At 33.6% G+C, this 141039-nt stretch overlaps 17 protein-coding genes and 2 long non-coding RNA genes across 45 annotated transcripts; 11 read left to right on the top strand and 8 right to left on the bottom strand.

Moving 5' to 3' along the window:
• Positions 1–4585: 4585 nt before the first annotated feature.
• Positions 4586–9515, bottom strand: LOC123211556. The gene is made up of 3 exons (XM_044630363.1): positions 9500–9515; positions 4707–5555; positions 4586–4599 (listed from the first exon to the last, which is right to left on the bottom strand). Exons 1-3 carry the CDS (start codon positions 9513–9515, stop codon positions 4586–4588), a joined length of 879 nt encoding a protein of 292 aa, XP_044486298.1.
• Positions 9516–11166: 1651 nt separating this feature from the next.
• LOC123212146 (UDP-glycosyltransferase 83A1-like) lies at positions 11167–12781 on the top strand. The gene is made up of 2 exons (XM_044631206.1): positions 11167–11714; positions 11801–12781. Exons 1-2 carry the CDS (start codon positions 11231–11233, stop codon positions 12691–12693), a joined length of 1377 nt encoding a protein of 458 aa, XP_044487141.1. The 5' UTR covers positions 11167–11230; the 3' UTR covers positions 12694–12781.
• A 2326-nt stretch (positions 12782–15107) lies between these two features.
• On the bottom strand, positions 15108–15992 carry LOC123212182. Its single transcript, XR_006501506.1, has 2 exons — positions 15666–15992; positions 15108–15330 (listed from the first exon to the last, which is right to left on the bottom strand). It is a non-coding gene; the product is annotated as an uncharacterized LOC123212182 (long non-coding RNA).
• A 7774-nt stretch (positions 15993–23766) lies between these two features.
• On the bottom strand, positions 23767–26344 carry LOC123210774 (NAC domain-containing protein 68-like). 2 transcript variants are annotated; one of them, XM_044629250.1, is made up of 3 exons: positions 26126–26343; positions 24075–24343; positions 23767–23939 (listed from the first exon to the last, which is right to left on the bottom strand). In XM_044629250.1, exons 1-3 carry the CDS (start codon positions 26274–26276, stop codon positions 23880–23882), a joined length of 480 nt encoding a protein of 159 aa, XP_044485185.1. In that variant the 5' UTR covers positions 26277–26343; the 3' UTR covers positions 23767–23879. The 2 variants fall into 2 exon arrangements, 1 of the variants encoding a protein (XP_044485185.1); XR_006501290.1 differs by having other exon boundaries at positions 25903–26344.
• A 3300-nt stretch (positions 26345–29644) lies between these two features.
• LOC123211348 (diacylglycerol kinase 1-like) lies at positions 29645–39314 on the top strand. Of its 4 annotated transcripts, XR_006501392.1 has the most exons (10): positions 29645–29916; positions 30197–31757; positions 33018–33384; positions 33925–34001; positions 34850–34969; positions 35466–35630; positions 36101–36238; positions 36497–36648; positions 37242–37570; positions 38846–39314. XR_006501392.1 is itself a non-coding variant. In XM_044630015.1 (9 exons), the coding sequence occupies exons 2-8, from the start codon at positions 30579–30581 to the stop codon at positions 36644–36646; spliced, it is 2196 nt and encodes a 731-aa protein (XP_044485950.1). In that variant the 5' UTR covers positions 29645–29916; positions 30197–30578; the 3' UTR covers positions 36647–36648; positions 38846–39314. The 4 variants fall into 4 exon arrangements, 3 of the variants coding, with proteins under 3 accessions (XP_044485950.1, XP_044485951.1, XP_044485949.1); XM_044630015.1 differs by lacking the exon at positions 37242–37570; XM_044630016.1 differs by lacking the exon at positions 38846–39314 and having other exon boundaries at positions 37242–38775.
• Positions 39315–41521: 2207 nt separating this feature from the next.
• LOC123211482 (UDP-glucose 6-dehydrogenase 1-like) lies at positions 41522–44127 on the top strand. Of its 3 annotated transcripts, none has more exons than XM_044630245.1 (2): positions 41522–41607; positions 42439–44127. In XM_044630245.1, exon 2 carries the CDS (start codon positions 42459–42461, stop codon positions 43899–43901), a length of 1443 nt encoding a protein of 480 aa, XP_044486180.1. In that variant the 5' UTR covers positions 41522–41607; positions 42439–42458; the 3' UTR covers positions 43902–44127. The 3 variants fall into 3 exon arrangements, with proteins under 3 accessions (XP_044486180.1, XP_044486182.1, XP_044486179.1); XM_044630247.1 differs by having other exon boundaries at positions 41592–41718; XM_044630244.1 differs by lacking the exon at positions 41522–41607 and adding an exon at positions 41748–42002.
• LOC123211483 lies at positions 43973–44785 on the bottom strand. Its single transcript, XR_006501419.1, has 2 exons — positions 44645–44785; positions 43973–44510 (listed from the first exon to the last, which is right to left on the bottom strand). It is a non-coding gene; the product is annotated as an uncharacterized LOC123211483 (long non-coding RNA).
• A 486-nt stretch (positions 44786–45271) lies between these two features.
• On the top strand, positions 45272–46252 carry LOC123211555 (plant-specific TFIIB-related protein PTF2-like). The gene has a single exon (XM_044630362.1). It carries the CDS (start codon positions 45272–45274, stop codon positions 46250–46252), a length of 981 nt encoding a protein of 326 aa, XP_044486297.1.
• A 3994-nt stretch (positions 46253–50246) lies between these two features.
• On the top strand, positions 50247–56362 carry LOC123211278 (plant intracellular Ras-group-related LRR protein 7). The gene is made up of 9 exons (XM_044629900.1): positions 50247–50562; positions 51479–51548; positions 51687–51733; positions 52195–52303; positions 52510–52595; positions 54573–54663; positions 55373–55458; positions 55830–55916; positions 56008–56362. Exons 1-9 carry the CDS (start codon positions 50464–50466, stop codon positions 56116–56118), a joined length of 786 nt encoding a protein of 261 aa, XP_044485835.1. The 5' UTR covers positions 50247–50463; the 3' UTR covers positions 56119–56362.
• A 212-nt stretch (positions 56363–56574) lies between these two features.
• LOC123211277 lies at positions 56575–60411 on the top strand. Of its 3 annotated transcripts, XM_044629896.1 has the most exons (4): positions 56575–56917; positions 57256–57341; positions 57985–58066; positions 58806–60411. In XM_044629896.1, exons 3-4 carry the CDS (start codon positions 57991–57993, stop codon positions 60206–60208), a joined length of 1479 nt encoding a protein of 492 aa, XP_044485831.1. In that variant the 5' UTR covers positions 56575–56917; positions 57256–57341; positions 57985–57990; the 3' UTR covers positions 60209–60411. The 3 variants fall into 3 exon arrangements, with proteins under 3 accessions (XP_044485831.1, XP_044485833.1, XP_044485832.1); XM_044629898.1 differs by lacking the exon at positions 57256–57341; XM_044629897.1 differs by having other exon boundaries at positions 56575–57341.
• A 13275-nt stretch (positions 60412–73686) lies between these two features.
• On the top strand, positions 73687–75789 carry LOC123212384 (zinc finger protein ZAT4-like). Its single transcript, XM_044631499.1, has one exon. It carries the CDS (start codon positions 74091–74093, stop codon positions 75621–75623), a length of 1533 nt encoding a protein of 510 aa, XP_044487434.1. The 5' UTR covers positions 73687–74090; the 3' UTR covers positions 75624–75789.
• A 4721-nt stretch (positions 75790–80510) lies between these two features.
• On the bottom strand, positions 80511–84514 carry LOC123211417 (SNAP25 homologous protein SNAP33-like). 2 transcript variants are annotated; one of them, XM_044630133.1, is made up of 6 exons: positions 82797–84514; positions 82189–82282; positions 81831–81961; positions 81487–81584; positions 81116–81264; positions 80511–80644 (listed from the first exon to the last, which is right to left on the bottom strand). In XM_044630133.1, exons 1-5 carry the CDS (start codon positions 83289–83291, stop codon positions 81165–81167), a joined length of 918 nt encoding a protein of 305 aa, XP_044486068.1. In that variant the 5' UTR covers positions 83292–84514; the 3' UTR covers positions 80511–80644; positions 81116–81164. The 2 variants fall into 2 exon arrangements, with proteins under 2 accessions (XP_044486068.1, XP_044486069.1); XM_044630134.1 differs by lacking the exon at positions 80511–80644 and having other exon boundaries at positions 81063–81264; positions 82797–83340; positions 84347–84514.
• Positions 84515–84621: 107 nt separating this feature from the next.
• On the bottom strand, positions 84622–85166 carry LOC123211418 (LYR motif-containing protein 4). Its single transcript, XM_044630136.1, has one exon. The coding sequence runs from the start codon at positions 85036–85038 to the stop codon at positions 84748–84750; it is 291 nt and encodes a 96-aa protein (XP_044486071.1). The 5' UTR covers positions 85039–85166; the 3' UTR covers positions 84622–84747.
• Positions 85167–97227: 12061 nt separating this feature from the next.
• LOC123211672 (probable leucine-rich repeat receptor-like protein kinase At1g35710) lies at positions 97228–101915 on the top strand. 2 transcript variants are annotated; one of them, XM_044630494.1, is made up of 12 exons: positions 97228–97329; positions 97422–97637; positions 97770–97917; positions 98157–98228; positions 99261–99332; positions 100212–100283; positions 100411–100554; positions 100670–100750; positions 100835–100906; positions 101018–101089; positions 101359–101430; positions 101535–101915. In XM_044630494.1, exons 2-12 carry the CDS (start codon positions 97556–97558, stop codon positions 101623–101625), a joined length of 978 nt encoding a protein of 325 aa, XP_044486429.1. In that variant the 5' UTR covers positions 97228–97329; positions 97422–97555; the 3' UTR covers positions 101626–101915. The 2 variants fall into 2 exon arrangements, with proteins under 2 accessions (XP_044486429.1, XP_044486428.1); XM_044630493.1 differs by lacking the exon at positions 97228–97329 and having other exon boundaries at positions 97347–97637.
• Positions 101916–101925: 10 nt separating this feature from the next.
• LOC123211671 (heparanase-like protein 1) lies at positions 101926–107852 on the bottom strand. Of its 9 annotated transcripts, none has more exons than XM_044630484.1 (12): positions 107572–107852; positions 106709–106779; positions 106314–106389; positions 105948–106203; positions 105797–105857; positions 105453–105636; positions 104733–104881; positions 104364–104597; positions 103514–103703; positions 103238–103363; positions 103014–103113; positions 101926–102593 (listed from the first exon to the last, which is right to left on the bottom strand). In XM_044630484.1, the coding sequence occupies exons 3-12, from the start codon at positions 106316–106318 to the stop codon at positions 102201–102203; spliced, it is 1698 nt and encodes a 565-aa protein (XP_044486419.1). In that variant the 5' UTR covers positions 106319–106389; positions 106709–106779; positions 107572–107852; the 3' UTR covers positions 101926–102200. The 9 variants fall into 9 exon arrangements, with proteins under 9 accessions (XP_044486419.1, XP_044486420.1, XP_044486418.1 ...); XM_044630485.1 differs by lacking the exon at positions 107572–107852 and adding an exon at positions 107062–107509; XM_044630483.1 differs by lacking the exon at positions 106709–106779.
• Positions 107853–108806: 954 nt separating this feature from the next.
• LOC123210410 (S phase cyclin A-associated protein in the endoplasmic reticulum-like) lies at positions 108807–127044 on the top strand. Of its 8 annotated transcripts, XM_044628746.1 has the most exons (8): positions 122784–122918; positions 123714–124199; positions 124360–124706; positions 125150–125254; positions 125413–125502; positions 125726–125836; positions 125921–126171; positions 126462–127044. In XM_044628746.1, the coding sequence occupies exons 3-7, from the start codon at positions 124446–124448 to the stop codon at positions 126098–126100; spliced, it is 747 nt and encodes a 248-aa protein (XP_044484681.1). In that variant the 5' UTR covers positions 122784–122918; positions 123714–124199; positions 124360–124445; the 3' UTR covers positions 126101–126171; positions 126462–127044. The 8 variants fall into 8 exon arrangements, with proteins under 8 accessions (XP_044484682.1, XP_044484685.1, XP_044484684.1 ...); XM_044628747.1 differs by lacking the exon at positions 122784–122918 and adding an exon at positions 108807–109440 and having other exon boundaries at positions 123714–124706; XM_044628748.1 differs by having other exon boundaries at positions 123714–124706; positions 125775–125836; positions 125917–126171.
• On the top strand, positions 116074–123126 carry LOC123210409 (stress response protein NST1-like). Its single transcript, XM_044628744.1, has 3 exons — positions 116074–116328; positions 116531–117525; positions 122134–123126. Exons 1-3 carry the CDS (start codon positions 116317–116319, stop codon positions 122708–122710), a joined length of 1584 nt encoding a protein of 527 aa, XP_044484679.1. The 5' UTR covers positions 116074–116316; the 3' UTR covers positions 122711–123126.
• Positions 120060–121940, top strand: LOC123210412. Its single transcript, XM_044628754.1, has 2 exons — positions 120060–120323; positions 121555–121940. The coding sequence occupies exons 1-2, from the start codon at positions 120060–120062 to the stop codon at positions 121660–121662; spliced, it is 372 nt and encodes a 123-aa protein (XP_044484689.1). The 3' UTR covers positions 121663–121940.
• Positions 127045–127162: 118 nt separating the features above from the next.
• Positions 127163–140764, bottom strand: LOC123210408 (DNA annealing helicase and endonuclease ZRANB3). Of its 2 annotated transcripts, none has more exons than XM_044628743.1 (24): positions 140303–140764; positions 139040–139399; positions 138729–138861; positions 138313–138488; positions 137709–137782; positions 137494–137529; positions 137313–137403; positions 136886–136945; positions 135850–136033; positions 134991–135187; positions 134342–134443; positions 133493–133603; positions 132902–132967; positions 132724–132822; positions 132038–132283; positions 131762–131911; positions 131565–131672; positions 130679–130966; positions 130325–130512; positions 130153–130255; positions 129858–130003; positions 129530–129609; positions 128894–129080; positions 127163–127546 (listed from the first exon to the last, which is right to left on the bottom strand). In XM_044628743.1, exons 1-24 carry the CDS (start codon positions 140684–140686, stop codon positions 127513–127515), a joined length of 3603 nt encoding a protein of 1200 aa, XP_044484678.1. In that variant the 5' UTR covers positions 140687–140764; the 3' UTR covers positions 127163–127512. The 2 variants fall into 2 exon arrangements, with proteins under 2 accessions (XP_044484678.1, XP_044484677.1); XM_044628742.1 differs by having other exon boundaries at positions 128905–129080.
• Positions 140765–141039: the final 275 nt, after the last annotated feature.

The following is a 141039-nucleotide window of genomic DNA, read 5'->3' as shown; positions in this document are numbered from 1 at the left end:
TGAAAAGTTTACATGATTTTTCAAGAAATAAAATATATAAACATGTAAACTACTTTGTACCTTGTAATTTGATTTGAAGTTTGGAAGCTTGAATCACTAAAATAAGTGATCTCTTGACTTACACCATGCAAGGAAGAAAAATGGAAGAAAGGAGAAACTTTTTCCCGGCCAAGAAGAAGAAGTAAAGAAAAATTGCATATTTTTCTTTATTTTCTCTCAAATTTATGGCATTAAAACTTGATAATTATCAAGTTAAACATATGTTTAATTCTCATTGGTGGAAAAGTAAGAGAAATGAGAATTTGACACATGTTAATTCATTTATGCCCAAAATTAATCATTTTAACTTTCTAAACAATTTGAAAGGTGTAAAATGACAATTTTGCCCCTTTTCCGAATCTTATTCGAAAAGCACAATTTTTATCCTCGGAAAGTGCTAGCCCACCATGGATAAATATTTTCAGCTTCATAATACCATTTTCTTCCTTGAAATATAGGTGTGACCTTCAAGGTTCATAGTGACGTAGTCGTGGGCCCCATATCGGACGATACGTTTCATTATATCATTATATAACCTAAAACTGTCGTTAACTGATATACTTCATTTTCCGCTACAAAATGAAGCTCCCACTGATCATGTGGTATCATCTAGCAATGTCCCATGACCCCTACATCACAATGAAATACAAGCTTCACATAATATCAAATGAACCTTTCTTACTCACACTTACCATGTAGTCCAATCCCTCCATCATTACATCCCGATTAAGCTTGGATTCATGGAATGTCAAAATCCAATATTTAATCTTTTCGAATATCAGGTAATACATCATAACGTGCCACATCGAAACTCTTTTCTTGTGGTCTTTTATCTACACTGGCCAGTGTTTTAGATTTTCATGTTTCTCGATATTCGTATGGGAACTCGGGAGTAGTCGAGCTGACGGATCCTTGTATGATCATCACTTGTCCTCTCGCTCAAGCAACATATGATCAAAACGGCTTCTGAACGAGACATGATTAGCTTTGTGGTATACACCGTATGAACCATATGTTCCGGAACGAAGCACAACTATGATATCTCAAGTCAAAGGATTTATACACTAGTATGATTCACGATGTATCATTGACTACATATTAATGCCCATGTGATCATCGTTCAGCGGTCACGTTCGATAAACAATATAATAAAATAACCTTTGATCAGTTCTCTAACCATCAAATGGTTCCATTGTTTACCCATGTGTATATCCACCATGTCTAATATCATTCATTGATATACTGTGGTGATATAGCACACACCCACTATGCAATACTATTGCCCAAACAGATTGCCTATGTAGGGAACGATTTGATGACGTTTATTAAAACTCATCGGGACCTTTCACATGTCGTATGCATGTAGTTAATATGGATGTAATATATAACTACAACAACATATATATATATAAGTGACGTTGAAAACATGTGAAGTATAACAGAACTTTTCTTTTATTAATAATGTATATGCAAGATATACAACCCTTAAAACCAATTAAAGCGATTGGTTTTTAGGGCATATTCTAACAAAAACTCCCACTTGCACTAAAGCCAATCGCTGTAGTACCTAATGCCCATCTTCTCTAGATGCTGGTCCAACAGCCTTTGCGTCAGTGCTTTAGTTAGTGGATCTGCAAGATTGTCTGCCGAAGCAATCTTCTGAATGATAATATCTCCAGCTCCAACGAATTCTCTCAAGATGTGATATTTTCGTTGAACATGTTTTGACTTTTGATGCACTCTTGGTTCCTTTGCCTGTGTAATGGCACCAGTATTGTCACAGAATAGAATTACTGGTTGACTCATCTGAGGAACCACGCCCAACTCTGTGGCGAATTTACGCATCTAAACAGCCTCTTTTGCAGCTTCTGAAGCGGCAATATACTCAGCTTCTGTAGTAGAGTCTGCAGTAGTCGATTGTTTAGCACTTTTCCAACTAACTGCACCTTCATTACAAACAAAAATAAATGCAGACGTAGACTTTCTATCGTCTACATCCGACTGAAAATCAGAATCTGAGTATCCTTTGAGCGTCAACTCTGAACCCCCATAACCTAGTATCAACTCCTTGGTCCTTCTCAAATACTTCAGGATGGCTTTTACTGTTGTCCAGTGTCTTTCTCCAGGATTTGACTGATATTTGCTTACTGCACTAACTGCAAAAGCAATGTCTGGTCGTGTACATAACATGGCATACATGAGACTACCTACTGCCGAAGCATATGGCACCTCACACATTCGTTGTCGTTCCTCATCAGTCTTTGGACACATATCTTTTGATAGATGTGTTCCATGAGGAAACGGTAGTAGACCTCTCTTAGAGTCTTGCATGTGAAAGCGTTTCAACACTTTCTCTATGTACAACTTTTGAGATAAACCTATTAATCCTTTCGCTCTATCTTTATAGATACGAATACCTAAAATATAGGTTGCTTCTCCAAGATCCTTCATGGAGAAAGATTTCGCTAACCATAGCTTAACGTCAGTCATAGTGCCAATGTCGTTTCCAATTAATAATATGTCATCTACATACAAGACTAGGAAAACGACAATTTTATCTCTATCCAATTTATAAACACACGGCTCATCCGGATTTTTAATAAAACCGAATACTCGAATAGTTTCATCAAATCGAATATTCCAGCTTCTTGAAGCTTGTTTTAATCCATATATAGATCGATGTAGTTTGCACACTTTATGCCTCTCGGTAGCGGATACAAAACCGATTGGCTGCTCCATATAGATATTTTCCTCAATATACCCATTGAGAAAAGCAGTTTTAACATCCATCTGCCATATCTCATAATCATAGTGTGCTGCGATGGCTAGGAGAATTCTGATGGATTTAAGCATCGCGACTGGTGAAAAGGTCTCCTCATAATCCAACCCTTGTTTTTGAGTATAACCTTTAGCTACCAATCGAGCTTTATAAGTTTCAACTTTTCCATCCTTGCCAATTTTTCTCTTGAAGATCCATTTACATCCGATCGGAACTATTCCATCAGGTGGATCAATAAGCGTCCATACTTGATTGACATTCATAGATTCAATTTCTGAATTCATTGCCTCTAGCCATCTACCAGAGTCAATATCCAATATCGCCTCTTGGTAAGTTCTTGGATCCTCTAGATGCTCAGTTTCTCCCATTATAAGAGATTCAAAATCTCCTTCTGTCAGAAATCCATATCTCTCGGGAGGTCGAGACACTCTAACAGACTTTCTTATTTGAGCCGTTGTAGTTGGTATAGGTGATTGTATACCTGGAGGATTTACCTGAATAGGCTCGATTACGGGCTCTCCAGACTCTTCTTCGAGCACAATTTTTCTTCCTGCACCACCTTCCTCTAAGAACTCTTTCTCAAGAAAATGTGCATTTCTACTAACCATAATTCTTTGATCAGAGTGAAAGTAGAAATAATATCCTAAACTTTCTTTTGGATACCCGATAAACCGACCTTTTTTTGCTCGGGACTCCAATTTATCAGTTCTAACCACTTTGACAAATGCAGGACATCCCCAGATTTTCAGGTAGTTTACACTTGGAAGTCTGTCATACCATAATTCGTATGGTGTTTTCTGAATGGACTTCGATGGGGCTTTATTCAACACATGCAGTGCTGTCTGAAGAGCATATCCCCATAAATAAACTGGCAAATCAGTAAAACTCATCATAGATCGTACCATATCTAATAAAGTACGATTTCTCCGTTCAGACACACCATTATGCTGTGGTGTGAATGGCGGAGTCAACTGAGATAGTATTCCTTTGTCTCTTAAGAACTCCTGGAATTCTGTACTCAAGTATTCACCTCCACGATCTGAACGTAAAGTTTTAATATTCTTCCCAGTCTGGTTTTCTACTTCCTTTTGAAACTCTCTGAACTTTTGAAAAGCTTCAGATTTGTATTTCATTAAATACAAATACCCATATCGAGAATAATCATCGATAAAGGTAATGAAGTATGAAAAACCTCCTCGGGCCATTTCATTAAAGGGGCCACACACATCAGTGTGTATCAACTCTAATATATTTTTGGCTCGCTCCCCTTTATTCTTAAACGGAAGCTTGATCATTTTTCCTCGAAGACAAGATTCACAAGTAGGATAGGGTTCTGAACCCAATGAACCTAAAAGTCCACTTTCTCCTAATTGTCGAATCCGATCCTCTCCAATATGACCAAATCTGTGATGCCATAGAACTATTGGATTTATATGATCCCTAGTTCTTTTAGATGATTTTGAATACATAGTGCTATGTAAATCAAACTCTACCACATACAAACCATTTGTATTGATAGCATTTCCCACTAATCTATTCCCAAAATAAATTAGACATTCATTTCCATTAAAGGTAAATTGATAACCATTTTTACACAAAACTGGAATAGAGATGATATTCCTGGTGGCATTAGCAAAATACAAAGTTTTATATAAAGTTATTACATGCCTAGTAGGTAACTGTACATTACATACACCTACAGCCTCTGCGGAAACTCGTGTCCCATCAGCCAGTCTCAGTGTGATCTCATCACGTTTCAAGGCAGAACTATTCTGCAGATGCTGTAAATAAGCACAAACATGTGAAGTTGCAGCAGAATCTAATATCCAGGAATCAATGTTTGAATTAACATTTAATTCAAATTCAATTACATAACACTGATATGTACCTGTTTTGCTTTTTCTCAGATCATCAAGGTATAGGGGACAGTTCCTCTTCCAATGCCCCTCTTGGTTGCAATAAAAGCAATTGCTCTTCTCCTGCTTCTTTTCTTTCTGTGGAATAGATGGTCGTGGAGGCTGAGAACGTGCTGCGTCAATGCCAAAACCCTTCATCCTAGAAGGTCTAGCAGTGGTTTTCTTAAAACCCTTTCTTTGTACTTTTGGTCCACCAGATCCCATCTGTGAACCTCTCCACCAAGGCTTTTGAGCTTGCCTCTTTTTGCCTCTCGTGGCAAAAGTAGCTAGCAACTCAGCTGGTGTTTTCCCTTTCTTCTCATTGTTGTAAAATTCTTGAATATCATTGAGAAGATCAGGGAGAGTGCGCTCAATCCTATTGAGATTATAATTTGTAATAAACGGCTTAAAAGTTGGAGGGAGTGAATGGAGAATCAAACTCACCCGAACATTATGCGGCAAATCTGTGCCCATAACTTGTAACTCCCCAGCCTTATTAATCATTTTAATAACATGATCATCTGGGGAAATGCCCTCCCTAAGCCGCATGTTGAATAGTGAAGTCATCAAATTATATTCCTTCACTCGAGCATTTTCACTATATAATTGTCTTAAAGTAGTGATAATTTCATACGCACTCTTCACGTTCTCAAACCGAGTTTGAAGTTCAGAGTTCATTGATGCCAGCATATAACTGCGAACTCGTAAGTCAGCATCTACCCATTCAGCATAAGCCCTTTGCTCTGTCTCAGGGGCATCAGGGTCCACTGCTGTTGGTAAAGGTGCCTCCAAGACATAAGCTGACTTTTCAAGATAACGATGGTCAGATTTCTCAGCCAATCCTTAAAATTTGGACCAATAAGCACATGCGAGTCCATCAATTTCAGGAGTATATTGTTTGCTGTTGACATTTTGAGATTCTAGATCACAAGAGAGAATGCTGCAAGAAATAACAAATTCATTAGAAATTACCAATAAACCTAATCTTATTAGCTCCCACTATTTTATTCAAATCTTATACTTCCCCGGTTGAAGATTCGGAAAGTTCATTGGATCACTTTCTAGTGGGGAATCAAATTCTTATCAAACTTGACAAACCGCACATAATAGATCTAAGTCCGTCAAGCTCAATAAGTAGGAAACGATTTCCTTTTACATTCTAAATGCAAGCTATGATTCATGTGAGCCTCTAGCTTTGAGCACCGCACATAATAGATCTAAGCACTCTAAACTAGTCAAATTCAACCCATCGTGCTTTCCAGATATAATACCCCATCACTCCCGCACATAATAGAATCTAGGGAATGACAGAAATAGTACTCTAGACACCAATCGACTAATTTTACGTCATATGACATAGTATCCGTCACATAATAGAAATCTAGGATGTCTAGCCTTATGACGTAACCCTAATCAACCCACAATGGAAGGCTCGAATTTGATATTGAAAATTTAGGGAAGATTTTATTATTATTAATAAGAGTCATTTTATATCTTGGGTAATCTAGTATATATCTTTGGATACGTATTTGTCACCCAAGACATATTACTAAATCATATTCTTACAATTTATGCCATTGAAAACTTTTCTAATATCCTAAATGGTATTGTAAGAATATTTCATGCCTAAAAGTTTTAGTTCTCTAAAACACAAAACTATGTGTTATATACCATAAACAAATTATATGATAACATAAAACATAAAACTTAGACATGCTATTGAACACATATCAACTATATTATTCAATAAACAAAAGAAATCATATTTTCATACAACTTAGCATATCACATATCTAAAATGTACATTAGGTTGATCTTGCATATAAGACATCCAATATCTTATAATTTAATCCTAGATTAGCAAACTTGAGTTTTTATTTATGTATCTAAGACAACAAACACATCTAACATGTTAAGTTTATTTCAATCTAGCATACATAATATTAAGCATTTAAAAGCATGATGTTGACCATGTCACTATGTCTCAAATATATAGCATACACATGTCACACATTAATACTATCATAAATTCCTTTAATGACATGACATTTTGGGCATCCTAGTCAAACATTCATACATATAAATTAAATTTGTAATTTGGTAAACTTAACAAATAATTTACCATATTTCATGCTTTTCATTCAAGTTTGCTAAAATACAAACACATCCAATGTTTGGTGTCTACAAGATCAAACCATAACAAGTAAACAAAGTAATTTAAACCAAAATTCTATATTACATTTTTCTTGAAACCAACCATGAAACCCTAACTCTTGATGTTTCCAAAACATATACCAAGTTCACCAAAATCTCACTAACCATGTTTCAATTCATACTTAAACATGAATATATTTTAGAATGACAAATTGTAATATAAATACATAACACATGCCAAATATGAGCCAAATTCACAAGTGTCATGCATTTCACCAAATCATGACATATATGAATCATTCATCACTCAAACATAATTCATCTCACCATATAATAATTATTCAAGCATGAATATGGTTACTCATAAAGTAATTTATCCAATCCAAGCTATTAAGAATTCAATTCTCAATCAAACCAAGTCAAGCACTAGTTTAAGGAATTAATAACAATTCAATCAACATTGAATGTTATTTCCATCAACCAAACACATGGAAATCATGTCAACTTGTTCATGCCCTTCACCAAGTCTCACAAACTAAGTTTCTTAAAAAACACATTCCCATGTAAAGTCAAGATTAAAATTCATGTGAATATCATGACAATCATGTATAAATCATGATTAAACCATTAATTTAAAAATCACCCAAATTTCTAAAATTAGGGTTTTTTTTTTTTTTTTATTTTAATTATGTCAAAAGTTATCCAACACAATTTCAACAATTTAAAGCTTCTCCAATGCTATTAAGACATTCCTAATAACATATGTACACTTGGTTTGAACCAATCACACATAACAAAAATTATAGCTTAGGTTTTGATCACTAACACTTCCAAACACCTAAAATTATGGCATGTTCTTGTCATTCAAGGATCAAACTCTTGCTCTGATACCATTTGAAGGATTTTGGCAACAAAATTAAAATTTTTAATTTATGTTCACATCATATGTAACAATGGTATTGAAAAGTTTACATGATTTTTCAAGAAATAAAATATATAAACATGTAAACTACTTTGTACCTTGTAATTTGATTTGAAGTTTGGAAGCTTGAATCACTAAAATAAGTGATCTCTTGACTTACACCATGCAAGGAAGAAAAATGGAAGAAAGGAGAAACTTTTTCCCGGCCAAGAAGAAGAAGTAAAGAAAAATTGCATATTTTTCTTTATTTTCTCTCAAATTTATGGCATTAAAACTTGATAATTATCAAGTTAAACATATGTTTAATTCTCATTGGTGGAAAAGTAAGAGAAATGAGAATTTGACACATGTTAATTCATTTATGCCCAAAATTAATCATTTTAACTTTCTAAACAATTTGAAAGGTGTAAAATGACAATTTTGCCCCTTTTCCGAATCTTATTCGAAAAGCACAATTTTTATCCTCGAAAAGTGCTAGCCCACCATGGATAAATATTTTCAGCTTCATAATACCATTTTCTTCCTTAAAATATAGGTGTGACCTTCAAGGTTCATAGTGACGTAGTCGTGGGCCCCATATCGGACGATACGTTTCATTATATCATTATATAACCTAAAACTGTCGTTAACTGATATACTTCATTTTCCGCTACAAAATGAAGCTCCCACTGATCATGTGGTATCATCTAGCAATGTCCCATGACCCCTACATCACAATGAAATACAAGCTTCACATAATATCAAATGAACCTTTCTTACTCACACTTACCATGTAGTCCAATCCCTCCATCATTACATCCCGATTAAGCTTGGATTCATGGAATGTCAAAATCCAATATTTAATCTTTTCGAATATCAGGTAATACATCATAACGTGCCACATCGAAACTCTTTTCTTGTGGTCTTTTATCTACACTGGCCAGTGTTTTAGATTTTCATGTTTCTCGATATTCGTATGGGAACTCGGGAGCAGTCGAGCTGACGGATCCTTGTATGATCATCACTTGTCCTCTCGCTCAAGCAACATATGATCAAAACGGCTTCTGAACGAGACATGATTAGCTTCGTGGTATACACCGTATGAACCATATGTTCCGGAACGAAGCACAACTATGATATCTCAAGTCAAAGGATCTATACACTAGTATGATTCACGATGTATCATTGACTACATATTAATGCCCATGTGATCATCGTTCAGCGGTCACGTTCGATAAACAATATAATAAAATAACCTTTGATCAGTTCTCTAACCATCAAATGGTTCCATTGTTTACCCATGTGTATATCCACCATGTCTAATATCATTCATTGATATACTGTGGTGATATAGCACACACCCACTATGCAATACTATTGCCCAAACAGATTGCCTATGTAGGGAACGATTTGATGACGTTTATTAAAACTCATCGGGACCTTTCACATGTCGTATGCATGTAGTTAATATGGATGTAATATACAACTACAACAACATATATATATATATAAGTGACGTTGAAAACATGTGAAGTATAACAGAACTTTTTTTTTATTAATAATGTATATGCAAGATATACAACCCTTAAAACCAATTAAAGCGATTGGTTTTTATGGCATATTCTAACAAATATATCATGATATGTTGAGTGATTTTGAATTAATAATAAAATAATATTTAATTATATAATGATATATTATTAATATACTCAAAAGTGTGCACACTACTACCACTTGTGAATGACATGAGGCGCTAGTCGATAAAGAAGAAAGAATTCTCATGCACGTGGTGTTTAGGTTTGAGCTTCCACTGTTCAAATGCTACGATTTTATTGCAAGACCAATGGAGGCATCAATGACAGAATGAAGCTGCAGAGGTCCAAAGGCTAATCATGAGACTCAAAGTGTTGCATGAGATAAGAAGGTCCCCTCCAGAATCTAGAGTATCCAAAGACTTCCATCAACATTGATTCATGGATGGAGTAAATTTTCAGTTAAAACAATCGCAATCGAATGTTGTGAACTCGGAGAGCAACAATTCAAGCAACGGAGTCGGACAAAATAAGAGTGAATTACATGCATTTTTTCACCTAGGGCTTGGTCTTAAAACACTTTTTCATCCCTAGTTAACATGACTAATATTTTCATACACAAATCAAACATAAATAACATTTTTTTCACTCAAATTTAAACTTGTTATTGTAATATAAATATTGGAAAATAAAATTACCATTTATCAAAATTATCAAAATAACCATAAATTAAAAATAATTCTTTAAATATCTAAATTATATAAGAAGTCTTCTATTTTTCTTTTTCTTTTATCCTCAACCCTTCTTTCTCTCTTCCTATAGATAAGAGTATCTTTTTTATAAGATCATATATTAGGGGGTAAAATATTTTTTGAAAATATTAGGGGTTTTTTGAAAATTTTTAGGGTAATTAGAAATTCAAAAAAGTTTAGAGATCTTTTTGAAAATTTTGAATTATTAGTATGCCCCCTAATATTTAAAAAATAATAGTTACACCCTTAAAAAATTGAAGAGAATACAACAAATTATGAATTTAAATGTCATATTATAATTATTAAGGTCACATAGTAGATTAAAAATATATGAAGGTTTGGAAAATTTTAAGTGACTAATTTGTGAATTTTTAAACTTTTTTAAATATTAAATATTATATTTAAAATGTTTGGGTTTTATAAAAAGTTATTATTTTTTTATTAATTAATAATAAAATTACTATTTTATCCATATATCATTAGTTTTTTTTAACAGTTTGATTTTAGATAGATAAATATTATTTACACCCAGGGTGGAAAATTGTTTGTCCTTACAGAGTAACGTAGGCAGAGAAGACCGTGCAATGAATGGAAGACCTGCCTAAAGATTTGAATAATGCATTCAAATTTCAAATCAACCACCAACATGGAAAAGCCAATAAATAATCATTTGTAGTTTAAATTTTCTAAAACATATAAAGTTTTTCAATCTTAAGAAAAGAACGATGATTAAAAAAATATGCCCTCTGGGTTAATCCACTGAGGTTTTTTAGTTTGATTGCGAGCTAAAAGTTTATTATTAATTTGAGAAAATGGGCAAAATTGTTTGAAAAGGTCAAGTAATATGAAATTGACAAGTCCAAATGGCTATTTCCCATCAGAATTTCAATGAAATGGTAACACTTCATATTTATATATAGATTAGATTGAATTATAAAATCAAATCATATTATAAACTAATTCACAGTTTAATCTATTGAACTAGATGGTCCAATTCAATTTTCAAAGCATGGTCGATAATAGTCAATTTTAGTAGCTTGTACATATCCGCAAAAGTCAATACACTATATCATCACAAAGACTCCAGTTTTGATGAAGGAATCAGATGCTAATTTTATTTATAAGTTGCGATGTGGGGATATATCATATAGTTCATTATAAAAGAAAAGCTCTTTGTAATGGGGAGTCGACCTCATCTCCTGCTTATTCCATATCCAGCACAAGGCCATGTTGCACCTCTTTTGAAATTGGCAACGAAGATTTCTGAACATGGAATCAAAATCACGTTTGTTAATACGGAATTTATCGAGGCCAAACTCTTGGCTTCAGGGCGGGAGAAAGCTGAGGAGGGGAGCCTGATAAGGTTTGTTTCGGTTCCGGATGGACTTGAAGGTGATGATCGAAACGATCCAATTGAGATGAATGAGAGTGTGTTCAGAGTTATGCCAGGTCATTTGAAGGAGTTGATTGAGAAAATGAACCAATCTGATGACTGTGAGCCGATCACTTGTGTTGTTGCTGATATTTGTCTCGGATGGGCTCTTGAAATTGCCCACCAGATGGGAATTCCAGCAGCTGCTTTTGTTCCTTTTGGTCCACCCTCCTTGGCCATCTCATTTCAATTTAAAAGGCTTATTGAATCTGGAATTATTGATGCTAATGGTAAGTTTATGTTTATTTGAATTTGATTATTTGATGTATATATTGGTTTTGTGTTTCTTAGTTGTAATTAATTGAATTTGATGCAGGAAATTCAATGAATGATGAGTTGATCAATCTATCAGAGGAAACACTTCCTTGGAAAAATAACGAATATCTCTGGAGTTGTTCTGCTGAACCAGAGATACAAAAGCTGCTATTAGAACTTTTGACTGGTGTTGCCCAAGCTGTCAGAATTTCCAACTGGGTTCTTTCCAACTCCATTTATGAACTTGACTCGTCGAACTGTGATTTGGTCCCGAAAATCTTAACCATTGGCCCATTACTTGCAAGTAATCATGCAGGAAATTCGGCTGGAAGTTTAATCCTTGAGGACTCATCTTGCTTAAATTGGCTAGACGAACAAGCAACAGGTTCGGTCATATATGTTGCCTTGGGCAGCACAACCACCTTAAATCAGCAACAATTTAATGAATTGGCGCTCGGTCTTGAATCCTCAGGCCTGCCATTTTTGTGGGTTGTTCGATGGAACCTCGTGGATGAATCATTCACCGGATTTCCAGAGGGTTTTAAAGAGAGAATAGCCGGTCGCGGAAAGATTGTAGAATGGGCAGCTCAAGAGAAGGTGTTGGCTCATTCTTCTGTTGCTTGTTTCTTAAGTCATTGCGGATGGAATTCAACAATGGAAGGTATAAGCATGGGAGTACCATTTCTATGTTGGCCTTGCTTTGCAGATCAATATCAAAATAGAAATTATATTTGTCAAGCTTGGAAGATTGGCTTAGATTTAACCCTGGATGAAAATAAAATTGTTGCAAGGCATGAAATACAAAGAAAGGTGGAAAAACTGCTCAGCGATGAAGCTATCAAAGCAAATGCACTGAAGCTGAAGGAGATAGCTGGAAGGAGTCTAGTTGAAGGTGGACCTTCATGTAAAAATTTTAGAAGATTTGTGGATGCAATTAAGTACAATAAATCTTGACAAATCATATATAATTGTGCGAGTATTTTCCATAACTATATCACATATATATTTCTTATATCGAATCAATCAATTTTGATTAGATGTATTTGTGATTCTTGAATTGCTACTATTAACTTAGCACTATGAGTACTATCAAGTGCGACCTAAACCTAAGACCATATGAAATTATGTTCTTGATTTGAAGGATTGAGTAAACTTAACCTAGAGGCATCAAAGAATATGCGAAAGAATTTTTTTTAGAATATTTTAGTTTATTCTTTCACAGAACAAACAATTGAATCATACTAGCAAACTTAATCTCGTAAGAAAATTCCTAATTGTCCATATAAATGGATGCGTATGAATATGGACTTCATCTGTGTAAAGAGCTGTAAAATAGATAGCTTTTGTTAATGTATTTTTCATATAATTCCAAGCATTGTTTTCAGTTGAGAGAAAATATTAGAGTTTCCTTTTGATCTCTTTGTTCTTCGTATTCTTGAGATTTCTTTGAGAGTTGTCAGTTTTACAGGTTTACTTAATGATCGATTTTATGTTTATATACTAAGATTACACAATTTATATAGGGTTGTCATAATTGTATCAAAGTTTTGTTTCATAAATCTCATCTTAAAGAAGGGAATTGTGATAGGAAGTTATGACAACTCGAGTGATGCATGCAGTAGCCAAAAGGATGCTCATAAGCACGGGAAGAAATCCCATGGTTGTTCCAAATCTGACACTGCCTTGAGGAACTTTGTTCCCACAAGATACAGGTTCTAAAACCCAACTATGTTAGCCATCCTCTTGACTTGAAGGGGAAAATATGATTTTATAAAATTAAAAAACTATAATCAAAGGTGAAATTGTTAGTTTTGATGAACTTAGAAGTGAATATAATGAATTATATAGTTGTTTAATATTATTGTCAAAATAATAATTTTATCTTTAACCCTAACTGAAAATTTTAACAAAAATTAACTTATATGTTTGAGTTTTTGAGAATTAATGGGTATTAGTTCGGGATTACACTATACCTTTGGTGGGAATAAGTGTTTTGGCCAATAATTTATTACTTGTCTATTAAGGAAATTTATACACAAATCACGGACCTACCAAAAGTTTGAATAATTCAGTCAAATTTCAAAGCAACCCACAACATGGAAAGGTCAATTAATAATAATTTGTGGTTTAAATTCTCTAAAACAAATGAAGTTTTTCAATCTTATGAAAAGAACAATAATTAAAAAAAATACCCTCTAGGTTAATCCACTGAGGTTTTTTAGTTTGATTGCCAGCTAGAAGTTTATTGTTAATTCAAGAGAATGGGCAAAAATATTTGAAAAGGTCAAGTAATATGAAATTGATAAGTTTTAATAGCTGTTTCCCATCCTCAAGGACGTTATGACAACTCGAGTGATGCAAGCAATACCCAAAAGGATGCTCATAGGAAGAAATCCCCTGGTCGCTCCAAATCTCTCAATGCCTTGAGGCCCATGGGAGCCTAGTTAGCCAATTTTGAGTTGATATTATCTGATCATGATGAGGAGATAAACCAGTTCAATGAATTTGTAGAGAAAGTTAAGAACAGGTAAACACGGTTGAAGATTATCTTCGATGTTTTTAACAAAGTCACAAAAAATTGTCATGCGACCAATGACTTCATCAAAACTTTTGAAGCAAAGATGTTCAATGGATTGTCCAAGCATCAAACTTTTGTTGTAGGGATAAAGATTAACTTGGAAAATATTAAAATAGACTGGGTTATTTACAAGAAAACAATAGCGATGAGACTAGTCACCTCTTCATCTCTAGTAACAACATCATATGTTGAAACTCTTAAAGCCAATGTGTGAAAATGCAAGATAAAAACTTAAATACACAAATAAATATATATTGTATATATGTTATCATGTGATTAAATGATTTTTAATTAAAGATAAAATAACACTCAATCATATAATGACACGTAAATATATATTTATTTATGTACTCAAAATAATTGTTTAATTTCTTTTTACATGTAAGGGTAACTAACATGTTCCCACCCATTTTTTGGTGCAAAAGCACTTTTCTACCTTTAGTTAGCAGTAATAACATTTTCCCACCCAAATACTAAGTCCAACAATAAAAACAGTACATAAAATATAAAATTACTATAATACCCATTTGGGTTGGTTTTTATTATTTGTTGGTTTTATTATTTTATATTCTTTTTAATACAAAATTACTTAAATACCCTTAATTTGTATTTGACTAAATGAGATAAAAACATAATATGTATTTTCACGTTAGTATAACGACTTAAATTTTTGAATTACTTGCAACTACTTTAGACTAATTTCCCGTATTTGTATTGCTGATGAATTATGTCAATTCTCAATTGCATTTAAAATCCAAAAATAGAAAACAAAATTTGTATTGAAACTGTATTGAACAAGAGACTGAAATCCTGCATTGATTGTTGGTGTTATATTTACAAAAAATTCCATCAAACATTTGTGAATTCTATAGTAATAGTTTCATCTATACAACAATTCACAAGTAATTTACAGTATTCTTCAGAACAATGATTTCAGCTTTACAAAAGTTTGCAAGCCTTTATCTACAATGGTTTCAGCCAAAATCTGCAACTCAAATGGCCAAAATCTGCAACTAATATAGCCAAAATATGTAACTAATATATCCAAAAATTGCATCATATAATAATACAAAGACAGAAACTCATGCAACACAATCGTAGTCCATTAAACTTGAAAAGAACCACCACCAACACAATCCTATTGCCAATAGACTTTGAAAATTTATTTCATGCTCTAAAAAATTATTTGTCTATTTTGGCTAACATTACAAAGAGGAAAAGATATGTAAAAGTACTTATGAATTAAGTAGAACTTCCAAAAGCATCTTTTGATGGAAACCCACCTAGAAAAGACTAACATTACAAAGAAGCAAAGGTTTTCAACCACATACAAGAGAGAGAAACTCACCCAGAAGTTGACCACTCATGTCTTCTTGTCGCCGTTGGAAATCGTCTAATGTACAACACAAACATCTTTCAAAACTTGTAACACTAGCCACGAATCGACATGATACAACTTGATAAAACTGGGTTTAAGATTTAAAGTGTTTTGGTTTTTGCAGAACTTGGCTTAGGGTTTATGAATCAAGCAACACCTAGATAAGAAGAAAATCAAAAGAGGAGAAAAAAAAATGTAAGAAAAAAATGTGAAGAAAGAAATCACAGAAAAAAATCTCAACAAAAGGAGAGGAAGAAAATGGAAGAAAAAGGGTTCTGAAACGTAAGAAAGACCGAATGTTTATCAGCAGCATAAGAAATCTGAAAATATCTTTGATGCTGAGCCCAACGCTCTCGATTTTTTCATTCAAAATAAAATTACATATTTACCCTTCTATTCTAATTTTTCTGTTAACGGAGTTATTATTCGGGTGGGAAAATGTTCTTAATGTTAACTAAGGGTAGGAAAGTGCTTTTCCACCAAATCTTAGGTTGCACCATTAATTACTCTACATATAAAGCCCTATTTTGTAGCAATTAAACTAATCGGTGAAAAGAAAATGGTGAATAAAGTCATGCTGTACCTCCATGATCTTGCCGCTGGTTGGCGGCACATGAAACACGTAGAGATAACAAGTGGCACTTGGAAAATTGAGACGTGGCAGGATTTATAAAAGGGAAATGAAGCTTCAATTCTATATTGAGAGAGTGCAAGAACTTAAAAGTATACACATTCAATCTGCAACACCCACATATATCTCATAGGGATATTTTTGTCATTTTAATTTTATTATAATTATATTTGAATGTGGCATAAGTTAGAGATTGAATTAAGTATAAAATGTGAAGTTTTCAATTCTATTTTGAGATCATGACTCATGATACAAGAAAGTGAAAGGAGTTAGCCAAAATCAGAGAGAGGAGAGTTGGCTCATCATAGTGAACCAGAGAAGCTCGGAAAATGTAAATGAAAATTACTGTATTTCTATTTCTTTTTTTATTTCAATCTTTATATGCTATGATTTATATACTATAACTCTAGTCTACATTTGGTAACATAATATTTGTACAATCGCATCATGCTCTTAATGGAATTGCTCATCAATGTAGATATAATCTTTAGGGATGTGATAGCAATCAATCTGGGATATGATTTGGAGATTGATGGAGAATGATCTGGAGTATGATTTTCAGGGATAACGCAAGATTTCCAGGGATATGCTTTCCAATACTCCCCCTCAAGCTTGTGGTTTGTAGATGTCGTAAACTCCAAGCTCGTGTAAGAAATAGAAATGTTGTCTTGATCCCAAAGGTTTGGTGAATATGTCGGTCAATTGTTCTGTAGTTCGATTGTGATAAGGTTTTATTAATCCTTCTTGTACCTTGTCTCTCACAAAGTGACAGTCGATCTCTATATGCTTAGTTCTTTCATGAAACACTGGATTAGTAGAGATATCTTTCGTCACTTTATTGTCACAGTAGAGTTCAATTGGTTCTGAGATTGTTACGCCTAGATCCTCTAATAGACCACAAATCCATATTATTTCACAAGTAGTTTTTGCCATTGCTCGGTATTCTGTTTCAGCTGAAGAAAGAGATACTATAGATTGCTTCTTTGTTTTTCATGAGATAAGTGAACCCCCAAGTTTTATACAGAAGTCTGTCAGTGATTTCCTTGTCATAGGATATGTACCCCAATCTGAGTCACAGTAAGCCATTCCTTTTTGGGATTTTTCTCGAGGAAATAATAACCCTAGACCTGGACATCCTTTTAGGTATTTAATCACCTTTAAGGCTGCATCCATGTGGGATTGTTTTGGTGCATGCATAAATTGACTAAGGATCTTAACTGCGTAACTTATGTCTGGTCTGGTCATGGTGAGATAGATCAATCGCCCTACTAGTCGTTGATACTCGAGGTGATCCTGTAGTGGCAGGTCCTCTGCTGTTTTACTGTCATATTCTTAACTGGTGAGTTTGACATTTTGCTCTACTGGGATTATACTTGGTTTGCAAGCAGATAATCCAGTGTCTGCTATTAATTCCAAGGTATATTTCCTTTGGCTGAGGACGGTTCTATCTGCAAATTGAGCAACTTCAATTCCCAAGAAATATTTTGGAGATCTCAAATCCTTTATCCTGAACGATTTATGGAGATGAGTTTTTAGTTCTTCTATGGCGGTTGCATCATTTCCAATTATGAGGATGTCATCTACATAAACCACGAGGCATATGAATGAATTTCCTTGTCTTCTTGTGAACAAGGCATAAGCGTGTCTTGATTGTTTGAAACCCAGTTTGATCAATGCCTCTGTAATTTTGGTGTTCCATTGGCGGGATGCTTGTTTCAGGCCATACAAGGATTTTCGTAGTCGACATACAAGATTCTCCCCCTAGCTACGAATTCCTGATGGAACTTCCATATACATTTCTTCATCTAAGTCCCCATGAAGAAAAGCATTGTGAACATCCATTTGATGAAGAGACCAGTCATGAGAAGCTGCAATGGCAAGTAGTATGCAAACTGTAACATGTTTTATGACAAGCGAGAAGGTCTCTTGGTAATCCAATCCTTCTTGCTGAATGAATCCTTTTACAATCAACTAAGCTTTATAACGTTCAATGGAACCATCGACTCGGTGTTTTATCTTGAAGACCCATTTGCAGCCTATGGGTTTCCTATGAAAAGGTCGTGGTACCAAGTCCCAAGTTTTGTTGAGGTATAGAGCTTTCAATTCTTCTGCCATCGTCTGACGCCAATGCAGTATCTGAACTGCTTTTGAATATAAGGTAGGTTCACGATGTTCAGAGATGTGACTGATGCAAGCTCTGTGCCCCAGAGATAACCTATCATAATTGATATATTGAGAAATAGCATATGGTTCAAATGAAACAACATAAGCATAGTCAGTGCTCCAAATGGGAGGCTTTTTGGATCTTAATGAACACCCCAAAGAAACCTGTGCAGGGTCATCAGAGGTGACTGAAACATCCATGGATGATGAAGTCGGATCTAAAATAGATGAAGGTAAGTCAACACCTTGTGTAGAGTCAGATCCTATTGATATACCGTTCGTGTTGTGAGATGATGGAATGATATCATATTCTTGTTTAATGAGCTCAGTGTGCGTCATAGGTGTTGAGCCAGCAGGTGTCGTGTCTTTAATCTCATCAAAAGGAAAGATATCTTCATGAAATGTGACGTCCCTACTGATGAAGAATTTATCTACAACCATATCATAAAGACGATATCCCTTTTGTAGTAAAGGATATCCCATGAATACACAGCGAGTTACTCAAGTGTCAAATTTTCTGTTTGCTGAGGTTTGGTGGAGTAGCAGAGACACTCAAATACTCTTAAGTTCCTGATGTCTAGTTTCTTGCCAAAGATAAGTTCATAAGGTGTTTTCCCACCCAAAACTTTAGTTGGCATTCTGTTGATCAGATAGGTTGTCGTGACCACACAATCTCCCCAGAATTTAGGTAGGATTTTGGATTGGTGTTTGAGGGCACGGGCTACTTCTAAAAGATGTCTATGTTTTCGTTCCACAATCCCATTATGTTGTGGTGTGTAAGGATAAGAACTTTCATGTAGAATTCCTAGGGAGTCAAGGTAGGCAGTGATGGTGTGGTTAAAGAATTCTTTTGTATTGTCTGTTCGAATATGTTGGATTTTGGTGTGGAACTGAGTTTTGATCATGGACACAAATTTCAAGAAAAAATAGTATGTTTGGGCTTTTGAATTCATGAGGTATAATCATGTGGCACGTGAGAAGTCATCTACGATGGTGAGAAAATATTTGGAACCATCATAATTAGGTGTACTATAAGGTCCCCAAATGTCTAAATGTATCAATTGGAATGGTTTTATGGTTGTAGAGGTACTTGTGGTAAAGGTATTGCGAGTTTGTTTAGCAAGGGGACAAACAGGACACTTTGGACATGGGATAGTACTGGAATGCCCTAATCTTTGATAGGAAATGAATGATACTTTATTAATTTGATTTGTATTACAATAAGTAGGGGTAATACAATTTTTATTGAATAAAGAAAATGTCTTGGGGTCTGGTGTCCAATAATGTAACCCATGTTGTTCTTTACCCAAGCCCATCAGATTGTCAGTCAAATGGTCCTGAAATGCGCATATAGTAGGCGAAAAGGTTACTACACATTTGTTGTCTACGCATATTTTGGATATTGAGATGAGATTGAAACGAAATATGGGTATGTAAGGGGAATTTTTTAGTTTGAGTTTATCTAATTGGACATCTCCTATTTGTGTGGCTTGAGTTGTGGTCCTATTAGGTAATTTAACAGGTGTTAGATGAGATAGATATTTGGTGTTGGTATAAAATTCTGGAAAACATATTATATGGTCACTAGCCCCTGAATCTATTATCCAAACATCTGGGGAAATAAAAGTATTTAAGCATGAAATCGTACCTGTGTAAGAAGTTAGAGTGTCATTGCCTTTTGGTATCTGATTGAGAAGCTAAATTAGTTGATCATATTGCTCATATGAGAGTTCTGTTGCAGATCCTAGATTGGTTGAAGCTGCTTGATTTGTTGTGGGCCCTTCTGTCTTTATTCTACTAGATCCAGGATGACCATGTAACTTCGAGCAGGTATTCTTGGTGTGATTACGACGTTTACAATAGTCACAATACAACTTTCCCTTTTGTTTGGGGGGGCTGATTGTAACTATTGAAACTATTTGGGGTTTGATGAAAATTGTTGAAAGTCTAGGAGCCAATTTGATTTTGCGCTATAGGTGAAAATGCACCATTAGATCTTTTGACTTCATCTTGGCCATTGATCCTGCCATATAAATTAAAGCCTTGTTGAGGTAGCCCTAAATCCTTTCTTTCTTCTCTAGCCGCTTGCCTCTTTTGGTAAGCGTTGAACGCAGCAGCTCTAGCAACTCCTTTATCATGGCCAACGCTTCTCTGGCTCTCATCTTGAACAGCGAGGTGATACACTCGTCGTAATGAAGGTACTTCTGTGAATGCAAGGATATGGGTTCTAAAGGCGACGAACCCTTCGTTTAACCTCATCAAGAAGCGAGTCAGCCTCTCTCGTTCCTTTGCACGTTGAATCTGTCAGAGAACTTCTGGTGGCACTATGATTGATTCTTTGATGGCATCCAACTCGTTCCATGCAGTGGATAGTTTATTGAAGTAAGCCGTGACATTTTGATTGTCTTGTCAGATCTCGACAAGAGTCTATCGCACGCTATAGATCTTCACAAGATCTAGAGCTCCATACATACTCTGATGAATCCCCATAGCTCACCAGCATATTCTGTAAGTGGTAGACCTGCTGTAATTTCCTCAATCAAATAATTACTAATCCAGGCTCGGACAAGCGTATTACATCGTACCCAAAATCGAGCAAGAACGGGTTAAAATGGCATGGGTACAGTGCCGTCTATGAACCCAATTTTGTCCTTCGCTATGAGTGCTCTTCTGAAGTCCCTAGCCCATTGGGCATAATTCTCAGTTTTAGTTAAGGTTTGCTTTATTAGAACAAGTTCTGGTCCATCTAATGGCGATGCATATAGAACATCTCCAGGCTCTGGCTTATTTCTGTTTGTGGGAATCAGGCAAAAAGAAGGCATTTGTTGTGAACTGGCGTTTGGTTCAAAAGCTTGGTTCACTATTAATGCTTCAGCGGTGGATTCTGGTGATGTAGGATTAACGGGTGTTGTTTTGGATGCCTCCATCTAATCTGTTTTTCTTTTATGCAAGTTAATAAGTTGAATTGGAACTAGACAGTGGAGAAGAAAACCTACTTACTCGACAAAGAAAAGGAGGATAAGCTCTGATACCATGTCAAAATCAGAGAAAGCAGAGTTGGCTCATTATAGTGAACTAGAGAAGCTCAAAAAATGTAAATGAAAATTACTGTATTTCTATTTCTTTTTTTATTTCAATCTTTACATGTTATGATTTATATACTATAATTCTAGTCTACATTTGGTAACATAATATTTGTACAATCGCATCATGCTCTTAATGGAATTGTTCATCAATGTAGATATGATCTTTAGGGATGTGATAGCAATCAATCTGGGATATGATTTGGAGATTGATGGAGAATGATCTGGAGTATGATTTTCAAAGATAATGCAGGATTTCTAGGGATATGCTTTCCAATAGAGTTAAATCATACATGTTCAATTGTGAACTATGTTGAAGTTCTAGAGTTTGTTGAACTTATGTTATAGATGGAAGAAATGAGTGAAAAAGGCAAGCTCTTTAGTTTCATAAATAAACCAAAAGTTGGAAACAAGAAAAATGAAGGCATGAGGCACAGGATGTGGCCATTGCCATCACAATAACCAAGACCCTCTAAAATTACTGATGGAGCGACTCTTCTTCCAATAAAAAACATTTTAGACCAAAGCATGAAAAATTTAGGGGAGAAAAGGAGTCTTACTCCAATGACAAAAATGGTAAAATAGTTGTGCACTATAAGCGTCCACTTACAATGCACAACTATTTGTGGCATGTCTTTCAAAATTTTGTTGTTAAGAGAAATGCTAAAAAAATCCTTCATTTTTCTTGTAAACCATCGCTAGAATGAGACGATAAGACATGAAAGTCTATCTCATCTCAACTATATATGATTCTCATTGTTTGTGACAACTCATAACAAAAGCAACTTTGCTAGACAACACAAAATCATAGGCTATTCAATCGGAATTTTATAATGAACACATATACACACGATTTTGCAAATCTAATTCAACAAAAATACAAAGATACACAAATCAACAATTCAACAAATAACACAGATTATGCACATTATCAATTTACCCAACTTTGCATTGTTTAAGTTGCAAATAACATAAATATAAGAATATACATCATCATTCAAACAATCTAAGTATCCAACAAATTTTTAATGCATAATATACCATAAATGTGGCTTTGATACCACCATAAGTTCGTTATTGCATCAAAATGATGAAAACACGACAAAATAACATATTAATATTTTATTTAAACATACTATTCAACCATAAGTTTATGGGATTAGTTTATAGTAGACATCATGCATCATATAAAATAGTAACACCATAGGGTGTTTAGAAAACTCATTCACGTTGGTGGCTCATTTGTCTTTAATCAACTTAACGGCATGTGAATCGCTTCTTGATCTAACTAAATTGATTGTGGGGTATCCACACGAGGCACACGGTCTATAAGAAGCAATGGAGAACTCAAAGGGACTACTAGGACCCTTAAAGAATATGCAAGAGAGTGTATAAGATTTTGACAAAAGTCACAAAATGCCAAAAGTCAATTTGTTTACATAGAAAGCAATAAACAACCATTCATTAAGCATATATGGTCATTCATACAAAAAGTGTCATATCATAATATGATTACCATATAATTCTATCCTTAATTAGTGTCACATTCATTAGTAGGTCTACAAAATTGTTAGTAAACATATAAGATATGTTATAACCTTTTTTAAATTCATTATTTGGACTTAAAAATGTCTACCATCACACAAAGTTTATTGTGATATTAAAATAATTCATATTATTTATTAATTGATAAATTAAACAAAATTTATTTGAATATTATTTTAAAACATTCCACTAGTCAAATGGTCTGACCTCTGGTTAAATCGAACTACCACCTCTACTATTTCAATGTCTAGCTTGATTCCAAAATCATTTATCCTAACCATATTATTTATATCCAATAATATTGAGATTTTGAACATTTTTATAATAACAATCATATGTGAACATAAAATTCTCACAATAAGTTGACACAAATTGATTCTTATTGTTATAACATCTTAAGAGCATTCTTCAATTTTACTTAAAGTAAAAATACATTTGATGAAAAATAACCATTTTATTAATATAAAATCATGATAGAGTTATGGTTGGTTTTGGACCGAACGATAGCCGATTAAATTGAAACAAAAATAAAACAGTTTAGTGAACAAGTTTTTGTTTTGTTTTGTTTTTTATAACCATTTTAGACATCCTTCAATTTCTCTTTATGCATCCGTCAAAATACAACGCCCAAAATTATTGAAAAAAAAAATTAAAAAATTAATTTTATGTACTGGATGAATAATTGATGCGGTTCAAATTGATGAATAAATAATTCTTTCAATTTGCACCAAACATTGAAATAATTATATGCAATGAAGAGAATTAATAACAGCTCGTGTAGTCTATTCCTCTTCTCATTCTCCCTAATTCCCAATTTGTCGCCTGCATAAAATATTCTTTCGGAATGAAATAAATAAAAACCCATGTGTGGAATTTGATATAAAATGTCAAAATTGATCATTTGACTCTTCACTTGTAATACAAAGAAATGTAGCACAAATTTCTGTCTTACTATACCTGAAACTTGGTGTAAAATTGGGTGGGTAAGCGATACAAGTCCATCTTCCAATGTGTTTTCTTTGCTTCTGAAAAACTTCCAGAGAAATAAATAAGATGTTTTATGAAAGCAAAGACAAATCCTTTTACTGAGATGGGTTTCTCTTCTCCGCTTGATTTCCAGAATCCAATTCCATTTCCAACTATCCGAATAATTTCACTTTCACAAGGTATATTTTCATCATCACGAATGAAGAAATACTTCTCCTTTTCCCCACTTGACCATGTCACTGTAAAATTAAAATGTATGTTTTGTAGAACCATATCACTATAAACATTTAAATGATATGAAAGATTGACAAGCAATGTAGCTTTGAAAAACCTTGATGAAGTTGTTATTAAATATTTTAAGTAGTACAGAAACAGAAACACAAAACTAGACACGTATTTTTTCAAGACTAGGAAATGGAAACGAGTAAACAAAAATAATGAATAAATATAAAAGACTGACGAGCAATGTAGCTTTGAAAAGCCTTGATGAAGTTGTTTTCAGTTACAATTTAAGAAATTATATCCACTAATTTTAGCTATAACTTGTTTATTTCTTTGACAGGAAATTCCTTTCTGCCATTACTTCCCCATTTCAGTCCTATGTTTGTAGCAAAGCTTCTATCTTGATCAATTTGAAAAACCTCAATGCATGGCAAGCTGATAGACGAAAATATCGAGCCAATAAATTTGTAAAAAGCAAAAATTGCAGCAGCACCTTGAACTTTGCAAATAAGAAAAGAAATACACAGATAAACAGTACGAACTAGCATTTTAAAAAATGAAATAAAAAGTTGACAATAGGTCTAGAAAACAAGCGAAAAAAATTTTCAGAATGCAAACTGAAAAAAACCCTAAAATGTGCATGTGAAATCTTTGAGATCTGAATACATAGGCTAAAAATGAAGAAATTAACAACAGAATTTAAAGATAAATAAAGTAACCAAACAATGTGGAAGTGTAAAACCCTTGACCAATGAACAAATTTTAATGGCGGAAGAAAATGACAAAGTACAATAGACTGGAGAGGACACAGTTTCAACACCAGAGTGGAGACTAAAGACCCCGGAGAGGAGACGAGTTTCGATGCCAGAGTACAGAGGAGAGGATATGTGTAAATGTTAGGTTAGGGTTTTCGATTGGTATTCGGGAATGTCAACTAATGTTTTTGAAACATTTAAAAGGCATTTCAAAGCATGAAACTGAAGGGCGCCCGAAACATATTGTACTAGTTTCGACACCATGGGGTGTGCTTCCATGCTTCCCAGAATATTTACTTAGCCCAAAAGTATATTAACTCAATTCTTCAGGTCTTCAAACACAAATTCCTCAAAAAACTGTTGGAATTGGGGGAACTTAGAGCCAGCTTAAGGAAATAATTGAGAAGATAACAAATGCAAATCAAATTAATGGCACATGTATTGTTATGTTTCAAAGCATTACTGCATCATAAATTGATAACAGACTGAAAAAAAATATTGATTGAAATTGGTGTCTTTAAAAACACTTTTTTTGTGGAATTATTGAGGTTAGTATTGACTCATCAAATCAGAGAGAAAGTAATGTTTTTAAAACAATTATTGGTATCTTTAAAAAATGAAGAACAATGAAAGGCAATCTGACTTAAGAAAAATTGTTTCTTGAATTAAAAGCATTAACATTGTTGTAGAAAAGCATTACTGATCATCAATATTCCAACGTCAGCTCGCATGTTTATCAGTGCAAATGCATTTTCCATGGTGTAAAATCTTGTGGCAATAATGATCAATAGACTTAGAAAATTTTCATTTTAATCACCTACCTATGGCATCCCGTTTCGAATGAAATGAAATGAATCGAATCTAATCCACCATTTTCTTCAGGCTCAAAGTTTTTGCAAAGCGGGTTAACCTGTTGAAAAAAAAATTCTTGCATATCCTACCCTGTGCTCTCCATAGTATCTTTTCAATAGATCTATACACGTTCACATGCAAAGATAAAACACTAACAAAAAACACAGAAAATATACAAATTAAATTAGTCACCTAAGCTCTTTGGAGGCTTCTCAAAAAGTTTACTAGCAACGATCTCTTGAATCCCCTCAGCCGGAAGTGGTTTCCCAAAAACTTTGTTAAACAAATGTAGCACCAATTCTTCATCTGTAGGCATAAATTTGTATCCAGCTGGAAGCTCCATGTACAATTAAATTAATCAATGTAAACAATGATCAACCTCCATATATAATAGAATGTTTATGTGGCAGTGGAGAACACGAAATAGCTAGTTATAATGCCAATAAAACACGTAAATATGGATCCTATAAATAAGCAAATGAATTGACTGAAGCTACTACGGAGATATGCACCAGTTGGAATCCTAATACAACTTTATTACGTAAAAGAATTGAAAAACAAATCAGGATAGAGTATTTTCTCTTTGATTTCTTCGCCATGAATAAGTCTTTTGCACTATGACTAATACTTCTTAATTGGCCACTCAGACTTTCTAGGGTTTGATTTTATCTCAGATATAAGGATCGTATGGGGGAGTTTTGAGGTCCTAAAATTTTGCTGATTTGATCTTAAATAGTTAAGACAAAATCTGAAAATTTCAAACAGAGTATTAAAACATTATCCCATTAAATAATTGTTTTCGGATCGTTTAATTTTTCTACAAGAAATGTTTTCAGAACTTCACTCTTGCAATAATTACTTTTGAGTAGTAGTATATACATAAATAATATGTATAATTTTATACGTAATTATCAGTAAAATTATGTACACAAATAATTAGCATAAACTTGTTTATAAATAATTATATATCACTATATGATTAAGTGATTTTAAATTAAAAATAAAATAATACTTAATCATACGATGACAAATCATTATTTGTGTACAAATTTATGTTCATTATTTGTACACGCGGTTCTAATTTTTTGAATAAGTAAAACAAGCATGGTCCTGAACTCTTCATAATTAATCAATTTCATAAGTTATGTTTTGTTTGTTCGATCGACTATGAATTGTATGTAATGGGGTAATCACTGGCTCTCCATATATACCTATCTAAACAAACTATGAGAAACATTAGGGACATAAACATTAGAAGTGGTTGAAGAATTGAACCTCTCTTTTTTGTTCTGGGTTATTCATTTTTCAGAATATATTTGTTCACGGTTTAGAGTTTACAATTTAGATTTTATAGCTCACAATTTTTTTATTTATGGTTTTGGATTTTGAGTTTATGGTTTAGAATTTGGATTTATCGTTTACAGTACAAAGTTTATGGTTTACATTTTATGGTCTACAATTCATGATTCACGATTTATGCTTTACAATTCACAAATTATGTTTTAGGATTTATGGTTTGAAATTTAGGGTTTAGTATTATGATTTAGGATTTATGGTTCACAATTTAGAATTTAGAATTTAGATTTTATGGATCATAGATTAGGATTTATGATTTAAGGTTTAAATTATAATCAATAACAACATCATTGTAGATTTTATTTTATTTAATCTTGCCATGACAGACAAATGAAATATTAAAATTACTTATGAATATACAATTAATATACAAAAAGTCTACAATGGATAATTTCATTTAACTCGTAAGCCATTATATATTCAAAAACCTAGGGTTGGACTCGAACCAGTCCTAAGCAAGCTCGACGAGTTTGAGCTTGAGCCAATATTTTCAAGCTCGAGCTTGCTCATCAAACTTTTTGTGTTAAATTTTTTTTATACAAAACGACATCATTTTGATCCATATGTATTAAAACAATATCGTTTTAATAACGAATTAATTAAATGAAATAAGTCGAATCGAACTCGAACTGAGTTCAAGATCAAGTGTAACAAGCTCGACCTCTACTCGGCTCAAATCCAGCCCTACAAGAACCCTACCGATAAAATATCATATAACCCCAATTATGTAAAATATCATTTACGACCCTACAAAAAGTACATTTTAGTCAAGTAGGCGTGAATTTGTGTACTGGGTTGAATCCTTCCACCCCATGAAACTTTCTTCCTTCCATGATTTCAACAATTTTCCTCTTAAAATCCCTTATATTGTTAATACCAATAATAAGATAACTAAATATACATTTTCATATCTAAATTCATTTGAGTTTCTTTCTTGATTTCGTGATTATTGAATGAACATTGATTGACGAAAGTAAGAATTTTAGTGATGAACAATGTTAGGGTTTTCAATCTGTTCAACGGTTAGAAATACAAGAGATCTTAACATTATTTCGTGGTTTTTTAATGAAAACTAATTGATAAGAATTAAAATTCATTATTAGGGTTTTAAAATTGTTTAAAGGTTAGAGATGATATCAATTATATGGTATTATTTGAAATGTTTGGTTACATCCATATATTAGACAATGGTTTGGCTAAAATCATGTAAATCCTTTTAAATGATGGCCAAAGGACTATTTTTTACTAAGCTTTAGTCCAATTTCATAAGTATATCTTTGTCAGTTTAAAAATCTAAACACCAATACATCTTTAAACTTCCATTAAAATTTTTGTTAAATATAAAAATAAACAATAAAACTATGTATACCTATTTTTGGTACACAATTTATATACATAGATGAGGTATTATCATATGATTGAATATTTTTTTATCATATAATAACACATATTTTAAAATCACCTAATTACATGATGACACATCACTATATACATAAATTGTAACAAAAAATGGGTACACATAACATTGCTAAAAAATAAAACAATTATTTTAATAATAATATTAAAAATATATAATTTTATCTTATTTTTTAAAAATTTTAAAATTAATATTTCTTCCTATATCTCAATTTTAAAAAATATCCTTTTTTTTTTAAATTCTTAGGATTTTACTTTACCTCTTCAGCTATTGATAACTGCCAGTTTTCAACCTAATTTCAGCCTCCATACTTTGGGATGACATTTTTGTACTCTCTTTGAATTATTTACCAAAATTCTGTCCTTATCATAAATGACCAACTTAATTATTTATTATACTTGGTTGGCAGCAGTGTACATTTATGTCCTTTAATTGGTTAAATGCCGCCATCACTCAAGCATTTAACGTAAAAATTTATGAGAGCGTGCTTGATCACCCTCTCTCATACGTCGGCAAATTAAGCGTGCATTCTTTTTTTTTAACAACCAAATTCCCACCCTCATTTACATGTAATTTGAACCAAATTCACTTTTAAATTCAGGTAGATTGGATCCCAATCCAACATTATTTAGCCCACAATGAATTTAAGAGGTCATAAATGCTAGGGCTCACATGAGTTCCACCTCCCGTGGCCACCGCCCATTGCTTTGCCCATTTGCCGACTGAGAAAACCAATTGTCGTTTTAAGGGGACCGTAAATAGAAAGTTCCCCCACCGAGTTTCAGTACCCCCAAAAAATTGACCTGTCAACTACTTAAAGCTTGCCACCCTGGGTCCCCCATCTTTATTCTCTCTCCACGTGGCATCTCTTAATCATAAAGATTCAGAATCTACGCTCCATCTGCGCTGTCGGCACTCGCCACGCCAACACGCCCCTTCTAGAATCGAGGAATCTCCCCATTCCTTTTTTTGTTTTTATTTTTTATTTTTTACAATTAAAATAAAATATTAAATAATTAACTCGGCAGCTATGCTGTCTCACGATTTCGAATATTTGAATAAAGAAGCGCTTTGCTTCGATCCTGAGTTTTCTTATTTACCAAAAGCTGCTTTCTCTAGATCATCTATTATTTACCACTTCTAGGGTTTTCTTTATTTCTTTGATTTTATCGATCATATTTATCTCATTGCCTGAGCCAGTGTTGAAATTGTAAGTTTCTTTGTTTTTTTTTTTTTTCATTTATTTGCTTTTCTAGTTATGAATTAATGACGGGGGAGATTAGGTCAAAGCTGTTGATGTTCTTAGCTGAGTGTGGAAATTTGTCTGTTTACTTTCAATCTTAGCTTTTTTATGTAAAATTTGATGAATTTTTTTTTTGTTGTTGGATTAATATTGTGTTTATCATTGATAAATTTGTGATATATAATCTTTTTTTTCTTTTAAATCAATTTTAAAGTATGATCGGCGTAACAGATATTTTTTCTTGAAGTTTTCTCAGGTGCTTTTGTTTCAACTTTGGGGCTGATCAAGGTTTGCGGATCATGGTTTAGTAGTGCATATATTGTTAGTAATAAGTGCTGGTGTGATTAGCACAGTTTGTTTTTAAGTGTTGGATAGCTTCAATTTATAATTAGCACAGTCTGTTTTTAAGTGTTGGATTGCGTCAATTTAAAAGCTGGTTAGAGAGGTCTGAATTTGGGTTTCTTGTGAATTTAATTTTAAGAGTTTATGGTGAAGATCGTGTACTTGGATGGTGGAATATTGTAGGACATGTACATAGTTACAAAGTTAAATGGCTTTTTAGGGGGATGATTTGTTCTTTCAATTGGAAGCCATCTTGGTGGAGAATGTGAGTACATATACTTTCAAAAATGGATGATAGAGATATTGAAATGTGGTTTCCAAGTTGGAACAACTGGAGTCCAACTGAAACAACCGAGTCTCATCTCTTTATCGTTTCTTGTTTCACTGCTGCCTTAGTTGGTATTTTGACCATAGCTTACACGGCCTTCCAGTGGAGAAGAAACATTAATTTAAGTTGGATGAAAGCCATAGCCAGGTCAAAGAAGAACCCAAAGAGAAGGCACAAAGTTCCTTTAGCTCAACATAGTTGGGTTCCAGAATCTGTATCTCGTGGGAAGAATTTAAATTGTTGTGTTTGCTTAAAGTCCATGTCCCCTTCTCAAACGCTCGGGCCTATGGCGGCTGCAGACAGTTTTATTCACCAATGCAACATTTGTGGTGCCGCAGCTCACTTGAGTTGCTCGTTAAGTGCCCACAAGGATTGCAAGTGTGTGTCTATGATTGGTTTTGAGCATGTGATGCATCAGTGGGCAGTTCGATGGACAGAAACTACAGATCAACCCAGTGAATCTTCCTTCTGTAGTTATTGCGAAGAGCCATGTAGTGGGTCTTTTCTTGGTGGATCTCCTATATGGTGCTGCTTCTGGTGTCAACGACTAGTTCATGTTGATTGCCATAATAATATGTCAAATGAAACTGGCGATGTTTGTGATTTAGGCCCATTCAGAAGGTTGATTGTATCACCACTTTATGTTAAGGAGGTGAACCATACATTGGCAGCTGGATTTTTAAGCTCAATCACTCATGGAGCAAATGAAGCTATATCTTCAGTGCGTGCAAGTATTAGGAGTCAGGGCAAGAGATACAAGCATGGTAGTGAATTTTCTATTGACATGGTTGATAGTGGTAATACCTGTGACCCATCTACAGAAAGCACAGCTGATGCTGATAAAGCAGTAAACGGCTCTTCTGGACGAGAGGAAAACTGTAATGGTAGCATGAATACAGTGGTTTCTTCCCAAGGGAGTGAATTAGATAAGAAGATGGAATCAATGCCCAGCTTTAAAAGAAGCAGTTCGAGCAATCAGAAGGACGAGTCTCAAACATTAGGGATGAAACAGAGATTTGAGTTAGTTGATTTGCCTCCTGATGCAAGGCCCTTGTTAGTTTTCATCAACAAGAAGAGTGGGGCTCAATGTGGATGTACCCTCAAGCAACGATTGAACCTTCTTTTGAATCCTGTCCAGGTTTTCTTTTCCTGTATCCAACATCAAGTCACTTCTATAAAATTTGATTGTCTTCACTATGCTTTGATCTGTCAAATCTATACTGTGGAGTTGATTTTATTTTAAATCATGGTAAAGCATTACTGTATTGTCGATTTAATATTGTATTTTTGTTTTTGAATTGTTGATATCTGAGTAATATTACTGTTATTATAAAAGAGGCTCGATTTTTCTATTTAATCTCTTGATGCTGAGGATTTTGTTAATCGAAATCTGACAAAATCGTCAGCATCATTTCTAGTATACTTCTTAACTATTTTTCAGAATCTCTTAATGTTGATTACTAGAAGAAGTTTGTTAATTTTCCAGCTTCCTACAATGAATGAGTACTATTTTGTGGTACAGCTTCAGTATCTTGTTAATGAAGCTTGGAAGCCCCTTAAAGCGTTTCTTTTTTCTTTGATGAGTTCTGGTGGTGTGCTTGTTAGATTGGGCTCTGTACTTTTTTTTTTATTGGATAAAAAGTAGTTTTCAAAAACAAAGATAAAATTCTAGTATCCAAGTTGTATATCAATATTATAATAGTTGAAGACCTGTTTGATATAAATTTTAAATCCCGGGCTTAGAGTTAAAAACTAAGAAAACAAGAAAACAAGTTTAATTTTTATAATTTTACACTAGTTTTTAGAGTGGTATTCAAAATATTATTTTTAATACATTTCAACTCATTTCAATGAAACGCATTTTTGGAAATTTCTTCTATTCCTTGTTTTAACTAACCAAAACTGCTTTAACTTCTATTAAACAAGACTATTTGTTTTGATGATAACATCGATTTGCTATTGTTGATTGTGTTTTTTATTACAAGATTTCATTAGAATTTCTGACATGACTTTTCCCTGTTTTGCATGTGAAATCCGGCTTTGGTATTGTTGGGATTCTAGATATTTGTAGAACATATTTGTTATTGCTTCTGTTGAGACGGACTCCTGTGGGATCAATTAATGTGATAGCTATTTCTTCCTTAGATCTGGTCATAGTTCTTGTTGACTAAACAATGATTTCCCTCTGAGTTAATGAGAACTAATGAAATGAACTATGAACTGTTTTCCTGCTGCTTTAAAACCAAAACCTTTCAATTTGAAAGCATTTGCTGGGAATCTATTCACAAGAACCATGTTTGACTGTTGCCTCAAGTTGTTAACTTCGTTATTTTCTTAATCATAGATATTTAATCCGTTTTAATATTGCAAGGGTTGCTTGTGCTGGTCTTTCTTGCAGATTTTTGAGTTGAGCTCAACACAAGGACCAGAAGTGGGTCTTTTTCTATTCAGGAAGGTGCCTCACTTTAGAGTTCTTGTATGTGGGGGAGATGGTACTGTTGGCTGGGTTCTGAATGCTATAGACAAGCAGAACTTTGTTTCTCCTCCTCCAGTTGCCATTCTTCCTGCTGGGACTGGAAATGATCTAGCCAGAGTACTTTCCTGGGGAGGTGGTTTGGGCTCTGTTGAAAGACATGGTGGCCTTTGCACAGTGTTGCAAGACATAGAAAATGCTGCAGTAACCATTCTTGATCGGTGGAAGGTATCAATTCTAAATCAGCAGGGAAAGCAACTCCAACCTCCAAAATTTATGAACAACTATCTTGGTACATACACACTATCTTTTTACAACTATCTAACAGAATTTCATTATAGATGCAACATGTTCTGTTAGAATCCCGGGAGGATCTCAAATTATATGTTTCCTACCAATAGATTTGAGTTCATATTTTATTTGAGCCACATACTATCTAGAGTACACTTACTATCTCATGAAATAGTTTTCTGACTTCTAAAATTATGTAGTTCTGGCAATAGTCCCTGGTTTCAAACATGTTTTATCAAAAAAAAGAAAAGATACCCTTACTGAGGAAAAAAATATTTTTAAATTATTAATGCAGACTGTACATAAAAAATATGACATGTTGATTGGGTTGGTTTGAATGTGGGCTATAGTAAATTGACTTTCTAGACTATGGATCAATGTTTGGCATACTGGATTAGATTTTAAACTCATTTTTTGGAATGTAGCAAGGCTTGAGTTTTAAATGATTGTTGGCTTTGATACCTCCAGGAGAATTATGTCTCTTTATGTGCAAAGCTATTTATGCATTATTGGCAATAACACTGGTGAGCATTGTATGCAGGAATTGGGTGTGATGCAAAGGTTGCTCTGGACATTCACAATCTGCGGGAGGAGAATCCTGATAAATTTTACAACCAGGTAGTCAACTTTGATTAGAATGAATTGTAAACTGATTTTCTAAATAAACGGCAGCATGGACGAGGGACCAGGATGTCCTTGTTAAGAAAAGTCCTAAGACTTGGTGCTGTAGAAAATCTATTACTGTTATACTTGACACTCTTTAAATGCTATGTACTGAAGGTTCAGGAATTCTTGCGTGGAAAGTTCGAAAGCATTAGATAGGTAGTATGACTAGAAGCACAGATAAACAGTTGAATATTGATTAGTCTGTCATTTTCATGGGCCTTGTATTTATTAGCCTGATTTTTTAAACTGTTTATTTCTCATGAAGTCCCTTTTTAGCATTTAACTTAAAGTTGTAGGATGAATCTTGTGCATTTTACTCAGTTGAACTATTTCATATTGGGACTTTCATGTATTAAATGGCCCATGGTCGTCTGAGAAAGAATTGGGGATGGTGTTATTTGAACTCAAATTTTAGACTCCATTCCACCCTTTTGTTAAAAATACACAACTAAAATTTTAGAAATATTTTTTTATCCATTTTCAAGAAAAATGTGGTTTACTAAGCATCAATGTATAAATTATGCAGTGGAATTATGAAACATGTGAAGTAATAATCCATCTTTTAAAATTTTATAGTGATTTTATTTAGAAAAATGGTTGTTTATAGTAATTTTGCTGGTGCTAGCTCATGTTGCAGAAAGGTTTAAAAGCTATAGTTCGTTCTAATTTTTGTTTGACTTCTGTTCAGCATGCACATGAATGACATCATAAGTTTTTTCACACTTATTTTTTGTTCCTTGTCTCATATTTTTTAATGATCTTGATTCCAGCAAGCTGAAATTATTTCCTTGTTACTGTAGTTTATGAATAAAGTGCTGTATGCCAGAGAAGGTGCAAAGAGTATAATGGACAGGACTTTTCAAGATTTTCCTTGGCAAGTTAGAGTGGAGGTGGATGGCTGTGAGGTAGAGGTTCCTGAGGTGGGTATTGAGTGGATTTTTAATAATAGCTCTATAGAATTTTCTCTTAACTTTTGACCCAAAAAAAAAAGTCACGGTTGTTTGGTTATGGAACTGTTGGTCTGTTTAATTAATAGATTAATATTATGGGCATCAAAGAATATGTAAATTCTTTTCCTGTTAAATTTCTAGACTTTTCACATTTCAAAAAGAAGTGTTGCTATCAAAGTAACATTGATGTGCCTTGCTTATAAAATTTTCAAGACATGAATTCTATTGAAATAGCTTCTTTTTTTGATACCTGATTGGCAACATTACTTTTCAATCGAGCCACTCATTATATAACAGAACTAGTGACGTAAGAAAGGGAAGCAGGTGCACTTCCAGAGTTTTCTTTCCCTGCCCATTATTTTACTTTGTGCCTTTGACTTTATTTTACTTTCAAGGTTTAAAATTGTTGTTCTGATATGTGTTATCTTTTCTGTGAGTTAATATTGTTTCATTGTGAGAGTTGCAGGATGCAGAAGGTGTACTTCTTGCAAACATTGGAAGCTATATGGGAGGTGTAGACCTCTGGCAAAACGAGGATGAAAATTATGATAATTTTGATCCACAATCTATGCATGATAAGATCCTTGAGGTTGTGAGCATATCTGGAACATGGCACCTTGGAAAGCTTCAGGTAATGTAATATTTTAATTAAGACAAATGTCGTGGGTATCTGTAACTCATTCTTATCAAAAATGTTAGTGATACTCTTTTGTAATAATGAAAGTTTTAGATTTCTGTCTTTAACTTGCCTGATGCTTTGACCAGCTACTGATTCATCCCTGAATGTTTGCAGTCAAATGTCACTTAAAGCACTTAATGTCAACCAACCAATTTTGTGTGGCTTAATGTTTTGGTGTCTCAAAGGCACTTAATTTATTTTTCCTAATAAAGCAGAAATAATAGAGATTCAGCCCGTGTCAACCAACCACAATTTCGTTTGATATTTAAGTATCCCAAAGGCCCTCAAACCTTCTTCTGTTTCATTTTGGGGCAGATAACATGTCATGTTCTCTGCTTTGTACTGATTTGATTTTAATTTGAGTTTGGGGCAGTTCTTGACATTCAAGGTTTTTATTGTGTGGAGTGTTTGTGTGAAAATAGGTGGGGCTTTCTCGTGCTCGGAGACTTGCGCAGGGACAGTCAATTAAAATACAGCTCTATGCTGCTCTGCCTGTTCATATTGATGGGGAGCCTTGGTTTCAGCAACCCTGTACAGTAGCTATATCCCACCATGGGCAGGTCCTCTCTCTCTCTCCCTATATGTCTCTCTCTTTGTTATCTGCATGTCCACCTACCCAACCTGCAAATTCATTTTTACTAGTGTGCTTGCTAAGAAAAACATCCAACTCAATCTGCATACACTTACAGCAGCAGCTTACCGCCAATTGCAATATGTTTCAAGTTTTCAGAAACTTGAGTTTTTTTAATCTGATGAAACTTGGGAGAATCCTGAGATTTAGGATTTGGATGGTCAGCTAATTCCTTTATCTTGGGCAGGCCTTCATGCTGAAACGGGCTGCTGAGGCACCTCTTGGTCATGCAGCAGCAATAATTACTGATGTTCTTGAGAATGCTGAAACCAGTCATATAATTAATGCTTCACAAAAGCGAGCTCTCCTTCAAGAAATGGCGTTAAGGCTGGCTTAAAGGTTTTTCATGCCACTCCAGTTAATGATATTGTATTTGTCATATTTTAAAATATCTTTTTTCTTTTATTTTTATTTTTATTTTTTTCTTCATATCAACGAGAAACAGTTGTCATATATAATGGTTCAAAAAAATAGAAGCACTATAGCTAAAGCATGTTGTAATTTTGTATATGAAAAGGTACTTACTCAATGAGTTTGTAGGAGAGTGGAATTTTGACAATTTTGCATTGAAAAATTAGGTCATTGACTGGGAAAATAATCCTTTGCTTTTCTACCAAAAGTCTAGCTGTATCGTTGTGACAACCGTACTTGTCTGACACCTGTTTATATTGATCAAACTATATTATTAGACAAGAAACTATTTGACCTAGTTGAAAGTATTTGGAACAATTCAAAAAGAATGGCCTTCACATTGAACATAAGATTTTTGATGCATTACACTAGGCAGCAAGTGTACACAAATTGTTTTCACTGATTGTCATTACACAGCTTGGCTAAAAGTGCAATTTGGTTACATTTATACCATGCTTACTAGGTCAACTATAGCCTTTCTGATTATTCCTGAACAATCCTTGTTTAACTTTCTTCCATAGCCTTGCTACAAATCCCCTGGTAGCAGCCCTCGTATTCACCATTCTGTCGAGGTTGCCGAATGGCACTTGTGAACACACTATTTTCTTTGGTGTCTTTGCATTTTCTTTGTAAATCTGACCTAGGCGCCGCCGGTAGAATGGGGATTTTATGTAGTTCATGTAAGTAGGTGATCCGGTTGTGCCTTGCATGGCCTTGTTGAGTTGGTGAGTCACTGCTTGGAGCTCATGCGAGTCGAACAGGGTGCTGCTGTTGGGGCGGGGGCTTATCCTCCAAATGGGGTTCAGGTTCACTGAGAGTTGTTTCTCTGCCAGGGAACCTGCAGAAGTAGGTGAGTCCCTTTGGTTTGAAACCTCTCCCATTTTCTGTGATCGTTCTTTCATTGATTTTTGTGTTTTGAATGTGTTTATGAGTGATGTTCCTAGTAGGTAACGTGGGTTGATTACAATATTCTGAACAAGAAATTGTATTGTTTTCTACGTTTTAGGATGTTCTCACATGGATTTTGAGTACCCTTGTGACAGATTATTGTTGTAATTTTAGGTATGGCAAAACAAATAAATATAATTTGTGAACGTGTTTTGATTAGGAAGTAAAAGCGAAACATAAAAACAATCGTCTTGTGGGGACTGGTCGAAGACCCAAACAAGCGTATTAGTTTTACATTTTTGTTGTTACATGGCTGTTTAGATGATATTAATTGCATTGTTTTCTAGAATTTGTTAGTGGAGAGTGGGGCTTGAACACTAATAGAAATTGGGTATACAAATAATGTATTATCATATAATTAAATGTCTTTTTATTTTTAATTTAAAATCATTCAATCATATAATGACATATAATTTATATATTTAATTATGTATTCAAAGGTATGTATACGTAGATTTACTGATAGATTTATTCACTGGATTGAAATAAGGGTGATTAGGTATGGTTGTGTTTATGATAATAACTGTTGAGTTACCCATTTGACTCAGTCATATGATCATAAATAAAACAAGGTAAAAAGAGTGGAAGAGTAGACGAAACGGGTCAACAAACAAGATTGATTTTGTTTTAGTGGAGTGATTCAACTAATTAGACGTCTTTATTTGACAGTGGTGCCTCAAGTTAATGCGTTAATAATGGGTGTTGATGTTGTCTATTTATTTGATTACTTATCATAAAAGAATATTGTGTTCATCAGATGGAGTTTCATTTTCATCTAACAGTTATTCAATGTGAATGTTCATATTAGAAATTTTGGAGTTACAGTTTTTTTAATGTCTAAAATACCCTTAATCTTTTAATTTTTTATATTTTATTTTGTAAATAATGAAATTGTTCTAATTTTTACCAAATTTCTCAATTAGCAGCCATTTAATCATGTTGTTAATTGGCCTGAGTTTTGAGTTTTGATTTCAGTTCTTGCGTTTAAAGTTTCACCCTAATGCACAACTTTGGTATACAATAAATTACATCTTTCCACCTTAGGTTTTACCTAAAAGTATTTTCTAACGTTATAAAATTAAAATGGTAATTTTATTATTAGTAAAATTTGAAAAAAAAAAACAATGTCACAAATCTTACCTTAATATTTTAAGTATGACTGTTTATCTTTTTACAGATTTGAAAACATATAATTTGGTCCTTGAAACCTAGTCCTCACTTTGATTGAAATTTCACCATCACCGTTCTCACCACAATGCAAAGGATACAGAGAATGGCAAGGTGATGCGACAGAAAGGTGATGTGCAACAGAGACTAGAAAGAGATCAAGCTATATTGTGGAGAGAGATCATGAGAGTGGCATGATGGGTGGTTTCGAGTATAGACTAGAAAGAGATCAAGCTATATTGTCGATCACAGTATAGAATTATCTTTCACATTCTCAACTCTTTCTTCAAAATGGAGTTCTACCTTCTTCAAGATACCTCTGGTTCATGGCTCATATTGCATGTTTGAACCTAGTTGTTAGACTTTCTTAGATTGGTTCTTGTGAATATTGATATTGGGTCTCTTTGATGATCATTGAGGTTCATATCAATGAATCAAATATTGGAATATCAATATTAGAAGTGAGTGTGAAAGTGAAATCAGTGTTAAAAATGAGCCTTCAAAAATAAGAATAGTGATCAATATTTGGTGGACACATTAGGAAAACATATTAAAGGTGAAAAAATACGAGAAAAGAGAGTGTTAAAAGAAATTTTTATAATTAAATTATTTTTATTTTTATTAATTTAAGATAATATAATAAATTTAAAAAATAAAATAATTAAAGTTTAATACTGCGTTAATAACTAATTTTGATTTTCAATAGAAAATTATTTATGTAGTTATGAAAGTGATTTTGGCCAAACTAGTTTTGGAAATGTTAGGCTTACCTCCACTTGACTGTAGGGAATTTAATTGACCAAACACCTAATTTTCTTTCTATTAATTCAACAAATATTAGGAAATATTCCAACATTTGACTTTCCTATGATTAGTAGCCTTATATCTCAGTCATATTAATAATATTGAGAAGAGTAATGTTATATATATAATTTTATATATACATAATAATGTGTCATTATATTATTAGATAATTAAAAATTAAAAATAAAATAATACTTAATTATATAATAACATATTATTATTTATATATAAAATTATATAAACAGTTCATTAAGGAAATGGCACAGGGCAGTGGAAATTGCCTAAATTTCCTTTGTATTTTCATTTCTAAAACATCAAAATTTCTGTTTCTTTTCTTCTTATTCTTCCCCTCAGTCGTCTTTCATAGGGTTTTTTTTTAATTTATTAAAACCACCCTAAACTATTCATGTAAATCTAAAACACCGTAATTATTTTTCTCTTATAATATATGATACATATTATAAAGTGTATCAAATTAATATGATATAATTATCATATCATATCATATGATATATATTACTAATATATATTAATACATTTTTTAGAGAAAATACTAATGTAATAAAGATGTATATGAGAAATTTTAAATTTTTAAAGATATATATGATATTTTTTAAAATAATGATATATTAATTAGATTTTTTATTATTTTATTTTTTAAAAATCAAATTATACTATACTTAATACGTGATATAAAAAATTAAATTTTTAATACATAATAAAATATGTAATTCGACTAACATATTAAAAACAAGCAATTTTATTATTTATCCTAAATATTAAAATAGATTTGGTCCATTTTTACAATTCAAACTGCCATGACAGGTTAAAATAAAAGAGCAAATAAACAAATATTTATTAATTTTTAGAAGTTCAACAAATTTTGTTATTTGATCAAATTTCAGGGATAATTTTGTCATTTACTATGCATTTTATGGTAAGCTTTCAAAAAAGGAAAAAAAATATAGATGGAATGAAATTCAGATTTGGTAGGTGCAGTTTGTTTTATAACACCAAAATATTTTACTGATCCAAATTAAAAAGAATAAGAAAAAAACTTTGGGCCCATTAAATAATAATTAAATGTATATTTTTTAATATGAAAATTTATTATTTGGTCCACTTGTCAAAACCTCAAGAGTTGCTTTCATGGAAACTACATAAATAAATCACTGTCAATTGGTTAAATTTTAGTAAGAAAATAATTAAGTCAATTTATGAACACACAACTAATTAGTCTTTTTATTAATTCCCCCCTTAATTTTGGCAATCCCTTTCCCGGCCCCATTAATTTTATTATAGTTTTGAAGAAACTGCGAAAGGTCATTTTAGGACTGCTGCAAGCAATTCTTATGTATAAACAACAAAACAAAGCACCAGTTTAATGTAATTAACAAAATAGCGGGGGAAAATTGTTATATCAAATTTGAGGGGTGAAACTGTGAGTTACCCTGAAGGATTATTATAAAATGGCATGCAGAGAGTTCAATTGGGAAATGATTTTGCAGTGAAGTTGAAGGTTTTCTGTCGTTTGGTGCTGATTTCTGGGCGTTGAATCAGGTTTTAACACGTTTTCTGTAGCAATGTATTGTTTGTTTGCTTCACAATCAATCTCCCTTTTAACTGTCACTTTCTTTTTCTTTTAATTTTCTAATCAAAAGCACTTTTCAACCCACCAACGCGCGTTGTTTATGGACTCGTAACGTTTCAGTTTCTTTCTTTCTTCTTCTTCTTTTTTTACCTAAAATGGTAAACTTTTGGTGGTTGGTAGCCTTATGCCATTGCCATGTTCATTTCCTCACGAACTGTACAATTTTAAACTCTTCAATTTATTTATTTATTTATTTTTTATCATGTGTAACAGTATTTATTCATTTTTACAGCTATATATGACCCTTTAATTGATTAGTCACCATTTTGGTCTTTTAAGTCTTGCCATTTGTTTTGCAATCAATGGATTGTTGACAGGTAAAATTCAAACCTTTGAATTCTATGGACTTAACAAATGGGAACTGTTTTAAAATCTGAAATGTTAGGCTGGCCTTTGGTTGTTTTGCAAGCAAAAGTTGGGAAAAAAAGGTGTGAATGAATGAAGTTCCCTTGTTTGTTACTGAAAGTTGCCGTCTGAAAACGTGTCGAACTTTTCTGTTAAGCTTTTAAATCTGACTTTGCTTAGTCTCGTGAAAGTCACATAAATCTTAGATGGGCTTAATTTTGTGTAGTTAAAGAATCCTAGGTTGCTTTCCTTCGCCTTAACAGTAGGTTGTTGTTGCGTACAGTAGTGCTGGTCCATCACTTATATATTTTTTCACTTTCTGCTGTGGGGTTCTTGTGATTTTCCAGTGTATTTTGAGATAAATAAGGTACTTTGGACCAACCTTTACTGAACTTCCCTCATGATCTCATATGTTGTGTTGTTTTAACATGTGGGTTTGAGGTTTGCTTCAATTTTTATTGTTCTTTTGTTCATTGATTTTGTTGTTTCTTTAATCAAAATTGGTTTCTGTGAAATTTTGGAAATCTGTTTGCTAGTATCTTGTTTCTGGAAAAAGGAAGAACTTTAGAGCTTAATTTCGATTTGTGATTTTCATCTTGTAGTCAAGCTCATTTCATTCTTTGCAAAATGGGAGAAATTTTACTTCTAGTTTTGCTGGCAGATTATTTCAACTTTGCCTTTGCATGGAGACCTTACATATTGAGGCTATTTCATTGATATTCCTGATCAATCTGACCATTTGTGGAGAGATAGGTTCTGCATATATTTCTTTTTAGTCTTGTTTGACAATTTGGTTATTTCAGGTTCTATATAAACATAAAAAATGGTGAAGATCTGTTGCATTGGAGCTGGCTATGTTGGGGGCCCAACCATGGCAGTTATCGCTCTCAAATGCCCCAAGATTGAAGTAACTGTTGTGGACATATCTGTTCCTCGGATCACAGCCTGGAACAGCGATCAGCTTCCCATTTATGAACCTGGTCTTGATGAGGTGGTGAAGCAGTGCAGAGGGAAGAACCTCTTCTTCAGTACTGACGTTGAGAAACATGTCTCAGAGGCAGATATAATTTTTGTTTCAGTCAACACCCCAACAAAAACTCAAGGGCTTGGCGCTGGCAAAGCTGCAGACCTCACATATTGGGAGAGTGCAGCTAGAATGATAGCTGATGTATCGAAGTCCGACAAGATTGTTGTTGAGAAATCGACAGTGCCTGTGAAAACAGCCGAGGCAATTGAAAAAATCTTGACTCACAATAGCAAGGAAATCAAATATCAGATTCTCTCAAACCCAGAATTTCTCGCTGAGGGTACGGCCATTCAGGACCTTTTTAACCCTGACAGGGTTCTCATTGGAGGTAGAGAAACCCCTGATGGACAAAAGGCAATTCAAGCATTGAAAGATGTTTATGCTCATTGGGTGCCTGAAGACAGGATCATCACAACCAATCTGTGGTCAGCTGAGCTATCCAAGCTTGCTGCTAATGCCTTCTTGGCTCAAAGAATTTCTTCAGTTAATGCAATGTCAGCTCTCTGTGAGGCTACCGGTGCGGATGTGACTCAGGTTTCTCATGCTGTTGGTAAGGACTCAAGAATCGGACCCAAGTTTCTAAATGCAAGTGTTGGTTTCGGTGGCTCTTGCTTTCAGAAAGATATACTAAATTTGATATACATCTGTGAGTGCAATGGCCTCACAGAAGTTGCTAACTACTGGAAACAAGTTATTAAGGTGAATGACTACCAAAAGAATCGTTTCGTGAACCGTATTGTTTCTTCGATGTTTAATACAGTTTCAGGTAAGAAGATTGCTGTTCTCGGGTTTGCCTTTAAGAAGGATACAGGTGACACAAGGGAAACTCCAGCTATAGATGTCTGCAAGGGGCTGCTGGGCGACAAGGCTTGCCTGAGCATATATGATCCGCAAGTGACAGAGGATCAAATCCGAAGGGATCTCACAATGAAAAAGTTTGATTGGGATCATCCAATTCACCTCCAGCCAGCAAGCCCCTCTGTTGTGAAACAAGTGAGCGTGGTTTGGGATGCATATCAGGCAACAAAGGATGCTCATGGGGTCTGCATTCTCACCGAGTGGGATGAATACAAGACGCTGGATTATCAAAAGATTTATGATAACATGCAGAAACCTGCATTCATTTTCGATGGGCGAAACATTCTGGATGCCGCAAAGCTGAGGGAGATTGGATTCATAGTTTACTCAATTGGGAAATCATTGGATCCATGGCTCAAAGACACAGTTGCAATGGCATAAGATGAGTTTCATCATATGGGATCTAAAGCTACAACTTTCAGAGGAATGCAGATCTATTCATTTTTTATTTTCAATGTTTGGTCATTATGGCTCTCAAATCATAGTATTTCTTTTCTTACTGGAAATTTATGTACCTAGTGATTTGCTGTTACAAGGATAAAAGAGAATAATGGTATCAGAAAAGATTTTCAAATACACAAAGTGAAGGTTTTCAACTTTGTTTGAATACTTTGCCCTCATCACTAAATTTCGTAAATGATTCAGATATATTTTGTTTATACTTCTACTACATTAATATCTACAATGTAATTTTGATACTTTAAATTCTGTCGAACCCTATTGAAATATCATTGACATTTGGTTCTCAGTTGTCACAAAGGTTGTCAAATGTCCACACTAGCTATCGGAAATCTATTTGTAACCACAAAATCACCTAAAGAAGGGGCACAAGACTCTGTTAGAAACCTCATATGTCATTGGAGATCTTCTTAATCATCAACTAGCAACTAGCAAGTACATAGTCAAAGAAAAAATAAACGACTTCGCTGTTAACCTACCGGAAACCAATTGCCTCCTCAGAAGTGTTGATCTGTCTCACAGAGTGACGACCTGAAACACAAGGCAAATATTTTATATATTTTCTACTCCTACTGAAATTGAAACAAGGGTTTTACTAGGGTTTTTGTTTCAACTATCAATTGTATTTGTATCCTTCCAATTAGAGTTTTCCAAGAACCAAATACCTGCAAGCCCGTCAGAAATGTCCTGCACAAGCTGCCAGTCTAAATCTTTAACCCGCGATCACATATCCGGCAACCTGATATGCGCATCCTGCGGCACGCTACAATCATTCGACAATTTCGACCCCCAAACCTACGGTCGCGATGGCCCCATTGGAACTTACATCCACATCGGCTCTTCAGGTACTAGTTCCATCCTAAACTATAAAGATAAAAAAAAGTCTACGAATCTAAGAAATTGATCGATGAATTTACTTATAAATTAAATTTGACCGGGCAACGATCTGTGGATGTCAAAAACATGATTGATAAAATCACTCACGGTGAATTTGGGTTTGGAGAATGGTATCCAATTTTAATCGGTGCATGTGGTTATGTTGTTGTGAGAATGGAGAATAAATCGTTACCTCTTTGTGAGATTGCGTCTGTTTTGAATTGTGATGTGTATGAATTAGGAAGAATGGTTAGGCGGGTGATTGAGTTTTTGAATTTGAAGTTGCCTAAAGTTGATATTGTGATTATGTTTGAGAAAGTGTTTAGTAACTCAAAATTTTCAAAATTGGTTGAATTGTAGAGGGATAAGTTGGAGCAGATGAGACAACAAGGAGTGTTTTTTGTTGAAACTGCATGATGAAGTGGTTTTTGACGACTGGGAGGAGACCAATGCCATTAGTGGCAGCTGTTTTGGTGTTTGTGGCAGAGTTGAATTGGGTTGGTTTGAAGATTGAGGATGTTGCCAAGGAGGTAAACTGTGTTCTTGGAACATGTAGAAAGCGATACTCAGAGTTGTTGGAAGCACTTGTGAAGGTGGCTCAGGCATTGCCATGGGGAAAGGATGCAAATGTAAAAAATATAGCTAAGAATGCGCCTTTTGTAATGCATTATATGCAGTTCAAGTCCAGGGAGAAGAAAAAAGAAGACAGGGAAGGGCTAGAGAGTGGTGCGGTTGATTTTGATGACGTGGTTAGGGAGTGTTTGGAAAAAGATTTTGAGTATGGGATTGATGAGGACGAGGTGAAAAGTGGTGCTCGGTATTTTGATATGGATGATAGAGGTGGGTTTACTAGAAGGGGGGCTGGAAATGGTTATAAGATTGAGCTTTCTCCTGAATGCTTGGGAATGATTTATGCTAAGTTTTCTAATGAGGTTGATGGTAGGAAGTCATCAAGAGAGAATGAAGAGGTAAAGGGAAGAACAAGAAGTAGAGGTTTCGATCTTAGTTCATGTAGGGAGTGGTGGAATGGAAAATCAGAAATGAGCCAGAAACTTGTGCTTAAGAAAATTTTGGAGAAAGATGTAGGACTGGATGTTGTGCCTCCATCATATGTTAATGGCTGCATGGCGAATGAGAAGAGGAGAGCAAAGATAAATTCTGCAAAGGTAAGGATAAATAAGATTATGGATCCATCCAGAGCTGATGTAGCTGATAATGACAGTGTGGAATGTGTACTTAGTGGGAAGAGCAGAAACAGAAAAGGAATTGGTGAAATTGATTGGGAAGACTTTATTATAGAGACACTCCTCCTCCGTCAGGTGAAAGAGGAGGATATTGAGACAGGACATCACAATACCCTACTGGCCTTGCATGTGTTCGACTGTGGGAAAATGTGAATGGTTAAACAATGAAAGCATAAGAAACCAATCATATTATTTTTTTGCAACATAACTGGAGAACTTTTGAAGCAACAAGGAAGGCCTAATTTGATGCTGATTCCCACAGCAATAGTTGTCGCCTCTGTGCAGAAGAGAGGACAGAATAGTGAGGGGTATTTGGGAAAAATTTAGCTATGGCAGTGGAAGCTACAGCACGGATTGTCAGGAGGAGGAGGAGGCAGAAGAAGAAAAGGATGGGAGAATTTAGGTGTTAAGTAATCGATAAAGACGATAGAGACTGCAGGAAGAGAAGTGAAGACAGATTGTAGAGTTGCAGATGCAGAGTTGAGGATGTTTACAGAGATTCAGATTCATTTGCAGAAGAACAAGCATGCCAAGCTCTCCAGCTCTATTGGTGAGAGATGTCATTGATTAGTAATGATCATTTGTTGCAATGAATGATTAGTTAAGACTGTTGGTTTCTTATTTGTATAAAAACTGATGGACCAGCCATTGTCAATTAGTTGTTATTGTATGGTTTAATTTGAGCATTGTGATTAATCTATTTTCTTGGTAGAGCATTTTACAAAAATTATAACATTCCTAATTTTTAAGCTAAATTCAAACTACACACTATTTTTTAACATTACAAACTGGATTTTAGGCCAAAGGACTATTTCCCACCCAAGTTTTAACCTAATGTAAAAAAAACACTCGTGACAGTTCAAAAACTTAAACATTCATCTATAAATTAATTTCTGTTAAAATTTTTAGTTATAGGTAAAGGTAAAATCATCATTTTACCATTAAGCATTAAAACCTTAAAAGGGTGTTTGGTTAAAGGGGATTAAAGATTACTTTGACAATATTACTTAGATTAATTTGTTTAATTTGTAAGTAATAAAATATTTCGATAATTTTCTATTACTAATAGTAATATAACAGATAATATAAGGGGTAATTTGATTTTCACTTCCATTTTAGGTATTAAAATATTACTAAGGTAATTTTGATTTTATTATAACTATATCTTTATTTATTAATTTTTTAAGATAAAATTAATTTCATTTTCAATTAATATAACAAATAACATAAAAAATATTATGAATAACTATGCCCAAAGATATTTAAGTAAAATTAAATATTAGTATTTTTTTTATTACATCTAATTAAATACAATAATTATTTATTCCTCAAGGCAATCTTCTAATTTTGGTTAATGTCATTCTCCCCTCAGGTTTTAAAAACTAATACTTCACCTCATTTTTAAAATTTGAAAAGTTAACATTTCACCCTTAAGAGGCGTTTGGTTGGGGGTTTTTAAGATTACCTTGGTAATCTATCTTTTATTCCCTTGTTTGGTTTGTCAGTAATAAAATATTACAGTAATCTTCTATTACCAATGCTGACGTGGCAGGTAATATAGGTGGTAATCTGATTACCACCTTTACTTTAGGTATTTAAAGATTACTGAGGTAATCTTGAGTTTATTATAATTATATTATTATTTATTAATTTTTTGAAATAAAAATAAATTTATTTTTAATTAATATGACAAATAATATAAAAAATATTTAAAAATAATTATATTCAAGGGCATTTACGTAAAATAATTTACTAGTAATCTTTTATTACCTTTAACCAAACACAATAATTATTTATACCTATCAAATTTTATCAAACATAGTAATCATTTATAACCAGTAATCTTCTAAGTAATCTATCTTCACGGTAATATTTCTATTTTAGTAATCAAACATTACCCAAACCAAACGTCCCCTAAGGTTTGTTTCTTTTCTCTAGCTACCACCATTCCGATCAATAGCTAGTGTTTTTCACCTATCTTTCATATTCGATCACAAAGGACGATCACCCATTATCATGAAAGACGACATTTCATTTCATCATCTAGACAATAAAGTGTCATCCTTTGTTGCATCTTCCTGATCTGGACGATATTTCGTTATTCGTCGTCCTTCATTGGAGAAGATTAATGGAAAAATAGACGACAGAATTCCCTAAGATATCGGAGATAAGACCAAGAAATGACAGAAAAAATAAATTTTTTTAAACTGAATCATAAAGAAAATTATTAGTTTTTTAAACTAGTGGGAGAAAATAATATAAATTTTTAGGATTTAGTGATAAAATAACGATTTTACCCTTATTTTTAATTGAAAATTTTAAAAAAAATTAACCGATAAATAAATATTTAGATTTTTAAATTGTCATGGATATGTTTTTAAGTTTGAACTAAAGCCCATGTCAGAAATAATCCTTTAGCCCTGCATTTTAATAAAAATTCATAAAGTGTGTGTCTCTCTCTCTAAATCTAATTTATTATTTCATTCTATTGTTGGAAAAATATTGATTATAAAATAGAAATAAATTTAAAAAAAATCATTTTGTAGTTCAATCTGAATTCTTTCATAATCCATCCCAAATATGCAAATAGCACTTCATTTAATCCAATAATTTGATAATTTGAATTAAATAACCCATCCCAAACAAGCCCGTATTATCTGATTGGGGCTTGTATAATTTACTTTTGCCCCAAGCAAAAGCTTTCTTTCACTCACATATTATAAAATAAATTCCCTCTCCTTTCTTTCTTAAAGAATGTGTATGGATCATATAATACATTATTTGAAAAGGGCACGAAAATGCATGCATTGGGGAATAAATATGTAATATATAATTATTAGTATCTTATGATAAATGATATGTATCTTATGACATAATCATAAATTATATCGAATTAATATAATACAATAAACGTATTGTATGATACGATATGTATTATTGATATAAATTGATATATTTTTTAGAAAAATTAATATAATATGAGTGTATATGAAATTTTTTAAATTTTAAAAAATGTTTGATTATTTAAAAGGTCAAAAGACTATTTCACCCCCAAGTTTAAGTGTTATCCCAAAGTTATATCAATGAGGTTTGAAAAACCTAAAATCCTACATATCTGATAAAAATCTCAGTTATGATTAAAGACAAAATAATTATTTAATAAATATTTTAAAAATCTAAAGTTTTATTCGTTTACCCCTCTCAGTTTGAAAACTCACAATCCCCCCCGCTTGAAGTTTGAAAAATCAAAATTTTTCCCCTTGAGTTTGCAAACTTTGTCGGAGATGGCCGTCTTTGGTAGCGTTGGCTCTCTCTCTCTACTTAACTCTCCTTGCCGATCACTTTCCAGCCATCGACGAAGGCTAATTCCTCCGACGAAGATGAAATCGTCTTTGCCAGAGTGTCTTTATCTTGTACAAAGACAATCATTGGAGATCTTAGACGAAGACGACATGGTCGTTTGAGACCTCCGACGGTCGTTTTCGTCCGAGATGAAGACAATCCTACGAAGACGATTTTGTCTTCATCGAAAGAATTAGCTTGGCTGATAGCTAAGAAGTGATCGGTAGGGAGAGTTAAGCCAAGAGGGAGAGCTGACGCCATCAGAGACGACGAAGTTTGCCATGTTCGACAATGATTTGCAAACCCTAGGAAGGAAATTTTGAATTTTTATACTTTAAGTGGGGGGATTTGTGAGATTTTCAAGCTAAGGGGGCAAAGTAATAAAACTTTAGTTTTTTATTAAAAGACGATTTTAACCTTAATCTTAACTGAGATTTTTAACGGATAGATAGAATTTCAGGTTTTGCAAACCTCACGGGTGTGGTTTTGAGATAACACTTAAACTTGGGTGGAAAATAGTCCTTTGGCCTTATTTAAAATCCATATCATATGATACAATACTTGATATATGATACAAAAAGTTAAAATTTTGATACATGATACAATATGGGCTTATTTTACCATGATGTAGTAGTTTATCAAATAACTAACATTCAGGGAGAAAGCAGTTATTTTTTAAACAGTTGGGAGTATAGAATTTAGTGAAACCCCTGGGGAGGTTTCTGCTAAGTTTTCCATAGAAAACATCAAAATAACAAAATCGATGGTTACAAATTTATAAAAATAAAATAAAATAAAAATTGTAAATGGCGCTTTCGTTTCCTCAATAGGTTGAATAATCAAGAGTGACCCCCACCAAAACCTCTGCAACAACGTCACCAAATTCCTCGTGAAAAACTCCGATTCTTTTCTCGAACACGATCAGGCGTTTTGTTTACTTTGAGAGTTTCTGCTGCGTCTCTTTGTCTTCCTTTGCTGTCACCGTCTTCTTCAACTGAGTTATTAAACGAACCCAACTGAGGATGGGGTGTTGTGTGAGCAAAAAGGCCAAGTTGAAAGCCAATCAGGTTTCACGGTGGCGGTCAACGGGCATTGTTGCTTTACGCGACGCCAAATTGAAGGCAAGGAACCATTTTAATTTGTTGATTTTTGGTCAATTTTTTTTTTTGTGTGTGTGTGTGTGTTACATTTATCTTTTTTTTTTTTTTTAATTTGTGTATGTTATGCTCAATCTGTTTGTCCACTGAATAATTTCATAAAATCATGACAATTTTTGGTTTGATGTGTCGGCCATGTAGAATTTTTAGTGTTAGAAATGAATGAGAATTAAGTTTATAGAATTGGACGAGATTAAAGAACCTGTTTAGAAACTATTATTGATATCGTTGATCAGTGAGTTTTTGAAATTTTATATGAATTCTTTTGCAACAAGGAGCTGAAATTTTTTTTGTCTTTCATGGGACTGGCGTTTGATTAATTTTGTTGGTAGCAATCAACAAATGAGGAAGAATAAAAACTATGCGCATGAAAAAATTGTACAAACTTATTTGTCTAAAATGAGATGACAACTTAATTGAGTGATGTGATTATTTATTTTTTCTCTTATTTTAAAATTATTCAATCAGATATTATTACGTCAGTTTATACAAATAAGTTTGTATAATTTGTTTATACATATAGTATTTCTCAATGAGGAAAGGCAAGTGGATCATGTGCATGCATTTAAGTTCTGTGAATAGAGTCCAGGCTACTTTATTTTGTTTTTAAGGTTCACAATTTGCTGAGGAAGTTTGGTCAACTAAATCATTTGCCTAGAAATGGGATAATTTTTTTCTGTTATAGCATTTAACTCTGACGTTTCTTTGGGGTTTGAATTAAGAGGTAGATGGGCTGATATATGTGGATGAATGGAGTTCTTTAGGTTTAGATCTTACATGAACAGTGGAAAAAAAAGGAAATATTAACAACTCTAACACATCTTGCATATATCTTTGTCTTTTTTGGTTTATCCTTACATTACTCTTTTTGCTTGAATAGACATTTCCAGATGAAGTTCTTGATCTCGAGAAATCTGTGCGCACTCTTGACTTGACAAACAACAAATTAGGTAATGTTTGCTATTGTTCTAATCATTGTTTTCAATCAAGTGAGAAAGCGATGCTGTGAATATTTTCCTGCATGTATATATAATGAAGCCTTAGAGCATTTACAGTGAAGTTGATCCATTCTTCCCGCTTCTCTGCAGTTGAAATTCCTTTGGATATCAGCAAATTAATCAACATGCAGCGCCTGGTGAGACCTGTATTTCACAGTAGTTTACATTCATTATAGCTAATACTTGGAGGCTTGATTTAACAGAACTTGTATGAAAGCTCTATAGTGATATTTCAGAATTTTTACACCTTCAATTTTCTATTTATTTGTTTTTTTATGTAGACGATGGAACTACCTCTTTTCACCAAGTTAAGATTACAAAATATACATATTGCTTATTTTGACTTTAGATTGACAAAATATCTGCGTATTCTTTCAAAGCTTGTTATTATGTGATGTACACTTTTTCCAGTTGAACCATTGCTTTTTGTGTTGCCACCAGATGAAGAAAAGCTTAATTTATTCAATATCCTCAATTTATGATATGATTATATGCACATACTTATTAGAATATTTGGTAAATTTAATGGTGCACTGGTTGCATTGTAGCCTTCTTGGCAAAACTTGAGTATTTGCTAAAGAATCTTTTCCTTTTTTAGGCCTTAGCTGATAATCTTATTGAGCAACTACCAGTGAATTTGGGGAAACTTCAATCTCTAAAAGTTATGACGCTTGATGGGAATCAAATTTCTTCCTTGCCTGATGAATGTAATACTTTTCTCTAAATGAGTAAGAGTCATGTATTTGGTTTAGTTTCATTGCTTTTCATGTTTGATGAATCACCTTCATCCTTGTATTTGCACGCTTTATTGGTCATTTTCTTTTTCCTTCTTTTGGTATAGGATTATGGAGTGACATTTTGTTGCATAAGATGATGTGGTTGTGTTAATTGTATTTGAATTTCTTTTGTCTAGTGGGCCAGCTCGTCAGGCTTGAGCAGTTATCCATCTTAGGAAACATGTTAACCAGCTTGCCTGAGACTATTGGGAGCTTGCGCAATGTAAGTTACAACATTCATTGAAAATGAATTTCGTGCATTGTTTTACCATTGTCATATACTTGCGTGTAGTCAAAGTGAAGTTGTGAAGCTTTTGAACTTGAACTTTGTCAGAAACCCAACTTTTATTTCACTAAAACAGAAAATTAAAACACAAAAACATAATAAATTAAAAATTATTTCATTAATAAAAGGGTTACAAGATAAACTGAACAATTCGAGGAGTTTGGGACCTCCTATTTCGAATAGTTCAAGAACTCTGAGGTCTCCTATTTTCTAGCCATTCTAGGTGTCAGAGACTTCCCTAAATCAATCAAGGTTAGCTGCCTAAATTACCAAACCCTAATATATATTTTTTCTCCCCTTTTTTAAACCCACACACTCTATTTATAATAAAACTAGCATATGGATTGAGGACAAGTGTCCTAATCCTAACATTTTCCTCTCCTTGAAAAACCAATTTATCCTCAAGGTGGTTTCTTTTTTTTATGTATATATATTTTTTCTTATTTTTTTCACTTTTTTTTCTTTTTGATTTTTTTTTTTTTTGGGAAGTCATCACTCTTCTTTTTCAACTTTCAATACATTCCAAGCTTTTACAGTTTTTAGTAACCTTTTTTTTAATTCTGTTCTCTCACTTCTCTGCCACCACTTACTTTTTACTTTCCCATATTCTTTTGCAAAAAGCGACTGCCAGCTTCTTGGTCCCACTGTTTTTTTTTGTTTTTTTTTTTTAACTTCTCTCCTTCTCTTTTCTCTCTTCATCTTTTCTCCTCTTCTTCTTTGTAATTTTTTTTTTCTTCTTTCATGTCCGGTGGACTTTCTTCTCCAGCCAGCTAAACTTTTATCCCGGATCCATCACCGCATAATCGATCTCTTTTAGATTTTGATTTTTTTTTTCCTATTGCTATCTTTACTTCTTTTGTTTTGCTTTTTTCCGGCCAACTTTTCAACATTGATTCCAGTGACTCTTCATTTTCAATTGCCGTTCTGTTTTTCCTACCAGATCTACTGCTTTGATACCATTTTGTTTGAAACCCAACTCTTATTCAATTAAAACAGAAAATTAAAACACAAAAACAAAATGAATTAAAAATTATTTCATTAATAAAAGACTACAAGATAAACCGAACAATTCGAGAAGTTTGAAAACTCCCATTCCAGACAATTTAAGGAGTTTGAGGCCTCCAATTTTTCTGTCATTCAAGATGTTAGAGACCTCCCTGAATCAACTAAGATTGGTTGCCCAAATTATCAAACCCTAATATATATATTTTTTCTCCCTCGTTTGAAACTCACATACTCTATTTATAATAAAAATAGCGTATGGATCAAGGACAAGTGTCCCAATCCGAGCAAATTTTAGGTGTTGTGGATTTTAGTAATGACAACCATGGAATTTGAAATCTGTTGAAGGTTTTTTTTTTTTTTTAAATTATTAGAATCACTTATACCAGCAAAAGCCTCTTTAAATTTTACAACCATGGTAATGGGTCCTTCAAGAGAGAGCTCACCTTGGAGATCATATGCAGTGCCCTTGACAAAATCAAGGATTCCCATAAAACATTGAAGTTAAAAATCCGTTCCTAGGTGCAGGAATCTGGTAGGTATGAAGTAAAGCCTTAAAATGGCTGTTGGGGAGCATTCTTTAAAGTCTGTCTATTGTCTATATCACTCTTCCAATTTTGACTAGAAATAGTGTCTTTCTTATGTGATTAATGAGTTCATGATAAAGAGCTGTTGTATAGGTCCTAAGATAGTCGTTATTCTTTTCCTGGTTAAGTGTTGTAATTTAGAGTCATTAATGGTTTAAACAGTGGTCAGAATAGTGCCTACTGACTAGATTCAAGAGCAACTAGAAGCTAACTGAAATGTTTTCTTCATAGTGCCACTACTTTCTGTTTGTACTTTTGGCTTATGAAATGACCCATTTAGCACATCTCTCTAAGTTGGATCTGATTCTCAAATCTGATTTTGCAGTTGGTTCTTTTGAATGTATCTTCTAATAAGTTAAAGTCTCTTCCAGAATCAATTGGGAGTTGCTTCTCTTTGGAAGAATTACAAGCAAACGGTCTGTCTGAATCACCTTTTATATTCCTTTGATTGCTGCCCACTTTGCTATTTTCTAACTGTTACATATTTAAGTATCAGAGATAGTTTGAGGTTTAGAGTATTAGAAAGATATCCAATGTTTAACCCACTATTTGCCATAGTAATTTTACATTGGTCTTTTATGTTCCTTTTTTTATTAGCAATACCATTAGAAAGATATGCAATGTCTATTCCCCTACTGTTTGATGTATTTTTTACATAGGTTATTTACATTCCTTTTTCTAGACTGTGCTATGTTATTTTACTTTGTCCTCTACGTTGAAATTATTTGTAATTACTTAGTTTCCATGATTAAAGGTGCCAAAGATGAGTTTGGCGCCCAATCAATAGTTTTGCCCAGAATATCCTACCTCATCAAAAATTTGTTATAACACTATAGATGATCCTTTTTTCCATCTCCTAATTTCTTGTTGGCTAAGTATTTCTGCTAAAGAAGTGAAAAACTGTGATAAGGTTTTAGACCTAATGTCCTTTCCAATAATTTTTTCTAATGCAATATTTAAAAGTTTTTGCTTCTTAACATCTGTACCTATTGTTGCATATAATCCTTTTTTCTTCTCGATTTTCCTTACTAGTTTCTCATATCTGTTTGGAGTGCTAAGGCCATGGTGGCCTTACTATAATATTATTTATGTTTCACTAAGCTGCATGGTTTCTTTAAGTTGCAGATAATCTTATCGAGGATCTTCCTGCATCAGTTTGCAATCTCATTCACTTAAAGTCACTTTCCTTAAACAATAATAACATTAGCCAGGTATTTACCACGCAGTTTTGATCTTATGGCTTTTTGATGCATACAGTTAAGACAGTAGATCCACTACCTAATCGTTTTAATGCATACATTTACGACAGTGGATCGATTATCTAATCATTGTTGATTTGTTGAACTGTAAGCTTCTTAGCTTAAAGTAATCAGTTTCCAGGAACACCTCCATTCTATTTTCCTTTTTCTTTAAACTGCTGATTTGTAATTGTATGATAATTTAAGCGTTAACATTAAAAATGCCCATGGAAGAAGAACATTTTATTATCATTACTGCTGAATAATCAGTGTTTCAAGTTTTTTATATCTCTTTATTCTGATTCATGTATGGCATGTTGTATTAATACTCTCTTGGTTTACAGATACCTACTAATCTGCTGAAGGACTGCAAGGCATTGCAGAATATATCCCTGCACAGTAACCCAATTTCAATGGATCAATTTCAGCAGGTAGGTCCTATTTCCCTAATGCATTGCAAGTTTTTGGCAAAAAACACACCCTTGTATGTAATCACTGAACTTCATAAAATTTGAAATTTAGATGGAAGGATTCCAAGAGTTTGAGGCAAGGAGAAAGAAGAAGTTCGACAAGCAAATCGATTCTAACGTCATGATCAGTTCCAAAGGCCTCGACGAGGGGGTTGATTTATAATGTCATTACAGATGGACATTGTGATCAATCTGTTTGGAGTTTGGGACAGATAGCATTGGTAACACATTGAAACAATATAAATGATAGGCCTTTGGGTTTCCCTGCAAATATCTCACTACAAAATTGCATAAAAAATATTAAGATTTTTTTTTTTTTTTTTAAAGGAAGCCTATACGAACTGGGTTGTCACATTGGACCGTAATCAATATTAATTAATGTAAAAATATTTTAATTTTGTGTGTTACATTATTGAGGTGATATTTTCGACGGTCAATATTAAAATCGCCTTTGCACAGTAAAATAAAAATTTGAAAATTGGCATAAAAATTTTGAAAATTTAGAGCCAAAATCTATCTAGAAAGCCACTTTCCCTCCAGAATGTGCCACGTGTCGCTCACCCTCGCGTAATCCAATCATAATCACCAACTCCAAATACCCATAAATAGCACATGCTTATACCCTTCTCTTTGAGTCTGCCTCGCCACCTCCTTTTATCCCATCTTTCCTCGTCGTTTCCGAGGGTACTCATTGTAATTACAATCAAATCCTGTCTTTTTCAGTCATTTCACCCCTTTTCCACTACAATTTCGTTCTCACGAAACTAACCCTATGCGTGCCCTTTTTCGTCAATAATTTTTCCCCTTTCCGATCTCCGTCTTTCCTCCCGCAATTTTATCCGTTTCCTTCTTCTATTCTTCGAATACGTATCGGATTTGATTTTCCCTCTCTTTCGTCTGTTGATTGATCCTTGTATCGGCTCTGGCTGTGGCTCGAATCAATTTCTAGGGTTAGGGTTTCGGTAATTTTCAGATCTGTGTAATCTTCTTGTAGATTAAGTGGTTTTTTCTGATGGGTCTTGTTTTTCATTCAGAGTTCGTACGTATTATGTAAAAAATTTCTATCTCTTTCGGTTTCTAGATTTAGGTTTGTTGACGGACTTTCCGATTTATAGATCTGTTTGTTTGCGGGTTCTCTTGTAAAAATTGTTCTTTTTCTGTCTGTGGGTCTGACTAATTGTGTGTTTTGGTAGATAATCGGAAGATCTAGAGTTAGGGTTTCAAGATATTTGGGACTTTATAATTAGTTATCAATTGAGTGAAAGGGAGGCCTAATTTATCCAATTAATTACGTTTACAGCTTGCAGAAGTTGTCGATCTGAGCTCCAAGTTTCGAATTTAGGGATCTGTAGTATTGATTGAACATTGAAGACATTATAATTTAAGGTAAAAAGTCAATATTGGCTTTCTCAATTATGTCATATTCGAGCATATTTTATTTGTTAATTTATCATAAAAAAAAAAAAAAATTATTTTTACGTTTTTACAAAATTGCCCCTATGCTGAAGATGCCTAGTACTTGGCCCAAGCTGTCTGTAGTTGTCAGCTGCTGCCACAGTGGCAATAAATTTATTGTAAGCATTGATAAATGATACTTGAGGTATTAACATATCGTATATTGATGCTTTACGCATGCATTTTAGCTGACAAAATGGGATCTCTTTCATGACCACACAATTGGCTAGATACTTTTATAGCTACTTGTTATAGAATGCGAGTGTTAGTGCTTTTCTTCCAGCCTTCTTTGTTTTGTGACTCAAACTGAAGTTTTGAACTAGCCAAGCAATGTTCAAGTACATGTGTGTTTTGATTATAGAATTGGAGGTGGCAGTTGTTATTTGTTGTGGAATCTTAAGAGTGGCAGTGTATGAAGTATTACACCCTGTTGTTTGACATGAAATGGATGGGGGGTGGGTTGTTTGGTCAATCATATGTTGGGGTTTTTTTTTCCTTGATACTTCAACATTCAATTAGAATTATATGATCCATTGTTTTTTATAAATTTAATTTAATTTCCTCAATATGTCAGACAAGCATGGTACAAAAGCGGCCTTTTGAAGAAGAGGAATCATTGGGCGTTTCTTCTAAGCATGTGAAACATGTGGGACATGGTGAGTAACTTTTTTCATCCTTGGAATCTTTTTTTAACAGATATCTTACTTTGGATGATGAGGTTAGTCCTCAGAAGTACATTTAATGCTAAATTGGGGTTTTAGTCATGTCTTATGCTTTTGTTATCATGCATCTCAACAGTGTGAATGAGGGCACCATTGCAGCTGATGTGCTTGAGTATCCTATTTTTGATCTTCCTAATTTGCTTTGAATTGCCTGCAAATTGGAAGTACATTCTTAAGCAGATGTTTGTATTTTAGGAGCATTTGGATAGGATTAATTAGTCAGCATGCATAATTGGCTTTGAATTGCCTGCAAATTGCAAGTACTTTCGTAAGCAAATGTATTTATTTTAGGAGCATTTGGATAGGAGTAATTAATCAGCATGCATGATTGAATTACACATTACCCTGTTTTACCATTGGCACAACTCTCTCTTAGTTTCATGTTTTATTATCTCCTAACTCCAACTCTTGTTCGTGGACATAAATTTAGGTGCTTCACTTAATAAAATGGCATGGAATCATTTCCCTATATGTATCCTTAATTTTATCTCTTTAGATGAATGTGTGAAATGGGTTCCTAGGAGTGTTCTATGTTGTAATTTGAAAGCTTTTTATTTGTTACTTTTTAATATGAAAACATGATGTTTTAAGATGGAACACCCTCTGAGCAGTGTATTCACCGATATAGTATTTTACTATTAGTCTCACTGAGCTCTAATGCCTTGTGTAAAAGGTGAGGGTGGATATATTCAAAATAATACTCAAGCTGATGAAAATCTAGCAAGTGATGGCTTTACTGAACGTCAAGCAAGTGCTGATGTTGAAAGCAGTGGTCCTGGCTGCATCTCTATCTCTTCTGGGCCCACAAGTGGTACCACCGAAGAGGATTCCCAGCCAGGGACACCAGTTTTTGTACCAGTATGCTCAGAACGTTTTTATCCTGAATGTGCGCACTTGGCGGTGGATCATCCCAGAGATCTCTATTCATTCCTTATGAATCATCCTCCACGAAAATCTGTTCCTGTTGGGCAAAATCATCAAGCTGATATTCCAGCATGGGGCTCACAGTATGCTGGAGTTGAAGATGAAGAAGTTTATATGGGAACTTGTATCATTCCAATGACTGATTCATCACCACCTGATTTTTATGGCCGGCTTGGAATTGGTAGAAGTGACTGTCATTGTGAGGATTGGGGCTCTGTCAGATGTGTGAAACAGCATATATTAGAAGCAAGAAGGGAACTAGAAATATATCTTGGGAAAGAAAAATTGGCAGAGCTTGGGTTCCATGACATGGGGGAGGTAGTGGCTAATAATTGGAGCAATGGGGAGGAACAAATGTTTCACAAGATTGTCTATTCCAATCCTGCTTCATTGGGTAGGAATTTCTGGAGCATTCTTTCTGCTGTCTTCCCTTCCAGGAAAAAAAGTGAAATTGTCAGCTATTACTTTAATGTCTTTATGCTTCAAAAGCGGGCTGAGCAGAACAGATATTACCCGTTGAATATCAATAGTGATAATGATGAGTGGCAGGGTAGTGATGATTATGGTGCCAATGAAACTGGGATGTCAGATGATGATGATGAGGATGAGGATGAGGACTCTGTTGTTGAGTCACCTGCATACCATCCTGGTTTGGGTTATCAGAGCCGTGAAGATAACTTGAATATTTATGAGGGGTATGCTGAAGAAAACTATAAAGCACATAACAGTAATGAGAATACAAATTCTGTTTGTGATAGGGGCATCACCAATAATTCAGATGCATATCCTGGGAAGTTACCGAATGGTTGTGATTCCACACCCTCATCTAAGCTCCAAACCGATACTCCAGGTGATGAAAAGGGAGACCGAGAAGTCCAAGATGACTCGTGCACATCTTCTGATACTGCAGCAGCTCTGCAGGGACCCCAAATGAAGTTGGAGAAAGGTGACTACTGGCCAGTTAGCTTTAATGAGATGAGCAACGCTAGTAGCCATGAAGATGTATTGGAGTCTTGTGATGCTAAAGTTTGGGATGGTGGCTATACAATTTGCCATCAAAATAAAGTTGATTTATTACCAACTTGCAGTATGATTGAGGAAGTTTTTGGAGATGGGTCATGGAATTTCAAGGTGAGAGACGGCAAGGCTTGAGTCAGTTTCTTGTATTGAGATATGGGTGATAATTTTTCTGCACACCGGTGAATAATTAGAAGAATATTCTTGTAGGAAAAGGTATAGGGTCCAATTTTCTTATGAACGAGAAGTTTAATTTTTTCCTTTTGTACAAAATCATATCAGTGATGATATTCCAGCCGGTACTGTAATATAGCCGTTAAGAAGGTTATTGGTTTTCATGTGTTTGTAACTCTCTTTTGAATTATTTTTATATTTAACCACAAAAAATTACGTTGGGACAAACCTTTCATAAACCCAGCCACAAGACAATATAGTTATCATAACTTACAATGCACAATACTTGTTTAACGATATGATATAGGTATTATTAAATGTATCGAATTAATATGATATATTAAACGTATTGTATAATATGATACGATATAATATATATTATAGATACAAATCGATAGGTATAATAAGAGTGTATATAAAAAATATAAAATTTTCAAGAGTTAGTAATATTTTTTAAAATAATAGTGTATCAATAAAAATTTTTTATTATTTTTTTAAATTTATATTATATAATATGATATTTAATATACTATATAAAAAATTAAATTCTTAATTTTACTACTATTCATGATAATGCTGATTGCAAAAACATAGTGCTATAATGTTTCACTTGACTCTAAGAAGATGATTGAAGTGCATGAAAATTTCGGAATGAAATAGATTCATGTTTCTTTTTATTAATTTTATTTTCCTTATCTTAAAAAGCTTAAAAGTTGTAACAATAATAACTATGAGAGGAAATTGCATTGTATTGTAACTAATTAAAATATATAGCTAATTAGTATTTATACAAACAGATACATATTTAATATTTGTCGTTAAATAATTGAATGATTTTAAATTAAAGATAAAATAATATTCAATTACATAATAACATATTATATATATAGTTATTTATATATCTGAAAATAGGTATGTATCGCATTGTTCATCATGTAAATTTTTTATAATATATATTTTTTTATATTTTACAAAAAAAAAAAAGTTTTGATATATAGAATTTCATAGGAAATTATTAATTATAATTACGTAGAATATCACTTTATATTCATATATTCTAACAAATGATATACCAAATTTGTTTTGGTCATCACAAGAATTTCCATTTAAAAATATTTGAAATAGTATTTATGGTTGAGTGTCACATGTGAGTGCATCTATTTTGCTCAATCGCATCCTTACAAATCATGTACAAGGAAAACGTTTATTTGTTGAGAGACTAATCAGAAACGAGTTCATCCAAATAATCTCCATATGATGAATCTTTCATAATTGGAATGTGTGTTGGTTGACCATTGAATCATAGTACAATACTATTATAAGAAGATTGTAACACCTTTCTTTATAAGTATTATCTTCCGAAAAAAAAGTGTTCCTTTCACTTGACTTAATATGCATGATTCACTTTAAAATATATTAGGAAATAAAACAATTCATAAATACCAAAATTACCTTTAATAAAAATCATTTCATTAACGAAAGCATCAAAAGATGTCCTTAAAATTTATAATCATGAAATAGTGTGTAGCTCATTAACATAACTATGACATAAATAAAAATACATAAAACATCCTAACATGATCTAACAACTTGAATCATGTGTCCTCATGCATCTACTTAAATAGAATCTTCTATCCTACACATGTTTTCTTATATTTTCTTTTCATACATTAACTCTATATTCCGATTGAACTTAATCATTTGGTATACATCTTCGGATCCCAAATTTTGATGATTTGAAATTCCTGATAATTATATTTAGCCATCTAGGGAACACCTTTTGTCCCATAATTTTGATGACATTTAATTATATATGCTTCCTTATCTAGAGCATACCCCCTGACTTAAAACTTTGGAAACTCTATATGCAACGCATGTAAAACTATGGTGACAACATTTTCTTTAGAAACATCATTTTCATTAAACCGTTTTTCTATATAGGTAACGACTTGTCCCTTTGGTCATATAAATAACATAACTGCGTAGTCTCCTTTCCTTATTGTTCGATTATCACTATTGCTCTAGGTTTGAGTATGAATCCTTTTCATCATTCGTCAAATTGTACTGCTACATGTAGAGACTATCAAAATATGGAAAGATCTTTATACAAATAAATTATGTCTTTTATTTCCAAAAATGCATTCTTTCATGGTATTCTTTATTCACTTCTGACTTGAACATTGAAGGTTTTTATGGAGGAAGTGAGAAATTAGCATAATGATAGTTAAATTGCATATTATATTGTGTATCAAAACTAATTTTTTATATCGTATGTTATATTATATCGTAAGATATGTCTTTAAAAAATTATAAATATTAATAAAAAATAAAAAATTATAATTATTATATCATTATTTTAGAAAATATCAAAACATTATTTAAAATTTTAAAATTTTTCAGATATAACCCAACCACATTATCATTTCACTAAAAAGATATATCTATTCATACTGATATTACGTATTTTATCATATGATACATACCATATCATATAATATATTTATATTATTATATTAATTTGATATATTTTATAATATATATCATTTTTTATTTGTATCATATTATATTATATGATATATTATATACTATATTCATATTTTAGGCCAGATGATAAAGTTTGGAACATACTTGACAACACTAATCATACGACCTTTAAGGATGCTTCATCTTCATAACAGAATCGTTATCTGACTAATATGTGGCAGAATTGTACGTGATGTGCAAGTGGCATCAACATCCTTGTAGCCCAAGAATTTCATCACAAGTCGATACCACTTAGCGTCCTTTTTCGTACTAGTTGAAAGCAAAATCTCAAAATCCTAATAATTTCAATAAAAATGGATGAAATTATAATAAATGTTAAAATTAACAATTAAAAAGAAAGATAACAATTGTTTAGTATGTATTGCCCCGAGCCAAAATAATAGGCAAATCCTCCCAACTTGAGACGTTGTTGGTCCTCCATTTCAACATATGAGAACTCTAACAAAATTCCCTAGGTCTTGTGGTCTTGTGAATTCAAAACTACAGAATAAAAATAAATGTTCTTAGTAAAATATAGTGGAAAGGAATAGTTAACAAATAACAAAAAGATGCTTACCTGGAATGCTAAAAGAAAACCCATCGATGCATAATTAAGTGTAGGAGGGACATCTACAAACGGTGGATATCAGCGAGCAACGTCCTCATATTTATTTTGTATAGTCTACCTTATTGAATCAATTGTTAAATTCCAACTATAAAACCCATGTGTAATGTCTAAAAATATCCACTAAAATTAGAAAGCACCTCAAAACTATTTTCCTCTTGTCTAATCCCATAACCCTATGGTGGAGAAAATACAGAACCACCAACTTGAAAAAATCGTCATCGTTGTTCCTACAAACCTGTGCTTCAAAAACAAAATGGAAAGCCCTATAACAAACTAAACTACATTCAAAATCACAGTTAAGACTGACACATATGATTGTATGTTGATCTGATAACTAGACTTTAATCCAATCACAATGCAAATGCCAAAGGGCTAATTAGATATCCACCCAATTAAGTTGAAAACAAACTCCAAAGACGGGTTTCTATGATTAATTTACCTAAAAAGTACTAAATGAAAGAGCACAACACTAAACCTAAACTTCTCCATATCAATAAATTGCCCAAAACATGAGTCTCAAAATAATTCCTTCTAAGTCCTACTCAACTTTCCATGTATGAATTTTTCCTATAATGTTATGATGTGCTCTAATCTTTAATTGCATCCTAAAGTGCATTTTATTAAACCTATATTGCCCTTTCTCGAAATTAACTAGATATACCAAGATCATACCCTTCTCTTCTCCTTAAGTTGATCTTTTTATAAAAAAAAAAAAAACAACAGAATTCAATTTAATATACAAGAGATATATTGTTAAAACAAATAAGCGTACGAAATTAAAAACATATACAATTAAATAAAGTGAAAGAAAAATATTATTTTGGGCCTGTGGGAAATTATCTTTGCCCCTGAGTAGGCACCGTGCTTATTATTTTGCCCTAATTTGATTGGACAATGAGCAATAACTGGCGTAGGGCAAATATCAATTTTCCCCTAGTATGCGTCCTAAGTGCCTTAGCACCCCATTTATAATGAATAATGACTGGGCATTATGAATAATAATGGCCAAACGACTATTTCCCACCCAAGGTATGTTGTAATGACAAGTTTCCCCCTTTTAACTATGGAAATACCAAACACCCACCCATGGCCAGTTAAATTTAACGTTAAGGGTAAAATTGTGAAAGTTTGAAAACAAAAATAGCCTAAGTTTAAGAAAATGGCAGTTTCACCCTATTGGTTTTGAAATCTCCGGCGACCTCTCCGGCTCCGTTGCCGATTAAGAATCCTCTCCTTCCGTGATTGGTTTCCTCCCATTTGGAGGTCCGATCGTCGCCGGAAAAGCGGTGGGAGACGAAGTTCTTCGTCTTCCCAGACGAAGAACTTCGTCTTCCCCGACGAAGTTCTTCGTCTCCCACCGCTTTTCACGATCGGACCTCCAAATCCGATCACCGGATTCTTCGGGAAGAAGCCGTCGGCAACGGAAGAGGTCAGATTTCAAAACCAAACCCTAGAAACTGCCATTTTCTTAAACTTAGGCTGGGCAAACTTTAGGGGGCAAAAGGAGATAAAATTTTCAGGCGTTATTCTGTTAAATTTAACTGGCCATATTTCCATAGTTAAAAAACTTGTCATTACAGCATACCTTAAATAGTCGTTTGGCCAATAATAATTTGACGCAATTGCGCCTATTAGGTTTTTCATGTCTGATTACAGAAAAATCGTCTTATTTTTTGCCAAATTCATAATTTAAATCAACAAATCAAACAATAAATTAACAAAAAAAACAATTATTTATTATCTAACAATCAGTTTAAACTTAAAAAGACTTTAAAATACTAATCAAAATTAAAAATATTTAACCCTAAATCCAAAACTTCCTATCGACAAAAAATGTATCATTTTCTAATAAGATAAAATAGTCTTAACACACAAATCACAACGTAATTTGGCGAAAAACAATTTCAATAAAATACATTTTTTTTGTTTTTATTCATATAATTCATAGAGTATTAACTAACATCGATTTGAATAAATAAAATTAGACTATTTAAACTAATTTTCCTATTTTAAATATATCATTAACATTAAAATTTATTTTTAATTAGAATATTTTGTGATTGATGATAACATTTTTTATTGTTAAAATATATATAAAATCAATCAAATTGCTCAAATCTAAAAAATATAGAAAATCAAAATCAAAACTTTGAATTAAAATTGTTGTTGAACTACAACATATATTTCCAATTATATTATTAGACTGGTGTTACCATACTCCAAAAGAAAAGAAATCTAAAAAGAATTAAATAATGGATTAGCAAGTCAAAAAGAGAAGTGGGATTTACACTCTCCCATTATGAACAAGAACAAGTGGTGAACAGCACCTTCCATCATTCTCATTTGGAGATTTCTCATTGTTTAAAAGGATAGATGCTTTTGCCACTCAAATTTACTACATTTCTCCACAGCCTGACATAATTTTCCCAAATCATGTTGTTGACGCTCTCAAATATTCTCAATTGTTGACTGGGAATGCCCACTACTACTTGTGCTACACAAACTTCCATGCCATGGTCGGCCGCCTTGCTTTATAATTCTTTGATAAATTAGCTTACTTCAATGGTTGTAGCAGTATCTTATCCTTTCCAAATTTAAATTAATCTTATAAAATAATGGCAATATATTGTATATATCTATTTCAGACACACATGAAATATGTACCTATTTATATATTTAAAATAGGTATACATAATTTTATTAATAGAATAATTTCATGTCACATGATATTATTTTATTATGTAGTGACCTAACTCTACCCGAATGGTTGTAAATATGGCAATGTATATCTACATTAATTGCAGTATTTGATGTTACAAATAAACATGCATCTTATTGGTTTTAGGCTTATGTACCAGAAACAATATACGTATCAATGGCATGTTATCAACCACATACAACGTATTTTACTCTTTGTTAATTTATTTGTTTAATTTTAATTTGATTTTTTAAGTTTGTGTTATTCAATTAATAACTTTTTTAGTTCCAAAACATTAATTTTGGGTCTAATTGTGTGAATTTGGGTAATATGTTATTCAACCACGCACAACATTGTGTAGCAAAGATGTTCAACCTTCACGTGTTGATGCAAAAAATCCACCTATTATTGAAATTTGGTCAACCAGTTTAGAGTGAACCACTCGATGAGATTGGTCAACTATGGAGCCTTCGACTTTTATTTGAAATGGTCAATCAAATTCTAGAAATGCTAAAATTCTTTTTGTTATTTGGTCATGCTATGTCAATTTGTTAGGCTTTTAAGGGAGTGAAATGCCCTCCCATGGATCCAAGATGTCTTGGGAGACATTCTTGATCAATTATCTTGCAAAAAGTTACATGATAACATGAGATTTCAGGCGACAACACAATATTGAATAACATTCAACCACAATCGAGATCTATTCAACAAAAATCAATTAAATAAATACAAACTAGAATTAAATTAGAATTGAAAAAAATCATAGCATGCTATAATGACCATTCAACAAATAAAAAAGGAATGTATGATCATAAAAACATAAGAACTCATTTAAATCATATTGTTGCATATAGGGCTGGATTCGAGCCGAGCCAGCTCGAGCTCGAGCTCGGCTCGGCTCGGTTCGAGCCCGAAACGAGCCGGGCTCAGCTCGGCTCGATCGAGCTCGAGCCGAGCCCGAGCTGGCTCGGGATATTTTTTTAAAAATTTTTTTATACAAAACGGCGTCGTTTTGATTCATATATATATACAAAACGGTGTCGTTTTGATATAAAAATGAGCCGAGCCGAGCCGTTACCGAGCCGAACTCGAGCTGAGCCGAATTCGGCTCGAGTTGAGCTCGAGCCGAACTCGAGCCGGCCCTCAAAAAGCCGAGCCGAGCCCGAGCTGGCTGCGAGCCAAGCTCGGCTCGGCTCGAATCCAGCCCTAGTTGCATATATAACTATTACTCTTAGGTTTAGGTTTTATCCTAACAATACACAAATAATAGGGGAATATAAAAAATTTCAATCAAGGAATCACCCAAAAATGTCCCTATGATTAAGGGATCATTTTATGTGTAATTCTAAAACAAATTAGAAAGATACATCTGTGTTTAGAGGCTCCACCACACAAAGATTCATCCCAACAACATTTTTGCTTCCTTTGTCACTTCAACAAGGCCTTACTCATCCACACATTAGCTCTGTAATGCAACAAATCATGTGAAAGTGTTACAAGGTCTCATGGGTGCTAACCTATGGGATTAAATGAAAGTGTGAAATTAGAGAAAATATTTTCTATCATTTCTTTGTGATAAACGACAAGGGTAAGAGATTTTGAGATAAGTCTCAATTTATATGAAACATCTTATAACCCTAATTCACACTATTTACATCCTACACCTATAACTTTTAGGTATTTAACTTTGGCCCTTAAATTTTTTATTTCTCTCAATTAGATGGTATAATTTTTGTCTTACGTTTATTCCCAAATATTAAGGCATATGTTTATATATCTAAGTTCACTGTATTTAGGGAAAACTTGAGGTGATTCTCTTTTTATTCATCAAACTCAAACATTATCAGTCATAGAAAACAATCTCTTATAGTGTATTACTCATGGGTTCTTTAATAAATTGGCAGTGAATAAAAACCTTATTAATCTACAATTAATCATCTCATTATTCATAGACTATGAGTAGTCTACAAAGACATCATTGTCATTTGACAAATAGAGAATTAATATTAAACTAATTATACCTTTCAATGGTATAGTTATTGCAATCGAATCCTTTCATCATACTGATATTTCATCAAGGTTGAAGCACAGAAGTAATATTTAACTTAGTTTTCTTCAATTCAGGGTTTGACTTTCAAAAGCAACAAATCGGTATTATTAGACTTGGGCACCAACCCTAATCCCATTTTGGCCACATATTTCATCAAATAATAACACAAGATATCTTCTCACCTACTTGAGAATAATTAATCCTTTGTCGATCCACTATAGCTTCGTTACATTTCTTGATATAGCCAACAACTATTGTATTGATAACTCTAATAAAACATTAAGCTAATGTCAAATTAGGTTAATTAGTGCATGAAATGCTCTAGTATTGTGATCTCAAGTATAAGGATGATATATCACCATCCATTAGAGCATTTATTCCACTAATATTAGGGTTAACATCTATGTGAAATCTTTTTGGTTGGCCACTCTAACAAACATACAATTAAACGACATGTATGTGTTGCATTAGGTTGATATTAGTAATCTCGACACATGAGATTTATCATCACTTTTTGGTATGATCATTCAACATGATGATAGTTTTACCATATTATCTATGATCTTGATCAAAATAATACTAAGACTTCAGATGCTTTTCGATTGACCACCGTATGTGTTCATATGGTTTTCAAGATTAAGTTACACATTAATCCCTTTAACAGTTTTACCAATTTATGGACATTTATCATATAAACACAAGTACATACATATGCAATAATAGATGAAGAATTTCTAATTCATCATTAATAAAATACAATATATTGTTTGGATGAAATTACAAATCTAACCTTGATGATTGATTTTTAAGCACCTAATATGATAGTATTTTGCCGCTAACAATTTGTGTGAGAGATGGTTATTTTAACTTCATCAAATTTACTAATAGTTTTAGTAGACATGACTATATATGTATCATTTAACATGTCTTGAACTTCAATATTTTTCCCTTATGAGAAAATGATATTGTTCCTCCATATATGGAATAGAAAGTTAACCAAACATATTTATTTTCTCAATGTACAAGCTATTTCAACTCTCAAATCTATGTGCTTTGAGACCAATTACTTGAGACGATCTTCTTTACAGTTGAGATAATAGTCACAAATACATGAATGAGTTGTATCATCTTTTTAGAAAAGACAATTATACAAGTAACATTATTATCATCCTTGATGTTGTAAGGTATCCCATTTATGGTATATTTTGGTTTCATAATTATATAGATAATGTTTTTGCCACAATCAATGCGTGGACGGTTATTAAACTCAACTAATCCCTCGTACATCATGTTTGGTTGGATTATCACCATATTTTGTTTTTGCCAACATAATTCATTGTGTTACTCTCTCTCTTTGTCCATTATCCTTTGTATCTAACCAAAAGAACAACATTCAACACTTTGATCAATCCTACAATAATAATATATAATATATAAATGAATTATTTAATAATTAAATCATGTAAAAATATTCCATTTTATTCAAGATTTTTATGCATACCGCATATGACACAAGAAGTGGAAAATATTAATAAACCCTCTTAACATAACATATCAATAAGCCCTTCATGCATTACACATTGTAAAATCGTGATAAAACCCTCGCACATTACACATTGAATGATGTCAATGAGCCCTTTACACATTATACACCGTAAAATTTCATTAAAACCACACACAAATTACACATAGTAAAATATCAATAGGGCTTTCGCACGTTACACATTGCAAAATTTTGATAAGCCTTAGTATGTGTATCATGCATACCAATTTCCATTATGCATTTTGACAAAATTTGATCTATATAGAAAAGTAATCAATTCACCTGAAAAACAAAGAATACAATCATTCCATAAATGGAATTTATAGTTAATCTTTCACCTAAATAACTAGATGTAATGAACTTCTTTCCTAGATTTCGGTCTTAATATCTAAATGTAAATGAGAGAGAATGAAAATAAGAATTTTTAGTTGCTTCTAATAGGGTTCTTTCTGTATAGTTGGAGGTGAAGGCAATTTTATATTTGATTAGTTAATTTACTAAAATAGTAAAACTCTAAGGTTGGGATTATTTTTTATCCACCCCTTAAAATACCGCTATTTGTGTTTCTTTTAGACTCATGTAACTTAAACCTTTCCATATAATTATTGGATCAGCAATGGGTGTCGGCCAAAATAACTTTTATTAGCTGACCAAAAAAGAAAGTTGGAGAGCCATAATTAAATTCTTGCTTCATTAAAGAAGGAAGCCAGCCACACATGCCCTTCCTAATCGAGATATTTTTTATACTACTAATATTCTTCTTTATTTCAATTAAAGGAAGTGTTATATGTGTAACTTTTTACACAAACAATGATATATTATTATCTAATTATATAGATTTAAATTAGAGAAAAATAAGACCTAATGACATGTTGACATTTCATTATTTATACTATTAAAATCTTGTTAGGACCAAAAATCCTTGATTACATTCTAATTTGAATGTGTTTTCTCTTTAATGGTCCTATAAATATGAAAATTTATCTTAGAGAAATGGATTATGATGATAAGACACTAGAAAGAAACCATTAGAGATAATTCATTGTATTGTACTCTCTACAAGATACATATATGCTAATAGTTATACTATGAATGTAAGTATTTCAACTATCAGGTTGAACCACATTAAAATCTTATGTCTTATTTTATTTATTTTCTTTTGATACGCATTCACATTAAACAGTAGTGGGTACACCATAATCTATTTAGATTCTAATTTCTTCTACCTTAATGAATCTTATGCAAAACTCTAAATTATATACATCTATGATGACAACAAATCACATCAACTAGTTTGGAATCACATAAGAGAGTAAAAAGTTAATGTGTGTGACTCGTAGATAAATTCATCTTTAAATCTTGTAGCTAACCAAAGTATTTTAGATATGTTAGGATCTCAAGTGTAAGGTATGAGACTTGGATTCTATATTGAAAAGTATAAGTAACTAGTGTAGGGTTTATATGACCTTGAGCTTTTCCATCTTAATAGTTAGCTTTTGAAGTATAGTTCTCTTAAGGTTCATATCATTTGATATTAGAGACACTATCATATCTCCCAGTTGCAATAACGAGCCATGGGTGATGACACCGACATTGCAGTGTTTGTCTAGGGTTAGCAGGGAGCTAATGTACAACCAGCTTGCTTGGGCACTTGGACTACGTTGCGTAATGGTATGTAAGAATCCTAAGTGTAAGATATGAGATTTGGATCTCATATTAAAAAGTATAAACAACTAGTGTGAGATTTATATAGTCGTGGTATATTGGGATCTCAAGTACAAAATATGAGACTTGGATCTCACATTGGAAAGTATGGACAACTAAGATGAGGTTTATATGGTCTTGGACTCTCCAATCTCAATAACTAGTTTTTTAGGTGTAGTTCTCATAAGAGTTCTATCATAATATATTCGAGATCTCTTCTTGGATTTTCATTTATTTAGATGTAAAAAGGCTTTGTTGGTTGTAAGTGTCTCAGATCCTATATATTAATAAAATATATAGTGCTTCTAAAATAGAGGCAAGAAACTCCTATTGACCAATTATTTGAAGTTGTATTATTGTTGGGTATTGACAAGTTAACGATGGAAGATGCTGAAGTAATCTTGTGGAATAATATTGGAGGAGCAGTGGATACATATGGTCTCTACTTTAGTGAAGCAACAGTAAAAAAGCAAGTGATCAAGGTGACCCACCAATGGAGGTTCAAGATTATGTCAAGGATGATGAATATGAAGATAAGAGAGGCAGAGGCATGAAGCTAGCAATGGCCAAAGCATAAAGCCAAAGTAAGGCATCTTATCTTAGTCTATTGATATATATTACAAGCCGTGGTGGCTGTTGCAGAAGACAAATTAAAGGATGGCCAATTCTTTCATTGCAAGCTGTCTACTTGTCATTTGGGCATCACTTTTTGAGAACCAAACCAACACTCACCTTACCTCTCAAGTCAAGCTTTCTCTCGTCTTTATGCCTTCTACCCACCAATAATCATTGCATTGAATAAATTAAGAGTTTAATTTTAAAAAGTCATCAAAGAGGATTTAAACTCATACTTTTTTATACATAAAATCTCTTCTATTACCACTCAAGTTACCCTATAAAAGCTGTTTTATGTTTGAAGTTGTTAATGAATAATCCATGCATGGCCAAGAAAAGAAAAGGCAAAAGCAATGGGAAAATGACTCTCACAATATAGTAGACTCAAACACACTGGCCACCATTGGAATACATAATGTACATGCACATGATCTTCACATAAATTATTATTATATTAAAAAGTGCTAATATTCTGCTATTAATGTCCCTCTAATCATCTGTATTTTGACACCTTTTTATCACCCATCTCATGGAGATAACAAAGAAGGAGATGTATATTCTAAATTTACAGCTAAAATTTGTACTAAGTGCCGGCAAAGGTTGCACAAAAGGAGGGATTTAGCACAAACAAGATGTGATTAGTAGTTACTAATGAGACAATAAAGTTGCGACTAGCACAACAAATAGCCGGGTTGATCAGGATTAACAAAGGCCGGTTAGTTTAGTTGACAATGCTATATGCTATGGTACAACGTGAGCTAACATCCAAATCTGAATCTTTTTAAACCCAGACAGCTTCTTCTAAGTTATATCTTTAATTTTTTCAAAGTGATAATTGTTCCAAGTCAAAAATTGGCCAATAAACTTGATGCCCACTTACATTAATTAACTTGGATACTAATATATACATTGACTTCATACAAAATTGTAGAAAAAACTCAAGAGCTAGATACATTTCTTGCAGTTAACAACCTGGGAAGATGTGAAATTTCACAAAAGAAGATAAATTAATTGGCTACAATTAGAATTCCAAAAGGCATTTGGATTATCAACCACCATGAAACCTATTTTTATTGAAGGTTCCCATGTTCTTTCTATGCTTAAGACTACCCACCTAGATCTATTAAATTCAAAGATTTTTCATTCCCCCATTAAGAATTCTGGAAGTTTGATATGTATATTTTTAATTATAAGCAGATGGGTTCTTCTCAAGAATTAAAATGTTGGCAGCATAATAGCTGCACCAGTAAAAAGCTACAATTCTGAGGCCTCGTCCCCACCATATATTTATTATTGTGAGACTCCTTTACATGCATTTACAGGTAAAGAAGAGATCTTCACAAAGTACAGCTTCCCCTAAAATGTCACAACCAAATTATAACATACTAAATTTGGTCTGCTAAATCCTTTCACATTAATGCAGAAAAATTTTAACAGATAAATGGGGTTTGTTTTGTTTGTGTGTAAGAAGACAAAGGAAGGAATAGTTTAGTTGAAATGGAGAAATGTAAGTCGTTGGATTTGTAGAGGCGTAGGATTCTCAGTTGAGGACACGTGCTATTATCTTTTCTCTTCTTTACACCTCTTTTTTATCTTTGCTTCCATGCATGGATTTCTCCTCCTAAAAATAGTGAAAATTGTAGAGAAAGAGAGAGAAATTGAGAAAGAAACGCTCACTCCACTTAGTGTTTCTCTCCTTGTCCTCCTTTAATTTTTATTCTTTGGCTTGTTCATCGCCATCATTAGCAACAAAGTTCCATATTTGATTTTTTCTTCAACTTTCATAGCTACCACAAGAAAAGCTAGTGTGTGAGAGAAAAGCTAGCTGTTGGTACTACTTATATTTACTAACTCACTACCTGCTACTTTCTTGTTCAAACATAAACAGATCTTGTTCTCATACAATTTCCTCACTCAATTTCACCTTCTTTCTTGATTTTCTGATCTGGGTGTGTTGTTTTTATCATTGGGAACTCCGTTTTTTTAGCATTGTGTCAAATTCTTTGAACTACTTTTCATTTGCTTTATCTGATCTCTGTGCTTTGAGTTTTTCCTTTGAATTTGTGGTTCTGCATATCATCAATGGAAGAAGATCGAGAATTTAAGCATGTCTGCAAGTTCTGCAGCAAAAGTTTCCCTTGTGGTAGATCCTTAGGTGGTCACATGAGGTCTCATATGATCAACAACAATTCAGCTGAAATTACAGATTTTGGTAAGTTGAGTAAGAAGAAGAAGCTCTCATCGTTTGTTAATAATAATATTGGCTCCTACGGGAACTCTGAAACCCCTGGTTATGGTCTCAGAGAGAATCCCAAGAAGACCAGAAGACTTGCAGATTCGAATGAAGAAAGTTCAATCTATGACAAGTTTTGCAAAGAGAGTAGTGGAAAAGGGCATCATTCTTGGAAAGCATCTGTTGGTAACATGAACTCTACTCAATCAGAGAAAGACACCAGCTTTGAGGATCAAGACTCCTGGACTATTGGTAATGAGAAGCTGGTGATGGATAGCCAATCTGATAATGAGACTGCTGCTCCAAATCGAAAAAGGCGATCAAAACGAAGAACAAGGTACATGGTCACTGCGAGGTCCTTTTCTGTGTCTGAGATTCAACAAGAACAAGAAGAGGTTGCTATGTGCTTGATGATGCTTTCGAGGGATGTAGGCCCTAGAGGTGGGTTGAATTCTATTGCTGAATCTTCTAATAATAATTCTGAGTATTTCGAAGCTAAAAATGAGGTTAAGAATTCTGTTTGTAGTGTTGATGAGGTTGTGAAGTTGAAAATGCTCAAAAAGAAGTCGACGTCTGGTTTTGTAGATTCAGAGAACTTCCAATTTGAAGGGAGACACTCTGAGTATTCTGTTGATGGATTTGTCGAGAAAGATGGAACAAAGAAGTCACAATTGCATTATCTATATGGAGATGAAAATTCTGAAGTTGAATTGGGGAGAAATTCAGTGAAGGAAACTGAATCAGATCACGCTCAATTGGGTTCCAGTAATAAGTTCAATTCGAACAAGAAAAAGCTTCCTGATTCATCAACAACTGATGTTTTGGAAACTGAACTCCACAAGCATTCTCAAAAGAGAAGCAAATTTGAGTGTACTACTTGCAACAAGATCTTCCATTCATACCAAGCTCTTGGTGGTCATAGAGCTAGCCATAAAAAGATCAAATTCGCTTCGAAAATCAATAGCAGCGAGACTAGTATTGAAACAGAACTCTCCCCTGACCCAACACCAGATAGTAAGATCATCAATTCCATGATCAATGAGACTGAAACTGATCACTCAATTGCAGATTGTGATGAGAGAGCTGACACAAGTTATGGGGCAATAAAGAAAAGGCATGAGTGCCCAATTTGCCTAAAAGTTTTCTCATCAGGCCAAGCATTGGGTGGTCACAAGAGATCCCATTTAATCAATGCCAATGAAGCTAGGAACAATCCAACCATTGTTATTGAAAAACCAATACCCGAAATTCGAAGCATTCTTGATCTTAATCTGCCTGCTCCCGTTGAAGAAGATAGCAGCAATGCTCATCTGGGATCCAAGCCATGGTGGATAGCTAGCAGCCACAAGCATGAAGCACTTGTTGGCTTAATCTCTAACTGACCCTCTTGGTCCCTGGCCATGCTTTAACCAGTTATTCAATAAAATTCAAGAGTGTACAGAAAAATTCTCTGCTTATTATTTCATTCATTCTTTTACACATTCAAGAATACTCCAAGGTCTTTTGAACCATTAAGACTTTCTATAAACACTATGCACACTTGTTAGTTTCTCTTTGTCACTTCATTTTCTGTCTGTTTTCTCTTTACACTTTGCTCATACAATAAAGTCTCCATTCCTGCAAATTTGCCACCTATTCAATCTGTTTTGTCCTTGTAGACCAGGATTTTCTCTTGGAAAAAAAAAAAAAAAAAGAAAAGAAAGGACTGAAGTGTCAAAAATTGGATAAATGAGGTCATGGAAAATATAAAAAACACATCTGGGTATAGGTCTGGGTTTGAAAATACAAAACATGTATAAAGACACATCTGGGTTTGAAAATACTAAAAAAATTAAAAATATATAAAACATGTATTAAAAATTAATTTTGGATGGGTCAAACTTATGAAAAGCTTGTGAAGGCTTGACCTAAGGGCTATGGGTCATGTCCTAAGCATTGGTTTAGCAACAACGCACCAACATGGCTTATGGCATGGTGGACTATGTGAAATTAGGCATGACTCGATCCAACCTAGCCTATGACAAGTCTAATTTGGATGGTTACCTGGGCATGCTATGTTGTCATCAATAGTTGGCCATTGACAGAGTTCACCTTGATTAGACAACAATTGATACCACCTTTATTTCCTATTTGCCAATGACCATATGAGACAATGTGACCACGAGGGATGACCACAGGTGGCCATGTGCACTACTAAATGCTATTTATGAGACGATTGCCGGCAAACATTTTTATTCATGGAGTTCATGGATAAAGTAATATTCACTTATTTCTTTATAAAGAAAAGTAAGCAATATTGATGTAATTATTACTAATTATGTAAAATTTTTTGTAGATATATATTCTAATCAACTTAAAAAACATAACATTGGGTTTGTGGTAAAGTTGATCTACTATGAGTCATCCAAGGCATACACTTTGAGGTTGACATATTTATGGAATTGATGAATTGGTACACAACCTACATTTTGATGGTAATGACCCAATCTTGTTATAGGCTTGATTTTAGACGTCCATATTGCACCTAACTGTGCACTTTGATTAGACATGAGATTTGCTTCTGTGATTGAAAAAGATTACAAGGATTGTAGGTTGTTGAGATGATTGTGATGATGGTAATACTGCAAAAATAGTGGCAATGGTAAGATTTCATTCAAAAAATGGAAGCTAGAGTTTTTAAACTTGAATAGTATTAACTAAATTATAAGTTTTGAAACTCATAAAAAGGTTAAGTTATCATTTTTAAAAGGCCAAAGGACTATTTCCCACCCAAGGTATGTTGAAATGTTAAGTTTCTACCATTTATCTTTGATAATACCAAACACCCACCCATGAGCAGTTAAAATTAACGGAACCTTAACCCCTTGAAATTTTATCTATTTTTATCCCTTAAATTTTAAAAACTAAAAGTTTCTCCCAATCTAAGTTTTAAAAAATAGCAGTTTCACCCTAGGGTTTCCTTTTGAAATCTCCAATGACATCTCTGGCTTCATTGTCGACGGCCTTTCTCTCCCGAAGCATCATCTCCTTCGGGCGATCTCTTTCCTCCCATTTGGAGCCCCGATCGATGTCAGAGACGCCTTGGAAGATGAAGACGAAAAACTTCGTCTTCCCAGACGAAGACGAAGTTGTCGTCTTCCTAGAGGTCTTCTTCTGGGAAGGTGTCTGCGACGCCGATCGGAGCTTCAAATAGGAGGAAAGAAATCTCCGAAAGAAGATGATGCTTCAAGAGGGAGAGGCTGTCAGCAACGGAGCCGGAGATGTTGCCAGAGATTTCAAAAAGAAACCCTATGGTGAAACTGCCATTTTTCAAAACTTAAACTTAGAGAAAATTTTAGTTTTTAAAGTTTAGAGGGGCAAAAATAGCTTATATTTTAGTTTATTTTTAATATTATAGAGAAAATGATGATTTTATCTTTACCACCGTTAATTTTAACTGCTCATGAGTGGGTGTTTGGTATTATCAAAGATAAAAGGTGGAAACTTGACATTTCAACATACCTTGGGTGGGAAATAGTCGTTTGGCCTTTTTAAAACGTAAGATTATTCTTTTTAATTTTTTAAATTTTTGGACAGTAAAATTATTATTTTACCCTTTATAGCATTAGTGTTTTTTTTTTTTTTTGGGAGTTACATTTTGGGTTGGAGAGTATGATTTATGCATTGGGTGGGTGGAAAAGGTTTTGGAGCAAACCTTGGGTTGGAAAAATTTAATTAAGGCCAAAGGATTTATTCCCACCAAAGTTTACTCTCTTCATAATATTCACCATTATTTTTTAAAAACTCAAATATTCACCTACAAACGGTTAAAATTAATCAAATCCGTTAATTTTAAAATTTTATCACATTTTCCTATTTAAACTCTAAAAACAAACAATTTCCCCCTAAGTTAAAGTTTTGAAAAGTTATATTTTTTCCCTAAGGTTTTAATTTTTTAGTAAGTTTTTTCGGCAAACAATCACCTTCTCTAGCACTCTCCTAGCAAAGTGTCTCTTTCGCCGATGTTGTCTCTCTTTCCAAATCATCCCCTAATGCACTGCTCATTGTTGTCTAGATGAATGATTGGTTTGAAGATGAATCATCCTCATTTGAATGATTCGTCGTCGTCTAGATGATGATGAACAGTGCATCAAGAGATGATCGAGAAAGAGAGACAACGTTGGAAAGTAAAAGACTTTGTTGGGAGAGCGTTGAGGAAGGTGGATGTTTGCAAGAAAAACTCATTGAAAATTTGAAACTCTACGAGGGAAAATATAATTTTTTAAAACTTTAATTTGAAGAAAAATTACTAGTTTTTAAAATTTAGAAAAAAAATAAAATAAAATTTTAATTTTTTGATATAACTAGTTAAATAATAATTTTACCAAAACTAGTAAATTTTATTAATTTATAAATAAATATTTAAATTTATAAAAAATAATAAATAAAAACTAAAAAAAAAGGCCAAAGGACTATTTCCCACCCAAGATATGTTGCATTCTCAAGTTTCTCCCCTTTAACTTTGAAAATACCAAATACTCACTCATGAGCAGTTAAATTTAACGGAACCCTAACTCCTTAAAATTTTATCTCTTTTTCCCCCCTAACCCCTAAAAACTAACCATTTTTCCCCAGGCCAAATTTTGAAAAATAGCATTCCCCCCCCCCCCTTAGGGTTTAATTTTCAATCCCCGACACCATCCCCAATGATGATCAACGTTCCAGAGGAGAGAAGAGAGGTCATCAGAGCATTGCGGTGCCTCGGGAAGGCTTCGTTGTAGGAAATGGCACTGGATTTGGTGTCGGGGATTGAAAACTACACTCTAAGGGGGGGAATGCTATTTTTCAAAACTTGACCTAGGGGAAATTGGTTAGTTTTTAGGGGTTAGGGGGGGGGGGAAAGAAGATTAAATATTAATTTATTTTTAATATTACAGATAAAATGATGATTTTGCCCTTGAATCTGTTTTTTTTAATAGTCTATGGGTAGGTAAATAGACTTTTCAAAGTTAACGGGTGGGAAATGTAGAGAAGATACCTTGGGTGGGAAGTTGTCCTTTTGGCCAAAAAAAAAAAAAGAGTAAACTTTATATGGGAATAAACCCTTACCCTTTAATTTGTCACACTAACGTAAAAACGTGTCTGTTTTGCTTTCTCTTGTGATAATAAAAACACGCGTAACCAGGGACCAAAAACGGTGCGTATTACTAAAACCATAAATCGGTTATTCTCTTGCAGACAAATCCAGAAGCGGAGAAGAGCCGAATTCCACCCCAGCTCCGGCGCAGCGATTAGAGATGGTGTGTTCCGGCGTAGCAGCACCCACTAGAACCGATATATTAGGTTTGTATCGGTCGCTATTACGCGTGGCGCGTGAGTTTCCCGACTACAACATAAGAGAGTACACGAAGCGCTGTACTATCGACGGGTTCCGCGAGAATAAGGACCTAACCGACTCAGAGTCGATATCGTCGGCTTATCGGGAGGGGAAGAGCCAGTTGGCCGTCGCAAAACGACAGTCTCTTGTGTACTCTCTCTACGCCCCCAAAGTTAAGAGCGTCATGGAACTTGATACTACTTCTATCTAGGTTTTACAGTTTTAATCCTAATTGTTATTTATTTTGATACTCTGAGGTTTTTGTTTTTTTAATTGATGAACGGCGGAAAATTATGAGTTATTGCTCTTGCTTTGAATAACACCGCGGTTTGATATAGTTCTTCTCCTTCGAATCATTGTTTGGTTGTTTGAACTATAACAATATGAGTATAGAGAAGATAGGAAATGTTAGGTGTAAATTTTATTGAATGTAAAAATCGGAATAATTCTGTGCTGTAGCACATAATCATATTTAGAATATTGGAAGATAGGGTCTTTTAAACTTTTACTGTCAGATGAATAGCTAATTAAATTCTATCGTCATTGTAGAATGGGGATAGAGAAATTATTTGCTCGTAGTGCAAGAACAAAGATTTTAAGTTTGCTGCTGTAATTGCTGCATTGTGTATATACAACAGAATTCTTTGCTGGGATTTTTTTGTTCTTGCTCTCCTGAAATGGAAGAAAATTTTCAGTTGCAGGAGGCTGTCTGGAATTCTTTAGGGATAAAAGTCTGATATTATTGTAATGCAAATAGGAAGTATCTTGATTATACATGATTGCAGTGAAAGTATTTGTCTCCCTCTTTAATAGTGGCTGAATAAGGAGTGTTCCATAGCTAGTGGATGATTGCTGACATGAATTTCTCATTGATTTCTCAAGTCCTATCCTCAATGAAGAAAATATAGAATTGTTGGGCATGCTAATTTCATCTCATGTATTTTAGTTTATTGTATCGCACTGTGAATTTCCATTGTAGCTCTATGTTGTTTTCCAAGATTTATTTTAAGCAATAAAACTATGTATATCCACTTTAGGTATACAAATATATATACACTTATATGTCTTATTATATGAGTAGATAATTTTGAATCAAGGATAAAATAACATCCAATTATGTTATAACACATACAAGTATGTGCACATTTGTATATCTAAAATAAATATATATAGTATCACTCTCTTTTGAGACTAATCCTACTAGAATGATCACAAAGCAGCAGCTGGGTATGATGTGATGAAGTACTTGAAAAGAAAATTGTGATTATTAGTAGAAATGGTTTGCTTGTGTGTTAATTCCTTGCAAGGTGAACATTTGAAGGCGGTCTCCAGTTGGTTTTGGGGGGAAAATTCTACGAGATGTAGTTGGTGTTATTGATGGTGTTTATTGGTGCCTTGTAGTTTCACTTTGGACTTTGGAGTTGTCGAATGTTTAAGCCCACAAAAGAAAAGAGAAAGACGTAAATAGTGTAAATCAGAAAAGAATTATTGAAAATGAAGACACAGAAATACAAATCTGTATGTGGATGGCAGCGACTGTATCAGCAGACTAAGCATATATGAAAGACTACTTTCCGAGCAAACGACGACCGCATGCATTCACCTCTCTCATTCGGAAATTTATCACATCCACATCATCTTGCATATTATCCAGTTTTTTGTTCTGACTGCAGCAAGATAAGTTGAATTCATGGTTAGATATCTGAGGTTCAACAGCCTTGTATGCTAAATAAGGCTGAGGATCTACCCAGATAATCCCTCAAAAAAATTTACAAGTCAAGAAGCATACTTTATCCAACCAAACATTTCAACATGAGAGATAAGCAAGAGATGCAAAAAGACTTGAAACATTATAAAAGAATTTGTGTGGGCAAATCAACACAACTGACCTATCAATTTCAGACCCCATATCGATAGCCATATCTTTCAAATCTCCCAATATATTGCTTAATTCTGAAAGTGCATCATCCTGCTTTGCCTTTTCCACCTGTTCCTCACTCCAAAACAAAATAATGACAATGAGATAGAAGTCTAAATACACGTGCATGGCAGCACAAAATGTTATAAATCAAATCTAATTTCTATTGAATGGGGCCATAAATTCTGTTCATACTGTAACCATCACCAACTAAGAAACTGAATGATGAAAAGCATCTTTTCAAGTGAAATGGAATGGATAATTTCGTTTCCTACTGAAGAATATTGCTTCAATAATGAAAAAAAAAAAACAAACCTCAACTTTCTGATAAGCATCTGCTGGCTCATGCAAAGGTGCTTGTGTGTTTGCTGGTCCCCTGGAGGCATGACTTAGTCCCAACTTCTCCCTCTGAACCATGTGGTTACCCTTCCTTTGGACAGGATCATCTGCACAACTAAGCACATAACACATGCTGTACACTAGCGAAAAGATTGAGAAGAGCAAGAAAATTAATGAACAAACAAACGAATGCACGAACAAACAAATATGAAAGGACCTCCATCAATCTTCTTTCTCCAGATATGAGTCTAGTAACCAATGTAGTATAATTTATTCTTTTGAAAAAGCACAATAAGCAGAGGGGATCATAAGGAGTAGAGGAAGAAAAATAAACCTCTTGTTATGACAGGGCCCATGATTGGGCAGGTTTTCTTTGGCTTCCAAGTCCTAGAGAACATGCCCCCAAGGCTTCGCAAAAGCTTCTCACCCTGATATTAGCATTGAACAATCATAAAATGTTTTCAATAATCCATACAATCAATTCAAAGCAGGAAAAAAGAAAAAGTATAAAGTTCTTTTTAGGTCAGCCTAGAAATATACAACTAGGAAATGATTAGTTCATATTGCATATCTTCTTGTTTTAAACAGCAATATAATTTCAGAACTTTCATGTCTTTATTCCCTCTTCTTTTTGAGTCTGCAAATCAGTTTGATGAGGGTACCAGACAAGGACTTATTAGCAATCAGCAACAGGCATAAAATTGCCGATACTAATGAGAAAAAAAATAGAAGGTACAGGTAAATGAATTGCTTTAAATTTATGACTAAAGGAACAAGATTTTTCATTTTTGTTAATTGCTTCTTAATACCACCATAAAGTCCTGGGCCAGATTAACAGTGTTAATGTGCATATCATAAGAAAAAAAACCAAGGGGAGTATATCTTTCATGAGTTATATACCGTTTGTAATTAATTGTTTAACTTAAAAACAAAAATCTATACCCGACTAAGATCATGGTCAATGTCAGCAGCATTGTGGTGTGTCCTGGTAATTTGTTCACCCTGATGATGCAACGTGATCAAAGTTTTTGTAGCATCCTCTCTTATCTCTTCAGCAATCTTCAGAGAACTGTTCACTGACTTTGTAGTCTCCTCGGCCTTGTAAACAGCATAGTCCTCCAATTCTTGCACTGACTGGTTCTCTATTTCACCTGAGTCATGGAAATCATTCTTGTATCTGTTTCTGGCAGCTGCATTATGTGAATAAGAGAATCTAGGAGAAGTCTTTCTTATCTCATCATCATCAAAAGGATTAGTGCTCATATTTGGAGTGGTTAGGTTGGGTTCAGAAGAAGTCCTTTTTGAGGGTTTAAGAGTCTGCTTATTGTCAAACTCATTGTCAGAGTCGTAAGGTTTGGAGCAAGAGGAAGCCTGATATCCAAGATCAGCTGAGTTATGCTTACCAACCCTTATGGGAGATTTCTTTAAGCCAAACATTCTTAAAGTAGAATCCTAACTGAATCTGTAAAGTAATCAATAAATGTTCCTGGATAAATCAAGAAAGACTTTCAGTGAGATTGCTATGGTGGTATAAACAGTTACAATCTAGACAGGTTGTCAAGTATTATCTAGAAATACAAAAAAGAAGCAACATCAATCAGAATGAAAACCAGAACAAATTTCTATAATAAAAAATCTTTTCAAAGAAACCGAAAGAAAAGAAAGGTAGATACAAGGGTAAAAAGTTCGAAAAAGGAATCTTTAATACCAATTGGTATACAAACAGGATATTGAGACGTTACTTACTGGCATAGGCCCTTCTTATTCCAATAATTTTGTCCCTTTATTTATACTTGAAAAGATAAAGAAACAGAGAAGATATTAAAAAGACCAAAAACAAACAGAAACTGAAATGTCAATCATATTCTACAAATTGAACATTTAGTAACTCCATACTCATGGCTTCAATTCTTTTGTAACATAAGAAAAAAAAAGTGATAAGTAATTATGATCCTAATTGTTAAGTTTTAGATAAAAAGTGTAAGAAATTAACTAAAATGATAAATGATAAATGATATTAATCATTTGACTGAGTTGGGTTACTGTTTCTTACCCAAAAAAAAAAAAAAAATCAACAAGATCACATAATATTACAAAAAAATTTCTCCCAATTTTGTCATAAACAAGAAATAACATAAAGAGGCCAAACGATTAAATACAGGGTACCTGAAACATCAAGAATAAGAACACAAAACAGTGAAAAACACATATAACATCAAATTCAATGAATAAGAAAACGTGGGTTTTGTTTGGATAACAAGAAAGAACCCAAGTAAACGAGGGCGAAATTGACCATTGCATGTAAACAACAAAAGCACAAGTCAACAAATAAACAAGACAAAAGAAAATTAAAAAAAAAAAAAAACCCCACATACGACACAACCAAACTAAACCGAAAAACAAGAAGCAGAATCAAAAGAAACGAATTGTAAGCAATTAAAGCATAGATTTAAGTAAAGATAAAAACAGAATCATAAAATCAGAGTACGTACCTGAGAAAAATCTTGCAAGAGTCAAGAGAGACCAAGCACAAAATGGGAAGCACGAAACTAAGATTGAAGGAAGAAAGGCACATACAAACCGTGTGAAGTGAAGACTTCTGAAACAGGGGAAACTGCTAAGAAAGTTGCTTTAGAGGGAAACTGCTACAGCACAGAATTATTCCGATTTTTACATTCAATAAAATTTACACCTAACATTTCCTATCTTCTCTATACTCATATTGTTATAGTTCAAACAACCAAAAAATGATTCGAAGGAGAAGAACTATATCAAACCGCGGTGTTATTCAAAGCAAGAGCAATAACTCATAATTTTCCGTTGTTCATCAATTGAAAAAACAAAAACCTCAGAGTATCAAAATAAATAACAATTAGGATTAAAACTGTAAAACCTAGATAGAAGTAGTATCAAGTTCCATGACGCTCTTAACATTGGGGGCGTAGAGAGAGTACACAAGAGACTGTCGTTTTGCGACGGCCAACTGGCTCTTCCCCTCCCGATAAGCCGACGATATCGACTCTGAGTCGGTTAGGTCCTTATTCTCGCGGAACCCGTCGATAGTACGGCGCTTCGTGTACTCTCTTATGTTGTAGTCGGGAAACTCACGCGCCACGCGTAGTAGCGACCGATACAAACCTAATATATCGGTTCTAGTGGGTGCTGCTACGCCGGAACACACCATCTCTAATCGCTGCGCCGGAGCTGGGGTGGAATTCGGCTCTTCTCCGCTTCTGGATTTGTCTGCAAGATAGTAATACGCACCGTTCTGTGTTAATTGAAACCCAACCCTAGTATTGTTGTGAAGCCCAAAGTGTAAGTATAAAAATGAGAGTTCAGTAAGAAATTGACGTCAGAATCAGAGCCCAAAACACAAAGAATGAAAGCCCAATATGATTGAACTTTTCAACTCTGACACAAACACCGGAGCCCAATACGATTATATATCTTCTTATACATACACACATACATATATATATATATATATAATTTATTTTAATAAATCCCTATTAAAATTTTAGTTGTACTAAAATGTCAAAATAACCCTTAATTTATCAATTATTATTTTTATATATACTCTTTGTTAATTACGATAATATCAAAAAATCAAAACCCATTAATTAAATAATTGGAATGTATAACACGGCATGCTTTTGGCCACATCACATTATTTATTTATTTATTTTGCATAAAATATTAACACATGCAACAAATTTGTAAGGCCAAATAACCACATCCCATCCAAGGTTTGGTACATTTACAAATTTCCACCTTTAAGTTTGAGATGTCTCCTTTTACTTAATTTTTTTTCTTTCTTGTCGCATCATCTTAAGTTCTTCGCTACCGACCATCAACACTATTATTGATTATCTTTTTCCTCCTCCCGACATATTCATCATTAACTATAAATCATTTTTTTCTTCTCCTTTTATATTTACTAATAATACCATCACCGACAATTAACCTATTTCTCTTATTGTTACATTCACTAGCTATTATCAGTCATCCTCTTTCTTCTCTTTTTATCTTCACCAATAACACTATCATCGATCATTCTTTTTCTCTTTTCGTCATCTTTACCACCAACCATTGGTTATCCTCTTTCTCCTCCAATCATCTTCATCAACAACATCATCACTAGACATCCTTCTCCTTCCAACATCTTCACCACCACTCTTTTAGTTTTTAATTTCCTATGAAAATCTTTCAATAACTCTAGATTTACATTTATTTGACTCAAGGAGAAATAAGTGAGAGAATAATAAATCTTTCAACATCTTCACCACCACTCTAGAAAATAAATAAATGAAGAATAATAAATGTGTTAATATTTTTTAATTTTAATTTTTTAGTTTGTATTAAATTGATTTTTTAACTCTTCTTTATAATACAATTAAGTAAACCTTGGGTGGGAAATAGTCATTTGACCAATTTATAAAACAAACAAAAATCACACTTTGATTAAAAAGAAAAAATTAAAATCACAAACAATATCTCTTAGATTATAATGTATGATTCAGTCAAATAAATTATTCATGGCATTTTATTTTATTTATTTTTTATCATTAGACCAACTTTATTTATTCTCAGCTACATCAATCTTTGGTTATTACTTTCCAGTTTCACCCAAAAAATTGAAATATTATACATCTAAAACATGGTTACTCATTTTTATTAGTCTGAATGATATTTCTCACCTAAGCTTTGCCACATTTACATTCCCACCCATGTAATTATATTAAAATAATTTTTCATCCACAGTCAGTTTCATGGTAAATTTTTTGAATTGACATGGTATAGTGGTTATAAAGAGAGAAAACACCTTTTATTTACTTTGTATATTATATATTATAGGCTAGCAAAATTAGTAAAGTATTTTAATTTTCAGAGAAAAAATTTAGGTTTGAATCTTTGTCATGCTTGTAAAACCACTTCATATATTATTGAAGCTACTTAATAATTTTTGTTCAAAACTTTATTAAATACACCTATAGTTCATATAAATTTTGAGGTTAATAATTATAAGGAAAACCACTTAAAAATTAAAAAAAATAGTCACATGCGACATTCAGGCACGATTTTGGTCAAATTGCACCATATGATTTGGTTTAAATCACACTCACGATAATAAGATTTGATTAGATTATACTATCTCAAACATAATTATCAGTATCTTATAATATACAATACGTATCTTACGATACGATATAATACAGATGAAAAATAATATGTATCATGAGATATATCGTGATTGATACCGTACATATTTTACGATATAGATTGATACACTTTTTAGAGAAAATGATAATATAATAGGGATATATATTAGAAATTTTAAAATTTCATAAGTGTTTGTAATATTTTTCAAAATGATGATGTGTCAATTATATTTTTATTATTTTATTTTTCAAAAGTTGTATTATACATAAAATTAAAGGTGTTTGTCGATACACAATACGTAAAATTAAGTTTTTGATACATGATTCGACTACTATGATCTCAAATGTGAATTTAGCCAAATTGCATAACCGTCCGTACAATTTAGTGAAGATCTTGCCTAGCTAACACTGCCTTGACCATTTAGTTTTTTCTTTTTTAGGTTTTAATTTTTTTTTTAAATTGAAGAGAAATGTCTAATGTCTCAAATGACTAATTCAAATGTTGGTGGAAAAAATATTATTAAAATTAATATATGAATTCCTCTAATTATCAGAATCGATAATTAACTCATCTACTAGCCATAAGAATATATTAGTAAGCCCAAATAAATGGATAATTTCAAAGTTTTCTCCAAAAGAAGTATTTGAAAAAACTTCATGATAGATATTTCAGGCTCGAGGACTAGAAGATGTACATGAAAAACCTGTTAGAGTAGCCTTAACCCAAACAAATGAAGGGAAAATCATTTTGTCAAATGATGAATGGTTACTAAAGGTGTGTGAACTTATAAAATAGGCAAACAATAAGTATCATTATGTACAACTAAAAGTTGTGCAAGTTCATGTATAAGACTTATTTTGTGATGATATGAATGTTTTTATCCAAGTTGTATTACTAGATAGAAGGTGGACCACTTTTACTAAAGCATTAATTTGAGGATTTTATGTCAACTTAACTTTAAGAGCCTCTTATAGGATGATCCAATCAAAATACATGGTCATTCTGAAAGATCCAAACCTTAAGAGGATTATGGTACTACGAATTCATACATCTGGATTGGAAGATTTATTACAATCTAGTAACGGAATAACAATTCAATATAGGATGATTTATATATTAGTGAATTCTAGTATTTTAGTATTTAAAGTTTAGGGGGGCAAAAGGAGATAAAATTTTCAGGCGTTAGAATTCTGTTAAAGTTAACTGGTCATGGGTGAGTGTTTGGTGTTTTCATAGTTAAAGGGTGGGAATTTGAGAAAAGATCAAACCTTGGGTGGGAAATAGTCGTTTGGCCTTGATTAGAATATATATCTACAACAAATTTTACATAATTAGTAATAATTACATCAATATTGCTTACTTTTCTTTACAAAGAAATAAGTGAATATTACTTTATCCATGAACTCCATGGATAAAAATGTTTGCCAACAATCGTCCCATAGATAGCATTTAGTAGTGCACATGGCCACCTGTGGTCATCCCTTATGATCACATTGTCTCATATGGTCATTGGCAAATAGGAAATAAAGATGGTATCAACTGTTGTCTAATCAAGATGAACTCTGTCAATGGCTAACTATTGATGACAACACAGCATGCCCAGGTAACCATCCAAATTAGACTTGTCATAGGCTAGGTTGGATCGAGTCATGCCTAATCTCACATGGTCCACCATGCCATAAGCCATGTTGGTACGTTGTTGCTAAACCAATGCTTAGGACATGACCCATAGCCCTTAGGTCAAGCCTTCGCAAGCTTTTCATAAGTTTGACCTATCAAAATTTAATTTTTAATACATGTTTTATATATTTTTAATTTTTTTATAATACTTTATAATTTTATAGGTTGTGTCAAGTGATCTCGTAGGCCTCCTTTACCAGTCCCTAACATGGCAGCCTTAAGTAGGCCTTGTCACAACTTGCAATTTTACAGGTCTCACTCCCCATGTCAAGCTTTTCCAACCTCATGCCATGTCGACCCACGGGCCAACATGGTCCATTGTCGAGTCTAATGCAATTGTTGTTGAAATGAAAATAGCATCCTAACAACATATATGTTATATAACAAATAACCAAGATTGGCAAGTAAATATACATTTATGTCATCCTGTAGCCTTTAGCCTAGGGTCACCAATGGCATCTAAAAATCACGTATGTTGTAATGATCAACAAGGAAGTCACGTCTGGTGTGTGTACAATGGTACGACTTTACTTATCTAACTCAATCGTCATATTGTTGTGTTTCCTCCATATGGAAACTTTATGTGTTTTTATAGGACAAACTAAACAAAATTGAATTAAGGTATAACTTATGTCATATGATCAAATTTTGCTTAAGTACGATAGTGTAGAAATATTGCGAAGAAGTGCTTAGAACGCCTATTACACAAATAATAAAAAAAAGCTTATTCCACTTCAAAGTTGTTTGTTCAAGTAACGACCGACCTCATTTCCTTGATTGTTCATAATTCTACTCGAATTCAAGTAAATTTGAAGATTGAAAATGCAATGCCTGTTCTTGAAGATTTCAAGTCAAGAACAACTCACATTAGCAAGTCATTCAAGACTCTACCAAGATTGAAGAAAACTAATATTAACTCTAGAACACCTGTTACAAAGGATGAATGACCATTTAGGCTCAAGAAAATTAAGATCAAGTTCATTGAAGGAAGTCATTTAATTATTTGGACATTTTGAAGAAAATTGAAATCCAAGTTCAGAATGTTCACTCCATATATGGAACACTATTTTCTTAAAACAATCCTCAACTTGTTCACAAAGAAAAATACCATTCTTAAGGTCATTCATTATCCTGTTAAAGTTGGACAATTTCAACTAAGAATGGAAGACATATTTCAGAGAACTTAAATACTCGTTTCAATTGCAAGATGAAAAAAGTTTTATTAGTTGAAGTTCAGAGCTTTTTAAAATTCAAAAACTTTTGTTCAAGAACATCTATTCCAAAAATAAGAATGTTTATTCCTTAGACTCTATAGAACAAATTCGAAGATATTTTCATACTAACTGGCTACAATTTCAATCTAAACAACTAGCTTGTATCTTTCTTCGAGAATCAAGTATAAAAGCAAGCCTTTGGAGAATATTCAAAGGTTGGAGTTCCATAAGAGAAATCAAGCTAAGAAATATATTCAAAAGCTCACAACTTTTTACCAATCTTTACTCTCTTAGAGCATAAATAATATCCTATTAGAGTGCGTGAATTCAATTATGTGATTAGCCTAGTTGAGAGGCTAAAAGCCTTACAAACTTTGTATTCATCATACTTGGTAAAATTTTATATAAACTATTGTAAAGAGAAAACTCATAGATCAATAAGTATACACAAAATCCTAAACAACTAGAATGCAGTCCTTAAGAAACTAGTCTATTAGTTGAGACAAAAATGGTGGAACTTTAAAGGGTTGCCTTAAAGAAATCGATGAAGAAGGTTTGATATAGAAGCTTTGAACCATGGTAAATTTTTGAACATTCTTTTTCCATTAATCTTTTAATTTATTGCACTTATATTATTTAATTGTCACTTAGATTTATTGATTAAATTCGATTGCATGCCTAAATTTTAATTCCATATTATTTTTGAAAACTTCTATTCACCCCCTTTAGGAGCATTTGGTTACATAAGGTTTTACGATGGGTCTCTAAGTAGCACAAAAATAGAAACACCAAAATACCGAAACAAAAACATCAAAACGTATTTTCTCAAAAAAGTAAGAAATAGAAACATAGGGAAACATGCAAATATGGAAAATATAGGTTTTTTTTATAAATATCAAATTTTTATAAAAAAAATAAAGTAACATGTGTTTTAATTAAAAAAATACAACAATTGATTTTGTCCAACCAATTTATAACAACATATGATAAAATAATTTCATACCAAAAATAAATTATGAACTCAAGTTCTTGAAACATGTGTGTATAAATTAAATCAATATTTATATATTTATCTTTTAAAATAGAAAATAAACATATATATAAATCAATTTATTATATTAAAATGTAAATAAACCAATCTACAAACTCAATATTATTTCATCAAAATAATAATTTCTAAAGTTCAATATTAAAGTCATTAAATAAAATATAATTAAAAAATTAAAAAAATAGTAAAATAGTAAAATAGTAAAATATTTATTATATTTTCTCTATTTGATCATTCTCCTTATCTATTATGTCATTAGCATCTTCATAAAAAAAGACAGACTGTAATTCTGGTTCATCTAATGAGAGTTTGGTTAATTGAAGAACTCCTACATTCTCCATATTCCCAAAGTCATCTCCACCAACATTCCACATCTTCTCCTTACCATCATAATACTTAGAGTTGACCGTTGACAATAAACGAAGACTATTATGAACAAAAACCAAGCTTTTTGCATATTTTAGAATTAATTTATGCCTCCTAACTAAATGAATGAAGGAAAAAGTACTTCAATTTCTTTCACAACAAGAGGAGAAACTAAGTTGTTCGAGTACTCTAAATGCTAACTTTTGAAGCAATAGAGCATTTAAATCACAACATGCCCACCATTCCATCGGTTCTATGTTAAATCTAGCACTAATTAAGTTAGGATCCTCAACAACCCATTTTTGAGAGAGAAGTTAGCATACTTGTCTAATGTTTTAAAACACCTATCTTCAGAAAAGATTCTTTTACAACATTTATTCCTCTCAATGGATACTTCCATATTTATATAAGGAAACACTTTACCTTCATCTCCTTGAAGTCATTTTTCACTATAAAACTTTCACAAATAATAAATATATCAAATAGTTAACAAATTAATACCTAATTTAATAAATAAATATATAAAATGAGTATAAAAATATATATAATTCTTATAGATATATATCAAATAGTTAACAAATTAATACCCAATTTAATAAATAAATATATAAAATGAGTATGAAAAAAATATATAATTCTAATAGATATTTACCTTGAATTCAATGAATGAGCTAGATAATAGAGTGGACTATTATTTTTTGCCCAATGATCATAAAGAATATTGTAGACCATCAAATAGAAGGGAGAATCTTAGGTTGGAAACTTTCCTTCATGTTCATAAATAACCAATTTAACCTTTTTAATCATAGAATCTTAATACTTATAAACCACATGAATACATAGCTTATTTGTATCACATACTCGAATCATATCATAAATCATGTAGTAAAAGCAAAAATGTAATTGACTTTTGCCCATTAATTCTCATCCAACACCTTATCACAAACAAATCTTGTTTTGCCTTGATCATCTTCCCTATATTGTCCCATTGTTTACTTACAATCATTAATTCTAAAGCACTTTTAATTAATTTAAATCTTTTAAGCATAACAACAATAGAAGCAAAATAAGTATCCACAACTAAAAGTAATTTCAAATGACTAAATCGGTTAAATTTAGTCAATTGCATTGAATGGTTCATTGTGAAATTTTTAATTACCATAACATCACCATGAACATCAGTTATCCAATGACATTTATTATATGTCTCTTGATTAGATTTCACATTTTTAACCGCACTAATATTTTTCAAAGCTAGATTCAAAGTATGCACAACATATAGAATCTAATCAATATGTGGAAATATGTCTTCTATGATTTCCCCAGCACCTTTACAATTTTTAGTATTATTAATTATTACTTGAACTACCTTTTTATAACCAATTTCATCAATTATCTCCTTCAACAATTTAGCAATAAAATATTTATCTTTAACTTCACCTACATAATTAACAACTTTAATAAACATCGGGCCAGATTTACAAACAACCATGAAGTTAACTAAAGGCCTTATTTGTGGGTCACTTCATCTATCACTAACAATAATAACACCTTTTTCCATCCAAGTGTTTTTAATAGGTTCCAATAACTTCTTCACATTTGTTTTCTCTTGTTGAAATAGTGTAGTTCTTAATTTGTTATACTTAGAAGGCACATATCCACCCAATGAATGATTAGTTGTAGATGAAAAAACACTAATATAGTTTGAATTCCTAGCAAAATTAAAAGGAAGACCACCAGTGTAAAACATTTTAGAAATTTTTTTATCTAATTAAGTTCTAATTTGTATGTTGAAAGATTTAGCAATATGAGAATCATCAACTTTTTTCTTCTTTAAAAAAGGATTTAACCTACTTGGTGATGATAAGGATAAAGACAATGATTGACTGATATTAGTAGTACTACTAAACAACGACACTTGCTTAGATTGAGAATTATAAATCCTTTTGGTAGCTTCATCATTCAATTTTCTCATTTCTGCTAAATCTTCAAATTTCACTTTAGAACGAACTTTAATTCCTTTCCCCGTAATTTTTATTAAGTGAGTTTTAACTCTAGTTTAAGTCTCTTGTCTTTCTTAATAGCAAAAATTACGAACCTGTTTATATGTACCCCTGATTCCCCAAGTTTTCTTAATTTTTGTGACATATTTCCACAATGAATTTTGGTCTTCATCATTATTATTTTTTGTGGAATCCACACTATTATTACTACTAGTTTTAGAATTAGAACTTTTCCCACCAATAACAGATCCATTAATGATTAACCCAATTTCAGTCAAATAAAATCACTAACAATTTGTTAAAATTCATCAAAGAAATCAACCAAATAACATAGATCACTAACTATTCTTCTTAGCAGTTCACTATACAACTGAAATAAAATTACAAATTGAAAATATAAATAAATCAATTTAATTATAAAGAAACTTTCACCTATAAATAATATTTAAATCAAACTAGAACAATTAAATTACAGACTGTAGAATTATTCAGTTAAATTATGTAAAATTAAAGATTCAATAAGTATTAATAAAATAAATTACAAATCATAATTACAAATTATATTCATGAATAATTTTTGTGTGTATGTGTATATATATATATATATATATATATATATATATATATATATATATATACCACAAGAATGGAGCATGCATATGATAGAATAATAAAATAATTTAATATATGCTTTACAATAAATTAAAAATCTTCAGAATGGAGTCTGCATATGACAGTAAATATGTAATAATTTAATATATATTTTATAGTAAATTGGAGATTTTGGGAATAGAGATGCGTCTAAAGTCCATCTAAAATAATTTAATATATTTTGACAGATAATATAAAATAATTTAATAATCATGGAAGGGAGCATGTGTCCTATCATTAACTCTAAATTCTACCATCCCAAAGACCCATAAAAATAAAAAATTGACAATCTCATAACAATAAAAACAATAATTTAATATATATTATAAAAAATTAGAATTACTTTCAGTTTATATGAACTTTTTTAACTTTTAGTTTCTGCGAACTAACAAAAGGGAGAAAGAAGAGTTAATGCACACCCAGTTAGCCATTGTACGGAGAAGGAGAGGATGTTCAGTAGATTGAAAGTGAAAAAGAAGAGATAATAGGTTTAGAGTTATTCACTTTTAGAATAAAAGAGGAATGAATTCGTTCCCCTTTTATACATAAAAAACTTGTTTCTATTAAAGAAACGTATTTCCTTTTTATTAAAAATTATCAAAATAGTTTAAATTGTTTTAGAAACTAAAACGTTTCAAATTTATGGAAAAGCACACTGTTATGCATTTTTGTGCTTCTTTGATGGGCATTAGAGCTTGGAACCTAAGATAGAAAATTATATGGCTAGCACATCAACACCACTATTTAGTAAAGGACAACACATGATTAGACTACCATTGTTTTGTGGTGTTAACTACACATAATGGAAAATTAGAAAAGAATTATATTTGGCGTGTGGAAAATTGTATAAAAAAATTGGTACTTAAAAACCAATAACAAATTTGCCTAACAATTTATTGTGCTCTTGATATTACAACATTCAATCAAATTCTCAACATGTAAATCAACAAAAAAAGTGTTTAAAATCTTTCAAACGAGTTGTGAAACTGGTCTTTCTTCAATAGACAATTGTGTAATGTCTGTGAAAGGCCATCAGCAATGTTTGCAATGATTGGAGTGTTTATACGATCCAAAACACTAATAACATCATTGACTCCATGTTGAAGGTGGTCATCTTAGGGTGGTATACCAATGATAACATCGATACTAGTATCCTATTGGAAGTATATTAGACATTAATTTCTCATACAAAACATTTACAAAGTAAGATGAAAATGAAAATTTACAAATGCATTATCCTAAGTGAAATTGTCTTTTCACTTTGGTGGGAGACTACCTATGTTGGTAACTTGCCACTATCTCTTTAACAACAGAACAATAGACTCAACCACCCTTGTTTGGTGATCAAATTGCTCCTAACCTGTGGTTATGGTGGCCCTTGACTATATATCCGTGTGTCAACAAAATCGGGCATCACCTCATGTATGCATAATAAAATGTTGTTGGAATATAGGTTGAGCTCATACGAATCAGGATGGGGATTGGACATAAAACAATAGTCATTGATTAGGATATCATTATCGTCTACGAGGATGTCCTTGTCATCGCTTGAGATGTTCTCTATAAGGAATGCATTGATCAGACTAACATCCTACCTAATACTAAGCAGCATTGGTTCGTGGTGTCGACCTTTGTAAAGCCAAAATACTCCATGACAAGTCAATACCAATATGTTTCATTCTCCTTAACTATCAAAAGCTGAATCGCATTGACATCCTACTATGACATTCATACTATTAAAAAAGTATACAAAAAATAACAATAATAAAAGTTAATATAAAGTAGAAAATGTACTAAAAATCATAATGTCTACTATAAAATATCGATCAACCTCAACAAGGAGTTAACTTCTAGTAAATTATTATTTAATCATCTCATTTCATCTACAAAAAAAAAAATCATTTATCCCCCAAGGTGTTATCATGTTTAGTAAAATTTTATTTTACACTCAAAATATCCGTTTGACAATTACATTTTTATTGTCAACCACATCTACTAACAAGATTTTGACTATTTCCATGTCAAATTTTGATTTTTTTTCCACCAAAATACACTACCCAAGTCTTTCTAAATCAATTTTTCATCAACAATGAACAAATTTTAACTCAAAAAACCCATCATTCATCATTAAAAAAATTCCAGAAGCCCAACCTAAAATAAAAAACACAAACACAAAGCCTTCACTATACCAAAAATTAAAAAATAAAAACATTCAATATTTTATACAAACATTTGAACATATTTTGAACAAAATTCATTTAGCAAAAAAGTGATTTTTTATTTAAAAAAATTATCTGATTTTATTAGATTTTTAGTTTGAATAAAAATCAACTTTGGTTAAAATCCATTTTTTTATATTGGAACAAAGTTGTCAACCTTGTTCTAGTGAATATTTTTGTATAAGTAATACTCTATACATAGAATTTGTGCAAAAAAATTATATAAATTGATATGACAGTTATTTAATAGTGATAACATGATAATATTAATATATGGCAAATAAAAAATATTGCCACATCATTGTCACATTGGTCTATATAATTTTTTTGTGTATAAATTCTGTATATATAATATTACCGTTTCTGTATAAACTTTTGAATAGATAAGTAACCTCATACATACCTTATCAAACAATATTATTTTAATTAATTAACCGTGAAATAAAGCTTTGTTAGGGATATTAATTAAAATAGTCTATTTTTTTACTTGTATACATATATAGTCCATTTTTTTCCTATTATATATATATAACTTATAATATAAAATATCTAAAATACTCTTAGGCTTTGTACTCATCCAATCAAGATTCACTCTGTCAAACATAAAATTTACCTATTCACCTAGCCAAAGTTGAGATATAAGATGAAAATGTGAAATTTTTTGGTAACTTTAACGTTGAAATGGTTGGCCAACAAATCAAACACCTAACGAATCAATTTATTTTCAAAAAACTAGTTGGATCACCCAACCAATCAATTTATTTTTAAAAATTAATTAATTGGATCTTGGTTGGTCGGAAATCCTTCCAATCAGCCTCAATCTGATAATCTTCTTTTTTTTAAAAGTAAAATCAAATTAAAAGTGACTATATTTATATAATGAGAAAAAAAAAAGTGATATATATATATATATATATATATATATATATATATGTATAAAAAGACAAAAAAAAAAAGTGATATTTTAATTAATCTCCCGCTTTGTTAAGTGGACAAAATAGCATTTTAGATTCCTAAGGTTAATTTGGTCAAATTGATTTAAAAAAATTTTGTGGTAAACCTCCAAATAATATTAATAAACCCATAGGTAAAATCAGCCTTTGCATATTTGACCAATAAGAGGAGGCCACTGAGGTTAGTTCTTGTTCCAATTCCAGTTCCAGAATAAGTTATTAAACACGATTCAGTTTCTAATTCAAGTTTGGTGTTTCCAAATTGTTGATTAGGCAGTAACGTTGGGATTCAAGTGTCCTGTTAGAAAGCAAGGAGAGATCTGCAAAAGAGAGAATTGATTAGGATTGGTAGTTGGAGTTTAATCGAAGCAAAGGGGCGATTGATTGCCAAATCTGGGCTTTTGAAAATGCCGTCTCAACGCCCACTCTTTCTCATTTGCATTCTCTCACTTTTAATTCTTGTTCACTCCAAAACTCTCAAGAGAGATGGTATGTATCTACCCAACATTTTAAATCATGGCTTCAGTTCGTTTCTCTAGCTTTTGATTTCTTAAATTGTGGATCTGGGTGTCATCGATATGAGTTGATCTGTTGTTGATCTTTTAATTTTTGAGTTTTTAGTTAAAGCTTTAAATGAGATTAAAGCGTCGCTTGGATGGAGAGTGGTATACGCTTGGGTTGGAGATGATCCCTGCGGCGACGGTGATCTGCCGCCGTGGTCTGGTGTCACTTGCTCCACTCAGGGAGATTACAGGGTTGTCACTGAATTGTAAGTGCATTGCTTTGTTCGTATGAGTTAGTTTACTTACATAAGATTCCAGTGCGAGATGAATCCTTTGTAGCAGTATCGTGTACTTGCATTGAGATTACTAGGTTGAAATTACTGTACTAATGAAAGATAAAAAAGAATTGTTATGGTGGAACGATTTTTATTTAGTAAAATAAGAGATTGTTTAAGAATTAAGATGGAAGAATTAACCATCACTCTTATGATTATTACTTTTGCAGGGAAGTTTATGCTGTATCAATTGTTGGGCCTTTCCCAATTGCTGTTACCAATTTGTTGGACTTAACAAGACTGTATGTTTCTCCTATTCCATTTTGATTTGTTTAAATTTCTTCTTCTTAATGAGCTCTAGAGTGTACTGCATTTAATCTGTGTCCTTGAGGCGTGCTCACTATGTGGTTGTGAAATTCTTTATATCATATTTGGTGATGTTTTGAAGAACCTTAATGGATTCAATTTCATAATTGTTGCCTCCGTCCTGTTCAACATAGGCAATGTTACATGTACATTTATTTCTAAACTGTGTGGTCATTTGTGACTCTTCCTGATGTGTTGGTCATGTCGCGAAGGCTAGCTATTTTTGAAAAATGAGCTTAATGTCCTAGAGTTAATGTAACACTCTAGGAAAATTTCATATCGATAAAATATGGAAGAGATGTTGTGTATGTATGGACATCCCATATCGCTTGAAGATGATATAACGGGACTGGTTAAATAGCTTGTGAACTCCTAAATTGTCACAATGCGTTTTGAGTTGCAAAGTCTAAAGTATATAATATCTTGATAGTGCAATGAGCTATTGGATCAGGATGTTACAATCAACTTGGCAATTTCATTGATATCCCAATTTTTATTTTACCTAAAGAAAAGATCCATTTAGCTAGTGTTCTGTGTCATCCATGTATATGCTTTGCCACATGTTTTAAGATTGCTTCTTTTAGCTCGGTATCTAGGAAATTGTTATCTGAATTGACTAGATAATAAGTCAATTGTTGTGTGTTCTATATGTTATAATATTGTATAATGGCTAGGTATTCTGCTGTTAATTACATTTGTAAATGATGTTATTTGTAGCTAAGCATGAGGTTGTTGTTGACTCTCTTTAAGTTATAAGGAAATCCCATTTGAGTCATGTGAGACTATTGTAACACTTGGGAGAACTCCATCTTAATGATTAGTAGTCCCACTGACATGGAAGATTTCCCTTTTTGACATGTGGAGTGAAAGGACTGAAGTGAATCCTTCTGAATATTTAGGCTGATTATAATAGTTTTAAAGTTCTGCAGTTATCCGTTTATTATTTCTAAAAATGATTTAATTGGCAGGGATCTCCACAACAACAAACTTACAGGGCCAATTCCTCCTCAAATTGGACGGCTGAAACGTCTGAGAATACTGTATGTTTCTTTATTATTGTATAAATTGCTGAGCATGTGGTTGTTGTTGGTCATCCATTTTAATTATTTTCTATTATTAGTATTTTAAATGAACTCTTCCTAAGTCGTAATGTGCTGTTGATTTTTCCTAATTTTTTTGTGTTTCTTATTATCTTTTTTGGTTGGGAATATGTTATGCTTTCTTTACTTACAAATGGAATAATCATAACTGTGATGTTGAAAAATTCATTTTATTTTGGATGTGGATTTTGGATATATATTGGTAAGTAGAAACATTTCTAGCTTCTTTTTGCACATTTTCTTTTGCATGTTAAAGTGATGATTCCTTGATGTTTTCTCGTCATGGCATATAGATTTCTTGGAATGTGTTCATGTGTATTGAATCTGATTATACAACTGGAACAATATGGAAATGATTTTGTTCTTAGAAAAGTGAAACTGGGAAAGAAGAGAAAGAAAAATAAAAATATATTACAGTTGACAGAAGTATTCAAGATGTACAAATTTGTGGAATTTCCAGATTTGTTTTCCACTGTGGGTGCAACTACTTAGGACTATGTGATTGGAACCAATTCATCAAACCTGATGCAAAGTGCATGTGTGTCAGAAAGGAATCATGGCATGCTAGTACTTGATAGTTTGCCAACGCATTAGCATTATTTGATGATTAATGTTCACAATATATCTTGATTTACATTGTGAACTTGGTGAACATGAAAGGAATATTTAGTGATTTCTGGGTATAAATAAATTTCTTCATTTTCATGTATTGTAGCTTTCATTTTCGCAAAGTGGTATTCTATGTATTCTAATGTGTTATATTGTTTTCATTGTTGACAACAATTTTATTGATTACTAACCTTGATGTGTACCTTTTAGAAATTTGAGGTGGAATAAACTACAAGATGCCATTCCTCCAGAGATTGGTGAACTAAAAAGACTAACTCATCTGTGAGTATTTTTTTTTCTGTTTGGGGTTTAAAAATATGGTCTCTCCCTTCTTCTCCTTTATGCATTGATTCACATATCTATCTGCATTTATGCAAATCTGGGACTAATTTTTTTGAAATGCCTTCAGGTCCCTGAGCTTCAATAATTTTAAGGGTGAAATTCCAAAGGAGCTTGCTAATTTACCCGAGCTTCGCTACCTATACCTCCAAGAAAACCGTTTTATTGGGCGTATTCCACCAGAATTGGGGACCTTGCAGAACCTTCGGCATTTGTAATATTTTATTTTTCTTATCTCATTCTTGCTCCCTGATACATTAATTAGCCAGTCTGTTTTTCAGCTCATTCCAATTTATTTGCTAGCTGAGAAATTATTTTTATGCTTTAAGGGATGTGGGTAACAATCATTTAGTGGGTACAATTCGGGAACTCATCCGATTTGATGGAAGCTTTCCAGTTTTGCGCAACCTGTAAGAAAAATCATTGTGGTAAAATCATTTACTTAACATAATTTCAAGTTGAAGCTGACTGCCATAATTATTCGTGATACGTAGCTACTTGAATAATAACTATTTAACTGGAGGAGTTCCTGCACAGCTAGCAAACTTGACTAATCTGGAAATCTTGTAAGTTGAAATGTCTTGTGTAAGCTGTAGCTTAGGATATATTTCTATGGCTTTGATTTATCAGTTTCAGTAATATGGAATTTATTTAACTCATGATTTGTATTTTTGTAGGTATTTATCCTACAACAAAATGTCTGGAGTAATACCGGCAGCAATTGCCCACATTCCTAAATTAACATACTTGTGAGCTTCTTTATTCAAGCTTGGACTTCTTTACTCTTTTTTTTTTTTTTTTTTATTATCTTTGTTATAGAATGTGGTTCAGAAGCTAGATCCAATTCTTTCTTGTTTTTTCTTGGAAGAAAATTCCTGTTAAGGTGTCTACCTATGATAGACTGCATTTTCCAGAATTAAGTGCTAGATGTTTTTTTTTGGCTCTTTGGGCAAATTCTGTTCTTATTCTTATGTTGATACAACTTTTCTCTTTTAACTCTCTTTACTCAATGGTTTAGGTACTTGGATCATAACCAATTTTCAGGAAGGATTCCAAGTATATTCTATAAGCATCCTTTCTTGAAAGAAATGTGAGTTGACTTTTGTTTTCTTAAAATGCGGGACAAATGAATTTGTAAAAACTTTTGATGTGGATAATGTTCAAGTGCTCTTAAGCTTTATTGGCTACTTGCAGGTACATTGAAGGGAATTCTTTCAGGCCAGGTGTAAATCCCATAGGTTTGCACAAGGTTCTTGAACTGGCTGACTCAGATTTTCTAGTTTAGTCAAAATTCCGAACCATCTGTCTTGATTACGTGCTAAAGTTGTATTGATCCTCTTTCGTCTTCAGAGTATGTGGAGAGTGAGCTACATTCTATTTATATGTTCTTGTCTAGGCAAGTAGGTGTCCTGATTTAGCACATATTATGCAATTTAAAATTCACGAGTTGCTTTTTTATATATATATGTTTGTATCAAAGATGACATCTTGTAAGTGGAGATGCATTTTTCGAATAGTACACACAAAAGTTTAATTTCAAAACATCAATATGATTATAGTAAATTTGAACATTAACTATTCTGTATTGATCAACAATGGCTGTAATCTCTTTGTTAAATCATAGTTTCATTATTGAATTTACAGTCAGAAAAATTCAAGCATATTCATATTAATACATATGCATCGGGTAACTTACAGCAAAACTTACAATACAAACTATATAACAATTACTCAACAACTACAAATATAATGCACTTTAAAATCTTCTAACCAAGAAGCTGGACTCTTGTTTTTAGTAATTGCTGGACTTGTTACTACTGCACAGATAGGCATTTCATGCGCAGCGATATATTGTGATTCTCATACACAAGCTGGAGCGTCGAAGTTTGGGAATACTATGAATGCAATTGATAAAGGAGCAATGTAAATTGGAGAATTTACACGAACATGAACTGGATTCAATCTTGGGATGCCCCCATATTTGGTCAGCTCTAGTGGGATTCCATTTAGAAGCATGGTCTGGCTCTGGAGGTACCCATTTTTGGGAGCTAAATGGTACTCCTCTCTGAATAATGGTTCTTCTGATGATTTGCTGCCAACCCACGAAACTGTTTTCTTAAGACTTCGCATCAATGAACTTTCCCTGTTGATGTTCTTAGCCCCCACAACCAGTTTCATGTTCATACTATTTTGAACAGTGACCATGTAATCAGTTAGATTGCTTAAATTGATCAGGAGAACAGTTATTCCCTTCTGCAACAAAAAATTTGAATTGTGAATTAAGATCAATCTATATTATTTTACCGAGTAATACAATCCCTAAATAGCAACAATCAGAGTGGCACAGCAGAAACGTGGCCACAGGGTTGATAGCTGACTCTCATAGAGTGGCTTCCGGATTTTTACAAATTCTTTTCAGGGGCAGGTTTTAAACCTAGCGATGTGAGATATGACACAATTATGGCTAGTTAAAATGGTAGTAAACTATTGTGTGCAAATGCAATAGTTCAAATCCAGCAAAATTTAGGTCTGACTATGAATATGGCCAAACTTTAATCCAGTTGCTTTCATGAACATCTTATTATCTGATGCCCTAATGGTTTTAACCCTACATTGCCTCAATATTCTCCCCTAAACAACATGCTGTAGTAAAATTAAATGTAAGGGACTTACCCTCCCCTTTGAACAGTGGGCATAAACTCGGAGATATGGAGGGGCATCAGTAGCAACAGCTAGTACACCTTTTCCCATAAGTCGATGCCATAGCAGGGCACTATTTATCAACCATATATCCAACAAAATAAAAACTCAAGTTAAATAGCATAAAATTAAATATAAACTGCTGCAATAGCATTCTCTTGTCAAGTTTCTGAAAACCTCAAATTTCATGTTCTTGCCTGTAATAATCAGGGTTGGGGACAAATGTGGTTGCATTTAGTAGACCGTAGTTCCCACCAATTAAAGTCTGCCTACAATATACTTTAGTATTGTACTTGGAAGCCATTCCAAGCTGATCTAAGTACCTAAGAGAATATGGAACCCAAATAAGATTTGAGCTAATATTATTTATGCATAAATGATTAGTTCAAAACATAAATTTGTCTTTCAGTATGATAAGAAACATTAGCTACAATGATGACAAAAAATGAAAGCAATCAGGCAGCAGATGTTACCAAAAGCTGTTAACAAAAGTGTTAGACACAAGACGACCACCACTGTTATAGGCCCCGCCAGATTCTCCAACCCATGCAGAAGCCCAAGGGGCATTCTTTTCTATAGTTTGTTTAAGATTGCTAAATGTTTCTGATATTAGGCTTAAGTGATCAGGGTCCAGTATCTTACTTACAAGATTGGGATCAACACCTGAAAATGGAGAGAAAAACAATAAATAGAGACATCCAAGTGCACCTTTTTACATCATGACTATTCTTGGATTTTTCAAAAAAAAAACAAATAGACACTAAAGGTTCTGAAATGTTCATACATCAGAAATCCCATTTTCAAATATAACATGTATGATTTACCTAGAGGGAAGAAATAATTAACTAAAGAAACAAGGGAAAAAAAAAAAAACAAAAAGAAGAATATTTTTTATTTTTGTGTTTTCCCATGTCAGGTATTAGACTTAAGTCTCAGCAATTATATTAACAGACAGGGAAGGATATAAGAGTTTTAACAGAACCCAAACACGAATTATTATATTTTAGTTAACACAACAAAGGGATTCAAACACAGACCATTTAACTTAAAAGATCATCGGCAATGATTTCAACAATAACATTTTATGGACAAAAAGTTTTGAAATTAAGAAAGGAGAAAATTTTAATTGAAGGATTATTACAAAATAAACTTTTACTACTGCACTAGATAACAGTATAGCTTTTGCACTTGTAAAATTAGTTTTCTAGCATATATAAGACCAGTTAATACATGATATATCCACAAATAGCACATGAATATTATGTTTATATATCAAATGGGAAAAACAAAAAATGACTTAAATCACTACCACTGCTGGCTCACCTGCACCTAAATTGTATATATGATGAGTCACAGTATTGACTACACCTGAACCTGAGACCTGGAGAAGCTTAGAGTACCACATTTCATCAAAGAATCCTCCAGGTGCCACAAGCAATGGTTTGAAGGGGGAATCTCTGTATAAAATCCTGATAATATTCTTAAGGTTGATCAGGTCTTTCCCATATAGTTCAGCACCAACACTAGCACCAATGCCACTTCCACTCAACTCATTACCTATAACAAGAAAGAAAGAAAAGAGGTGAGACAAGGAAAAGCAAAAAAAGAAGAAAAAAATAAGCAGACTTACAGAGAGAGAAGGAAAGCTAAACAAAATAATAAAAAGAGCTTTGTCTTAACAACGCTAAATACCAAATTCCCATGAGTCAATATGGTATCCCTTCGAAAGAGTATATTTCATAAAATCGCGAGCGTTGCTAGGATCCCAAGCTCCTCCCCAAACACCCTTCTTGATTTGATGCCTCCCATACAATGCATTCAAGCCAAATGTTACAATGGCCCTGAAAATTAAACATTAAACAGACAATCACAGCAGATGCATTGTGGTACAAACATGAAAATTCACCTTAAACCACAAAAATTAAATTTACATAATTTAAGGAAAATAAAATGAAATAAAACCCAGATGATGGATGGACTTTACATCAGAATCAAATATCTGATACAATAAGAAAATAGAATGGAAAGCAAACACCAGAATGTGCTGAAAGAAGGATTTTTGTCCAAAATTTTACTCAGAAAAAAAAAAAACAGATTAAAAATAGAGTTTTTCACTTCAAAGAAGCTTAAACAAAAGCAGATTTGGCAATGCACATTTGACAAAAGTATAAACACATTTCAATAAAAAAATCTTCCAAATTTATCAGTACATTAGAATGGTCGTGGTTTGAAGGTTGATAATATAAATATTATCATACACCGAAAAACCCTGATACAACCAACAGGACACTTAATCCTACACTACCAACATTTGTAGCCTATGCAAAGCACCTTGGCACATAAACATTGGAATTTGCTTATAGACAATACAGAATGAAATATGATTATTAAAGGAATTACTTCATAACTTACCCTGTTGAACTAAATAGATGGTTCAGCTCATCCCACCTATCCATATGCAAACATCCCTTTGAAAACCCAAACAGTCCATCTGTCATCTTTCTGAATGGATGGCAAGGAGCCTTCAAATCTCCAACATCATACAACACTTGGTCTTGCAATGAACCTCCAATTCTTATTCTCAAACTCTTGAAAGCTGTCATGCCACCAATATTTAAAAGGTCATATCAAGTCCCCAGATAAAACTCTTCATCAGAATGCCAATTACATTTAACATGATAGCTTTCTCATCAAACTTAAGCTATACTAGATTACTATGGCAACATCATTTTATTTTCTCGGTGGCAGATATATACCTTGGATAGCTTTGGTTAGCAATGGATGAGATAAGTCCTGAAAGAAACAAATTCCATTGTGCTATTGTCCTCAAAATATTAAAATTGTGCAAATAATCACAAGAAAGCTAAATGTATTCTCATAAAGAGGTACAGTTTTCCAAAGTCTCACCAAATTTATTGCAGAAGTATAATGCCATGGACATTGATTGTAGTCACACTTGTCATGAGGCCACCAATCTAAAGTAGCACAGATAAAATTTTCATCATTTGTAGCAATTGTTGTAGTACCATCAACTAAGATTGTAGGATGTGTCACTTCTTGAGCCAAAATTGCAGGGAGAGAAAACAGAAAGAAAAAGGAAAGGAAAATCCTCATGGTAAATCTATCAGAGTAATCTCGCCAGCAACTCAAGTATGCAAATAAACTGCAGCAATTAAGAAAAATTAATTAGAGGCAGCTCGTTTACATGATCTTGTGCTGTTAGTCCATGTTTTTCAAATGAGAAGAAATGACAGTAAGCACTGTCAAGCTAACCTCATAGCATAAGGAATTAGAGTTTGCCATGACCATTTGTTCCCAAACAGCAGAACTTAATTTTCATCCTTTCATGCTATATGAACATGGAAGTAATAAAAAATGCATTGAGTAATATAAAAGTCAACATGGAGTAATCAAAATGCATTTGCCACAAATTGAGCAGGTATATATCAAATAAAATTTAAACGATGTTGTACTGAAAATATATTTCTTAAGAACTCTCCAAAATATTAAAATAGAATATGAAATCTTAAAATTTGAAAAGCAATTTAATGGAAGAAAGTTTAGGGTATTAGGGTTTGAACAAAACTGATGTAATATTAAAACTTTTAAATAGAAAACTTGGATTCAAACCTCTTTCAAATTTGTAAAATCTTATAAAAGTTACTTACCAAGAAAAAAATTTAATGGAAGAAAGTTGATGCCTCTAAGTATATGATGCAATCACCGGAAGCAAAAACAACTGCACTAACAAAGATTGTTATTTTTTTTCAATAGAAACAAACGAAAATTTTGTTAAAAGGGGGTCACTAGATTTAATATAAATTCAGCGCTTCAATACTGAGAGAGAATAAGTACAACTGGGTCATTTCTCTCAACTCAAATCAGAGTGTTATAGGTTCTGAATCTAGCATAAATATCTACAAACTGTAATCCCAAAAAATAATGCTACTAGAGAAACCGTATGTAAAGTATCAAAACAGGGTCCCCAGATTGAAATATAAACCAGCACACTAATACTTACAGAGGATAAGTAAAACTGGGTAAATTCTCTAAACTCAAATCCTCTGGTTATAGCCCACGAATCTAGGAATCCTAATTCCAGAATATAAAGCAAAAGGAAGCGCAAGAAAGAAAGTGTTGTGATGTAAAATAAACAAAATAGATCACAAATATCATTGGTACAGAGTTCCAGATACAGTCTCAGGAAGCCAGTTCATGAAGAGGTTCTTCTATCTGATCCATTAGTGGAAATAACTGATCCGATGGTTCTCATTCTCATATATCAAACACTACCATTCTCACTTACTACCGTAGTTTTTAGTATGACCTCAAAGCCACTCAAGCCCCAATTAAAGAAAATCGAGATCAAACTAGAACTATAGAAACCATTAGATTCACATGTCACAACTTTGCATTATAACGTGGCAAGCTCTAGCTTAACAAATCATTCCAAGAAACACATTATACACAAAAATCTATAGCCATCCCTAACAAAATTACAAAAACAAGACCAGCCCAGATAAGAACTAACCTCAAACACAAACAGAATCCAAAATCAACAACAATACTGAAGCTCAATCCAGCAGCAAGTTTCCCACTTATTTTAGGTAGACCAGCCCAATAATGAAGGTGGTTTAGTTAACCAAGAGTTAAGCGTTTTCACTCCTTATCGTGGCATTTAAGACACTCCAGTCGACATCAAAAGAAAAGACAAGCACTGCAGATGAGTTGAAATTGGTGACTCATAGCGTAAGCATTAAACTTTTTTGTGGCGTTCGGTGACAAAATACAGTTAAGTATCTACGTCGAGAAAAGTCTAATAAAAAAATTGTATAATTAAGAAGGTGTAAGGGTTGCTGAGATTTAAAGTAGTCGTTAAAAGGGTATGTTTTGTCTTCAAGTTATGCCTGCACCAGTCACCTTCGGGTTTTGCTTCTTGTGGGTGTCTACTTTCAACAATGTCCATTCTCAATTCGCCTACTTCAATCACTTGACAATTCATTTTCATACTATTGATAGTTGATATCATCATGAAGATTTCTAACTTCTTGCATTGAATGTATCATCCCTGTGTAAATGCATTACTTTAAACCACTGTTAACAGTTTCATTGCATCCTCTAAATTTGTACTCAATATTTCTATCCTTGAACAAATTAACAGTAGGTTCATATACCCTACTATTTCAGATGGTTTTCAATGTTCAAATATTAAGCATACCAGATCATTAGATACATATTTTGATTAAAACATTCAACAAAATGAATTATTTTAAGGTGCTTTATTTGAGTACACATTAAAACTGAACACAGTTATATTCTTTTGAATACCATTGAATTTAGTATTTAAGTTCAGAAATAAAGAGAGACTTGATCAAAATTAGTCAACACAAAATGGCCTCAGACACAGTTCTTTTGAAAACAATGTTACAAAATCAAAAAGATCAATTTCTTTATTTTATGATTAAAATGAACTAATTTACTTGTAATTATTTGATTATTCACAATTAGATGGATTTAGTTTAAGATTGTAATAGAATAATAATGAATTTATTCATGAAATTTATGGTTAAACCAATATTATATTATAACAGTCATGGGCAATGTGATTATCCCAAAAAATAAAAATATATAAATAATGAAATCTCACCTACTTCCTGTTAATCCAAATTTTTAAATGCTTTTTTTGACAGCTTAAAAGTGCTTAACACTTTTTGCCCCAAATAAGTATAACTTTCTTTTCCTTTATTTGATACATCTCATAAAAAATTGTATATGGGATACAAAAGAGAAAATCAAGGAAAAATTAGTAAAACAATAGTTTCTTAACTCTGACAATATTCCTCTCCTCTAAATTATAAAACCTCTCTTCTTCTTCTTCCTTCCACTTCCCCTCCTTACCCCAAAATAATTTAAAAAAAAAATCTTTAAAAGAAATTCTGACAACTAAAATTCTTCTCTAATATTATTAATTTTTTTGATCAATTCCCTTTTCTTTCCATTTCCATGGAATTTAATTTCCCATTTTGAGATGTTGTTTTGGTCTGTTTAGCTCAATCTAAGAAAATGAGTCTCATACATTATTTTATTTTATTTTATTTTATTTTTTCACTTCTTTTGTTACTTGAAAGATTCTGATTTTCATCAATAACCTAGTTCGATTTTGATCATTCTGATCGTGTATGATTAGCAAAGTTTACATTTTGATGTAGAAAAAATAATAATAATTTTGGCTCTTCTATTGTTGCAAATTTAGGATTTTTATGGTGAATGTAATGGCTTGGTTGTTGTAAAATAGTTTTTGGTTACTCTTCTGGTGATTTTTTATTAAATTTTGTTGATGGAGACCAGTGGAGGAGAAGCAGTATATGATCAAGGCTCAGGGTGGTTTGAAGTGAAAAAGGTTTAAACTTATTGTCATTTCATTTCAGACTATCTACACATTTTTTCTACTTTGGTTTCTTGTTATGCTAAGTTATGTTCACTATACTTGGTTGCCATGATTGGAGAAAAGTGTAATTAGGCTTCTGTGACTTCAGTTTTCTTTGTTTTAAGGTTAGTTAGATAGAAATTAGCTAAATCAGGCTAATGATCCAATCAATTCTCTTTTCTGTATCTTGCAGGAATAAAAAATATATTAATAACCTTCTACAGAATTGAATGGGAAATCAATTTATATGCTCAGTGTGAAGAAATACAATGTAAATTCCTTGGCATTTCGTATTTATGGTGTAAAGTAGATAAGTCTAGAAGAAGTTAGAAAATTGTCTCTGAAATTTGTAAGGGCATCCTTAAGGGGTCGGCCATTATTCTTCCTGAAGTTGCATCTTGTATCAGAGGAAAAATTTTCTGAGACATTTTTATCTACTAGATTCCTTAAGGAAATGTGTCTATGATGCTTATTGATAAATATTCTGGATTCTTCCTTATTGATAACCCACCCTTTTTTAATCAATAATGATTGGGTATTCACACATACTTTTTTTTTTTGGCATGTTTTTGCACTATAATGACAACCTTTTATTATAGTTTAATAGTATCCATATGATGCTATCAGCATAATTGTCAGTGACTTGCTTTTAAGTTTTTATGTTTCATTTCTTATCCAGAAACATAGAAGTAGTTCAAAGTTTTCCCTCTAAAGTTGGGTTGGGGGTTTGTCAGGAAAAAATTATTCTAATTTTCAGCATAGTCAGCCGTCTTTAAATGAAAGAAGTAGAAATTTGGATGGTAAGAGCAGATCCCAACAGCCAAAGGCAGGAGGTAGTTTTGGTATACATGTCCAAGGCAGTGTTGGAACTTCTACAGCCTTGTTAAATGAAGATAAACAGGGTGGAAATTACCTTGGTATCTGTGTGGCCAAACAAGATAGTGAATGTTCTAAATTGCCTCCATTATTAGACACAAAATCTGATGGTGGAAATGGAGATATGCAGAAAATTATGCCAAAAGATAAGCTTAATGTGGTTCAGAAAATAAAATGTGTTGATCCAGAGGGTGAGGCTTTGGTACTGCATTCTGAAAACAATGCTGGAACTGAAATCAAGTTTGGTGATATTCAACCTGATAATTTGGTGGCTTTTAGAAAGCATGATAGTAATCATGATTCAGTTTCATGTAATACTTCTTGTGTAAACCTCCAGGAGAATCAACTGACAACAAAACCTGTAAATGTAGAATGCTTTTTTGATAAGGCGAATTTCTTGACTTGTAAGAATGAAATAATTGAGGAAAACTGTAAAGTGGCAAATAAAGAATCTTCAGAAGATATGGGGGTAGTGATTGCAGAAGATAAAATAACTGGTCCTTCTGATGATGCTTCAAAATCCAAGGAAAGGCATACCGAGGACACAAAACCTGTAAATAATGATATCATAAGTTATTGCAGTCCATCCAGTGAAGACACAGCGACAGCGGTGCAGCCTCAGCATCCTGTTTTTTAGTCCAAGGTTGGGGAGCCAAAACCTTCTCAAGTGGCGGTTGCAGATGAAGGTTCAAGTGCTGCAGTGACAGTGCAAGACACGGAGTCAGATGCTCCTGAGCAGAGTGGAAATGAGAATTCTGGAGAACCATCTTTGAATGCTTCTGTTGTTGAGTGTTGCAGTTCTTTAAATGCTACCTTTAATGATGATATGTCAAATGCCCAGAGTATGAATCCCCTCGGTGAAGATGATTCAAGTGAAACCAAAGAAAGGTTTAGGCAACGACTTTGTGTTCAATTTAAAGCAGACTGAAAACATACCTTACTGAATTTTTAATATGCAGGATTTCAGCAATTTTCCAGAAAACTGGGCAGCAAGGTTACAGCAAGTTTCAGAAAAACAGGGGAGCAAGTTTTTCAACTTAAAGATGAAAGAAAGAGAGCTGAAAGATAAATTTTCGGAAGTGTTTTTTCTTCATTAATTAAGGATACTTATACAAGAAGACAAGTACAAAGAAGCCATACCTATGACCATACTTTATATGCAAAAGTTCCTTAGTTTAAGGTAAGCCACACATATTACCAACTCCAACTAAAGTGACTTAATCAAATAACAAAATGCTTAACCAAAAACAGTAAATGAACTACAACTTCAATATTCTAGTTTGCTAACACTCCTCCTTAGAAATTGAAGTTGTTACACCAAGCAAGTGTCTCAATTTTTCAAATTGAGATTTAGCAAGAGGCTTGGTTAGAATATCAGCAACTTGATCAGTGGAGCTGCAGTGCTTTAAAGTTATTTCTCCTGACTTTTCAGCCTCCCGGATTGCATGAAATTTTACACTTATATGCTTGGTTCTTCCATGTTGAATGGGATTCTTAGCTATTGAGATGGCTGATTTATTGTCAACATATATAGTAACACTCTTGGAGAATTGGCAGTCCAAATCTGTGAGCAGTTTCTTCAACCAAACAGCTTGGTTTGCAGCATTAGCAGCAGCTATATACTCTGATTCAGCTGTGGATTGAGCAACAACCTCCTGTTTTCTTGAATTCCAGCAAAACATAGCTCCGCCAAAGCAGAAGCAATATCCAGAGGTGCTTTTATAGTCATCTTGGCATCCTGCGCAGTCACTATCTGAAAACCCTATCAGCTCATCCTTTTGTTGACAAGAGAACCACAAGCCATAGTCATAGGTGCCTTTGACATACCTTAAAATTCTTTTGGCAATTGACCAGTGGAAAATGCTTGGTTCTTGCATAAATCTGGAAAGTAAAGAGGTGGCAAACATTAAATCAGGTCTGCTAGAGCACAAGTAAAGCAAACATCCCACTAATCTTCTATATTGAGTGGCATCTACTTTTTCAGCTCCATCATTTTTCATAGGCTTTATATTGACAGCAAGTGGAGTGGAAGCTGACTTGCAATTTGTCATATGGAACCTGCTCAGTAAGTCTTTGGCATATCTTTCTTGCGAAATGAAAATTCCATCAGGAAGTTGGAGAATTTCCAGGCCAAGAAAGTACTTCATCAGGCCAAGATCAGACATCTCAAACTCCTTTTCCATGCTGAGTTTAAATTCCAACAATTGAGCAACATCTCCTCCTGTCACCAATAAGTCATCAACATACAAGGATACAATGAGTTTAACTTCATCATTTTGTCTCTTAATGTACAAGGTAGGTTCACTTTGATTGCATACAAATCCTAGGCTTAGTAAGTGACCATGTATTCTACTATACCAAGCCTTAGGAGCTTGCTTAAGCCCATAAAGAGCCTTGTGTAACCTATAAACACATTCTTCTTTTCCTGGAATTACAAAGCCTTCAGGTTGATGAACATAAATTTCCTCATCCAGAATTCCATTCAAGAAGGCTGATTTGACATCAAAATGATGTATCTTCCAGCCAGCTTTAGCGGATAAGGCTATTAAAAGCCTAATTGTGTCATACCTTGCTACAGGAGCAAAGGTTTCAGAGAAATCAGTCCCAGGTTGCTGCATATACCCTTTAACCACCAATCTGGCCTTGAGTTTGTTGACTGAACCATCAGGTTTCAGTTTTGTTCTAAAAATCCATTTAACTCCAATTGGTTTGTGGCCTGCAGGTTTTTCCACTAAGCTCCAGGTTCCATTTTTTGTGATCATATTCAATTCCTCCTTCATGGCATTTAACCATTCATTATTTGAGGATGCTTCTTCAAAGTTCTCTGGTTCTTTCAGAGCTAAATTACACCTCCTATAAATGTCATCAAGTGACCTCATTCTTGAAGCAGGAACTATCTCATCATTGTTACTTTCATGCAACAAACTTTCAGCCTTGGAAATTGATTCTGAAGAAGTTATGGGCTGAGAATGGTCATCTAAATTATTTTCCTAGCTCCAAGACTTTGCTTCATCAAATTTAACATTTCTACTAACCACAACACTTGAAGTTTGAGGAAGGAATATTCTGTACCCTTTTGAGACTGAACTATAGCCAATAAAAATTCCAATGTCAGCCTTAGAATCCAGCTTTGATCTTTTCTCTTGTGGAATAAGGACATAGCAGATACAACCAAAGGTTTTTAGATGATCCACTGATGCTTTTCTTCCATGCCATTTTTCAAAAGGAGTAGCATTATCTAATGCTTTGGAAGGCAGCATATTCAGTAGGTATATGGCTGTATTGGCAGCTTCTGCCCAAAAACTTTTTGGCAGCCTTTTCTCAAATAACAAGCATCTTGCCATTTCCATTATTGATCTATTCTTCCTTTCACTAACCCCATTTTGTTGAGGGGTATAAGGAGTGGTAAGTTGATGGATAATTCCTTCATTTCTACAGTAATCAGCAAATGCATGAGAGGTGTACTCACCTCCATTGTCAGTTCTCAGAATTTTAATTTTTGTTGCTGATTGTTTTTCCACTTCCAATTTGAATCTTTTGAAAGTGTCTAGGACTTCACTTTTTAGCTTGAGAAAGTAACCCCAACAATATCTAGTTAGGTCATCAATGAAGATTAGCATGTATTTGCTTTCATTCAATGATAAGGTATCCATGGGACCACACAAATCAGAATGCAGCAGCTGAAGTTTTTCATTTGCTCTCCAACTGCTTTTTGTAAAAGGCAGCCTAGCTTGCTTCCCAAATTGACATACTTCACACAACTCTTTGGGGTTAATTATAGCAGGCAAATTCAGAACTAGTTCATCATTATGCATACTTTTCAAAGCAGAAAAATTGAAGTGTCCTAGTCTACTATGCCATAATTTTGATTCATCAACAACTGTGTTTGCTGAATTAGCTTCTGGAAGTGGCCATTTGATAGCAAAATTATTGTCTTTCATATCCACTGACATGACTTCAAGACCATTCTTATCAAAAATAAAGCATGTATTATTCTCAAAGTTGAGAGAATATCCATTTTGCATCATTTGACCAACACTCAGCAAATTGTGACTTATATTTGGAACATAAAGTACATCATGTATGAGTTTGGTACCTTTTGGTGTTTTGACTAGGACTGATCCTTTGCCTTTGACCTCCAGCAAATCTCCATTTCCTATTCTGACTTTGGAGCAGAAAGCAGAGTCAAGATTGGTGAAAAGTGAAGCATCATGTGTCATATGGCTTGAACAGCCACTGTCAATCAACCAGGCTGTAGGTACTTGATTCTTCTGTAAAACATGACATGAAGCCACAAACAAACTTTCATTTGAGACTTCTTGATTTTCAGCAATTTGAGCTTGCTGAGTATTCTGACCTTGGCTTGATGGCTTGTTTCTACACACTTTATCAATGTGTCCTTGCTGATTACACAGCCTGCATCTTACATTTGGCCTAAACCAGCAATTGTTTGGAGAATGACCTTTTCTTTTACAGTAAGGACACAAAGTAAGCTTTCCTTTCTTGTCAATTTGTGACTTGTTCTTATCTCTTTTTTCATCTCTTCTGCCAAAGGATTGTTTCTTGCTGCCATAATCAGTCCAGTTTTTATTTTGAACTCTCATACTCAAGGCTTGCTCAGTTGAATCTTCCTGCCTTAATGCCCTTCTTTGGTCTTGAGCTTTCAAGGCATTCAACACCTCAGATAAGGTGAGTTCAGAGAAGTCTTTGGAGTCTTCCAGTGAAGAGATCTTAGCTTCATATCTCTCTGGAACAGTGACAAGTATTTTTTCCACAACCCTTTGATCAGAAAGGGTCTCTCCCATTAGCCTGATTTGATTCACCACTTTGAGCACTCGGTCTGCATAGTCTTTAACTGTTTCAGCTTCCTTCATCTTCAGCACTTCAAACTCTCTCCTTAGGTTCAAGACATTCATTTGTCTTGACCTCTCATTTCCTAAGGAGTCTTCCTTCAACCTGTCCCAAGCTTCTTTGGCTGTTTCACATGAGACAATTTTTGTGAAAACAGCATCAGTTACTGCTTGATGGATCATAGACAAGGTTCTAGGACTCTTGGTCATCTCTTCTTCATGCATTCTGATTTGGTTCAAAGTTGGATTTGGCCCCAAAGGAGAGGGTTGTTTCTCCTCCTCAACATACTGCCACAATCCTAAACCCCTCAAGAATGCCTTCATTTTTACTGCCCATATGTGATAGTTCTCACCATTGTATATTGGTGGTGACATAGAAGAAGACAAGGATGTCATGGAGCAATAACTGAGTAAATGTTTTTTTTTTTAAGACTGATTTTTTTTTTTTTTCGGACAAGTTCATACACACCTTAAGATCTCAATGCTCTGATACCATGTTCAATTTAAAGCAGACTGAAAACATACCTTACTGAATTTTTAATATGCAGGATTTCAGCAATTTTCCAGAAAACTGGGCAGCAAGGTTACAGCAAGTTTCAGAAAAACAGGGGAGCAAGTTTTTCAACTTAAAGATGAAAGAAAGAGAGCTGAAAGATAAATTTTCGGAAGTGTTTTTTCTTCATTAATTAAGGATACTTATACAAGAAGACAAGTACAAAGAAGCCATACCTATAACCATACTTTATATGCAAAAGTTCCTTAGTTTAAGGTAAGCCACACATATTACCTACTCCAACTAAAGTGACTTAATCAAATAACAAAATGCTTAACCAAAAACAGTAAATGAACTACAACTTCAATATTCTAGTTTGCTAACACTTTGGTGTTTTCTCTTTGAGAATCTGAATAGGTCTGTGGATGAACTGTACCTTCTTTGTGAACTAGAATGTGATTTAGAGCAGATGAAGGAGGCTATTCTTGTTCTTGAAGAGGCTGCATCTGATTTTAAAGACCTGACTACCAGAGTGGAGGAGTTTGAGAATGTGAAGAAATGCTCTTCCCATTCAATTGATGGAGCACCAATCACTTTAAAGACTGACCATCGCAGGCCACATGCACTATCATGGGAGATAAGGATGCTCACCACTTTATTTTAAGAAAATGTGGTCTTTGCCTTTGATCAGAAAATGAAAACATCATGGTTTCTCTGTATCATTTAAGAAAATGTGGTCGTTTACATGGTTCTTTGGTTTTGGACATGCCAAGTAGTTGTTTTAATAATAATAAAATGATTGACAATATATATGGAAAGATTAGTTACTCTGTGCTAACTGCAGGTTAGAAGAATGACAAATTCACCTCATAAAGCAGAGATACTGTCATCATCTCTGGAGGCTTTTAAGAAAATTCAACGGGAAAGAGCTAGTTTGCATGCTGCTAATGATGCCCCGGGGCTTAAGTGTTCAAATTGCCATTATTATGTATCTGACAACAACTTGACAAAGTCAACCAGGATAAGTGATGTAATGCACAGTTCTAAAGATTCTGTGATGAATTCAGGAAGACAGACAGAACTAACACCAGGTAATTCTAGTGGAGATAAGAGGAATTCTGAGTTACGCAGGTCTAGCAGAGTGAACTTTCAAAATGGTCGTGACCCTTCACTGAACCCATCTTTTTTGGATCTTAATTCATCTAGGCCACCTACTCAGAATATTTCTGCTGCTACTGGTTCTGAAAAAAGTAAGAGAGAACATCTTGGATCTGAAACTGAGAAGCTCCTGCCTAAGAAAGGGAAAATATTGACAGAAAATGTCACTGATGAAAACCTTAAACCTACAGATCAACTTAAGAGGCCAATTCCTCTCACTGAAAAAGAAAAGAGAAATGCTACTTCATGGAAATCTATGGATGCATGGAAGGAGAAGAGGAATTGGGAGGATATACTTTCTTCTCCTTTCTGTGTCTCTTCTCGCATATCCCATTCTCCAGGCATGAGCAGGAAAAGTGTTGAGTGTGCACGCAATTTGTGTGATAAATTAATGTCTACTGAGAAGAAAAAGAAAACTGCCTTAGATTTGAAAAAGGAAGCTGAAGAAAAACATGCACGAGCTATGAGGATTAGAAATGAATTGGAGAATGAAAGAGTTCAAAAACTGCAGCATACTTTAGAAAAGTTAAACCGTGTTAATGAATGGCAAGCTGTCCGCAGTATGAAGTTACGTGAATGTATGTATGCTCGCCATCAACGCAGTGAGTTACAGCATGAAGCTTTTCTAGCACAGGTTTTGAAGAGAGCTGGTAATGAAAGCAGTAAAGTTAACGAGGTTCGTTTCTGTTAATAATTTGCTTCAGGACTGCCACGTTGAACTTTTCTTTGATTAGTTTCAGTCAAATTTGTTTTTCCAGTCAATAAGTCCTATTCTTTAGGATATTGTTAATGTTATCAGAAATCTTGGTTGTTACTGTAATTTTTTTTTAAGCATTATCTTTTCAGTTCAGATATTTTTAATATAAATGTAGTGCACCAGAATGAATAAAATAATATTACTTTTTGCTGCATCATATCAGCTTTTCTCATTTCTTGCTTTTATTCTTTCATTCAATTCAAATTTCTATCTTTCGTTTTCTCTGATTTTCTTCTCAAAAAACCATCAATTGGTATCAGAGCTTCATTCTTACGGAACCTGTGAGTATCCATGGAAACAGAAACTGATTTCCCCAAATTTTCTCAAGCTGCTCCACATGTTTTTGATGGAGAAAACTACCAACTTTGGGCTATTAGAATGGAAACTTATCTTGAGGCTTTGGATCTATGGGAAGCCGTCGAAGAAGATTATGAAGTTGCTCCGCTGCCAAACAATCCGACGGTAGCTCAGATGAAAAGCCACAAAGAGAAGAAGACCAGAAAATCAAAGGCCAAAGCAGTGTTGTTTGCTGGTGTTTCAACAACGATTTTCACAAAGATCATGAATCTCAAATCAGCAAAAGAAATCTGGGAGCATCTGAAGACGGAATACGCAGGAGATGAAAGAATACGAGGAATGCAAGTGCTCAATCTAACAAGGGAATTTGAGCTGCAAAAGATGAAAAATGCTGAGACAATCAAAGAATATTCAGACAGATTGCTTGGCATTGCCAACAAGGTAAGGCTTCTTGGCACTAAATTTGATGATACAAGAATTGTTGAAAAAATTCTTGTTACGGTGCCTGAAAAATATGAAGCCTCAATAACCACCTTGGAAAATACTAAAGATCTGTCCAAGATCACCTTGGCAGAACTGTTGAATGCTTTGCAGGCTCAAGAACAAAGGAGACTTATGAGACAAGAGTGTACCGTAGAAGGAGCCTTGTCAGTCAAACACCAACAGGAAAGTTTTGGGAGTAGTTCAAGCAGTCGCACTCGAAACAAAGGTGGAAGCTCAAGGAGAAATTTCCCGCCTTGTGAACACTGTGGCAAAATGGGTCATTCTCCATTCAAGTGTTGGAAGAGGCCTGATGCAAAGTGCAGCAAGTGCAATCAGCTTGGACATGAAGCTGTGATTTGCAAAAGCAAATCTCAGAAACCAGAGGAAGAAGTCCATGTAGCTGATCAAGATGAAGAAGATCAGATGTTTGTGGCAACGTGTTTCTCTACAAAGGTCTCCTCAGAAAGTTGGCTCATTGACAGTGGTTGTACAAACCATATGACCTTTGACAAAACTCTTTTTAAGGAGTTAAAGGCTACTGCAATGACTAAAGTCAGGATAGGGAATGGTGGTTATATTGCTGCAAAAGGAAAAGGAACCATTGCAATGACAACTAGTTCAGGTACAAAAACTATTTCAGATGTTCTTTATGTACCTGATATTGATCAAAATTTGCTGAGTGTTGGCCAGTTAATTGAAAAAGGATTTAAGGTGTCCTTTGAAGACTTGTATTGTCACATCTACGACGCCGCTGGAAAGGAGATTTTACGTGTCAAAATGAAAGGGAAAAGCTTCTTATTTGATCCTACGGAGGAGGAACACACAGCTTATTCCACCAATGTCAACATCACAGAAGTCTGGCATAAAAGGCTTGGGCATTGTCATCTTCAACGAATGCTTAAGATGAAGAAAGATGAAGTGACAAAAGGTTTACCAGTTCTGGTTGATCACCTGCCAAACTGTCATGCTTGTCAATTTGGTAAACAAAGTAGGAAACCATTTCCTAAATCATCCTGGAGAGTAACACAGAAACTGCAACTAGTTCATACAGATGTGGGTGGACCTCAAAGAACACCATCACTTCAAGGTAGCCGGTATTACATTCTTTTCATTGATGATTTTACAAGAATGTGTTGGATTTATTTCCTAAAGTTCAAGTCTGAAGTTGCTGGAGTATTCTGGAAGTTTAAAAAGATGGTGGAAAATTTAAGCGGCTGCAAAATTCAAATCTTAAGATCTGATAATGGACAAGAGTACACTTCTGCAGAATTTAACTTGTTTTGTGATGAAGCTGGCATAGAACATCAGCTCACTGCCCCTTACACTCCACAGCAAAATGGAGTGAGTGAAAGGAAGAACAGATATGTCATGGAGATGGCTAGATGCATGTTGCATGAGAAGGGGTTGCCAAAAAATTTCTGGGCAGAGGCAGCCAATACAGCAATATTTCTGCAAAATCGGCTTCCAAGTGTAGCCGTTGAAGACAAAACTCCATTTGAAGCTTGGTATGGGTATATACCTTCACTAAGTTTTCTTAAAGTATTTGGTTGTTTGTGTTTTGTCCATGTTCCACAAGTTAAGAGAGACAAGCTTGATAAAAAAAGCAATTCCAGGTATCTTTGTTGGCTATAGCACAATTTCTAAAGCCTACAAAGTATATCATCCTCAAACAAGAAAAATGGCGATAACTAGAGATGTTCACTTCAATGAGGATGAGCAATGGGACTGGGAAAATTCACAAGGAACTAACAGACCTTCAAAAGAATTTAGAAGCGATTTTTTTGAGGAGGAGACAACAGACCAATGGGAAAATGAATTGATAGATGATCCACCAATTAGAGGAACAAGATCACTTTCAAACATCTATCAAAGATGTAATGTAGCATTATGTGAACCTGCTGATCATGAAGAAGCTCTTAAAGACCCTAAGTGGAAGAAAGCAATGGAGGAGGAGATGTCAATGATTCACAAGAACAAAACTTGGGAATTAGTCAACAAACCAGAAGGCAGAAAAATCATTGGAGTAAAATGGGTGTACCGAACGAAGCTAAATGCTGATAACTCCATCAACAAGTACAAAGCTAGGCTCGTCGTCAAGGGGTATGCTCAAATTTTTGGTGTTGATTATTCTGAAACGTTTGCTCCTGTTGCTAGACTAGATACAATCAGGTTGTTGTTAGCCATATCAGCACAAAAAGGCTGGAAAGTGTTTCAGTTAGATGTCAAATCAGCTTTTCTAAATGGTGTTCTACAAGAAGAAATTTATGTGGAACAACCAGAAGGATTTGTTGTGCAAGGTGAAGAGGATAAGGTCTATTTGCTCAAAAAGGCTCTTTACGGCCTAAAGCAAGCTCCAAAAGCTTGGTACAGCAGGATTGATGAATATTTGCTAAGCTTAGGCTTCACAAAAAGCTTATCTGAAGCTACTCTTTATGTTAAACAAAAGGGTAGTTATGTTCTTATTGTATCTCTTTATGTTGATGACCTTTTGGTAACAGGAGATAATGCACAGATGATTAAGGAGTTTAAACAAGAGATGATGCAGGTCTTTGAGATGACAGATCTTGGTCTTATGACTTACTTTCTTGGCTTGGAGGTCCAGCAAAGCCAAAATGAAGTTTTCATCTGTCAGAAGAAGTATGCAAAGGAAATTTTGAAGAAATTTCAGATGGAAGAGTGCAAAGCAATAAACACACCAATGGGTCAAAAAGAGAAGCTGAGCAAAGAAGATGATGCTAGTAAAGTTGATGAAGGTCATTACAGAAGTTTGATTGGTTGCTTGATGTATCTTACAGCAACAAGACCTGATATTCTATTTGTTGTAAGTCTCTTATCTCGTTTTATGCATTGTGCTAGTGAAGTGCATTTAAGAGCAGCAAAAAGAATCTTAAGGTTTATTAAGGGCAGTCTTGATTGTGGTGTCAAGTTTGAGAAGAGTCAGAACTTCAAGTTGAGTGGTTTTTTAGATAGTGATTGGGGTGGTTCTATTGATGACATGAAAAGTACCTCAGGATACTGTTTCAACCTAGGCTCAGGTATTTTTTCATGGTGTTCAAAGAAACAAGAGATTGTAGCACAATCCACTGCAGAAGCAGAGTTTATTGCAGCAACTGCAGCAGCAAACCAAACTCTATGGCTAAGGAAAGTCCTATCTGATTTACACATGGTGCAAAATGAAGGTACTGAGATTTTTGTTGATAATCAAGCAGCAATTGCAATTTCACGAAATCCAGTATTTCACGGAAAAACAAAACACTTCAACATCAAGCTCTACTTCTTGAGGGAAGTGCAACAAACTGGAAAAGTGAAACTTGCTTACTGCAAGTCTGAAGATCAGCTGGCAGATTTGTTCACAAAGCCACTTCCAGTTGGCAAGTTCGAGTTACTAAGGAAGATGATTGGAATTTGCAGTGCCTAAAGCAAGGAGGAGTGTTAATAATTTGCTTCAGGACTGCCACGTTGAACTTTTCTTTGATTAGTTTCAGTCAAATTTGTTTTTCCAGTCAATAAGTCCTATTCTTTAGGATATTGTTAATGTTATCAGAAATCTTGGTTGTTACTGTAATTTTTTTTTAAGCATTATCTTTTCAGTTCAGATATTTTTAATATAAATGTAGTGCACCAGAATGAATAAAATAATATTACTTTTTGCTGCATCATATCAGCTTTTCTCATTTCTTGCTTTTATTCTTTCATTCAATTCAAATTTCTATCCTTCGTTTTCTCTGATTTTCTTCTCAAAAAACCATCAGTTTCATTACCTCCTTAAACAAAGAAAACAAAAAACTTATGTTGCGTCAGAAACTTCATGATTCAGAATTGAGGAGAGCTGAAAAACTTCAAGTGTTAAGAACTAAACAAAAAGAGGATATTGCTAGGGAGGAAGCTGTTCTAGAACGTAGAAAACTCATTGAGGCTGAAAAGTTGCAGCGTCTTGCTCTGACACAGCGAAAAAAGGAAGAGGCTCAAGTTAGAAGAGAAGAGGAAAGGAAAGTATCCAGTGCAGCACGTGAGGCAAGGGCCATTGAACAGCTCCGGAGAAAGGAGGAAAGAGCTAAGGCCCAACAAGAGGAAGCTGAACTTCTGGCTCAGAAATTAGCTGAGAAACTTAGTGAAAGTGAACAAAGGCGCAAGTTTTACCTGGAGCAAATACGGGAAAGGGCTTCAATGGATTTCAGGGATCATTCTTCTCCTTTACTCCGCAGATCTATTAATAAGGAGGGCCAAGGCAGATTTACTCCAATAAATAATGGTGACAAGTGTCAAGCAAATGTTGTTACAGGTTCAGGGGGTTCTTCTATTGCAACAGGAAATGTTGCTAAAGCATAGGATTAAAAGAATTCGGCAAAAACTTATGGCTCTGAGATATGAATTTTCCAAGCCACCAGTTGCTTCTGAAAATACTGGTATTGGATATAGAACCGCAGTGGCAACTGCAAGGGCAAAGATTGGGAGGTGGGTTCAAGAACTTCAGAAACTCAGGCAAGCAAGAAAAGGAGCGGCAAGTATAGGTTTAATAACTGCTGAAATGATTAAGGTATTTGTTTGAACCTCTGTACTAGGAATTATTGATAAATATCATATGGTCACACCCATTATACCAATATATACTTTATGATCATACTTATACATCAGGTTTAGGAAGGAGATAGAGATGCAGAAGTACAATAGTCATCTCTCTCTCTTTCCATTGCATCAAGTCTTGTGCAAATTGAATATATTTGATAAAGCTCTATATTGTTTTAGTTCTACAGTATCCAAAGCAGTGTTCTTACATCGCTGGTTCTCTAATAGATGTGCTATCCAATTTTTAATTTTGACAAATTTGTATCAAGAGGCTTGTTATTCTTGTCCTACTTCTTCTCCAACTTTGTTAATTTTTCCAATTCGTTACCTTGTTAATTATTTAGCTTTTAAAATAAATGAGTGAATAGTATTTTCCAGAGCACAATGTATGAATATTGTAAGTGGAAGTTGCATTGACTCTCTAGGAGGGTAAATTTCCAATATTAATATACTTTCAGTGAGAATGGTGAGTCCTCTGATTGGTGCAGCCTGCACTTAGCTAGTGAGAGAATTTTGGGTTGGCATCAGTTACCACTTTTGAGGCTGTGCATGAATTGTTGAATCATTATTGATATTGATGCATGATTGAGAAATTATCAGGTGGTAAATAATGCAAACCAAATTATTCTTTTGGTAGGATATCAGTCAATAGCTTGTTATCATATCAATGCATTTTATAACAGTTAGGCGTGGTTATTTCTTTTTATAAGGAGGTCGAGGTTGTTAAATATCAAATTCACTGCTACAAAATTTCTTTGTGAATCAGTTCCTGGAGGGGAAGGACCCTGAGCTACAGGTGTCACGCCAAGCTGGTCTGCTTGATTTTATTGCTTCTGCCCTGCCTGCTTCTCATACATCAAAGCCTGAAGCTTGCCAGGTGACAATACACCTTTTGAAACTTTTGAGGGTTGTACTATCTGTGCCATTGAACAGAAGTTATTTTCTTGCCCAAAATCTTTTACCCCCAATCATCCCTATGCTGTCGGCAGCACTTGAGAACTATATAAAGATTGCTGCTTCTTTGAATGTCCCTAGCAGCACCAATTTGCCATCCAGCAAAGTGTCAGTTGAAAATTTTGAATCTGTATCTGAAGTACTGGATGGATTTTTGTGGACTGTTGCTATGATTATTGGTCATATTAGCTCTGATGAAAGACAACTCCAAATGCGTGATGGCTTGCTAGAGCTATTGGTCGCATACCAAGTTATCCACTGTCTAAGAGATCTTTTTGCACTCTATGATAGGCCTCAGGTTGAAGGCTCACCCTTTCCTTTATTCTCTTAAGTATCTCTGTTGGTGGTCTTAACATCTGGCCCTGGAATTATTAGTTCCATTGGCTGGGAAGCTTCTCCTATTGAAAATGTATTGGAAAATGAAAGTCCAGAAATGAAACTCGCAGTTTCTCTTGCAGATGTACCAGAGGATGGCCCGTTAGATGAGTTGTCTAAAGTAAATAAAAATGAATAAGGTTCTCTTGGCAGAGATGAAGAAAAGAAGATGAATGGTGGTTCAGTCCGGTTTAATAATGCTAACATGGAAAAGACAGACATTCAAGATGAATCACAGAAAATTCTAATTGAGAAGGATGAGAAGAACTTGGTGGATATTGTTGCAGTGCAAAAGAAAGAAAATATGTTTGGCGTGAAACAACCAAGGGCTTTTCTTCTTTCTGCCATATCTGAAACTGGATTAGTCAGCCTTCCTTCTTTGTTGACATCTGTGCTACTTCAGGCTAACAATAGGTTGTCTTCTGAACAGGTAAATTCGCTGCAAGCTACAAATATCTTCATTAGTTGATAAATCAGTTGTGTCCTATTTTTCTTTTCTGCTTCCTATATTTTTTCGTTCAGCTTCCAATTTTGTCTTTTAATTTGGTTATGCATGTGATAGCGTTGTTCATTTAATCCATCAGCTGCAACACATTTGCACAAGTTCATTTCTTGGTTACTCTATCTTACTATTTTTGTTCCCATCTTTTCACTGTATATTTTTCACCCCTAAATGGAAAAGGGATGCTTACTTGTAGGATAGTTTTGGCTTCACCATACTGCTTATATCTTTGAGTAATTATGTTTTTTGATAAACTCTTATACTTGAAAGTGTCTTAACTGGTTTTTTTCATGGGGCTGCATATTTAGGAATCATAAATTGCTCAAGTCGTCAATTTTGGCTCAACTTACTAAGCTATTATTTTACTTCAGTCATCATATGTGCTTCCATCTAATTTTGAGGAAGTGGCAACTGGAGTACTGAAGGTTCAGAACAATTTGGCTCTTTTGGATATTATATTTTTGCAGAGAATGCTAGTAAGTTAAGTTTTCTTGTCATATTGCTTTTTCATGGCAGTGATTTCTGAAAATGGCTTTGAAATGGTTTTTCTGGCATCTGCACCAATTTGTGATTTGCATTAAGTTTTCAAGTGCTTCCTTGACCTGTTCTATTTTATTCCGTGAATCATTGTCAGGCTAGGCCGGATCTGAGAATGGAGTTTTTCCACTTAACGAGTTTCCTTCTCTCTCATTGCACTAACAAATGGAAGGTGGCTAATGATCAGGTAAATTTTTTCGTACCTCTGTTTACAAAGCCAATAATGGGGATATAAAATTAGGTATTATATTCTATTTTATTAAAAGGCTGTTCATGCATCAGCTACCGGTTATTTCAACAAACACTATACTGGTTACATTCTTACATATTAATTGCATCATAGTAGTCTTGGGAGAATTCACAGCATATGTTGGTGATTGCTTGTCCAAGTCATGTGCAATGTGTTTCAGGTTGGTCTGCTTTTGCACGAGTCTCTTTTGCTTCTTGGTTATTTTGCAGTGTTTCGCTCTGGGAAACAAGCCGTTCTACGGTGGGGAAAAAGTCCTAGAATACCTCACAAGGTCGGTGAATCTGTAATGAGAAGTTTCTTGTATCTCAAAGTTGTGCTGTGTGTAGAATCTAATTATTGAGCTGGAAGAAGACAGGTATGCGATTTGCCATTTGTCTTCTTCAGTGATCCTGAGTTGATGCCTGCCTTGGCTGGCACACTCGTTGCTGCCTGTTATGGCTGTGAGGAGAACAAGGGTTTGATTCAGCAGGAACTTAGTGTGGATATGCTACTTGTTAAAATCCTGCAAAAATGTTTCTCCCCCAGTACTAGATGAATCCAGTGAGTCTAATCAACACGGTTCAGAACTTAGAAAATCTCAAGGAGACATTCCTTTAAAATCCAGTCGTTACAGTTAGGGTTGGACTCGAGCCAAGCCAGCTCGAGCTCGAGCTCGGCTCGGCTCGGTTCGAGCCCGAAACGAGCCGGGCTCTATTCGGTTTGATCGAGCTCGAGCCGAGCTCGAGCTGGCTCGGATTGGCTCGGTAATTTTTTTTAAAATTTTTTTATACAAAACGACATCGTTTTGATCCATATATATACAAAACGGTGTCGTTTTGATATGAAAAATGAGTCGAGCCGAGCCGAGTTCGGCTCGAGCCGAGCCCAAGCTTGGCTCGGCTCAAATCCAGCCCTAGTTTACAGTGCTAAAAGTGCACGGCTTTCTCTAGGAAAGGGCAGTGCTCTAGGAAACAGCAAAAGAGTTGGCAAGACGAGAAACCAGAAGGATAGCAAAATAGCAAAAACTTGTGAAGATGTAACCCTGAAGCACAATGCTCTGTCAGTGGAAACTTCTTTGACGTTGCACCACAGATTCCCTAGTAGCTTCATTGATAGAGCAGAGCATTTCTTCTCAGCAGAGATTACCAATGCGAGTTAGCAAGTATGAGTCCACATTGGCGGACCTCATTTTCACAATAAGGGCAGCATCGCAACGGAAGTTTACTGGTTTTGCAGTTTTTTATAACAACATATTGGTGCTAACAAAGGAGCTCATGCCATACATATCTAGGAAACATACCATAACAGAGGTGAAACCTGAAAAACTATGTCATACAGTTCTGTTCAAATAGCTAAATTCTTTTGGGTTTTCCTCAGATGGGTGGCTATGTTATAGAAGAAGATCAGTACAATATGACACTGTTAACATGTATCAGTTTCCTATTTTAATAGGATCACAAATTATAATATATTTATAACTTTCACTAATGTTACACAATATCTATGTCTTCCAAGTGAAGTTGCAAATTATATATAAGATATTTCAACTATGCATGTAATTGGAGGCAATACCTCATTGAAGGTCAGTTTTTATGGATTCATATAGCATGCTAAAAGCTGACAGAAGGTGTTGTATCTGTAGATAATCATATGTTGATAACTGTATTTGTCTACATGGTCAACAGTCCTTGTATTTTCTAATACCTAGTAGTCCACAAGATGTATCCTCCAAAAGAGCAAAGAATCAAGCCATACCAGGCGACAAAATACACAAAAATTTGATACTCCAAATTGTATGCTGCTTGCGGCTGTACAATTGTATGACATCGTATTTGTCAGAGCAGCTGTACTTACAATAAATATCATGTCTGTATAAAGGATGACATCGGAGTCTTCTTTTTCAGTGAACACTGCTTATCCCTCCAGAGTAGGAACTTCCTGGAACTTTGACTAAAAGATCATCCTCAGCTATGTTTTCTTGCATCTCCAAATGCCCTTTGTCCTGAAACATGTAATTTATAATGCAACATAATTATGGAAAACAAAATCACCATCTCAAAGAGTATGTCTTGTATATCATTGTAATCATGTCCGGTCTTTCTGTCGATTTAGTTTGTGAAGGAAAAGGTAAGGTCTAATAAAATGAATTTACATGTTTTTGATAAATTGAAGCTTTACCACTTCTAAGATCAACAGTTGTTGATAGGACATACAAGATCTGAATAGCAGAAACGTCCAACCCTTAGCTTAGAGAATAAGGTTTACCCATCTATGACTAGAACAACTAATTGGGACAACATTCAATTCTCTATTAAAATTTTATAAAATTCAATTACACTGAGGCCAAACGACTATTTCCCACCCAAGGTTTGATGTTTTCTCAAATATCCCCCTTTAACTATGAAAACACCAAACACCCACCCATGGCCGATTAAATTTAACATAACCCTAACGCCTGAAAATTTTATCTCTTTTTGCCTCCCTAAACTTTAAAAACTAAAATTTTCCCCCGGCCTAAATTTTAAAAAATAGCAGTTTAACCCTAGGGTTTCGTTTTGAAATCTCCGAGGATATCTCCGGCAACATTGCCGACGGCCTCTCCCTCCCAAAGCATCCTCTCCTTCCGGCGATCTCTTTCCTCCCATTTAGAGGCCCGATCGGCATCGGAAACGCCTTGGGAGACGAAGACGAAGCCGTCATCTTCGTCTAGGAAGACGAATCCCCGACGAAGTTCTTCGTCTCCCAAGGCATCTCCAACGTTGATCGGGCCTCCAAATGAGAGAAAAGAGATCGCCGGAAGGAGAGGATGCTTCGGGAGGGAAAGGTCATCGACAATAGAGCCAGAGATGCCGCCGGAGATTTCAAAACGAAACCCTAGGGTGAAACTACCATTTTTTAAAACTTAGACTGAGGAAAAATTTTAGTTTTCAAAGTTTAAGAGGGCAAAAATAGATTATATTTTAGTTTATTTTTTAATATTATAGAGAAAATAACGATTTTAGCCTTAACACCGTTAATTTTAACTGCTCATAGGTAGGTGTTTGATGTTTCCATAGTTAAAGGGGGGATATTTGAGAAAACATCAAACCTTGGGTGGGAAATAGTCATTTGGCCTTACACTGAAAATTTAAAAAGATAAAATCCCAGGAAGTGCTAGATGAAATTGAAAAAATGGGAAAGCCCACATAGTGAGAAGAATATTCATTGCTTAGTTTGATATATTGTTACTCAGAGCACTGGAACAATGAAACCTTTTTGAGTAAATTTCACGCCTGCCTTGGAATGTAAGGCATATTATATTTTTAATCCATGCAAAATCAGATTTAACGGAAACAGAAGACATACTCACTTAGAAAGTACCTTTATATAAGAACCAGTCATATCATTGTTTTCATCAATACTGATGTCACTCATAATCGCTTTGAGTTGTTTCCTTGCCTTTGCCCTCGTTGAGCGTCGTTCAGCACACTGAGCTTTAGTAACATTGTAATGGCAAGCTACACAAAGAGTCCTCATATTCTCTAACCTGCACTCCCCTGAAGAGATTTTGAAATAATAATGCACCCTAATGACAATATTCAAATTGAATTTCGCAACAGATTATCATTATGGTTGAGTAAATTTACCTTTTCTAGGCAAAACAATGCCAGTTCAATTTAAAATGGAACTAGTTCTCACCACTATGCAGTAAAAGTCAAATAAATTTAAACATGACTAACAATATTTTCTCGCTAAATCACTAAGAAGCACGTTGATCATCATGATTTGGAATAATGACTAACTATATAGATAAGCTCAACGACATCAGTTTTTTGGGCTCTTATGGACTATTCTGGTTCACAAAAATGCTGGTCAGAGAACTCCCAAAAGCAGAGCCAAGCACCTCATTGGGGAGGATTTGGAAGTTCAACAACAACATCTACTACTTACAGGACAAAACATCATATTGCAGATAAATAAATCAATCAATAAAACAAGATCATACCTCCACCTCTATAGACAGGAATAATGTGGTCTGCATGCCATGCGTTGCCTTCAGTTGGATCGTTGACAAGTTTTTCTAGCCTGCAAGACATTAGAACTAAAATCATTGGGTTTTCAGGAGCCATTAAAGTAGTAATCATACCAGTCTCACTCAATCTGAAAAGCATCACTGTGAAATTTAATCTAAAATGACATCTAACCCACACAAGCTATCCACTGTGTCATATATGCTAGGGGAACCACAAAACTTTAATATGCACAACATATGCTACACTTGAGCATCATATTGAAGCAACTAGAAAACATGCACTAGTATTTGAGTGACTCACAAATTCTTCCAGCGCGCCACGTTAGGTGCTACTTTCTCAACATACTTTTGCCGCTGGTCCAATGACAAAGGTTTTATGTGCTTCACAAGTTTATGGCAGTCCAATTGGCAATTCATGCAGATACCATGTTCTATTTGAAATAGTTCCTGGAAATATCGAGGATATATATTATGTGACCATGCATTGGCTTAATAACAAGTGCTGGAAAGCACATCAAAATTTCAACATGAAAACTACATAAACAATAAGCCGACAAGAAACTCCACTTTAACACAGCAAAGCATTTGAAATTAACCTCTCGGAGGAATCTGCCACTAGTTCTTAAGCGATATTCTTCGTAACACCCAAGATTACAAAATAGATCTTCAAAATATTCTGGTGTCTTGGCATTGTTACCCCTGAAATGAAAGAAAGCATGTAAATCTAGCATGCATAGTTACAGTAAAAGATAACTAATTTGAGCTTACTTGCATGGTTTTTGACAGAGTTTACAGAGTGGTTCATTATTTAGAGTCCAGCCCTGAGTGAACTCTCTCTCCTTCTTTCTAAAGCCACTGTAAATACGAATTTTTTTCCACACAGCATCTGATGGTAGAGGGTGGCTAATCTCATCTGAAGGTGTAGTTCGCCGTTTGCTTCCACCCTTTAGCAGTCCCTGTTACAGAATTCCCCAAAACAGTCATGAAATATTATGATAAAAATACAAGTAAACCATAATAAACTCTTTTGTGGATGTAAAATTGAGAATGTACATTACTAAAGAAAAGAAGTCAAACAAATAGCCAGAGAAAGCTCAGACAAGCAGCTCTTAACAGACATACCCCAGTGTTGTGATTAATGGTTTCCTTCAAACAGCACAACTCCACTGATAAAGGAAGTTGCAGAGGCTTTCCAAGTAATTTAGTTTGTTCTATTGGCCGTAGTTTATTCCAGTCACTAATGAATTCCAGAATGGCATGTCTATAACCTGGATTGTCTTTTAACGATTCAGAAATTCTTTCCTTGTTATCAAGTTCCTCCTGCCGAAAATTCTCAAAAAGTGGCCTTGGTCTTGAATCTTCCCCTTGCATGCACAAAAACAAGTGAATCCTTCCAGTATATTGACTCACCTAAACAGCAGGTAAAGTCAATCGTGATAAACCAATGGTATGAATAATTAGTAATTATAATTAAAAGCAAAACCAATTTCTACATAGGAAAGGATACCATACATATAAATACTTTATCCAATTGAACAGTTGTTTAAATTTACATTAAATGATACTGTAATTCTCCACAGAATAACAGGCATTAAAACTTGCAACAGGATGCATAATCTCTGAAAGATTTGTTGTAGCTGCAAAATAATTACGGAATCCCATTATAATTATATTAGGAATTCTGCTAGTCTGTCAAAGTGGATTTAACTGAAATAGTATTGCTGTTGTGCACAAATAGGCGTAGAATACCCAAAAATACGATGCACACTAGCTAAAACAATCAAGTTATCCAAGACATTTCTAATTCTAGAGCTGAAAAGGGACTATGATTTTCTTCCATGAGAAATACTACAATTAAATAGTGACTCTAGGAGCTGGTTGTCTAGACAAGAACGGCTGACCATATGGTTTTAGTTTTCTTTTGATTAGGACTATTACAATTACCTGGCGATGAGAAAGGGTAAATAAAAAAAATTTTAAAATGAAAAATCTCTTCTTATTTTTTTACCTCAAACCGCAAAGAATTCACTTCATTAGAGCAACATTCATCAGCTTCAGTTGGAGGAAGTAATGCAACATCATCTACTTCTGTTATTTGTGGGTTGGTTTTAAATTCCTGCATGCTCAGATTTATGGGAAAAAAATTAGTCCAACATATAATATACAAAATATTAAATTTGTTTCTGTGTTGGGTGGGTAGAACACCTTTTCAATTTGATTCTTATCTTTATTGCCTTTAACCAACTCAGACGAAGAAACCTTTTCAGGTGATCCAATTTCACCAACAGAAAGAGTGGCTTCTTTTTCCCTTGATATATAATCCTTTCCTATTTCTAGCTCTGGACCCATGTCAGCCTGTTCTACAACAGAATTTAGTTTCTAATCAAACTAAAAGAGCAAATTCATTATTTAGTTTTAAAAAAGAAAAGAAATTCAAGTTTGAGATTAAACAAGATAGATTTTATAAGAAGAAAGTTACACCTCAATATGCAGATCATCTGTTTCATTTGAAATATCATCAATTTTACTCAGTTCAACAGATTTGCAATTCATATTTGTAGTTACTTCATCATTTTCTTTAGCAGTTTGCATGTCCTGAGTTAAACTTGACTCTGGCAAACACATTAACTCTTCAGAGAGCTTGCCAGAGGACACTTGATCCAGAGTTTGATCTTCACATCCTGTGTCAGTTTTACCAGATATGTTCAGATCTGAAACACCTTCAACCTGCCAAATCAGAGAAAAAGAATCAACCTCAAAAAAAGACAACAAATCACAAACCAAGGTGAACAAATTAAAAACACAAAAAAGAAAAGAGAAAAAGCCACAGAAGTAAAAAGAGGTTCTTTATGATATCCTAAAAGAAAATGAAAGTTCCAAAGCTTATCTCAGCTAGAAATGGATATTTTACTTCAGATATGTTGGTAACTTTCTAACTAAAAAAAAAATATATATATATATATATATATATAACTACTTGAAAATCCATAGCTTCAGCACTCAAAGAACAAAACAGGAAGACAGATCTGTTTCACTGGAACCACTAACCCAAGCTCATCTGGAAATACCACATCTAAAATTCATTCAGCAACCCCATAATTGGGAAATTTTACAAAATTGCCACTAGATTTTACAATACAACATTGACTAATTAATAGAAATAATACCACTATCTCTTGCACTGCATCATATTTTCCATTTGTAGTAGATGATACACGGCGTAGAGTTCTGTTCAATCTTTGCCAGTGTGACTCATCCACTGTGTCCTGCAATATGACAACCATCATTCATATGTCAAAGAGAAACATAAGCTCAATAAAAAGATATGATAAAAGGAAACTGCACCTTTGCACAAAAGATGTATATGTTGACTGCACTTGTCTGTCCTCGCCGGTGTGCTCTGTCTTCAGCCTTCCAAATTAGAACATGCATCAAAAGGTTGATGTTATTAAATCAAGGAAAATCCTCAGGACATAAAGTAAAAAAAAAAAAAGCAAATACAGGTTCATATTTGCTCTCAAAACACAACATTCTCAACATGCTCACAAACCTTTTTATCTAAAATTAAAAATAGCATCCTACAAATAAAAATAAATATGCATGAGAACCAATTAAAATAACACAGGAAGCTATTTACTACCAATAGTTCAGTAACTTCCACATTACTCTCACCATTCTGATTTCAAAATGGCACAGGTTTATAATATGAAGCCACATAATATTATCATCCACACGATTTCTAAAACCATAAGTTCATTTCTAGGTCTGTCTATTGCATATACAGCCAAATATCAAATACATATGGATGGTTTTGCTAAATAGTTTGGACTAATAGTGGGTCTCATATATAAGATCAGAAATATAAATTTCCAATTTCTTATTAAATAATAAAAGATAAAATCTCTACAAGATGCACAAAAATTCAACTGATTATACCTGAAGCATCAATGATGGCGATAAAGGCATCTCCAGAAACACAACACTTTGCGCTGATGAGAAATCAAGTCCAACACCTCCAGCAGTTATACCAATAATTGCAATTTTTACCTGGTGAGCAAAGAAATCTACCATTTTGGTACAACCCAAAAGATATAGTAACACTAATCTACAGGAAAAAACTGATGATAAAAAACACGCAACTAGAACATTCCGTTATCAAAAGGCATGACACAAAGACTAGTCTAAGAAACCATGAGTTTGAAATTTATTACATGTTGTAAGTCAGAGTGTGTGTAGAAGAGTCAGAGTAATATAAACCAAGAAAGAATTACTTTGACAATACTTTATCAGACAGAAAAGTTTATGTAATTATCCTTCCCAACAACTATCATCAAGAACTAATATCAACAAGAGTTTGACTTATCATTAGGAAGAAATACATTGCATTCCAGAGCAATTAAAAAACAACAATTGAATCACAGGTTTAAACAATAAAAAATCTGGTTGGAAGGTTTAAAGTTGCTACATGAAAATTTGTTTCATGGACGATAATGATCCACCATATGAGTCCCAACTCATTACTTCATTTGTTATAAAGTGATCAAAAAATGGAAATGAGAATAGTAACAAGAAAGAATCAATTAGGTACACCAAATCATTATGATCCAGCATATTAGTTTCAACTCATAACTTCAATTGTTATAGGCATATAAACTCTGTCAAAGTAATTAAATTTGAATGGAAGAATATGAACTACTAGTCAGCAGACAGAAATAAATGCTAAGCAAAAATTTCCCATAAACCAAAAGTATATTGAAAATGAGAAGAAGATTAAAAACAACGAGCCTCATTTGATGATCGGAATGATAGTACAGCTGACTGCCTATCTCTGGGAAGGGTGTTCCCATCAATGCGGACAAAACCAATCTCTTTCTCACATAAAAACTCCTGAGGAATTCAAATAACAAATTTAGATTTAAAAGTAGCACCAGAATAAAACAACACATTTCCTAGAAATTTATTGTACACATTAGTTAAAGTCAAATTTTCACAGCTATCATAGTAGAAATGTTCTCAACAGTTATATAATCTTATTCAAAATTAAGTAAACTCCCATAATTCCACAACTAGTTACAAAAGTTGTCATGCATTCATTTCCTATATAACCATTTATCAATCTAGATTCTATTAAACATCTGTTGGAAGTTTTAAAAAGTTCTGGTTCAATTACATTGTCAAGTATGACAATAACTTTCCTTCATTCTTGATGAACCACAGTATTTTATTGAGCAATTGTGTTGTATGGAAGGTTCCCTAGATACATTAAAGTCTTTCAGCTAACCGAAACCTAACTTGCATAGATTCTTTCATATATCCTAGGGATTTGTGGACAGTTCATCCTTAAATACTTTTGTACACCCCTGTAAGTCTCCTTATGTATGACGCAAGTATAATTTGTTTCTTAGCAAAAAACAAGAAGCAAGGAAACATTCACCTGTACTCCATCAAGAACTTTATGGTGATGGGCAAAGATTATCATTTTGTTAGAACTAACATTCAAATCAGAGTTTGCAGCACCATCTGACTCTGCAAGGAGAGGGTGAAGGGAAAGCCATTCACGAAACCCAGAGAGCTTTGCAACACCAAGTTCTTGGTGTGATAGCTTCTCTGATTTGCTACAAGCCGAATTATCTAAGAATGAAAAAGCAAAGGAACTACATGAGAAGTGTCCAAAACTATGTTCTATGAATAAATTGTATACTAAAGCATGCTTGATCACACCTGAACCAACCTATAACAACTTAATACCTTTTTTCCTTTTTGCTTTTTTTAGGAACTACAAAACAAGCTGTGAACAAGTCACCATCTTGTAAAAGCATTGAAATGCTAGAAAAACCAGCAATTTCAGAGACATGACATCTTAGGTCATCTTTTAAATTCCTAAAATAGCAAGAACAATGTACACCATAGCCGTAAGAATCTTAATTATTCTTGTCATTCCGGTCAAACCCAAACACTTTGGCCCACATCATTGTTCAATTAGCTTAGCACCTGAATTGTTTGAGTTTGAAATGAAACAACTACAGAGTAAAATCTGATTTCAACTGCTCAAGATAAAAAGAATGGACTACAGTTGATAAAATGCAATCATGCAGTACTTAAAATATACAGGAATTCCAGGATCAAAGTTTTATGCCAAACAAAAGAATCCTCCTGACTATGCTATAAAAAGTTTTTGGTGTAGCAATAAACCAGAAAGCAATAATATATCACATGAAGAATCAGAAACTGGTGCAAAATAGCTTGAGATATAAAAGTGGACACGCAGTTTTCTTTATACGATTGTAAATCACCATCAGGTTCGTCTAAATCCTCAGGAGACATGTCTTCTGCAGCATCCTTTTCATAAGCACAACCATTGGACATTCCAACAGTAGCCTTTGCTAAAAGCATGTCTGATCTCTTCAAAAACAATCTTATTATCTGTCGACGTTTGGGTGGTAACTGAACCAGCACATGCTGCTTCAGACGCCTTATCTATAGTACATACAGGAAAAAAAAAAATCTGCAGATGAGTCAAACTTTGAAGAAAGAACATTAGGATAAACATTAATCAAGTTTAAGCTGTATGAGATTCTTAATATTCAATATCTAAAACCAAGAACCAAAGCCTCATCTGTTTATTTATTTCTGAAACTTATTCCTTATTGACTGGGCTTTTATGGTTTCTTAGGAGCAGATGATGATACTTATTTAAGATAGATATCAATTGCTTTTTATTTTAGATTTTGGCCAGCATAAATAGGCACCTATGTTCTATTTTTAGTGTTTAATATTTGATTAAATATAGATGAACCAAAAATTAACTCCCTCTTATACTGGTTGCCCTTCTGCATTCTATCTTTCTTTTTCTCCTTCCCTCTGAATTCAGCCATTTCCTCTCTCTCACTTCTCTTCTATTTTCTCCTACCTATCCTACATCAATTCAGTAAGTAGACTCCAAGTAACATATCTAAGACAGTTCAAATGCATGGAATATCAGTGAAATTGTGGCTTAATACATAATACCATATTATGTATCAAGTATTTGAACTGTAATGAGTTACCTGTTTAATAGATTAAAAGGATCAGTATTTTTACATTTTTAGCATTCAACAATACTGGCAATACAATGAATGGCTATCAAAATTTGTCAATTTATAAACAATGAGCACAGTGATGCGACTGTAATCCCACACCGCTAACAGTTCCATATAAAAAAGTTAACACTGAGACCATGACAGTGGCACACCTTTTTTTTTTTCCAGACAAGTGAGATTTATTAAATCAAATTAGAGAATGCAGACAAAATTCTAAATTACATTTTACAAATGGAGAACTATAGCCTACCATAACAGTTTGCTTTAGTAAGACATTCAACTCCTCCAAGCGAACACCCCTAGAAAAATCCTGCACAGATGGTCCCATGAGATATCTTAGTATTTTTCAAGCGACAATCAAACAATCAAAAAAAGGTTGGTATTAAAAAATCGCACAGCAATAATTATCCCTCATCACAGGAACAATAATAGAGCAACTTAACCAGTTATATATTCATAGAACCAAACATATATAATTTTGTCAGCAGTAGATGGTCCCAGGAATGAGAGATTAATTTGTCAGTCAGGACCAATTAAAATGGATATAGTATTATAACCATTGAAATGATCTAATCCCATGATTTATCCCATATATAAAGCACACTCTGGAACAAGTATATGATTTCATATACCTTTTTAAGAAAGGTAAAGTATTTTCCTAGCAACATATAAATTACCTGTATGAAACGTCCATGATAACCTTTGACAACTTTGACATCACAGTAAGTTTTTGCAAATTCATACTTGTTCTTTCCTAGCAAACCAGGCCTATAAAACAGAAGCATTATCAGAGGCAGAATACCATAAATAGAAATAAGCAAATCATAACAAGAGATATAACAGGTAGAGTACACTTGCCATAACATATTTATCTGATGAAAAATGTCATAGGGCCTATGATCACCTAGGAAAAAGTGTAAAATAAGATATTAGGATACAATGGGAACTAATGAAAAGGTAACTTGAACATACACCTATTTAAGCCAAGACATCATAAAAATAAATCTATAAACATTGAATAATGCATGTTTGACAACACCACTGATATTCTGCAGAAGGGCCTTAGATACAACCTTGACAAAGAAGGTGTCCCAGATAGTAGGACTATACGCTTAACCTTAGCCGCCACTTCAAGTACAGCTTTTACCTGTTAATGCACAAGTACGGTAAAAAGGATTAAGGAAAAAAAAACTTAAACAGAAGGATTCCCCAAAGGTGTTGCTTTCAATGCATATAGGCATATCTTTCAATCACAAATAGATAACTTTTCATAAAGTATTTGAAACAGTAGCATGTGCATTTTCAGTTTATTTTATTTCTTTATTATCTGTATGTTTTACCGAATGCCTTTTTGTCTAGAAAGCTCCAACCTTTCTGCCAATGCTGAGTTGTAGTGAGGTTGATAGATACCATTAATTAAGACAGCCACTAAAAACTTTGCTCATGTTTGTATGTGGTTCCTTGCTATCACATCAACTTAACTAAATGGCTAATTAAAGGAACTTCAATCCCCTTTTAGCTCATATGACATGAAGATACTTCAAAAGATGAAACTGCAATTTTCTCAGTGATAGCTAGGATCAGGTACATCATGAACTTTTATTAGATTGCTGAAAAATTGTATCCATCCACATAATAAGAGAGATATGCTGCCAACAAATTGGAAAAGTTTTATACCTCCTCTGGTTCAGATGTTCTCTTGGAGCAACGTATATGGTGAGATTCATCAACGATCAAGAGAGCCCATTCTCGTGCAGTCATGCTCTTCCGCAAATGGTGAAGCATTTTATAGGATATAACAACTACTCTTGGGAATCTTGTTAAATGGGCAGGATTATTTTCATGACCAAAAACTGAAGAGAAATGAAACTAAGGATTGAGAAAAACAATTACTAATGCAATTAAACATCTAAAATGTTGAGCAATATGAAAGGCTAAAATTAGAGTGTAGAAAGATAATTATGAAGTTTAAGCATTTCCCAAAAACATGGTTCCACCTCTCCCTACAGATGTAATCTTAGAACTCTTCTGAAATAATAATAATAATAATAATAATAATAATAAAAACAAGAGAACAAATAAAATAAAATTACCAAGATGAACATCTGCAGGCAAACAAAAGGGAAGCCAATGCTCTAATTCTTCTGCCCACTGAAGTCGCAAAACTGCTGGACAAACAACTAGTATAGAACCTTCATTCATGAAACAGGCTGCAATAGCAATAGCCTGTAAACAAATTGCACAGATATAAGTGTAAAATTATCATACCTTTCTTTTACAAGACACTAAAACCACCTAGTAAGAGGAATAACTGTGTGTTGGTATCAGAAATTAAAGCACAAAAGAATAAAATAAAATAAAATAAGCAGTCAAAAAGACATGAAGCACATTATATAATAGTGACCTGGAGTGTCTTTCCAAGCCCCATTTCATCTGCAATAAGACAACGACCACCCCTTCGCAGACCAAATCTTACACCTTCAAGCTGGAAGGGCAAAAGCACATCAACTAAACGTTTCGGTAGCTTTCCAATCATTTCATCAACAATTTCTTCAGAGAAATGTTCCGGTCTACATGGATTCCATCTTCCAGAAGAAAATGAATGAGAAAGTTTCTCAATAACATTGAGAGTAACCCATGGTACCCCTTCAACCTCAATACCACTGGAGTTCTTCAAGCATGTGAAAACTGCATTGTAGTCTGCAAGTTTATAAACACAAGCCTTCCCCCCACCACTGTTCTGTGTATAGTGTGATGGCATAACCTACACAAAAGCAAAATAACATAGCTCAAAGATGATTATTTTAACAATACAACAATTTTGAATTATTTGCTGTAGTTAACTATAATACCCAATCAAACCAGTCACAGACAGACTGAAGAGTAACTGGACTTAAATTCATAAACATTTGTTAACCTTTGATCATGCCTCAATACCCATTCCAGAGGTAATTGATTAAATCTAGAAGAAACGCCTCAAAGCTAAGAGTTGGGTTAACCAAAAACTTGTAAATCTAAAATGATAAAGAACTCGAACTAAAAAATTCCAGGGCTATAGGTTTCACAGATCAAATTGGTGAAATGTCTGAAAACAAAATAAATAAATAAATAATTCAAGAATAATAGGCAAAACCTAAAAATTGATCACTCTCTTAAACATTTATTTTCTTTTCATTTTTCGAAAAAAAAAAAAAAAAAACATGGTGCCAAACTTTTCCTTCATTTCTTCAGCACTCAACAAGAACTTTCCACTGTCATAAGCACTGCACAAACATGAACCGATAAAAACCATTCCAATTGCATAAGCATATACTTGAATTTTTAGTCCCTTCATTTAAAAATTTCTTAATTTCCATTTCCTTCGTTATCTTCAAGAATCAAACAGACAATTGATCTTTTTATTTTCACTATTATTTCATCACCCAAAACTTTCCCAAACCCACTTAACAAGCTCGGTTCAAAACTGAGACCAGCCGAACCTTACAATCTTCTTAGAAGCAAGAATTCTGTGGCCCTTCACTAATCTAAACGTAATAAACAAAAACTTAACTCGTTTTACTCGTATTTTCTTAATTCCTTCCCATTTTCTTGCAATATTTCTCCCCGCCCAAACAGAGCACCAGACTCACATAAAAGATTAAAAAACGAAAGAAAGAAAGAAACTTACGTCAGATAAACAACGATCGACTCTCCTTAAGCACTCCTCCTCTCCTGGGTACGAAAACCTTTGAACGGCTTCAGGCGTGACAGAGAAGGAGTCGGGAGAGCAGATTTCAAGCTTGACCCGGAATTTTTCAGGCAAATGTGTCCTGGAATCCGGACCAATCGAGACATTTGGACAGGGTTTTAGGGAATGAGTGATGGTGGTGGATTTGGTAGTGGCAGAGCTTTCGACAGACAGCTTCCGGCACTTGAAGAGTCTCCAGGCTTCTTGATTATTTTGCTTTTGCTGTTGTTGGTTGACGGTGAATTCGCCGATTGCCTTTCGCTTTGCTAATGCTGCTAACCGGTTGGCTTCAGCTCTCTTTCTTTGCTCTTCAGTGATCTCCATTTTTGGCTGCTAGGGATTTGAGACAGTGGTCATTCACACTGATTTGAAACCGAAGCTCAACTTCATTTCAAAGGCGGGGAAATTTGTCGTTTTAGTCATTTTAATGTGCAATACGACATCTATTTAGAAGCAGAGGTGGAACAATTTTTTTAATTATTTTACATATTTAAAAATAAAGCAGCATTGTTTTTTATCCGTAGTTTACAGCATCAACACTTTTTCACCGTCACATTTTTCAAATAATATATTTCCAAAGATAAAAATACCTTCTAACGAGGTTAAAAGATGAAAAGGAAATTTTTTACCCATAGGTTTAAATCAAGTGGTATAATGATTATTTTAATAATTTATAT

This window comes from Mangifera indica, chromosome 3 (assembly GCF_011075055.1).
Source record: "Mangifera indica cultivar Alphonso chromosome 3, CATAS_Mindica_2.1, whole genome shotgun sequence".
NCBI classification, from domain to species: Eukaryota; Viridiplantae; Streptophyta; class Magnoliopsida; order Sapindales; family Anacardiaceae; genus Mangifera; species Mangifera indica.
This window is presented reverse-complemented; position numbering and strand designations above follow the sequence as displayed.

Bases quoted from the DNA above. Each gene is read 5' to 3' on its own strand.
- LOC123212146 (XM_044631206.1), top strand. From the start codon at position 11,231: ATGGGGAGTCGACCTCATCTCCTGCTTATTCCATATCCAGCACAAGGC. The intron at 11,715-11,800 runs GTAAGTTTATGT...AATTTGATGCAG, and splicing joins TGGAATTATTGATGCTAATG to GAAATTCAATGAATGATGAG.
- LOC123210774 (XM_044629250.1), bottom strand. From the start codon at position 26,276: ATGGAGCTTCCAGCTGGATACAAATTTATGCCTACAGATGAAGAATTG. The intron at 24,344-26,125 runs GTGACTAATTTA...TTAATTTTACAG, and splicing joins GAAGCCTCCAAAGAGCTTAG to TGACATGGTCAAGTGGGGAA. The intron at 23,940-24,074 runs GTATAGTAAGAC...TATTTTATGCAG, and splicing joins AATTTTACACCAAGTTTCAG to GCGACAAATTGGGAATTAGG.
- LOC123211348 (XM_044630015.1), top strand. From the start codon at position 30,579: ATGGATGATAGAGATATTGAAATGTGGTTTCCAAGTTGGAACAACTGG. The intron at 34,970-35,465 runs GTGGGTATTGAG...TGAGAGTTGCAG, and splicing joins GTGAGGTAGAGGTTCCTGAG to GATGCAGAAGGTGTACTTCT. The intron at 36,239-36,496 runs GTCCTCTCTCTC...TATCTTGGGCAG, and splicing joins CTATATCCCACCATGGGCAG to GCCTTCATGCTGAAACGGGC.
- LOC123211482 (XM_044630245.1), top strand. From the start codon at position 42,459: ATGGTGAAGATCTGTTGCATTGGAGCTGGCTATGTTGGGGGCCCAACC.
- LOC123211555 (XM_044630362.1), top strand. From the start codon at position 45,272: ATGAAGTGGTTTTTGACGACTGGGAGGAGACCAATGCCATTAGTGGCA.
- LOC123211278 (XM_044629900.1), top strand. From the start codon at position 50,464: ATGGGGTGTTGTGTGAGCAAAAAGGCCAAGTTGAAAGCCAATCAGGTT. The intron at 51,549-51,686 runs GTAATGTTTGCT...GCTTCTCTGCAG, and splicing joins CTTGACAAACAACAAATTAG to TTGAAATTCCTTTGGATATC. The intron at 55,459-55,829 runs GTATTTACCACG...CTTGGTTTACAG, and splicing joins ACAATAATAACATTAGCCAG to ATACCTACTAATCTGCTGAA.
- LOC123211277 (XM_044629898.1), top strand. From the start codon at position 57,991: ATGGTACAAAAGCGGCCTTTTGAAGAAGAGGAATCATTGGGCGTTTCT. The intron at 58,067-58,805 runs GTGAGTAACTTT...CTTGTGTAAAAG, and splicing joins TGTGAAACATGTGGGACATG to GTGAGGGTGGATATATTCAA.
- LOC123212384 (XM_044631499.1), top strand. From the start codon at position 74,091: ATGGAAGAAGATCGAGAATTTAAGCATGTCTGCAAGTTCTGCAGCAAA.
- LOC123211417 (XM_044630133.1), bottom strand. From the start codon at position 83,291: ATGTTTGGCTTAAAGAAATCTCCCATAAGGGTTGGTAAGCATAACTCA. The intron at 82,283-82,796 runs GTATAGATTTTT...TGCTAATATCAG, and splicing joins TTGACCATGATCTTAGTCGG to GGTGAGAAGCTTTTGCGAAG. The intron at 81,265-81,486 runs GTCAGTTGTGTT...ATCTTGCTGCAG, and splicing joins ATGGGGTCTGAAATTGATAG to TCAGAACAAAAAACTGGATA.
- LOC123211418 (XM_044630136.1), bottom strand. From the start codon at position 85,038: ATGGTGTGTTCCGGCGTAGCAGCACCCACTAGAACCGATATATTAGGT.
- LOC123211672 (XM_044630494.1), top strand. From the start codon at position 97,556: ATGCCGTCTCAACGCCCACTCTTTCTCATTTGCATTCTCTCACTTTTA. The intron at 97,638-97,769 runs GTATGTATCTAC...TTGAGTTTTTAG, and splicing joins CAAAACTCTCAAGAGAGATG to TTAAAGCTTTAAATGAGATT. The intron at 99,333-100,211 runs GTATGTTTCTTT...TGTACCTTTTAG, and splicing joins CTGAAACGTCTGAGAATACT to AAATTTGAGGTGGAATAAAC.
- LOC123211671 (XM_044630484.1), bottom strand. The intron at 105,858-105,947 runs GTGAGACTTTGG...TGAGGACAATAG, and splicing joins ATACTTCTGCAATAAATTTG to CACAATGGAATTTGTTTCTT. The intron at 103,114-103,237 runs GCAAGAACATGA...GTTGATAAATAG, and splicing joins CCCAACCCTGATTATTACAG to TGCCCTGCTATGGCATCGAC.
- LOC123210409 (XM_044628744.1), top strand. The intron at 117,526-122,133 runs TTTCTGTTAATA...AAAAACCATCAG, and splicing joins AGTAAAGTTAACGAGGTTCG to TTTCATTACCTCCTTAAACA.
- LOC123210412 (XM_044628754.1), top strand. From the start codon at position 120,060: ATGGCGATAACTAGAGATGTTCACTTCAATGAGGATGAGCAATGGGAC. The intron at 120,324-121,554 runs ATGGAGGAGGAG...ACATGGTGCAAA, and splicing joins ACCCTAAGTGGAAGAAAGCA to ATGAAGGTACTGAGATTTTT.
- LOC123210410 (XM_044628747.1), top strand. From the start codon at position 124,446: ATGAATGGTGGTTCAGTCCGGTTTAATAATGCTAACATGGAAAAGACA. The intron at 124,707-125,149 runs GTAAATTCGCTG...ATTTTACTTCAG, and splicing joins ATAGGTTGTCTTCTGAACAG to TCATCATATGTGCTTCCATC. The intron at 125,255-125,412 runs GTAAGTTAAGTT...AATCATTGTCAG, and splicing joins TATTTTTGCAGAGAATGCTA to GCTAGGCCGGATCTGAGAAT.
- LOC123210408 (XM_044628742.1), bottom strand. From the start codon at position 140,686: ATGGAGATCACTGAAGAGCAAAGAAAGAGAGCTGAAGCCAACCGGTTA. The intron at 136,034-136,885 runs GTAGGCTATAGT...TATGTACTATAG, and splicing joins TACTAAAGCAAACTGTTATG to ATAAGGCGTCTGAAGCAGCA. The intron at 130,513-130,678 runs GTATGTCTGTTA...ATTCTGTAACAG, and splicing joins CCATTAATCACAACACTGGG to GGACTGCTAAAGGGTGGAAG.